We start from the raw sequence: 144,179 nt of genomic DNA on the forward strand, positions 1-144,179 counted from the left end.
GGCAAAGAGAAGCCTGATTTCTTTTTAAAACACTGGAATATTAGTTTTAATTTTTGAGAACATTTTCTTTATATAATCAAGATAAAATGGCTAAAATTCTGCACTGTGGTGTGGCCACTGTGTGCTGCATTCCCAGTACAAAAAAAGCAGGCATAGGCACCCATAGAAGGATCATGCCAGTACAGGGTGATCATAGTGTTGCCAGCATAAGAAGTGTGAAGTGAAATGGGCAGGGCAACGGCTCTCTTACACCTGGCTGATCCATTGTATTGGTCCTTTTTTGGAGACATTGGCAATGGGTATATATTAGAGCAGCCCTGGGTTGTTATAACTTACACAGAGGAACTAGATCAGCACACAACAAAAGTTAACCCAAATTGATGGTCTCCTGCTATTATATAAATGCTGATCTGGAGCTAAGATGTGTATTTTCAAAGCAGGAGATGTTGATCTTGTGATAATGTTTTATTATAATGACTTTGATCCTGATCCTGAAGTACTTCCACTCAGACAAAACTCCCATTGACTTCAATGAACATTTTATCTAATTAAGGACTCCAGAATTAGCCCTTTCATTTTATAGTATTAGGAAAAGGGCCTGCATGTGACTTGGGGGAAAAAATCAACTGAATAGTGTCAAGGGAGCCAAATTTGAAAAGAAAAAACTCTCACAATTGCACACTGATAAATTATGAGCAAAGGTTACACTTATGTCTTTTTGGCACACAGAAACCCTTTCCACCAGAATAATTCTTTTTCAGGAAAATGATAAAATTCCAACAAATCAGTAGTATCTAGGATTAGAATAGAGTTCTGTCCAGCATGTTTTGTGCACCAGTGAAGTTAATGGAACTACTCAAATTAATAAGGGTTGGAGAATTGAGTTCTGTGATCAGAAAAGAATGAAATCTTTTCAGGAAAAACTTAAAATTCTCTCACTTGAATTACATATATTTAAACACATGCATTTAACACCAGTCCTGCATTCTTAAGAGTAAACATTATTTATTACTATCATTACTCTTTGTGCAGTCAAAATTCCCATTTATTTCATTAGAACTATTTGCCCACCTAAAGGTTGCAGCACAGAGCACATGCTATTTTCCTCCTTATTATACTAGCAAGATTGCTTTTCTGAATGAGATTCAAGATAGAACATCAGCTCCTACATCAATTGCAGAGAAAAACCAAACAGCACCCAAGTATTACAGTGACTGGAACTATGTAAATAGTGCAATTAAGACAGATATATAGAATAAGGTAGGTGGAAAGCTGATGGGAAGCAATGATTATCTCTTGATTTTAGGTGTTTTTATGTATCAGTGCTAAAAATAGTTTGCGTGGAGGGGGAAAAGGTTTGTTCCAAAGAGATGCAAGTGAAAGACTGGGCTGAAATTCACCCTCCTGCATCCAGTTAGCCTATGACTTCCAAACAAGATGCTTCCTAGATTTACACACACTGACTACTCTACAGGATGTTTATAATGTTATCAAAGACACAGTGCAGAAACTCAGAGACTAACAAATGTATTAGAGCATAAGCTTTCGTGAGCTACAGCTCACTTCATCGGATGCATTTGGTGGGAAAAAAACCACCAAATGCATCCGATGAAGTGAGCTGTAGCTCACGAAAGCTTATGCTCTAATACATTTGTTAGTCTCTAAGGTGCCACAAGTCCTCCTTCCCTTTTTGCGAATACAGACTAACACGGCTGCTGCTCTGAAACAGTGCAGAAACTGTCTCACCACCTAGGGCATGCGGTTGTATTCCACACAGCACAGCTCTGATGAGGCTGGGTAATGGCTGACAGGGCCTGGGAAGGAGGAGGCTCATAAACCACAGCAGGCAACAACAGGGCGAATTCGGCATCACCCTGTGGAGGAGCAACTTCCCTTGCCAGGAGAAAATACTGCAAATTCCACCCTGGAAGGCAAAGAGCCGGTCCACTGTGGCTCTTTCGGTTCCCTCAGGCACATGGGGGATGCTGCTAGGGGAGATGACTTCCAGCCCCACGGGCTTCTTTCATTCCCCTGTGCCGTGAGCGCGCTGGAGAGCCCAGCTGGGCTTTCCGCCTCCCTGCCCTGCGGCTCCCTGCACAGGCCCCACGCGCTCCCGCGGCCAGGGCCGCGAACTGTGGTCCCTGGGAGGCTTCCCTGCTCCGGTGAGCGCAGATTCCCCGGCCAGAGAAGCAGCGCAAATTAGTGGGAGGGGAAAGCGAGGTGGGCAAAGGGCATCGCCAGCCACCAGCCCAGGGCACTGCGTTCAATCTGCAGACTCTAATGGCAGTTGCTTGCCAGCATGTCCTAGACCAAGCGCCCACACCCTTGATCCTGAGGGGGGCAGTTTATCCCGTAGCCAGTGGATCCAGCTTTTGCAGGGAAGGCGGTTTGCGTGCCGCGATCACAGCAGCAAGAGGGAGGAGCCCTCTGCACAGCACGAGCCCGACTTTGGAAAAAGAGCCCAACCGTTGTGGTTGGAAATGGTTTTAAAACGAGGGGTGGGGGGGGAGTCGGGGTCGACTTCAAAGTGTAAATTCTAGGGGGAACTGTTGAAAAAATGTTTGCTGCAAATGCAAAATGCTGTTTGCACAGTTCCTTTGGAATTTCCTAGAAATCTTACTTGATTATTTGATGCTACCAGAGATGAAGCATACTCTTATAAAATATCAGAAAATATATCATTTTATAGAGAACTATTAATCAGCTGTAGGCGGACCTGTTCTACATTTGCTGTCTTATTGAGTTGACCTCAGTTTTGTTATCTAAACTGGGCTAAATCCAAAAGAAACGGGGGATTACAAAAAATTGTTCATAAAAAGGATTTTCACACTGGGACACGAGATTTGTTCAGGAGGTTTGTTAACTTCACGCAAGATTTCTAATCATTACCTAAATAAAGTCAACTTCCTTGCTGTTGTAACCAGAGAAGGACTGCACCATTTTTTCCCGTGTAAAAAGATTGTTAACAAAAGCTCGAAAGGAGGACTTGTTACGTCTTGACTTATTCTGCAGACTGATGCTGCAAGCCCAGAGGAAGCGAGCTGACGACGTTTGAATGATTAGTGAAAAGATCACCCGAATAAAAATATTAACCTGCAAGTTACCTGCATTTTTTTTTAAAAAAAAAGAACAAAATGACTTTGTGATTACATTCCCTGAATTCAAATGTCGGAGAAATCAAGGGCTGTACATTACTTCGCACTGTAATATGGCTAATTTTCCTCTACAAAGACCGTAAATACGGTAAAACATTCCCATGTTCCCAGTATGCACAAGATCCTGCTTCCATTGGACCCAATGGCCAGACTTCCATTAACATCAGTGGACCAGGATCGGGCCCAGTATCTGTATTGTCGGCATGGAACATCCTGTGTACTTTACGGTAAATGGTCCCGGAGCCTTTGGGATAAAACTTTCCGTAACTTTCTAGGGACGAAAACAAATCCTGCCCAACGCTGGAAGGAAGCGGTGCTTATTATTCAAAAACTGTCGTTGGAAAAGGACAGGAAGTGAGCTGTAGCTCACGAAAGCTTATGCTCTAATAAATGTGTTAAGTCTCTAAGGTGCCACAAGTCCTCCTTTTCTTGTTAGAAAAGGAGCAATTGTTCTGATTCGTCCTGTTTCTCAGAGATGTGGTCAGGGGCAGCCCGAATCACACTTGGCTGTATATATCGAAATTAATGTTCTAGTTCTCACTCTAGTTTAGTTAAAACGAGGCTCTCTTCTTTCCTCCATGCCTTTCTGTGTCATTTTGGATTAGCATTTGCTGCAAGGCGGTGACCTGGTACGCCAGGTATTTTTATGTCTCATCTTCAACCAGCTGCCTAAGCCCAGAAGCACTGATCTTCATATTTTACAAATACACCAGCTATTAAAGACATATTTATCCATCTTACACAACTATATTTTAACCGAAGACTCAGCTATTCCTTAGGAAGGCAAACTGACTCAGCAATATAACACGAGGTTATAATTCAAAATTTAAACTGTATTTGTCCTAAATATACTTGGAGGGGTTGGGTAAGGAAGATAGTCCTAAAACCGTAACAAGGTTTGTGTTATACCTGCTGCTGTTTTGTAATTCTGCAAACGTTCTGTTGACATGTCAGTAGTGTTTGTCTCCTATTAGCAATTTGCACCCCTCACTAGTAATGGGGAGTCGTCGTCATATAAAAATTAGTTTTTTAATGGCTTATTCTTTCAATAAACTTTTAATATATGTTAATGACATTTTGAAAACCTCAGTCCTGCTTTTTTTTTAAGAGCTAACAGCGGGGTCAATATTTTAAATTAAACTGATTTTTTTATGGGTTGAGTTACAACAACCTTTTCCCTCTTAGTTACATAAATAAATAAATTAATTTAAACGTATTGGTGAACACTAGAAGGGATGTAGACTCTTTCTGGCCTTTGTTCAAAAAGTAAGTTTTATGTCCCCCTGCCAAGACATGGACCCCGTATGCCGTCTCTGAGCAACCATCCGATGAAGTGAGCTGTAGCTCACGAAAGCTTATGCTCAAATAAATTTGTTAGTCTCTAAGGTGCCACAAGTCCTCCTTTTCTTTTTAACCGAATTGGGTGTTGCTTCCTGTTTCCCAATTTCAAGCAACCCCATTGGAGCCCATATTCCAATTTGAAAAGGTATTTTTAATATGCGTTTTTACCTCTTGCAGCAACATGAAAAAGAGAAGGGCTGCATGAGCCATAAATATGGCAGGCAACTGGAAAAACGCACTACCATACTATTGTTATTAATACTGGAAACTGTTGTGATGTTGTTTAAGCAATTAAATATTGATCTTTCACCATCCCTCTTGTAATCATCCAATATAGTTCCATAGCCAGGTACCTTAATTGGATGTTGAAAGAATCCAGTGTGTGTCTTCCAAACTACATTTTTAAAACCCTATTTAAAAAGTTGTACAACCAAAATATTGCTTTTATTGCGATTTTTAATGTTGGTAGGTTCTATTCTTGACGACGGCGGAAGGTGTTAACAGCATGAATTTATAAAAATTTCCCAAAAATTTAGGATGGGGGGCAGTAATGGAAAAGGTGGAGTAAAGCTGCTGACACCAATCCCTTTCTGCGATTGGAAAGTCGGGTTTATAAAGTCATGTAACTCCGAGAGGCGATGCCACAGCTATATTTTCTTCTCATAGGAAAAGCAATTATCTTTATGGATGATTAATAGCTCAGTCCAATTCAACCTTTCAATGCGTCCCTTCTCGCACCACTAGTTTTAATTGTTTTAATTTGACCTTTATTAACGTCTGCCCTCACGATGGAGCCCAACCAGATCTGTACAACATGAAACCAAATCCCCGTCTGAAACAGAAGAGAAAACACTCTCCTCTTTCAGTTCTCCTCTCTGGCTTTACCGGGGCTGTTGTCGAGCAGGAACTGGTCCCGGAAAGTACAACTAACCGAACACTAGCACTAAACCTAATGACATGAAGGGGAGACAGAAACCAGGGACAGACGTTTTGCATTGTAGCAGCTATTTGTGCTTATTTATTTACATCGTAGCAGTTTGTTTGTTTGTTTTTACAAAAATGGAAGATAAAAACAATCTCATGATTTGGAGTGGGGTGAAAGTGGACAGGAATCGGGACTGTCTCGCGCTGAGTATGTTTAGTCAGAATTTTGCCTATCTATCTGTTAACATTTCCTCGCTCCATTATCCTCCTAGCCGCGTGAAAGAGATACCAAACCCTGTGTACTGCCAGCTAAAGCATGTGGATCCCTCCCTCTTCCGGGGTGTTGGTCCCCCTCTCTCTCTTTCTGCATAACCTTGTCTACAATACAGGGATTTCTTAAAATATTTACGTATCGGTTCTAATACTGGGCCAGCTTAGGAGCCTGTATGGAGATGATCGCCTAACCTTACTCAGAAAATGATGCTTAAAGCACCAGTGTCCCTCTGCAGTACGCTCAAGGCAGCGAGCACTGGTAACGATGAAGCCCCGGTGGGAAATGTTTGCAAAATGTCTCGTGTCTCCGCTTCCCTCTCTTCGAGACGAATTCTCTCGGCTGCGCGACCAGGGCCCAACTGGGAGGCGGGAGGGCCGTGTGAAAGGGCGGCTTTAGGCCCCGTCCTGATCATGGACCAGTTTTCCGACGGGCCAGGTCCCCCGGTGTGAATTAGAGCCCCCCGGGCGGCGGGGAGGGGGGGGGAGTTAAGCCCGCTGCCAATGGCGCCAGGGCTATTAGGGCAGCCTGGGATAGCGGGGCGCAGAGAAGTCTTGCCCGCCCACCGTTCTCCAGCCCCGCCCTCCACACTGGCAGCGTGGATCCGGCGCCCTGTTACGCGAAGATGCTGCCGCGCTCAGTTTGTGGTCTGCCTTCGGGGCGCCCGCGGCTTTGCGCCGGCCGCCACGTGCCCCGTCGCAGCCCTCGGGCAGGGGCGAAGCCGGCCTGCGTCTCCCTTTGTAGCTCCCTGGCTCTGGGTGCGCGCCGCCGCGGGGGAGGGGTGACGCACAATCTCACACCGAGACTAGCCCGGGGCTTTCCCCGGCCGCGGCGGCGGGAGCCGGAATTCACACGGGGCTGGGGAGCAACGCCAGCCAGCCGCGCGCGGAGTCACGTGCCTCCGCTGCCGCCGCCCGCCCAGCCGCGCGTTCTCGAATGCTAATGACTTGGGAGTTCCAAATCCGAACGCTGGGAGAGGGAGAGGGAGAGAGAGAGAGAGTGTGTGTGTGTCCTTTCCTCCTCTCCCGCGCGCCCGGCAGGAATCACCCGGCTCTGCAGGGTAGGGCGCATGCGCTATCACCTGATTGCCACGCGCGCCGCCCCCATAAGTAAGTGCGGGGGGGGGGGGGAATGGTAGTGTCTGGTATATGACACCACCGCCCCCTCCCCTGTGTGTCTTGTGTGCGCTGCCTGCCAGCCTCACAGCTGCTGCCGCCAGGGAAGAATGCCCCCCGCCCGCCCGCCAGTGCAGCCCCACTGCCTTGCTACAGGTGAGCGAATCCTTATAGTCGTGCTGCGGCGGGTACGCCGCAGGGCTGCCGAGAACGCGTTATCGCAAAGCCTCAGCGATCTCCCTGAGATTGCAGCGGCTCGAGGTGGCTGCTGCCATTGCTGTTGTGAGTTTGAGCCCTGCTTCTTTTTCCGTGAGCAGGCAGGGCCAGTCACCGGCGCCACGCTTGTTAGCTGCTGATCGGGTGCCTTGTTTCTGAGGTGCCTGTATAGCAGCAGGCAAGTTTGGGGGTGATGGAGGTGTTGGTGTGCGATTCCAAGGGGATGGTGATTTTCCCCTCTTGGAGGTGGGGCAGGGGTGGGCTAACAATGCACTTTAGCATCAGCCTCCAGCGACACTCCAGCGCCGTGCACCTGGTGTTATCATTTTCTAGCATGCTACAGTCATTAGTTTAAAAAATTCTTATTTTGGGGGGCGAGAGTATTTTTAAAAGAGGTTTCTCTTTATCAGTTCACCTTTTTGCAGAATGTATTGTAAGGAGGCATTTAGGTATGTGAAAGTAAAAAAAAAAAATAATTGGGGGAGAAAGTTTTACACTACTTTAAAGTACTGTCTTCTTTATATGAGACCATACACATTAACATGTAAATACAAAGCTAATGATCTCTTCCTCTGTTAGTGCTACTTTGTAAGTACATGCATTGTATTTTTGGCTTTCTTCTTAGTGTGTGTGTGTGTGTGTGTGTGTGTGTGTGTGTGTGTGTGTGTGTCGGGGGCGGGGGTTCTTAAGCTTTAGCTCTTTTTCATCTTCCTGCAAGAATGAAAAGAATATATGATTTTGTTATACATTTCTGTAAAACCAATGGAGGAAGCAATCCTAGGAAACAGAAAGTATCCTCATATAATGAGCCCAGTGATGGTCAGTTTGATTTATCAGATGCCACAGAAGTGTATGTCAAATTGTTAAATGCAGTCTGCAAAGAAAGAGACATGGGAGTAATCAATAGAGGAAGAAATGAGATGTAATGAAACTGTATTGTGAGTGAAGGCACTAAAGACTACTAACTCAATATACTATAAACTCACACCACTTCATATCAGGATATGTTAAGTAATTTTGTGAAGCTACTCAGGTACTCTATATGGACTGATTCATTCATTAGCCTGGTTGAAAAGATGCTTAAAAATAAGCAAAAATTCAGATTAGTAAATGGGTGTGTCAACCACTGACTCTCTTGTTAGATTTTCTCATGTGGCTGCCCTGTCTCGACTGAACGTTTGCTGACTCTGAAATGAAGATGGGCGTAGCCAGGGTGGTTGACTTTTGCCAGCAGATGTCGAGGCACTGATACCTGTAGGAAAAACACATAACAACACTGAAGGAATGTGTCCTATAGCTAGACACCCATGTTTGCCTCCAAGCCAACAAATGTATTTGTCTGTTCATCAAGATGTTAATTTAATTTCAAATGATACACCGAGTGTGGAATCTGGTTAAGCTCAGCATAGATGCTGGGGCTGGCAAATGGGATATGAGCCATTAATTGCATTTTCCTGGAAACTAAATGCGCTAAAAAGCCATGAAAATAGGATAGTTTGTAGCAAATTCAGTCCCCATCTTAATGTTGTAAATCTTAGTGGAAAAGCAAAACAAGGCAAAATGAAATGTGTCCATTGGTGCAGTGTGAAGAAGATTATAGGCTTTTGTCATATTTATTTAAATGATAACTAAACACTTTCTCAAAATGAGATTCAGGGATAGTACACTAATCTGGATGCTCATTTTGAAAGGAATGCGCATATATATAATTACATCTGTCATACTTTTAAAATTTAAAACTTTAGCCATGTGAGGGTTATTTGGTGGAAAAAGCATGTTTGGTATTTTAGAAATTCAGGCATTGATGAATAATATGAGAGACACAACTCTGTGATTGTCTTATTGCTAAAACAGAAACTGTCATTTTCACTATTAACTTTAAAATTGTTGTTTGTAGCTCATTTTGGGAGAGGTTGCCTTTGTGATGGAGTGGGTTACGTGTACCAGCTCTGTACCTCTAGAAACTCCTGATTAAAATTTTGATTAAGTCACAAGACAAGTAAATTTGACTCCGCCTACTCCTAATTAGTCTCCTGTCTAGCTCAGACTTCTCACAGTTTTGCATGATTCGGAGTCTCTGCTCAGAATTTGAGAAGGGCCCATTTCTGGAATACTGTGTGGAATCACACAGTAATTGCTGTGTGAGATTGAGGTGCATTGGCAGAGCTAGGGCGGGGTGAGACAACCTGCATTAATATCTGACTTTAGCCAGAGCCCTCAATCTTTAACATTCATGAAACGTTTACAGAATTCGTCTGGAAACCATATTAAGAAAGCAAAACACAACAGGCCAGTATATATTGTCATCATTAAATTAAAGTACTCTGTTAGTATAATAGCACTTCTCAAATAGTGCTTCTTTCCTACACCATTATGTGGTGCATGGGTTCCTTATGCATCTAAACATAATGACTAGAGATTATATCCCCTGGACACTGGGTAAACTCCCTGTGGAGTGCACACTGTCTTAAAATACAATTCAAGGAGCTAAAATACTCCACCCTCCAAAATAGACCTACAGATGGAATGATTTTGAGATTTTTTTTTTTTTCCAAAATTCAGCCAAATTTATATGGTCACCCAATTCTAGCAACTTTCTGATTATAAAAAATTAAGCAAAACCACTCTTCAGAATGTGTTTGTGATGAGATTTGTGGAATACTGCATAAATGTCAGTTTCTTTGGAGGAGAGGCTTACTTCCAAGCCTATATTTTTGCAGGAGTTGTGGTGATTGGAATGTGTATGCTCTGGAGTCTGCTTATTTGCACTGTAATTGCTGTGTGAGAATGTTCCAGAACAGCACCTCCTCAAGTTATCTCAGTAAATATGTGCACAGTGTTGTGTGTATGAGCATTCCCAGAACACCCACCTACTGCTAGATGACTGTACAAGCTGAATAAACAATCAGTTTTTAACACTGATACAGCAAATCTCAGTTTAGCCCACAAGGGGATTATTAATATAAAGCTTTTGCACTAAATTTTCATGGTGCAGAAAAACCTTGATTGTGCAAGGGGAGCTTGACTTTCCTCGTGTAGTCATTCTGCAATAACCCACTTTTAGTTATGAACAAACCACATTATGGTTTGTTCAGTTTGTTTGTGTTTCACAAGGAAACTACAGAAAAATTTTTGCTGAGCAGCTTATACAGTACTGCAAGTGGTTATGCAGGAATATGAAATTAAGTTGCCACATCCTGAAAGATGTAAAAATAGTAGTTATATTTGTTCTCTTTTAAACAAGCCCTTTTCTTCTTGCTGCTATAGTTGGTTCCATTCTTACTATAGGAATTAAAATACAACACTACTCAGCAGAATAATTCACAAAAGCAGTGACATGGAAAAGTATTCATACAAAACATTAAATATCGACCTTTTAAAAGTTCCTTTTTCATGTTGACTTTAATAAAAAAAAAAAAAGAGAGAGAGAGACCTTGATTCAAATATCACCTGGGTGCACTGTCATCCATACCAACCAGGCAGAAGTATTACTACTTAAGGTGTAGGGCAACTGGGTGGAGGGAGAATTTCCCCTTTTCAAGGGGGCTAGTCATAAATAATACTGCTCTGTTATTGATTTTAATATGCTATTTTAATTATTTCCAACATGTCCCTAAATCACAATTTAGTATTTAAGAGGTTACATACCTAAATTGTTTTTTTTACTTCTGGCAGCTAACTCTTCTTTGTCTTATATGCTCTGTTAACATGAGAGCACAGTGGCAAAAATAAAAGAAGCTCTATTTTTATTCATGAATCTAGCAAAACCAATAAATACCATCTATACAAATACCTGCATCGTGAACGTCTTCAATACGGCTGACATTACTACTGCTTCCTGTATTCAAGTCAATGCAGCATGTAAGTACCAGAAGTACTTAATTTTTGTGGATTTCAATAGATGTAATGATTTATCTAAATAGACCAGTTGATTGTATCAGAAACTCCTGAAAAATAGCATATTGCATATATCTTTAGCTGTGATAAGCTGTACAGCATTATCGGCTATATCCCAAAGTCTCTGCCAGCTTGAATTAGTGAATCAGTTTTTTTTAAATTTAACTGACAAATCATTTCCCGGGATCCAAATCCTTATTCCACAAACAACCATTTAACTCAAATGTATACTTGTTAATCTTTGGAGATGTGATGGCCTTTACTGGTACGTAGAAATGGCTGAAAATAGGTACTGTAGAACCTCACTAATGACTTACTGAATTTTGATAGTTAATAAGTATGTGGGGAAAAAAAACAAACGCAGGAAGACTAATGCATTACAAAATGTAAATTGTTCACTTACTTTGAGAGTTGTTTAGTTTTCATTTGATAATACTACTTAACATAATGTACTTTGGTAAAAATAATTAAACACTCCACAGCACCTTATTATTAAATATTTTATTGAGAGCTGAGGAAAGTCTGCTGCACTTTCATGAAGACTAGCTAATGGTTGATTAATGGAATTTGTAGTCTGTGCCTTGGACTTTCCAAAGCCTATTCCAATATCTTCAAGTGTGGGGAATGTCTGTTGTCGTTAACAGTACAAATATTTACCTTTTATGGAGGCGAAGATCGTATTTCCGTTTCTGAAGACTCGAGTACTGCATAAGAGTAGACACATATAGTCTAGGTGTTCGCCCCTGGATAGTGACAAACTCAATAACGTTAAGCCTGGGAGAAATCAGGCCTTCATTAAAACCTTTGCCCTCCTGACTGCTTTCTGTTTAGTTGGATGAACTAAATATCATTTTATTTTGACTTCTGTAAACATTTTCTTGCTATCTGCTGCTGTAAGCCAATCTTTCATTTTAAGGAGTATGCTGATCACTAGAACATTTATTTAGCCTAACTAAATGTATATAGTAAGGAGGAGGAAAAACCCACCTTAGGGTACTCATACTTATGAGAGAAATTTCTTGGTCAGCATAGAAAATATTTACTGTTTCTGACAGAGTAGGTTTTAAATATTCTTCGTAGTATGAAGATTTGATTTCTCTACATTTGTGTGAATAATTTTATTATGACTTGCAACCATTGAGAAACAAACAAAAAATTGACAAGGTGAAGAATTTAGAAGCACTAACGTTATAGTATATTAATGACTTAAGTTGATTTATCATTGACTTGGATTTTTATAATCTGTTTCTTATCTCCGATTTGTGAAATTCTGGTTATTATTTTTGAATACAAGCTAACTACCTTCTGATGGCGTTAACACACCATTACAGGAATGAATGCTCTCCCCCATATATAGCATGAATAGAGGAAAAAATAATCTTCACATAATGAATCACTTTTTTATTTTGTTTGCTGTCATCAGATAACATACATCAGCCTTAGTTTATGGCGCTTTTTTTTTTTTTTTAAACCGGACTCCTGAGTGGTTATTTAAAAAATCTCACATTTGTTAAGAATTGGTTTCCTAGTTGTGGGGTAGGTGGGGAATTAGTTTTTCATCATGGCAGAAAAAGTGAATAATAATCTGTCCCTGTCATTGTTTCATTCTTGGGTTTTCTATTCATGGCAGAATTTGGTTGTCAAGAGATTTCTGTGAACTTATTCCCCACAAACATACACACATAGCTGTACTGCTGCAGTGTATTTAATTAGAAAATTGTAACACAACCATTACAATACAACGAAATAAAGAACATTACAATTCTCAGTCAGCTGGGTGGGGCACAATGCAGTATTCAACTGTAAGCCGTTTGTCTAATAAAGTCTGAAGCAAGTGATTGTCTACCAGTCAACATTCCACTGACCTTTTAAAGACACCTTCATTAACTTTGGTTTTGTATCTTCAGTTGGCATGCTAGTACGTTGGGATTTTGTGCATTACTAGGGGAGTCTGACTTTTGCAACTTTGGTTCATATCATAGTGGTCTAGGTAATTTGTGTTCTCTGTCTTTCAACCAATTCATGTTGAAATCACTATTAAAACTTTGGGTTGGGTGAAATCCATGTGTACCTTCTTCTTTCTCTCGCCCCTTTTTTAAGTTAAAAACGAGGATATAAATAGCTTCATACTGGCTTCCAAATGATAAAAGGAGACAACACAAATGTTCATATGTTTGAAATATGGCTTTTGAAGGCTCCAGTATTATCGCTGCTGTTGTTGTTATATAATTATATGGAATATACAGCTGTATTGAAATTAAATGTTGGCCGCTCTAAATCTTAGTTTAATGAGATACTGGACTTAGAAGTTTGCATCTTATTAAACATCCTCAACCAGAAAAATTTATTTGAGCTGCTGCTTCTTTTTAAGAAGATAAAAGCACTACTTGATCCTTATAAATTTTACAGTATGTCACTATAGAGGACACAACTATGATAATCTTTGTCTCTATTAGACTTTTTAAAAATCTTAAATGTAAAGGTGGGACTGATGTCCCCAGATTTAATTGTGCAAACTGAATAAAAATTCATACAATGCTCTATATAGTTACTGTTGAATTACTGAAATTGTGGGGAGTAGGGTTGTGTAAGTGTTGGGTGGTTTTTTTTTTTTTTTTTTTTAAATGCACAGAGAGGATCTGTGGGGGGCAGGAAGGAGGAATATAGGATCGGGGAATGCCTGTAGGATTTTTTTTAAAGTTTTGCAGAGTGTTGTTTGTTCATCATTATAAATGAAATAATTGGGACATTTTAAAAGGAGTGGAAAAGAACAACGATTAAATTGTGACTACAGGGTGACAGTAGTAATACAGAAAACAAGTTCTTTGTTAGTCTCTATAGAAGGTATTGAACAGTAGAATTTAAATCAGCCTAGAATTTAGACTGGCTTTTATGGTTTGTATTTCTCACTTGTCAGCAAAAGTTGAATAGAAGACTACTGTGGTGGAATCTGTTATTACTAAGACTGCATTATCTTACCAAAATGTTATATACTATGAAGTATTGTCATAAAATCTGATTGTCAAGGTGAACAATGTACATTTTATGATGAGATATTTTTGAATTGGTTTAATTTATGAAATTGGTAATAGGTGTCCGCGTCATTAAAACAAAGTTAGCGATTTTAATTTTAGTAATAAAGCTTGTTTGTTTTGGTTTTTTTAGGGATAAAATTAAATTGGGATGGGGCAAAAGGGAAAACCATAAGACTATGTAACTCTTGTATAGTACTTAAGCTCATTTTAAAGTATTAAAAATTACGATGAAAAGCAAGTATAAATGGTAAACAATACATATTTATAATCTGTGAATCTAGATCTAGAGGAAAAGCAAACAAGTAAAAATCAGCATTTGAAACCGACTTAAAAAATTACATGAATCTTTTTAAGATTTATAAACCTGTAATCAGCATAAATTGTGCGGTGAGAGAAGGGGGAGACAGAACTCTGCCCTACAGCTTTACATACTGCTAAAAGAGCCGATGGAGAAAATAGTGACCACCTAAATTTACTTTATATTATATGAAACAGTAGCTTTTCTGAGTTACATGGCGTGTTTCTGAAATCGGTGTTGGTTACATCAGTGACTCGACAAAACACAGATCGTTGCAGAGTTGTTGGATCCATATTGTCATTTTGTATCATAGGGTTTCTTTTGAAACACTTTCTTGCAGTGCATCTAAAGAAAAAACAAACGGTAATATTTCAGAAAATGGCAGATTATATTGCAGAGGTAGGTTGTGAACATAGGGGCCCAATCCATTACCATTAAATCAACAGCAAACTCATCAACTTGGATTCTTAAAACAAAGGTATCAGTGCAAGAACCTCAGCTGATATAAATTGTCATTCCATCTGATGAAGCGATACTATTTTACATAGCACTGTGGCAACATTACACATATCCTATACATGCTGATTTCATATATATTTGGAGCTTATTTCTCTGATATGGGGGGGGGGGAGGAATAGCTCAAATTAAATAGAAGAACATGTATTGTGATGGTCTAATTTTTTTTTCCATTGAAATAGGATTAACTTCTCTCTAGCACAGTTAAGTATTGAAATTGGTAATGTGAAAACAAGACTACCCTGCATACTGAAGCATCACTTCTATTGATATCAAGGCACATTTTGCTGACTGAATACTACAAGATTAGATGCAAATTTGTGATAGCTGCTGGATGAGCCATATCCTCAGTTGGCGTAAGCTGGCATTGCTCCATTGCGTTCATTTGGAGTGATGCCAATCTACCCAGCTAAGGATCTGTCCAGTACCTTTTAATTGTTTAATTTGTAGTATGAAGTGTTTCTTATCTATATCCAATTCACTTGGTCCCAGAATTTAACAAGTAAGAAATGATTAGATCTTTATTTCATAATGTCCTATTTTTTGATAAGATGAAGGGGGCAGGTTAGTAGAGTTTTGTTAAACGTTTTATGAAAATTCATCTATGCTGCACGCACACCATTCCTCCCCCCAAATGTAATTCAGAAATTTGGACCAGCTTTATTTTTAGTTAACTAATATGGTGTTGTCTAGCGGAGTAGCAGATGTGACTGTTCAGAAATCCTAGCTATTTTATCACTTTCTATTGCTTTTAACTGGCTGAAACAATCCTTAAAAATAATTTGCAGTGTTGGAAAAAACAAATGTTTAATAACTTTTTCCTCCTGATTGACTGACTTAAAAGCAGTTCAGAAAGTTGGAAACTGTTTTAAACGGTTTTACAAGGGCTGTTATACAGTTAGTGTCGTATGAAGTCATCTGAAGCCAAATGGCCACTACTTGCTTTAGACTTAATGCTCATGGTAGTTTAAAATCTTTAGCCCAAATTCTGCTCTGTTGCACTAGTGGGAATCTCTGGCATAAGTCCAGATGTTCATTGGTGGAACTGAGAGCAGAATTTGGCTCTTCATTTCCCAATACATTTCACTCACACCCGAGAAAGCATTGCTCAGCGCTGTAAACTCAGATTGCAGTGCTGAGGAAAACACATTTACCTTGTAATATCACTATACTGAAGTGTGGTTGCACACCTTCATTGTTAGATATGCAAGCTATCGAAAACCCTTAGAAACCACTGCTCTCAAGACTCTTGTGAAATTCTGGCTTCACTGAAACTCCTGCTGTCTTCAGTGGGGGGTTCAAGGGAGCCGGATTTCACCCAGCAATTATCATGTAATGGAGTACAGGTGGGCAAGCCCACTCAGACTTGAAGTGCTTCTGGTGAATATCTTAAGGGAGCTTTGTAAAAGAGAACATCAAAATAGGCTGTAAAAGATCATGCTGAAGAAATACCCTTAAGCTTAATATTGAACTTTGGGTGAAGCTTGAAAGGGCAGTACTGTACTCTGAGGGAAAGGAATTTCCATCTGGCCTCAAATGTTATAGGATTAACTTGAGGCCATCAGCAGAAGCCATATTTTGCGGCACTATACAGTACAATTTTTAGAAAATACAATAGCGGGTGGGTGCAGTCCATTCACAGCTCTGTGTGTCTTAAGGTTGATCCCGAATTACCAGAAGCCAGTGAAATTCTTTTAGCAACTGCCAGTAAGAATCGTGTCAATGAAATTCTGGATACACTAAAGTCCTAGAGTAAGGTTATCTAGGACATCTCAGTACATGCTCAGATGCTACAATCACGTGTCACATAAGTAACGAGAGTGAACATGAATAATCTTGACAAACTAGAAAGACAGTGAGAATTGATGGGCTTATTCCTGAGATGACAGTAAATACTAATCTAATCCCTAGAGAAAGTCCCTGGTTAAAATATTGTCAAAATTATACATTTAAGCAGCAGGAGAAATAAAACTGACTATCGGAGGACACTACAAGGATGAACGAAGAGACACATGGTAGTCAGAGCCATTTAATGACCTAGAACCATAGGCTTAGAAGGGACCACAAGAGTCCTTCTAGTCTAACCCCCTCTTCCCCCACCGAGAATGCAGGATTTGTTGTGTCTAAACCATCCAGACAGACTGTGATCCAGCCTCCTTTTGAAAACCTCCACTGAAGGAGCTTCCACAACCTCCCAAGGCAGTCCTGTTCCATGTCCTACTGTTTTTACAGTTGGAAGTTTTCCTGAGATTTAATCTAAATCTGCTTTGCTGTAATTCGAACCCATTTCCTCTTGTCCTGCCCTCTGTGGCAAGAGAGAACAACTTTCCTCCATCTTTTTTATGGCAGCCTTTCAAGTATTTGAAGACCATGATCATGTGCCTCCCTCGCCCAGTCTTCTCTTTTTCCAAACTAAACATATCCAGTTCCTTCAGCCTTTGCTCATATGGTTTGCATTCCATATCTTTGTCACTCACCTTTGGATTCTTTTCAGTTTCTCCACATCCTTTCTATACATTGGTGAATAAAATTGGAACACACTACTCCAGCTGAGGCCTAACCAGTGCCGAGTAGAGCTGTACTATCACCTGCCATGATTGCATGCTATGCCTCTGTTAATGTAGTCTAAAAATTTCATTTCTTTTTTTGCAACAGCATTGCACTGCTGACTCGTGTCGAGGTTGTGATCCACCACAACTCCCAGATCCTTCTCAGCAGTGCTGCTGCCAAGCCAGTTATCCCCTATTCTGTATTTGTGCATTTAGGTTTTCTTCCCTAAGTGTAGCACCTTATGTTCATCTTTGTTGAATTTCATTTTATTGTCTATAGCCCAGTTCTCCAATTTATCAAGATCCCGCTGAATTTTAGCCCAATCTTCCAAGGCATTGACACCTCCCACCCTCAGCTTTGTGTCATCTGCAAACTTGATCAGTATGCTCTCTTCCTGCTGCAACAGGAAGTATATGGCAGTTCCCTGAAACAAAATTGGGCAATGGTGGAGATGTGGGGCTTAAATCTATAAAGCGTGTATGGGGGAAGATGTGCTTTAGAGATAAGATGCAGCTATTTTGAAATCTTCTCAAAACCTCCTCCTCCCTCAAAATGAAACAAACAAACAAAAAAAACAATTAAAAAAACCCCCTGTCATTAAACATGTTAAATGCATCAGAGGTTCCAACAACAACCAAAAAAAAGCTCCAGAGTGTCTGGTTCTATTACAGATCCAGTACCAGAAAAAACTCTAGCCCAGAACAGAGAGGAGAGAATCTGTGTTTAAATTTAAAAATTGCTGCTTCTGACTTGCTTTACATTTGAGGGCTACAATGACATTGCAGCCCATCTGCAGTCTCATTTCAGAAAGCGTGACCATCCATAGCCTTCAGTTATAGTCACTGGTTTTTAATAATTCTTTGGTGTGTTTTTTTTTTTACTACAAAAATGCCCCTCTGTGTTTTTATAAAACTCTCCATGGATTCATTTTGCTCTAGGAAGGGAAACATCACCTACTGGTCAAAGCTTTGTGACTAGACATGGGTTGCTCAGACTCTGTCACAGGTTACTAGTGTGATCTTGGACACGTAGATTAGCCTCTCTATGGCTTGGTTTCTTCACCTCTAAAATGGGGAATTACACTTAAAGGCATAATACCTGTATGTCTATATGGTACCTATAGGGTTATGGTAAGGATTAGTGTTTGTAAAGCATTGTGAAGTCCTCAGATGGAAGTACACAGCATTATTATTTCTGACTTTTTATCCACACTCCTGTTCAGTCACACTTGGTGCAGCCTTTCTCCACTAGCAGAAGGGCTCTTTCACTTATCTATCCAATCAACTCGGTACTGGCTCTCCCACTCCTTCCGAGCCACTGAATAGTAATCTCAATTTGAATCACACCTGGATGGGAGGATGGTGTGACAGGTGCCCACTTAGATGCTGTGTGTCCCACAAGTCTCAGGAAGAATGTCATCCTTTTTAAAGGCTGCATTTTTTTTTATAGCCACCATCTTAAAAATGGTGGCAGGTTTCCTTGATAAAGGAACTAGTTACCAAAGTCAGGGTTCAGTGCTTATATTGTATAGATGTTCCTTGACACCAAAACGCATTGAAGTCAATGCAAGTCTTGTAGTCTACTTTGGTGGTCTTTGGATCAGGCTTCAAACAAACGGGATTAAATGCAGCCCTCCATATTGGTGACGGGGGACTCTGAAATGGCAACCAAAACTGGACAGTACAAAGTGAAGCGGGGGGGGGGGGGAAGCAGGTGTCAGACAGCTTTTGGTGAATGCTGGGCACAGTTGTTGTTGTTGTTGTTAACCTGGTCCACTAAATTCACAGGATTGAGGAGGTGGGTCACCACTAACTGTCTCTCTGGCTTCAAAAGTCCACCCTGTGTTAATCTCCCTATATAATAATGCAAGTTATGCAAATGGATGGACAGCTTTCCTACCAAAGCATATCACCATGGACATGCAGCAACAAGTAAGCAATTTTGCCTTTTCATCTATGTAAAGAAACTACAATTGTGCTTTTAAAAAAAATGTGATCCTCCGTACAATTAGATGTAAAGTTCACAAAAGCATAGAGCTACACACTGAGAAAGGTCAGAATGATTAAGGTGACTGTCAGAGAATTCCAAATGGAAAGTGACTTGAGTTCCATCATGGACAAGTGGTGTGGGGTTTTGGTTTTTTTTGTATTTTTTTTTTTTTTTTTTTTTAAAAAAAAAAAAGCATTGTGCATCAGAAAACTGATGGATTGAGTTCCGCTGAATATCAAGGTTTCAGAAATGAACATTAGCATCAGTGTGAATATTCAAGTCCATTGCAGTGTGGGTGAGAGGGAACCAATGCTGATTTTTAACTGAGCGATGGACCACCGAATGGTGGTACCAAAAGACACAGTAACAATTATAAACTGACAATAAAATGCATTACCACTACTTCAGGGGTTGTTCCTGCTTCTATTGAAATCTCTGGGAGTTTTGCCTTTGGCTTCAATGGAAGCAGATGAGGCTCTTTGAGACAAGACGGGCTCTTCACGATGAACAAGCAGCTGCACAAACTCAAACAGTACCTGAGGGATGCTGAGCACCTGCAAATCCTATTTTGACAATGGGAGTTGTGGGTGCTCAGCAACCTCTCAGGGATCAAGCTCTGATTGCTTAGTCCTGCAGCACTAACTCATGAGTAGCCAAGTCATTTGGATTACCCACATGAGTAAGGGCTACAGGATCAGATACTTGGAGAAATCTGATATATTTTTCCCTCAGTGACACCAAAGCTGTTGAGCTCCAGATCACAAGCTACGTCTTCTAACCTTGGATTTTTTCAACCATCCTCCATTGCCTTTCCTAAGTATGACATTTTAATAGTACAAGGAGAAGGGACTGAAGGCTGCAGTGAGAAATTCAATGAGATCTAATAAGAACAACACCAAAATTAGGGGAAGGGAACACAGAACACAACCTGAGCACAATACTAGAGGCATGGCAATAGCAAAGAGCATTGCAGAAGTGCATGGTAGCAGTATAATAAAGACTTGGGAATCAAATTACATCAAGCATCTGACAATCTGGCAATGGAACTAAACAAATTCTTCCCTGTTACACCCATACCACCCCAATGACCTTTTAGAGATCTCTGCACTCTAATAGCTGTTGTAGAAATGTAACTGAGAGCAGAAATTGGTCCAGCGCCATATCCTTTTGCACCTGTATTTGTCCCTGTCTGTCTCTTGACAGTCTTCATTTTACCTCCTGCAACAATCTGCTAAAATCTGTCTGCAACTCACATTGAACAAGGACACCAGTGACTCTCAGAACCCCCATATATATCAAGGTCTGTTCTTTAATCACCAAACTGTCACAACAGATCTTTAGGTCTCTATATTTTACAGAACATTTTACCTTTTAGGACTGGAGGATCCTACGTAACAGCATGGGCTTTGTCTAATCTGCTGACTGCGGTGTGTGTTTCCTTTCATTGCTCCCCTACCTTGTTGCTTTTCTAGTCTCTACTCCAGTTTATTCTTCTGATGTTGCTCAAGGCCATATCCCGCAATCGGCATCCCACCACAGTAGAGGTAATAACAGGTGGCACAAAATCTCATGCATTCGACAACTCCCGGAAAACTCAGATGCAAGTTCAAACTCTTTAGGAGAGATTTCTGAAAGCTCAAAAATACAGCCTAATTTAAGGGCCATCATTGATAGATTCCACGTGAAGTCCAGTCTTCCAGCAAGATGGTGGTTTTGACCTGGGGTCACTGGGTGTGGGCAATAAAACAGAGTATGTATATGCTTGAATAGGGTACAAAGGTTCCCTAGACAAAACCTTCTCCACCTCCATCCAGGAAACAAAAGGAATGCAAAGCTACCAAGCTAAATAAAACCTCAGTTGAAAACTAAGCTGGAGGAGTCTCTCCTCCAAACTTTGGAAAAGGGCTCACATACCTTCCACAAGGTGATAAGACCTTGCTATAATTGAGGTGTCTGTGGAAATTGGGGGTCGGAGGGCTGCTTTCGAAGGTGCCTAAAGCTGGCCTGCTGTTTCAGAGCTTAAAGGAAAACAGCCAAGCTGCCACCACCATCTTGCTAGGAACTTCTTAAGAGAAGTGGCAGAAGCCACAATACTTTGACTAATTTTTAATAATAGATGGAGCAGAGTTTTCTAGAATAGAAGATAAAGATTAATACAGGGAACAGTTCTGCATTGGCATAGGTTCTGCATAGGTCTTTTCTATATTCAGGCCATATGCTCCCTCTTCATAGGGTGCAGTGTATAGTGGAGTACAAGAAAAGAAGCAGTAACAGGAAGGAGCTCAAATAGAGAAAGAACCTCACCATGACATGCTTCATCCCACAAACCTGGGAAAGCCCCTCTGGAAACACTAAACATTACAGGCTTTAAAAGGGCCAAGCTGGGGAGCAGATGCTGTGGCAGAATTCTGTGTGGGAGCTAATGCTTCCCTAAGCATCTTAACTCCTCCTTCATTGTGTGTGTGTGTGTGTGTGTGTGTGTGTGTGTGTGTGTGTGTGCACCTGCCCTGCCCCCCCCACCTTTGGGAGTGATGGGGCAGAGGAAGCCTCCCTCTCAGAAGGAAGTACGGAAAATCAGGCCATCCACTGTATGGGAGCTTTATTTTTTAATTTTGTGTTTTGCCTCTTGATCCTTGGGTTCTATGGGCCTGATCCAAAGTCCCTGACTTCTAGGGGAGTCTTTCCATTAACTGTAATGATATTGGGACCAGGCCCTAAAGGCTATGCTCCTGTTCCCTTCACAAGATCACACAAAAGCCTCCCCCAGAACTCCAGTAGGTTGGTTTTGTTTTTTTTTTTCCCCCCACTATGGGTGGGGAGTGTTAAGCCACTGAAGGGAGAGTGCATGTTTAGAAATCCCAGATATTGCAGAAAATGCAGTTGCACAATAACAGATTTAGTCACTTAAAAACCACCACATTAATCATTCCTTAAAATGGAAAATTGCTCATACTATTCCAGTGTGCACAAGCCTAAGAAAAGTAGATGTAAGAGTGTTTGTGCTTTGTACGGACTAAAGGGTGTGGCTCTGGAATCAGTAACAAATGCCGGAAGAAAAAGCTCTTTGTTCTGCAGTTAGGTGGGTTGACAACTATTCTCATTCCATCCCTGCCATACATAATACCCAATGCAATTAAAGAATCCAAAAGACCAACATGCTGAAATTGCTGCAGAGACAATCAGCAAAGCAAGTCATCCTGAAATCTGTTAAGTCACTTTTTTTTTTTTGTTCTAATCATTACAACATATTAAAAGTCCCCAAATACACCACTGTTGATTGAGTCTAGCGTTTTATTCTGCATTCTGGTGTATTGTCTTGTTACAATTTTTCTCACCTTTTGAATGGTCTAATGAGTAAATCCAAGATGTGCTCTGTTATGTTGGTGAAACTGAGATTAGAATTTGGCTCTAAATGTTTGCTTTATTTTTTATATAATATCGCTCCCTTGAAATGACTAGTTGATTAGCAGAGGCATTCATTCTTAAGCAGTCAGAAATAAATAATCTCCAAAGGTTAATCCTTTAATACTGTGACAAAATGTACTATTTTCATAATTATTTTATTCTATAACCAGAAAGGGGAGAGTGAAAATATTTTCAAACCAATTCTCTTTCTTTCTTTCTTTGCTTTACAAAATGACAAGTAAAAGTATTTTATCTTTATTATGCTTTGTTGTTAGAGTTGGTCAGGTTTTTTTTTTTATGTCTGCCCATCACCTTTTAAGCTACTCAAAGATTGGTCAATTTCTGTTTAATAAAAAGAAACCCTGGGTATAGAAGAAGGTAGTCTCAGTGTAATTGTCAAGGGGAAAAAATTCTCTCTACGTAAGTGAAAACTATGGAGCTTCTACGCTGTTTGCATAAAGCAAGTTTGAAGAAATGCATAAGCGATTAAAATGGGAAGTGAGCAGTGCCTTCCTCCTCTCCTCCTTTAAGTAAATTCATATTCAGGATAGAGTTCAAGGTTTTTGCAGTTTATTTTTGTGGACATACATTTTCCTATCTGTTTTTTTCTAAACTGGCAATTCTTTTTCTGGGTATGAAGGATGGAAATCCTATTGTAAAACTATCTTGTGACATTGCCCACAACTGCCTTGCTGGCCTATGTACTTCTAGTGACCAGCCTATCATTTCTCAGTAAAAAGAACCTTTCAGCTCTGTTACCTCCTGGAGAGAGCTAATTTTCCAGCAGTCAGGCTCGATCTGGATATAATTAGAGAGAGATGAAGACGATCGCATCAGTGCTGTCTGTAATTCAGTTAATACAGGCAGACCCTGTGATTTCGTTTTCTGTGGTATACTTGTGCGCTCTCACAAGCTGCAGAGGCAAGTGGCAACAAAGCCAATCGGTTACATTTGTCTTGGAAGAATTAATGACACTTTTCGTTCATTTGTCGGAAGCCAGCATACAGCTGCAGCATGCATCTGCAATATTAGAAGGTGACTCTTGTCATGATCCCCTCCCCATACATGTACACAAAAATCCATAGTGCAAGTGTATTATTGTTTTGCAGTTTGAAAATTTATGGTGTTTTAAATTGGATAAAAGCGTATACTATTACTACTTAGCACAGCAAAAGCTGAAATGGTGAAGTTTACTGTTTGGCTTTTTATGTTATTTTAAAAGCTAAATTTGATGATGATGTAATGAGTTATGTGGGTGTCAATATAGATCTAAAAAGAAGTATTTTCCATGTGTGTGGCTTTACTGAGTAGATTGGTGAAATTTCTATATGAATGTAACTGGTCCTGCTAGAGTGTGAAAGAAATTAAGCTACACTGATGCAGAACCTCTCAGAATACGTACACTGAAGTGGAATAATCTTCCATGTAGTTGCTATCAAGGATTTAAAAAAACTTTACTTGACTTTATTCCCATTGGTACTCCAAAGTATTCTACATGGATCTGATAAAATAGGTCAATATCGTTGGTGGTGGGTCTCCTGACACTTTGGTGCATGATTGCACTACACCTACCCTGAGGGTAAATGGCCCCTTAGGAATTCATGCATTAACAAAAACAGCCTAGGGATACTTTAGGATCACATCCTTTTATTCATCAACTAAATCAAAGTGTTGATGCAGGATACTTTTGCTGAGTCATGTAAATATACTTTGTTGAGATCAGGATAAGTTCTGTTGTAGAAATAAACAGATCTACGTACTTAGGCATGCAATTAATGTTTGCATGCCTAGGGTTAACTCTATTCTTTACTTTCTATCAATAGTACAGAAAAATGCTGTAGCTGAAATTTTGCAAAACCTCATTTAAAAAAAAATCATATATTCAGGAACCGCCTTATGGTAGGAAGTCTTTGTCTGCCTGTTTGCTTTATTGCAGTTGTTTACTGCCTTGAATCGATTTTTTTGGCTACCAAATCAGCGTATTGAGGATGGTAAGGAAAGTGGGTGTGGGGGGCTCAGTTCTGCAGTTTGAAAGACCAAGGAGCTGGTTGCTGCCTCATGATTTTTGAATTGGAATTTCCATATTATAAAAAGGAAGCGGCTTCTTTTCGATATAATGGAGCCATTAACATCTATTAATAATGCAGACAGGGTAAGTAGCTGGAGTTGGAGCTCCCCGGGGCCTCGTAAAACAGATGTGCACTATATCTTCCCGGATTTGATAGCTGCTGGGTCGAGGGGTCGCTGTGGTTCCCGTTTATTCCTCTGGCAGCGGTTTTCTAATTTAAGCACCTCTGTCTCCTGGCTACAGTAGCCTGCTGTGATGTGAAGGGAGGGGGTGTTCAGGCATTGTCATGCCTGGTGCCTGAAAAAGGGAACTGGCAGAATCATTAGTGCCTCAGTGCTGCTTACTAGCTGTCTTACTCTTAGCATTTTCTTCTCAGATGCATTTGCTGGTGAGGTGGGAGCTGGTTCTTTTGTTGTTGTTGCTAAAAGGTAAGTGTTTCCGCCTCCTCACTGAGTTCCTGATTTTCTTTGCATTGGAGCGAGAAATAATTCTGCTTGCAAAGGAGCCTGTACTGTATATTTGACATAAGGTCTACCGCTGGCTGCAAATGTAATTGCCATATCCCCTATTTCAAGATTATGCTCTTCAGTTTTAATTGAATATATTCACGGGGGCTGTTGGCTGCAGAGAGAATAATATGTGCTTTCTAAAACTATCCATGTGACTTTCGAACAGCAGGCATGCTAAAAGAATTATTTAAAAAATATGTTTAAGCATGAATTCTTCATTATAATTTGTATGTCATCTGATAGAAAATTAGTGATGGTAAACAAAGATTTGTTTTCATTTTGTCACAAGTACCTGTTTTTCACTGAAAAGTGTGTATAAGTATCGTATTTATAATTTCCAGGTTTAGGATTGATAGCAGATGTAAATGTCTATACTTTTGTGAGCAGTTAGGCTGCAGTATATTACAGAGCAATAACATAACTTCTGTTAGAGGAAGACGCAGGATACAGCCCCCCGCTATTATTCATGAGAATAATGTTAATCTTTCATTACAAAGGATACTTGCATTGTGCACGGAGGTGTTATCTCTGCTGCGTTTCCTACAGTATTATTTTAGTCCTCCATCTTAAAGCAAACTACAGATATGTTTTCAGGGAAATACAAGATACATCAGGTAAGAGAAATGACAGACTTGATCAGGATTTTTTTCAAGTGATGTGAAAGCCAGTTATGCAATTGCACCAACCCATCTTTATGGTTTGGGGGCCTTAAATCTACAAAATGAGCTTGTGGAAATAGGTTACATTTAAATTAAATTTAAAAATTTGTAACTGACAATCAATAAATATTTTAAACCCCATAATGTCTCTTCTTCCTATATATCTAGATGTCATATATTAATATTATCTTGCTGATCCCTGCTAGTCAAACCCAGTGAAATAGAGGCTCCCCCTCAAAATGGGACCTTATCAATAGTGGATCAATGTTAAATTTATGTTTTGAGTGGAAAAAGTTGTTAGTTCAGTTCTCGTATATTTAAAACATATCTATTTGCCTGCTTTTTGACAGAAATGGAAATTAAACGTTCCTTTTCTTTTAATTTTAACATTAAACTGTTGATGTAACACGAATAAGGAAAAACACTACTTTTATTTAAAAAAAAAACAAACTAGTTTAAAAACCCTCCGTGTATGTACATACACATTTTGTCTTTTTTTTGTTGTGATTTTTTTTTAATACACTCACAGGTTAGTTGTGGATTTTTTTGTAATATATTGACTATATTTCCTTCTCTTTCTGACACAAACAGCATAATGCTAGAATCTATTAGAATTTAATGAAAACAAATGCACACATTTGAGAGAGGTGTAAATGAAACAATAAAAATGCACTGTTTTTTAAAATGAATGGGAGAATTGAATTAATCATATTCACTTTCATTTGGAGCTAAATTTAAGATTGATCATCATTATTTATAAAGTGCCATTTTTACTAGGAAAATTTACTATGTTATATACATATTAAAATAAAGCTCAGACATTTGGAGAATAAAACTATTAGGAGTAAAATAATATAGAACATTTGCCCTTGCCATTGTAGGAGAGATCAGTAACTTAACTGACAGATTCAGAAGCAAGATAAATAAATATATTTGAGTGGGGGGATGAAAAAATAAGCATTTGTATTGGTATTATGCTAATTTTATAAAGCCAAGTGTTTCCTAAATTTTACGTTGGTATAATATCCATATTACCAGATTTTTTTTTTTTGGGTGTGGAAACAGGGCCTGATTCTGGACCCTTACTTCTGTTGAGTGATACCTTTATTCCTGGAACTGTGCTATTAATTTCAATGGGATTATCCCAGGAGTAAGGTACTAATCAACATGAGTAAGGATGGTTGATAATCTAATCTATATCTTCTATTTTATTTTATTTATTTTTTTTTGTTTGTTTTAAATCAAACCTTTGTTTTTGTGTCTGGTGTGAGAGAGTGGATATTTTGTCCTTGTTTGGTTTATCTATGACAAATTCTACATCCAAAATGCATAGTATATAATTTTTAGTACTTCTACTGTTTTAATATCATTTTTATTGGGATGCATTATATGGGGGGGAAAATCACCTTTGTAGATTATCCTTGTATGAGAATTTCTTAATGGCATAAAGATGTCTGTGTTGGGCATCTACAACAACATATATGATATACACCCTACTGTATTGTATGTAAAAAAAAAAAAAAAAAAAAATCAATAAAAGATACAGGAAGTGCTAGCAATAAAATAGTATACGTATTCCTCCAGTTAGTAGAAAATTTTAAAAGGAAGAAAAATAACTAAAACGGGACATGTAAATGATGTCTACATGAGAAGCCTAAAAATACATTACTAGAAATTAGGCATCTGTGTTCTTTAGGAAACAAAGGAAAGATCCTCTTTCCTTTGTTAATAGCATTTATCACCTTTAACTCATTAACTGCTGAAGAGGGGAGCTAAAATGTCGGTGGTGGGGGGGGATATAGATATATATCGGTCTACTGAGAAACTATACATAAATTCTCCAAGGAGTGTGTGTGTGTGTGTCTGAACCTTTTATTTTATATTCGTGGTTACTCTCTCTCTCTCCCTGTAATATATATTCCATAGCTGTAACCATCTAACCTCTAACCTTCTTTCAAAGAACGTAGGATTTTTCCCCCCTTGTAATGTGATGTGATTTAAAGTCTTGCAACTTAAAAAGCAGATCCAGTAAGGAACCCCATGATATCTAGAGATGCATCCTATGTAAAATGTACATACTTTTGTGAGACATCCAAGGAAAGAATAGCAGAATGGAATGCATCATGGTGTAGTGAAGCTTGATTGTCCCTGGAAATATAAAATCACTGTCATTTACTTATTTTAAATAACTTCCTTTTAAAAGAAACCCTCTTCCCCCTAAATTTTATTTAAAAAATTGTTCCTCTCCATATTTTGCCCAGAGTCGTGTTTCAAATGTAAAATACATTTCCTGTTAGGCATTTTATGTATGCATTTAAAAAAAATCAAGATTTTTAAAAAAATATTAATTTTACAATAATGTTAATGTTAAATATTCTGGAAAAAGTATATGAATAAAGAACAAAACCTTCCTCAAAACTTCATTAGCATTATATCGCATTCTTGTTCAATTCTGTCTCTGCTTCTTGCAAGTCTACTGAGTTCCACTAGTTTAAGAATGAAAACATTTTCTCCCTTAATCTAATTTTAAATAACTTTGATATTAAATAAACTAATGTATAGAAATATTAACTAGTGTTCCATTCCCACCATCCAAATCCAATGTCATGTATTTGGAAGATTCAAAATGATCATGTGAGCATGTGCCTTGAAATAAAGCACTTATTGTGAATGTATTCCTCTTAAGGGGAATTTATTTTTTAAGACTAACTGTACAGGATATGTCTTACATGTCTCCTTCATCCTCATTAATTACTAAACAAGATCCTTCTAACAACTGATGATGACCTCCAGTTTAGATACTGAGGGAAAAAAAATCAAATATTTTGCCTCTGTAAACATTGTCACTTTTTTAACAGAAGAAGAAAGTTTTGTGGCACCAAAAAAGGAATATTAACTATTGAGTAACTCATAAGAAATTGTGAAAATTGCAATTGCAACAGGGTAGAGATACGTCTTGTACCAGAGGTCCCTCCCAATTCTGATATCTATAGAAAAGAGAACAGTTGCAGGAAAAACCGCAAATTTGCTTAATTGTACTAATTGATTGTGAGGAGTGGCGGTAAGGAAAACCAATATTAACTTCCTCAAAAGTAAATTACATGCCTGTGCTTCTCTTGGGGGATTGCACCTCAGTTGTACCTGTACTCTTAGGGTCAAGTTCTGTCTTCAGGAAAATGCACAACTTCAGTGGTCTCTAATGGTCTCTAATGTTTCAGAGGATAGGGAATTTGGCCCTATTTCTGTGTTGTTCAAGTAAGTTAAATTTAGAGTGGGTGGGAATAGACCTTGGTGTCCATTAGAATTCAGAATGAAAATACATTTAGTGGATATACAGTGTATGCTCTATCTGTGAGTTTCAGCTTGTGAGACTTCTTGAAATACCTCCTGTCTTTCCCCCACCATCTGAGAGAATAATACAGATCTTAGAGAGGTATAAATATCTCTGGCTACTAGCTGTGCATAGATAGACCGGAAAGTGTGTGTGTGCGTGCACACACAGTAGTTCACAAGGAGGATGAATTATGATATAAACTACATGTAGTGGTCATATCCATGTGACAAATGCATTTATCGTACACCTTTGACCATTACACTTGCACTCTGTCCATTCATTCATCTCTGCAAGGACTGCTATAAACATGCCAAACAGATGTGCACTCCAGACAGCCACCATTTAAAAAAACAAAATTAAACCTGCCACAGTAATATTCCCTCTGCCCATCCAAATGCTGACCTTTCCTCTTTACAAATCACACTGCTCTGATTCCAGCAGCAGTTTTTGAGTTGTGGCATGTTTTAGACCTACAAGGACCTAAAAGGGAGCTTTACACAAATGGTGAAGAAATATTCCCAAGTTCACAGTGGGACACAGCTCTTGATTCTAGCCCTGGTAGATCCCAAGACAGCTGATGGTTAAGCTGCAACATTATGCACGGGGAAAATTATTTTAGGTGACCTTTAGAGAGAATGTCTCTTTCTGAGGCCTCTACTGTTGGACACATGATGGTGATAAGGGCGCTTGACTTGACCGGGGGTGGAATATAAGAAATAGAATTATACCAATGTTTATTTAAAAAAAAACTACTTTAGACATGTTTTTCTTGACATGTGACGTACGTAGACTACAGGATAGTGTGGTCTGCACAAAGATGTTCTTGGCACTCACTCAGGAACACCTGCACATCTGGCCATGCTACTTGTGAGGAAGTAATGTAGCCATCCCAGACTCATGCTCATTATCCCTTTATGCCACACGGCACCATTCGGTACCTGGGTACCTTCGTATTTTGTTAGATATAAGCATGCACGTAATAGGTGTCTATTTTAAACTGTTTGCCAAAGTGAGTACAAGATGTAGCTTTTTAAGCATATTTGCACCTCTAGATATTCATCAGTTATCTTGCACGCAAAAAAGAGGGACAGAGGAAACAGACATAAAGGATAATTCTTCTTGAGTGATTGTCCCTGTGTGTCTCATCTTGTCCATTCATCCAGGATCGGAGAATTTCCTTTGGCCGTGTCTGTGTGGTCTGTCCATACACTCCTGCTCGCCTTTGTGCTTTGCCCTGAGAGGATAAAGGGGGCTGCCAGACCTCAACCATCTTAGTTGTGGTCTAGGATGGAGTGTCAGTGTTTCTGCTGTCTTCTTCCTCTTTTTGCTGTAAATAGTTTTAGAAAAGTTTTATAGAAAAGTTAGTTAGGATTTAGTTTTATCAGGGTCCAATTCCTTATCTTGAAAACCCCCTCTGGGGAGGAAGCCATTGCCAGACTCCTCCCCCACCCAAACTCTCTAGCAGTTGTGGGGAGTATGACAAGGATTCCTAACCTTAAAAGCTGTGATTGCTGCCACAAGCTCATCCCAATCACAGACTGTCACAACACCTGTCTGTACTGCCTGGGGGAAGCGCACATCCCTTCCAGGTATTGGATCTGATGGTTGTTCCCGAGTAGGACTAAACAGTCCAGGGAGTTTCAGCTCTATATGTTCCTCATGGAGGAAGCCATGAATGCAGGAACAACCTCTGACCGGAGAGATCTTCTGCACGTCAGCCTGAAGAAGGTAGGAGTGGTCCTCCTCCTTTGGTCCCAGATGCCTCAAAGACTTCTGCCCTCCCTCAGGCTCCAAGGGTATGTCTACACTGCTATTAAAAACCTGAAGCTGGCCCATGGCAGCTGACTCGGGCTTGCGGGGCTCAGGCTAAAGGCAGTTTAACTGTGGTGTAGATGTTCAGGCTGGGCTGGAGCCTGGGCACTAGGATCCTGCGAGGTAGGAAGGTCCCAGAGCTCAGGCTGCAGCCGAAGCCCAAACGTCTACACTGCAATTAAACACCACCTTAGCCTGAGCCCCGCAGTCCTGAGGATTTTTAATTGCAATGTAGACCTACTCCAGAGAGTCTGGAGAGCAGAGCCACAGCAAACAAAGGGAAAGGAAACCTAAGTACTCCCCCAAGGACAAGAGGGAAGATTCCCCGTTCAAGCCCTTTAAAAAGGCAGAAATCCCATCCTGACCCAAGTCGTCAGTAGCTCTGTGCTCCACAGTGGGACTGTCTAGTTGCTGGGAAGGACTGCACTGAGAATTCAAAAGGGGAAAAACTGCAGCATCCTCTATTATTGGGGCTACTTCTTTGGCACCAAAATCAACATCCATGCCACCAGATCCAGCAGCCTCTACCATGGAAATTGACTCTGGCTTGCTACTTAGCTCTGGAAGACCTGCTCCTGCTCCTGCTCCTGGAACCAAAGTCACCTCTCTTCCTTTCCAGACCTCAACACCTGGTGCTGGGACTTCAGCTGGTACCAGTATCTTCATCATGGTACCTGTCTCCATCCCTGCCCACAAGTAGGAGTCAAACCAAACTGTTGCTGGTACCAACAATGAGCAGTGGCAGGTTACCACTGCCTCCCCTGGTACTGAGGGCTCCCACTCTGGACGCGGATCCACTGAGTCAGAAGAGGGCTACGACAGACACCTGTTCCCAGACTACGCCCCAAAGGACCCCTTGAGGGGTTGCAGCCTGGACAAAATATCAGGCTTTCCCAAGGTTTTGTTAACACGCCTGTGAAAGAGGATATCACATCCCCATACTCACTGGTACCCTGCCTCCTGGTACCAAGAGGCTATGTGATCCTTCAGTGGCAGTGTTGGGTCCCAGAAAGCCTGTGGGATTATCATGCAGTAATACGCACCTTGTAGTACAAAGACCCAAGCAGACTTCAGATTCCCAGGTTAGAAGAGAAGCTTCTTCAGCCTCCTCAGGAACCTCAAGTCCAGCTGCATGAGGAAAAGGAGCTGGAGGAGTCAACACCTGTGACATTGGCCTTTTCTTCCTCAGACAAAGCAGTGGAGATTCCACCTTCTCTACCTTACCCTGGGGAGCCTAAGGCCTTCCAGGATTTACTTAAGGGTGGCAAAGTTGCTAAAAATTCCTCTGGAAGAAGTTCAAGAAGCACCACACAAACTGCTGAACATTTTGCATAGCTCAGGCCCAAATAGCATGGCTCTTCCTATTAATGAGGCTATCCTCAAACCTAACAGGCCCTCTGGTGGATGCCCACCATGATCCCACTGGTGTCCCAGAGGTAAGTCATCTCTGCAAAGGTGTCAGAATACTTGTTTTGTCATCCACCTCCCAACTTGTTAGTGGCATCTGCAGCCACTGAGAACAGACAACCCAAACCTATGCCGCATGAGAAAGAAGTGAGCAACTTGACCTCTTTGGCAGAACCAGATCTCAAATTGCCAAGCTCAGATGGTTTTACCATACACGACAAGCTAGACAGCTTCTCTGTCAAGGTGCATTAGGACGTTGGAGACCAGTTCAAGGTCCTTATTGACTAGCTGGTAATGAGATCGGTGCTTCAGACTGTCTTTGATGAACTGGATGTGGTGGCAAGATCCATCGTCACTGCTGTGGTGATGACGCTTGTGGCTCTCCTCTTCATAAATCCCAAAGGAGGCTCAAATAACAGCGGAAGACCTTTCATTTGAGCACATTCTTCTATACAGCATTAAACAGATGAGTTCCTCCACTTGTTGGAAGGACTCCCAAGCCACCTTGCGATTACTGGGTATTTACACACCTGCAATCAAAAAAAACCCAGTAAGTTACAGTTCAGACAGCTAGCCCTACCTGCCTTTTTCATCAGCAGGTGTCTGAAATGCCATACAAGTGTCAGAGAATGCACAGAAAGGTGCCCACGGTCAGCTATCTTCTACTTCCCAAAACCATCACCCTCAAGACTGATATTGGGACCTTTTGATGGGAGCCACACGCTAACTGTCCCTCTAGATCTGTACAATGCTTCTGGCCTTTTTCCCCCTTCTTTTGGAGGCTGACTTTCTCATTACCTAGCTGCCTAGACAGAAATCATGACTGACAAAGGATACTGGAGGTCGTTACCTTAGGTACGTCATCCAATTATCTTACCTCCCTGTCCCACTTCCTAATCCTCCTTTTTAGGGATTCCTGTCACGAGCACATCCTAGGGAGGAGATAGAGTTGCTCCTCCGGCTGGCAGCAATAGGCCTATCTTCCTACAAGAAGTAACTCTACTTGATTTACTGTCGCCTCTCCAAGGAGAGAGATGAGACCCATTCGTGACCTCAGAACTGAATAAGTTCTCTGCTGCCTACGGTTCAAAGTGACCCTGTCGTCCATTATCCCATTTGCTAATCCAGACTAATTGGTTCACAGTCCTCCATTCCCATGAGCTGTAGCTCACGAAAGCTTATGCTCTAATAAATTTTAGTCTCTAAGGTGCCACAAGTACTCCTTTTCTTTTTGCGAATACAGACTAACACGGCTGCTACTCTGAAACCTACTTTCATATTGACATTCATGTGGCACAGATAAGATTCCTCTGAGATTTTTGGCCGCTCAACAGCACTACCAATACAGAGTTCTCACTTTTGGGTTGTCTATGGCACCAAGAGTGTTTACCTGTCAGTGGTAGCAGCTCATTTTCATTGGTGGGAGGCAATGGTCTGCCCTTACTTAGCTGGCTTCTGAAGGGATGATCTTACCATTACCAGGATCATGAGAAACAACTGCTGTGCTTCTATATCTGCTTGAGAGGCTGGACCTCAAGGCAAGCCAGAAAGAAGTCCTCCATGGAACACTCACAATCTATAGAATTCATCAGGGCCAGGTTGGACACTGTTACAGTCAGGGCTTACTTACTGGAGAACCACTTTCTTTACATCACTGGGTTCATTCAGCAACTCCATTTGAGCCCCAGAACATCCATACAATCCTGTCTGGCACTGTTGTGACCCCATTAGTGAAGCTTCACTTCAGATGTCTACAAGCCTGGTTGTAAACTGTGTACATTTCAGACAAGCACAGTCTTGTCCTATTAGTCACGATTCCCCAAAGAATCTTTAATCTCCCTTTACTTGGTGGAATCACAAGAAAATATGTGGGGTGGTAGCATTTAACACCCCCCCCACACACACACACACACACACACACACTCGCGCTCTCTCTCTTCCAACAAAGGCTGTGATCATAGATGTGTTCCTCTTGGGTCAGGGAGCATGCATGGAGAGATAAGTTGCCCAGGTGTCATGGTCCCGACATCAATGTGTTGTAGCTCAGAGCTGTCACATTAGCCTGCAAAGAATTCCTCCCTTGCATCCACGGCCAGTCAGTCCATGTGTTTATAGGACAACAGTAAATGGAGGCGCATGCTCTTCACAGGCCTGTGTGGAGGCCATCACCCTCTGGAACTGGTGCATCTATATAGATTTCCCCAACCGCCATCCACCCACCAGGGATCCAAAATGCTCTGGTGGACTCTCTGGGCAGACACTTCTCCACAGAACACCAGTCGGGTGGGTTGCATGACTTGACTCTTTGGGAGGTGTTTTGGGTGTGAGTTCTTCTGTGAACAGATCTCTTTGCATCCCACGTGGAAAAACAAGTGCAAGGATTTTTGCTCAAGAGGGGATTGTGGCCCAGGATCTTTGGGCAATGCATTTCTCATAAAATGGTAAGAATCTCTGAGAGATGCATTTCCCTCAATCCTAGTCTTACCTTGAGCATTGTGGTAAATCAGACAGGACAAGTGCAACTCATCCTTATAGCATTGGGTTGTATCCAACAATTCTGGTACCCTATGCTTGTACAACTCTCCATCTGACCCCCCCTCTCCGCCTTCCCTAATACACCAGTTACCAGTCCAAGACACAGGACAAACTTGCCACCCCAATCCATTCACACTTCACCTGAGGGTGGTGTATTTGGGTGGATGTTGGAGTTAAAGGTGGCCTGTTCAGTAGATTTGCTCTACCAGCAAATACTACAATCAAAGTGGAAGAGATTGATGTTTTGGTGTAATTGACAGGTAAAACTTCCTTTACAGGCTAAGATTCTGGACTACTTTTTGTCCTTAATCTTTGTAGCTATTTCTTAGCTCCCTCGGAGCACACCTTGTGGCCGTCAGCATATTTCATCCATGGGTAGATACCTACTATTGTGCTCTCTTGCCCGGTTCCTGAAAGGCATGTTTTTGTTTTTGTTTTTGTTTTCCCCTGTGGTAATACTAGTACCAACCTGGGACTTGAATCTTGTTTTATCAACCCTTGCTAAGTTTTATAGTTCAAGCCCCTGGCATCCTTCTGTGAAGGTAGCATTTCTGATCACTATCATGCTGTCCAGAAGAGTTCAGGAAGCTAGGGATACTTATGGCTTAACCTCCCTACAGCTTTTTGCAAGAACAAGGTGTCAATGAGGCTACATCATAAAGTTTATCCCAAAGGTGGTGGTGGATTTTCAGATGAACCAGAGTATCCACCTACCTCTGTCTTACCTGAAGGCTCATTCTACCAAAGAGGAGGTCACGTGGCATTCACTGGATGTGTGCAGAGCTCTTGCCTTTACCTGCAAAGAACAAAATTATCTTGAAAACCCCTTGAACTCTTAGCTACTGGGAGCCTCTGTTTTTTTATGTTCCACAAAAGAGACAATCAGAGTGGATCTTAGGGTGCATCTGACTCTGTTCCAGGGAGCCATTGTTCATCTCATAGGACAGCTTGAGAACTCACTCAGCTAGAGCTCAGGCAGCATCTGTGGCTTTCCTTAGAGATATTCCTGTTACTGACATCTGCAGAACAGCAACTTGGAGTTCTGTGCACACCTTCCCTAGACACTGTGCACTGGTGCAGCAGCTGCTTCTGATGCTTCTCTAGGTAAGGCAGGTCTGCAGTCTGAGCCACAGGACTGCAGTCACCTGGACTCCTAATAGATACCCCACTTATGAATCACCCAAAGTGCACTACACTTATGGAAATCATTCGAAGGAGGGGTTACTCAATTTGTAATAACTGGAGTTCTTCCAGATGTGTTGTCTCTATGTGTAGTGCACTACTAGCCCTCCTTCTCTGCTGCTTGATTCTCCTCTGGGACTGGCAGTAGACAAAGAACTATGATGGCACAGTCCGGCAGCCTTCTTTATTCCCTCAGTGCTAGGCACTAGGAGGTGGGGGCGCATGCACAGACTCCACGGACACTGCTAACGAAAATTCTCTGGTCCTGGGCATATGGAATTCATTCACAATCTGAAAGGGACGACCCATCTCGAAGAACTCAAGTTACTACAAAGTAAGTAATCCTCCATTTCTGCCCTGTCTTGCCTGTGGTGCTGGGTCTTTTCACCCCCAGCTCAGCAACTGGGCAGGATTCCAATAAAACATTTCCTTTACCACCATGTGGATCCAGCTAATACACCCACATGTGCTCCTTGTCCCTAAGGACCATGTTGTTTAGCTGTGGCCAAATTATCAGCCTAATGTTGGAGTTAAAGACAAACAGCACCGTATCAAGGGCCAGATCCTCAACTTGTGTAAAGGATGTTGTAGCTCAGTTGAAGTCAATGGAGCTATGACAATTTATATCAGCTGAGCATCTGTCCCAATTGTCTAATTATGGATCTAGTTCTGTAGGTCATCTTCAACTCTCTTATGGCCAAAGGCATCTCCTAGGATTGGCCTCAGCTGCATATTTTGAAGATTAAATTGATATTAAAATTAAATTGGCATTAAAAACTGACTGGCAAAATGCTGAAAACACATTCAGATTGATGAGGTGACAGATAATCTTTATATTTCAGCAATGACGTGTTCTTCACCAAATGTGTCAAAGGCTCCTGGCTGTCTGAGTTAAACTTAACACCATTTTGAATTCAGAGAATAAGTGGAGTGCACAGATTTCCATATCAAAAGTGGAGTCAGACTAGAGGGCCTATTAAGTACTGTATCTGCTCTGTACTTGGCTTGATTAGTCTAATATTAGCTCCCAGCAACACTTCAGTGACATTGATTATGACAACGGAAGTGACATTTGTGAATTGCCCCTATTTTCAGGTAGCATATTGATATTTGCTTATCCTGCAGGATGTGAGAAATAATGCCAAGAGATTGTCAGAACACGGGACATATTCTGTCTCTGTATTTTCATTTATGTGGATTGTCGGATTTCCTGTAATTCACCAAAGGCTCTTAAACTGACAGTAAATAGTATTCTTGACCATAGACATATTTAAATGGATATATTTAAAAGTTTATAAATAGCATTTTTAAAAGAGTCCTTAAATTCAGTATTGGTAACGGTGTTTACTAAAACAAGAAATAAAACTGCTAATATAGAAATAAAGTATGCAAGACAGCACCTTGATGCAGAAAATCAAAGTATCTGTCGAGAAAACAAATGCAATAAGAGAAGAGTAAAGATATTGTAATGGTGGATTAACTGTGCTCTGTACTGTTTAGTTCTCAAAAGTGTTTTAAAATGATCTTTCTGAATATTCAATATATGTGGTCAGTTTTACCTATTACCAAAAGCAGCCTTAGCTTTACAGTACTTGAAATCTCACTTCAACCACTGCCTCACCAATGTAAGGCTAATACCTAGTGCTCTCTTCAAAGTGCTGAACAAACACACACTAAACCTCACTTCAACTCTTTGAGATATTATTAGCCCATTTTCCAGATAGGGAAATGAAACACAAGAGTTTAAATAACTGATTCCTCTTCACCTGTGGGCAATATCAGAGCCACGATTGGAACTCCCAGGACTTCCCTGTCTTCTCTTTCTAGACTAGTCATTTCTGTCTTGGGCCAAAATGTGGTGATAAAAATAATGACATTTAGCATGTGGAATAGCCTATAAATATGCAAATACAGATACTTGTAATTCGCCTTCTGTGCACATGTAGCTTGACTAAATATGCACATATCCCTTCACTGAATGTACTTCTATATATTTTTAAAAAAATATTTTAGCGACTCAGAAGCAGCGATCACAACTTGCCACCTGCCTAACTATTAGCAGGTTTCTGTATGCATTAGGACTGTCAAATCAGAATGGACAAACCAGAAATTCAGTTTGAGCTACATGAAGTCATTTGGAACAGAATGAAGGATTTTAAGAAGATATTTTTAACCTTCCTGGATGCAATGCACTATAGAGTAAAGTAGAGCAATAAATATGGATAGAATTGCCCCATCAAACTAAAACAGATTGTGGAATTAGCTTCTAGAAACATCCCCTCAACCAAGACCAGAGGATATAAAAATATTTCTCCATTTTCTATCAATTCCTCCTTCTTCTGCCTAGCTAGAATACATGGAGGCTAGCAGACACATTTCGACAAACCCTAATTGCAGCATATTTGTCTGGTAGAAGAGCAGTTTTACCACCTTTTGCTTTTGGTCGTTAGTTTGCTTGGGTTCTCAACTTTCTAACTGATTTAATGTAGCTTGATAACAGGATCTCTGTTGTTTTATTCTCTCACCCACTGTAAACACATATAGACACTGCAATCTCATAACAGCTAGGTAGGTAAAGAAAACTGCTCCTGATTCACCAGGAATTGCACACGTTCTTCTCCATCCCCCCCTACCCATCATCTCACTATTGAGACTGTAAGCTCTGGGCAGAAGTTGACATTTTCTATACTTTTTCTTATATCACCTAGCAAAATGGGGCATTGACCAGTTTGGCCACTAGATGCTTCTACACTATAAATGTTAACAACCTGGTTCTGCAAAAATCCCATTTTAGGGAAGAATCAAATTAATATGTACTTTATTTCCACTTTGCTTACATTCCCTCAGCAGTGATTGAATTTTTATCAGATCCATTTTAATAATTTTGAGGTGTAAATTGTACATTCCAGGAGATATTGGCAATTGCACTGCTTTAATATATGCTGCTATATGGACTGTTCTTCAGGTTCCCATGTTACGTGTCTTTTGCTACTTATTTGTGTGGGGGGAGGGTTGTGGGTTTTTTAGAAAAAAGTTATTTAGACACCGATTTTTTCTGTCTGTTGCCCTTATATTTCCTTTCGCTGAGTTAGTTTAAATCAAGTTATGTTCTATATTCCATCACTATCCTAAGAATCATGTTTTGAGGCATAGCTTCTAATTTGAAATATAATACTAATGAGAGAGATTATTGGATTTTTATCTACTGTAACAAGTACTTTGCTTTGAGACACATTACTATACTAAGGTATTTTCTCTGTTAAAGCTTTCTTCCCAGTCTCCAGTTCCATCCGGGGCAAACCTACCTGTCTCAATTATTTGGAGGAAAAGAAATAGGGATGTCTTTTATTTGTAAGTGAATCCCTTTAAAAATCCCATTTCTTTAATGTTGTGGAAATGGACAGATGGGACTTACATGTTTGTTTCATCAGTGTTAGTTCAAGGGAATATCGGTGGTAGGGTAGGTTGTCATAGTGTGTCTGCATATCTATCCAAGACATGGTTCTATAACATCTTTCCAGTATATTTTAGTTCCCAGTAATGTTGTTTTAAAATGTAATCTTAATTCTCCTTTGTCTAGTGCTAAGTCTAATAATTGTCTTCTAAAAGACCATCAAAATTACAGTAGTTTTCTAATTTATAAAAAAAATTATTTCATGGATACGCACAGATATAAAAACATGTAGTAATATATTCCATGTTGCCTATCATTTGAATATCATTTCCCCCAACAACCAGTGAATTTATAGATCCTTCTAAGATGAGGCCTCTTGTTTGGAGTTTTGCAACAAGGACGCAAAGTTACATTTTTGTATAAATTTGTGGAATAGGTGTTACTTGGATCCCAAGGTATGTGACTACCTTTTCTACCTGCATGAAAGGACACATTGTTTTCAAGTTATTTATTCTTTTGTGCTCACTCCCACTGGCAGAATTTTGGATTTCTGAAAATTTACTTGATATCTTGAAGCCAATACAAGTAATTTTAATACTGAAATAACACTGGGTAAGGATGTTTCTAGCATAGCTGAATATTATAATATGTCAGTAGCATACCCTGCTATTCTGTACCTCTAGATGACAGACATCAACATGTTATTATACATATTTTGATTTCAAGGGTTCTGGTTATCAAAGCAAAAATGAAAAATGGCAACTCTGTTCAGGTCTACCTCAGTGTGTGTCCCCAGTTTATTCCCATTGACAAGAATCCTAACACTTTGTTCATTTTCATCTGAAATCATTTGCGAAACTTAGAATCAGATGTATAGTCTCTAAGCACTTAAAGATGTATGCTACCAAACCCAGTCAAAAGCTTTCTATGCTTCTAGGGAGAGTTTTAAAAGTTCCTGTTCTCATGACCAAGCAGTGTGTGTATATAATTTAAGGTGCCATAGATTATTGGATGAGTGTTTGATAGAAGTATACCCTGTGCTGACTTTCTAGTCTTCAGTTTTGAAGCCTCATAGCCAAGGTTCTTGCAAAATAAATCTAATAAATGTGTTAATATAAGGATCTGCATTAAGAGAGAGACAAACCCTAGACCTGTCATCCTTTAGAAGGACTTGAAAAATAAATTTGGAGAAATAACCCTCTGCACTTAGACATTTTTCTGAGTTTTCATATCATAACTGATTTTTCCAACTTCTTCCATTGAAACATGGTATGTTAGGATTTCCATTCCATCTGTAGCTCCATGAAGACTCTGACAAACCCATTAAATGGACTATCTGTATTATCAGTCATCATGATCCTGTTCAGATGTGAGAATGTTTTATGGATCTCAGGGCACCCATGTATGTGGGAAACAGAAATTAGCCATAGTGCAGTATACCCAAGTTTTCCTCTCCAAGTATAATTCAAAGCTTTAATTATAAACTCGGGAACATTGGCAAACATTAAGGGTTGACGACTATGTGCATGAGTAAGTGTGTGTAGTGTTGTGGAGGCTGTAGTTCAGTTTACATAATACTGTAATGGGAGATTAATGTGTAGCGTACTTCCTGTTGTTAGGAAGCGGAAGGAGGGTCCTTGTGATAATGTGAAGTTTCTCAGTCATTGGAAATGTGCTGTGTTAGAATATGGTTAAGAGGTCTCACAAAAGGACTTAAATAACTATATTGCATGAAAAAATACTGTATGTACAGTTATTTGTAATTTAAGAGAATGGAGTGTTTCCTGGCCTTTCTCCTGGGTTTATCTAACACTTATTACGTTTCTAAAATGTTAGAATGCTGTGTGTCTTAAAATATATTTGTTTAAATAAATGGCTTAGTTTGTAGCTTGTCTGTCATGAGTGGGGAGGGTGTCTGCAAGTGGGGAGGGCAAAGGCTAAGGGAAAGAAAAGATGGTCCACTGGCTAGTGGGTCACCTGTGTCCGAGGATACCCCAGGCCTACTTTCCTGCGTGCCACATATTTCTGTGTGACCATGGGCAAGTCACTTAAGGTTGGTCTACGCTGCAACTGGGAACATACCTCCCAGCCTAGGCAGATCGACACATACTAGTTCTGCTTGGGCTAATAAAAGTAGCACTGTGGATGTGGTGGCAGGGTCTAGCTGCCTGAGTATGAGCCCATCCGACCCCCTAGGTCTGAGCTAGTCTGAGCCGTCGCCACAATGTCCACAGTGCTGTTTTAAGCACATGAGCTCGAGCAGACCTAGTGCATGTCTTTCTACCCAGGCTGGGAGGCACGTTCCCATGCAACCATAAGGCTAGATTTTTTTTGAAGTATTTAGGTGGCTAAAGATGTAGGTAGATGGTTTTTGAAAATCTTGCTGGGTTCCTAAGTATCTAACTCCCATTGCTCTTCTTTGAGTAATGGTCGCTATTGTATTTTACTGAGCCTTATAGGCATGTGTCATGCATCCGGAGCCAAACTCCCATTGATTCCAGTTGGAGATTGGCACCGAGTGGGATTATCAAAAGCACCTAACTCAAGTTGAAATTAATGGGAGTTAAGAACCTAGCTGAATTTTCAAAAGCATCTAAGTACCTATCTGCATCTTTAGGTGCCTCAGTAACATTGAAAATCTGGTGCTTACTCTCTCTCTCTCTCTCACAGATCCCCCGCTGTAAAATGGGTTCAACCTCAGAGTGTTATAAGGACAAAAGATGTTGAAAAATCATGAGGTAGTCAAGTACTAATGAAATGGGAGCCATATAAGTTCATCAGAAAGACAGGGCACAGGAATCCTGCCCAAGCCTATCCATACAGGACACAGCCAAAAAACTGATGTTATTACTCCTTGAGTACAAGGATTGGTGTGACTGGCTAGCACTCCTGGCAGCAATCCATGACCACTACCTGGTGGGGCCAGGTGATTTGGCCAAATCACCCACACGTGACTTACCAGCATCTGCAGAGAGGAAACACGTGCTCCACTTTTCAACAGATGTAAGGCAGTGGCTCTCAATCAAGGGTACGCAAAGGTCTTTCAGGGGTACATCAAATCATCTAGGTCAGTGTTCCTCAACCTGGGGATTGTGGGATGGGTTTAGGGGGGTTGCAAGTGCAGTGCCAGCTTTGGGGGGTAACAAGCAGGGCAATTCATAGATTCATAGATACTAAGGTCAGAAGGGACCATTCTGATCATCTAGTCTGACCTGCACAGTGCAGGCCACAGAATCTCACCCACCCACTCCTATGAAAAACTGTCTGAGCTATTGAAGTCCTCAAATCATGGTTTAAAGACTTCAAGGAGCAGAGAAGCCTCCCTCAAGTCAACCATGCCCCATGCTACAGAGGAAGGCGAAAAATCTCCAGGGCCTCTCCAATCTGCCATGGAGGAAAATTCCTTCCCGACCCCAAATATGGCGATCAGCTAAACCCTGAGCATATGGGCAAGATTCACCAGCCAGATACTACAGAAAATTCTTTCCTGGGTAACTCGGATCCCATCCATCTAATATCCCATCTCAGGGGATTTGGCCTATTTACCCTGAATATTTAAAGATCAATTAGTTACCAAAATCCCATTATCCCATCATACCATCTCCTCCATAAACTTATCGAGTAGAATCTTAAAACCAGATAGATCTTTTGCCCCCACTGCTTCCCTTGGAAGGCTATTCCAAACTTCACTCCTCTGATAGTTAAAAACCTTCGTCTGATTTCAAGTCTAAACTTCCTGGTGGCCAGTTTATACCCATTTGTTCTTGTGTCCCACATTGGTGCTGAGCTGAAATAATTCCTCTCCCTCTCCTGTATTTATCCCTCTGATATATTTATAGAGAGCAATCATATCTCCCCTCAACCTTCTTTTAGTTAGGCTAAACAAGCCAAGCTCCTTAAGTCTCCTTTCATAAGACAAGTTTTCCATTCCTCGGATCATCCTAGTAGCCCTTCTCTGTACCTGCTCCAGCTTGAATTGCCTGGTGCCCCATGCCACAGAGGGCACCTGTGAAGCTAAGTTACATGCTTCAGCCCTGGGTGGCTCAGGCCTCAGACTCCTGAAAGTACAGTAGTCTGGAAAGGTTGAGAACCACTGATGTAAAGAATGCTATGCAGAGCACTGTCTGTGTAGCATTCAGCCTACCTGCACTGTACAGACACACATTGTGCTTCAGAACACACCAGCTCCACACTTCTCCCTCAGTGCTTCTCCGAGAGGTCCCCAAGCCATCATTAGCCAGTTTTTTTAAAAGCTGTTTCTAAATTTTGCTCCTTCAATTCCACACACACTCCCCCCCCCACATGCTCAGTTACCCCAATATTTTTCTGTGCTACTTGGTTCTTGCATATAAACAAACTTAGATGCAAAACATTTCAGGCACGGTTTTAGAGATGGGGTGATGACATCTTGAACGTCTGTCTCCCTATTTTCTTAAAATTATATTTTAGCTTTGTCTGCCCCATGTTTTTTTAATTTTATTTTTATAATACAGGTGGGACAAACCCAGTTCTCTGTGCTCTTTATTCTGTCTTTTTTCTTCAGAGACAGGAAGTCCAATTTCCCAGTCTCGTTTATATTTCAGGATTTTTTTTTTAAAGCCACCCACATACACAACTACAACAAATGATTTACTGGGCCATGCATAATGTAGTCACTGAAAGATTCTGAAATGCATGTGTATCATGTGAAGATAATTATCCGTACAAGTACATTTCCTTACAAGAGCCTCTTCTATAGATAGTGTGTGTAGGTTGCACTAGCTCTTGGAGTTGCTTTTGCATTTTGTTCTTCTCCCCATTTGTTCTATTTTAGAGCCATTCTTCAGGATTTATATTTTAAAATGGATATTCTTTTGTTAATTTTAGTAAAGACATTAATTATACTTCTGTTAAGGCTTGGTTACAATCATTTTTTGTTTGTATTAATGTACTTTTCAAGCCAAGGTAAGTTATATATCTACTGCAAAAATATATCCACATAACATTCTTTTGTGAGTGGAAGAACTGATTGCTGCTCAGTAAGAAAGGAGTAAAAGAAGGAAAGTTGGATGTTACTACTTTTTGCTTAGGCTTGCATACCTTCTGAGGGACAGTAAGCATCACCCCAAAAAAGCTTCACCCATGTTTTGTGGTGGCTGCTACATTGCAGAGAGGCTCACTCTTTTTTTTTTTTTTTTTTTTTAAGATGCAGAGAAAGAGGAAAATACTGGAGATGGTAACACACTGGTAAAACAGCTCTCTAAATAAAATTAAGCTTGAGATTTTTGTTTCCCATTAAGCTGGATAACTTGAATCCATGTTTTCGGTGGTGGTGGTGACCTTCCTTTTCCTAACCCCAGGTATCAAAGCATGGTTGTCTCTTGGTGCACCTTGACCTTCTGGAAGGTTGATCCTGATGTTGCTCACTGTTTTTATTCTGAGCCTTCACATTTTTCCGCTATGAACTCTGACCCCCACAAACCCATTATGGCCTTGTAAGACCGCCACGAACACAGTGCTGGACTTCGGATGTCAGAGACCGGAAAACAACTAAACTTTTGCCAGTGAAGCATTGGTGGGATAAAAAACTACTGTTGTTCTTGCCACTGAAGTTCAAAGGCCAGATTCAGATCTCATTTACATGACTGTAATTCCACTGAAACCTAAATGCTTCAGATCAGCAATACGCTTGATCTCAATAGATTCCTGTATCAAGAGACACGTCAGGTCTATATGTGCATCTTATGAAGTACTCTACTGCCCTGTTGACTCATAATATACCCAATTTAAAATAAAATCTGTATCAAAATTGGTAAGGTACGTGAGGAGATTGTGAATTATAGGATTTTATTGTTAACCAGTTTTGTGGTTCTTGTTAACTGGATTGCCACTTGGATTGTGATCTTTTTAGGCATGCTTTTAACAGATAATCATGGGACCAGCATACCACATATATAAAAGTACAGTTTCTCACATCACATTCCCAATCTCATCTGGAAATTGTGACTTAGTGGGAGGTCTGTTTTTGACTGAAGTACTCAAACATATTTGGCTGCATAAAGGAATTCCAAGGATCATTAACATATCTCAAGGGTTGGACAAAACAGATGTTTATAACGCTATGTACCCGTTGTTCAGCTTCTTCTATCTGTAGATTGTTCAACACTGTAAAAAGCAAAAGTTATTTCCAGTCTTAGGTGGAAAAACTGCACCCTTCTCTGATCTAGAATCAGCAAGGGAGATGGCTGTTTATTGGTACACACTGAGTACATATCTGCTAAAGGTTCTAGTACAAATATCTGAACCTGAGAACTCTGGAGATTTATCCTAAATCTTCATATAGAATTTTGTTTCCATTAAAAATCTTGTTAATTTCTGACCCCAATAATCCTGCCTTCATATGTTTCCTATTTCAAATGAAACTCTGCTAATTTGCCACAGATTAATGCTCTTATTTCATTCTTAGCATGAATATATTTTGTTTCGTAAATATTAAGATGCCAAATGATTGTTCGTGTTTGTAAAGAACATGGTTAATCCAAAATGTGTGTGAGGAGGTGAAGCCTATGTCAGGTCTATGTCATGGATGTCAGTAAAATGAAAGACGAGACGTATACATCCTATTCAGACAGCATCCCACTACTGCAAAGCAAACACGTACCATGCATATCATCAAATTTTGCAGCATCTGCTACAGTCTTTTGCACTCTGACCCCTTATTGGTAGCAAACATGACTTGATTAGGTGATTTAAGAGTCTCTGAAAATATTTTCATATGACTGGTAGAATCCATTGTGGAATGTAATTTTGGATTATTCATTGCTACCCTCGTCTTACAGCAGAAGCAAACATTCTTGTTTTAAAGCTGTTCCTAATTAGGATGACTAACAAAATTACAAGGGATCTCTAGCTAGAGGTGGCTGAAATTTTACAGACAAATAGTTTGACAAAAAATGCTCAAGGTTTAGGTTAGGTAGACTCAAAACTGTGTGTGAATTTGACGCACACATTTTTCGCCATTCACAAACTGGCCAAAGAGACTGCAGTGATGTTGCCACCCTCTACCCCTCATTTATATAACTTTTAGCCCAACAGTTCAGGCCCTTACCTGGCGTGAGAAACACAGGTTTGAATCCTTTCTCTGGAACAGACTTGGAATGGACTTTTTTGATTCACTGAAAATTCTTTTTTTTAAGATTCTGATTTTTTTTTTTCCTTCATCATTGCCACCCAACCAAAAAATCAGGTATTTACCCAGCTCTATCCCTATCAAAGTATAGAAGCCAGAGTGAACAAAATACACCCAACATAGCCTCAGAGTTGGCCACTGATTTGAAAAGTGATCATGTGTTTCTGGAGTGTCACTCAGTAAGCCTCTCTCACATCCAGATACCCACATTAGAATAATTGGGAATAAGGAGAAATTTTTGCAGCCATGACCACATGTAAAAATCTGTTTGGGAAATTATTATGCTTAACTTTTGATTATCCCAAATAAATATTCACATTTTAATGTGAGTGTCAATGAGAGCATGTTTGGGTATGACTTAATCATCTGAAAAACAGAACGGTTCATTTTTTGCAGCTTTGTTCAAGGATAATTAAGTATGCAACATTTATAATTATTAAGGGCTAGTGATTTTGTCATATTAGTTTCTATGTCCCAGTCAGGTAATGATGAAAATGACAAAAGTCACAAATGCGCGTGTGTGTGTGTGTGTGTGCGCGCGCACGCGTGCGCATGTACAATGTATATTTGTGAGGTTTTTTGTATATAATTTATACACACGTTAATGATTGTACAAATGATTTAACACCATTAAAAGAATTAAAGCATTATGCTAACATGTATTAAACAAAATAGGTACAACAAAATGAAAATGCACCCACATTTTCCCTGCTGTTGAAAAATGTTTTAAAATGAGGTACTGTACCTTTAAATGGCTAGGCAATGTACTTACAGGCTCCTATCTGTACTTTAAAAACTAAATATTTTTCACATTTTAAAAAAAAAACCAACAACTTGGCATGGAAGCATAATCCTGTTATGTTTACACCATTCAGGGCATGTTTAAAAGGTATGGGTGGTCCTTGTTTTGTGTGGGTTTTTTTGTTTTGTTTTGTGTGTTTGCTTTTTGTTTTTAAACCAATAAGCTCAGTAGCATTCTTTGGGAATGGTACAGAAAGGAGATCTTCCAGACGGAGCCCCAGGACCTTTCTTAAAAATTACAGAGCAGTCCTGGGATCTCATCTTAATTTTAATGCATGGAAAGTGCATATATTATCTGGACGCTAGGCAGAACAGGAACATAAAGCACCTTCCTCCACCACCTTTGGGTCTTTTAAACAGACTTATATTTTTAATCCCCAAAAAGTAGTGCACGTAATTGCTTAACAATTACTGGAGTTTCTCAGTTGCTGGTGTAAAATGCAAGCAAATCTCATCTTTACATTAGCAGGAATTTCAGTAATAGTGTGATTTGCAACATGTAAATTTGTCTCCTTTCAGGATCTTGGCTAGTCTCATAATTGAACATCTAATTTAGAGGTCTTGCCCGTTATGTGTAAACTTGTTTTTGAATATGATGAAAACAGAGTATAAATCTTCTACCAGTGTATTGCATCAAAAGAAGCAAAACTTTGAGTGAGATTTTACACACTTCTAAAGACAAGGGGACTATTCCTGCAATCCATGCTCTGGACCCATTGTTTGAGAACAACTTTTCTTGAACACTTGAGTGGCACCATAATGTGCGTTATAGATCTATGACCTACATTCAATATTTAAAATCTCATTATTATTTTACACTTACACCGGTTTCTTTTTCCTTAGACCAAAGGCCTAATTCTGATCTTGCTTATATGGGTGCAATTTGCTTGCTTACATTGGTTCAAGTAACCCCATTGAAATCACTGATGTTTAGTGAGGTGTGAAAATGGTATAAAATGAGATCTGAATGAAGCCCTAACTTAAGTGTGTGTTCTGGTTTCCTTAAAGTAGCAATTGACACCAATCTTGACGAGTTCAGAGATTGACTAAACTAGTTATTGCTGGAGTAGTCGAGCTTTAAAAATAAAATATTTCAGCAGCATCAAATGTGAAAAGCAAAGCTGTTTTAGGGCTTTGCCACTCTGAAGTAGGATGAAATGCATTTCTGTAGTCTGTCCATTAGTGTGAGAACTCCTGGTCTGGAGAAAAAAAAAAATTTCTGCCCAGCAGATTCTAGCACAGTGGGCCAGAATCAGGCCTGCTTCAACTACAATGAACTGATGAATTAGTCCCAATTGTTTTTGAGTTTTTTGAAAGTAAACTTTAGTGCTGGTGAAAAGTGCCTGACTGACAGCAACTGGAGGATGCCAGCTATCTGTAGAAAAGAGAGCACTAGTTCAGGCCTCCTTCATGTCTTCCCTCTATTCTGTCTCAATCCATTTCTAAAGGTACTGTTTCTGTGGAAGAAATGGTAGTGCGGTCTCTGTGTCTATGCATTCATTGGCCTATCTGCTGCAATGGCCAAGAGGGCAGATTACTGCCAGTTGTAATGGGGCACCTGCCCACCATCAGAAACTGAATTCAGACTCCCACCTCAGTTCACGTATGCCATTAAACAGCTTTCAGACCGTAAGGACTTTTGGTCACTAACAAGCTAGATCACATATCAACAAGTGATTTAGAAGTCAATGGCTCTATCTTTTTACCAGTGCTTTGGGCCATGCAAACTCCTGTATCACATTTCTTGTGGCTAACATAGCAGTCTGTCCAAGGAAGCAATCCCACCCCAACCCCTGGCCTATTTTTACATTGTCACACCAAAGTACATCCACCCAATGGAAGTGCACCTCATTCTAACTAATCTCTCTAGAAACTCTAAATTGGATCTGGATTTTATATTTGATGCAGTAATTTAAAAGGTATTGACTCTTCAAATTAAATAAGTAGCACTATAGATTTTAGGAAGTTCAGTACATTTTGGTGTCAAGATTTGAAGGAAAACTAAAGATAATTGCTGTCAGAACTTTTGGGGCTCTTGTCAGGGTTGCAGGAATCTTCCTTTTGCAGATTTGTATAAATTCCCATTCAAGTTATTAACTTTTGATGAAATACACTGTTGGAGGATCCACAACCTATTAACGCCTTTTTTAATTTTTATTTTTTTTTTGGGGGGGGGGGTACATGCCCAGTGTACATGCACAGTTCCAGGAAATGTAAATGCATCACAAATTTAAAAAAAAAATTTTTTTTTGTCCCTTTGTATTGTGTCGTGAGAAGTGTGCACGCAACAAGAACACCTTAATGGTTAAAGTACTGTACAACTGGAGAAGTAAGGATACAGTAGCAACTTTTCATGGAAGGTTTGGGGTCTGATTCTGCTGCTGTTGAAGTCAGTAGGAATTTTTCAATTGACATCAATAAGACCATGATCGGTTTCAGAGTAGCAGCCGTGTTAGTCTGTATTCGCAAAAAGAAAAGGAGTATTTGTGGCACCTTAGAGACTATAAAATAAATTTGTTAGTCTCTAAGGTGCCACAAGTACTCCTTTTCTTTTTGCGAAGACCATGATCGACGCACTGATTTTTTTTATTTTATTTTTTTTTGTAAGAGCTGCCTGTGATGTACAGGAGCTGCTATATATTTTTACTGGGGGAAGTACCTGGAGTGTTATTTTTAAGACTGTACCAGAATGCTTTTAAAGAAATGTTGGTAATATCTGTTTAAGTTCCTAAATCTTTAAGCAAAATTTGGTTTGAAATATATTTGTAATTTTTAAAGACAAATATTTGAAAATTTTGTTTCTCCCTTACTTACCTGCCGAGATGTGGATTCAGTCTTCTGTTTCCCTTGCTACTACTGACCGTGTAATTAAACTGAAAAAGCAATGCAGGGTTCCCTGCTCGAAGGGTTCATGATATCATCTGCTGTTCCAAGAGAAACACAGAATCCCAAATTTTGGTATAGACGTGAGAAACTAAATTTCAAATATTTTGTATCGGAACAGAAACACAAGCACTTTTAAAGATCTATTCTGTGGATTTTTTGACCTCTTCAATAATAATTGAACAGAAGCTTAACAATTTTTTAAATATAAATGGATCTAGTCTCGTTTTAGGCTGGTAAGAGGGATATTTTTAACAGTTACAGAAAGGACCGTGGAATAAATGTGCACAAAAACTTTTAAAGGAAATAATATGTGAATCATATTAGTTAGCATTTTTCAGTTCATACTTTTAAGCATGATTTAGCTTTGTGTTGTAATTCTTAAATTTAATTAAAGAATCACCCTTAGTCTCAGACAGTAAATCAACTATTGTTAATTGTTTGATTAAATTTGAGAGATTAACAAATTAAAATCTAAAGGCTATATTCATTCTAATATAAAACAGTTACACTGGCATTCCTTGGTTTTAATGGCAATAGAAATGCAGAGGCCAAATCCAGCCATATAATCAAACACTCAGAGTGCAGGCATCATCTCGTATAATGAAAAGCTACTAAAAGTATGTCTTGTGCATGATCAATTTTGCCTTTGTAAGACAGGATGCCAAAATTTGGGCCAGCTCAGTACATGATAGGGTACTATTTACTGCTCTCTTCAACAGCAACAAAGTGCCTGTATAAACTGGTGCCAATTTACACATGTAGAGGTTGCATGTTAAGGCAATCTTCTGGCTGGGGACGACCCATACCCTGCTTCAGTCAAACTGCAGGCATTATCAGATTGGACCTGCTTGTGCTACATTCCTTTCTACCTATCCCGCTTTATACACCTGCCTAGGCACAAGCAGGGTTTAATTCACAGTGAGTCTAATCTACTTCCATTAAATTTAGTGGAAAAGCTTCCATTGACTTCAGTGGGAGTTGGATCAGGCCCTGTGTGCACCACATTAAAAACAAAATTCAAAACCCAAATTGCTGGTATGTGGCTGAGTTAAATGCATCCAAGACAGGGTCAAAATGCTGCATAGGGCTGGATTTATTTTTAATTTTAGATTGGCTCATGACCTGTTCCCAAAAGACTATCTTAAGGAATGCAAACTTAACGCTGCTCTCTTCACAATATACTTCTAGGATAGTCTTTATGCGATCACATACTTGAGAAATTGTAAAACAATATAATAGCACAGAGGGGTGTTTTTCTACAACGTTAAGTGCACATACATATTTTCTAGTAGTGTGTAATACTTGGAGAGTCCATGGAAATCATGTGTAAAACTGTGCTTATACAACAATTTTTCATTTTAAATAAAACACAAAGCCACTAAACTATTCAAATAGGGGTGGTTGCTAGCATTAACTTACTGTATAGACTCTTCTAAAAGAAAAATTATGGGAAACAAAGTGCAATTCAGGCCAGTTCCCATTCTTTCATCCTGTGTAAGCTTTCAACTTGGTCACAGTGGGGGCAACAACATAATGACTGGCTCTGCAGCTGCAGAGATGAGGGCCTGATTTCCCCTATATGCTTTCTCATCTTCAACCAAGTTCGGCTTAAGGAGACAACTTTAATTTCAGTTTCTAAGTTTTATCTGGTATCAAAACTTGCTGGAGATTGTATCTTAGCAGTTGAAACAAAGAGAAAACAAAGAAACAGATGAAATGTGCCTTCTCCTCCCTCGAGGAAGGCTTCAGGGTGCTTCATACCACTTGGGAGAAATATGGTGTTCCTAAATTATTCCCCTGATATGTTGGGCTTTCTAGGCAAGCTGCCTGTGCTGAAGGAGCTTATGGGGGAATTATGTGAGGAATCTGACAAGTGCTAATCAGTTCTGGCGCATTAGGAAATACCACTAGGGAAAATGGGAGCTAAAATTGATAGCCTGGAACAAAGAGTAGAATCTATGCAATGCAAAATGAACTTGAGATTGAAAGTGAAGATCAGACTCTTTACCTTCGGATATACTCCAGAAAATAACATGCTGAAACTTATTTGGAACTTCTCAGTAATGCAGCTTGGGAAACCATATGTACTGTATATATTGGGGGTTCCCAAAGGAAATGGAAGCAACTAGTCCATATGTCTATTTTCAAGGTCAGGATCTATGCAGTCCTGAAAAAGAATATTATTTACTGTCTGTGCATCCAGAATCCTTCTAGTGGGGAAATTTTGTTTTTGTTTTTGTGTTTTTTGTTGATAAAACTGATTCAACTGTCAAAAGGAGTTAGAAACAAGTTTCAGAGAACAAGATGCTGTTTTTTTCCCATATGGGACAATATAAAGCAGGGGGGAAAAAGAGAAAAGTTTAAGCTGGTATAGGAACATTCTGCAGGATAAATGATTTGACGTGACTCTCATTTTGTATTCTGCCACACTGTGGGTAATTCTTCTAAATGGTAAATTAAAGTGGTAATTTTGAAGATTTATGCAAATGAATCTGGGAATAAAGTTGCAGAAGCACCGAGAGAGATTAAAACTTCCATGGACAGTGATTGTGGATAGATCCTGTGCAGTAAGATTATTTTAGCTGGATTGTACTTTATATTGCATTTTATATTCCAACATGAGCAATCAAAACTTAGTCTGGCTGCAAAAACAAGAGCATTTGAAATCTTTATGACTATTTTCACACCTCCCCCCATGAATAGGTGGCTAACAATCCTTCCTATTGCTAATCAGTTAGAATATTCACAAATGAAAGATAAAATCCGTGTGTGGCTCAATCCAGAAAGAGATGAAGCAAGGAAGGTGAATTTGATATCTTCCCTTCAATGAGAGAGGATAGCCAGACTGAATCTTTGTGTCACAAACTGTCATAGCTATCTAGATCAAATGCTTCCTTTTCTCTTTTTAGAGTTATATGTGATTTCCTACATATCGCATTGTACAATACAGGCTGTATTTAAACATTTCCAAGGACAATGATAGCTATTATCGGGGCAAAACCACACTTATTTCCACTCAAATTCTCATTGTCTTCAGTGAGAGTATGTGAATGAGGACTGAGTAAGAACAGAACAAAGACCTCAAGATAGAGCCCAGTCTCTGTGTGCTATGGGTCTGTTTCTCCCAGGAAAAATCATGGATTTCAGCCACTACCACAGCCCTCACCCTGGTTTCATTGTGTCCTGGGCAGTCCATTACAACTCATTGTCACGTCTCAAATCATCCCTGGATTGCAAAACTAGACCAATCAAACTTCACATCCTTTGAGAACACAATTAGCCACTGTCTATGAAACCTCTAGTGTTTTCTAATCTTATTACTGTATGTAATTTATATGTATTAATCTATGCTAAGTGAAAGTGCAAATTGGGCTCTTAGTAATTATTTCAGTTCATTAGTAACACTGAGGTAGAGTAATTTTTTATCTTTTAAAATAAAGAGGTAACTCCTGTCAGTATATCTCCAATTGTGTATGCTTGGGCCTTCAACTCAGTGAATTGCATTATGCCCATCAGCTCCAGGGAGAATGAAGGTGAAGCCGTGGGAAGAGGGGCACAGGAACTAATACTGAACTGGTCTGTCTTGTTTGAAAAAAGGGATCAGTAAAGAGTGATCCTCTGTGAATGTGTAACTTACTCTATTGCAAAATGAGACCATGTGCTCAGGAAAATGCACTCTCTTTCTGGCAGTGCAGCCTCAGCATCTACTACCTACCAGTGCAGTGACAAGAACGTTTATGGTAGAGAAATCATATTAGAAATGCAAGCCATTCAAGCTGATTAAGTTCAGGAAGCAAAGGAAAACCACTGGAGTCGTTAATGGGAGAATGCAGAAAAAGCATGTCTTCTGTTTCTCTTTTGCTACCAGTGCAGAGCTGGTGCAGTTTTTCCCAACTGCCTCTTTTACTTGTGCTCGTTTAGCTAGGGAGTAAAATATCAGAGTACATTATGGCAGTGCCTGATCTCGCTTCAGATCATTGCAGATATTAGGAACATTTGTAGCCTCTCTATGAAAGCAAGGTTGGGAAATGCTTGATTGTCTCTCTCTCCTTTTTTTTTTTTTTTTTTTTTAAATGTGCTGGCAATGGGAAGAATTGCGGGAAGACATTTGAGAGTGTGGGGAATTGACATGCATTCTTCAAATTATGGTGAGAATGAAATAGCGCACGATTTTAGACCAGTTTTAATTAAAGTAACATGTTATTCCACAGCCCAGCTATTCATTCCCTGATATTGGGCCTAACAGCTGAGTAACATTTTGTCTGAGACACGGGCCATAGGAGAAGCACTCAGTATGAGGGTCTGGAAGGCCAACTGGTTTCCAGCATTATTGCACAAGTTGTATGCATGGCAGATAAACCCAGCAATTTACACAGGCAAATACAAGCTATGGACCTGGTGGCCTTCAACTAAGGAGGCTTTCTTATGGAAAAGGTCATCACTAGCCTCTCCGGAGTTGTACAGTTACAAGGACAACATAGACCAAATAGGTCTGCCAGTTCTAATTCCTGGGCAAACATTGGCTATAAGACCGTGTCTCTCCTTAGTGTGCAAGTTTTCTAACTTCACTCTCACAAATATGATAACTTTGAATCCCAACCCGAGTAAGGCCATATCTCCTGTTCACCTCCCTAAGCTGCCATATTACTCAGCTTGTTGCCTTTAATTGATAGTGAGAGAGAGAAGTGCAGAGTCCTCTCAGTCAGGCATGATAATCCAGGTGGAGTGTGTATCTGAATCTATGCCCATAAATGTAATCTGAATTAAACAATCACTGGTGAATGAAGGGGCCCCTAATCAAGTAGCATTAGCAACTCATCCTCCTTTTTCTTCTCCTCTTGCTAATGGTCCTGCCCACTGTAACCGGGTTCTGCCCTTCATGCCTCTTGAAGCAGGAAAGCAGAGTGCAAACCAGTCCCTTGTGAGAGTCATCAAGTTCTGAGAAATCACATGGTTGATGCACAGAAAGGACAAGCCTGGCTGTGGGCTGCTGGACCACCGCCTACAAGCAATTGAATGGGGCACAAAGCTGATTCATGTGCATGCCCGTAGAGGAGTGGCCCCAACATAGTCCTGCCACATCTATTAGCTACTGTTTGCCTCCTAGCCCAGACAGCAGTGCTGTGGCTGAAGATCAACCCACTGACCAGTCCCCAAACCTTGGCCTGAGAAATAAGAGGCTGCTGTAAATGAGAAAATCCGGGTAAGAAGAGCGTTAATGAAGTAGTAGTATCCAAGCCTGACTCAGAGGCCTAATAGTCACTGTGCTAAGACCTGTGTCACCGGGACCATCGCGTCTCCCTGGCTTCAGAGCGTGCACTGCCATGCCCAGTCTCAATCAAGGAAGTTTATTTTCTTAACGGGGGCTTAACAACCAAACAGGAAACCGTCTTAACCCAATCCTTGGCCCCAGGCGTCAGGGCTACCCCTCTCAGGAGTCTCTTGCACCCCAGCTCCTGGCAGCCTCCCAGCCTCAGTCAGCTCTGCTCCCCTCCTGGAGCAGCAGCTACAGGACTGCTTCCCTGGCCCCTAGCTCCAGGGACCCATCACCCCAGGAGGTAGCGCCACACCACTGGGGCTTTCCCTCCTCTGGGCTCAGCCTATCTCAGTCCTTCCTCCCTAGCTGCCGGCTAGCAGCCCTTTCTAGTGTAGCCCAGTCCTCTTTAATTAGCTGGGCTGGATTCACCTGCTCTGGTCCAGGGGAGCTGGGCTCAGTGTATCACAGGGTCCAGCTACCCTGTGACACCTGTCACAGTTGTCTCAACCCAGAATGTGTGTGCCAAAGTAGCCTATCCTGTGCTGGGCTGGTTAAATCTAGTGTTCCCAGGTGAAAAATCTAACACTGCCTACCCAGAGAATACCTTGGACTTTGTGTATCAGGGTGGTTGACCATTGTGTTGTCTGGTACTGGCTGTGCAACCAGTTATACCCCATACCTCTTTAAAAAGAGAATGTATTGAGCCCCATTAAGGTCATTCTCTGCATCAGGGTGATGGAGGTTTTAATTCTGCCTCAGAGTTCTACTGTCAGAAGACCCAAAGCAAGTCCATGCTCCGTAGGAGTCATGTCCACTTTGGTATGGAGGATCAGACCCAGTGTACTTGTTAGAGACTAACCAATGCCTTATGCCAGGGGTTCTCAAACTTTAGCAACCTGAGGTCCCCCATTTTGATTTAAAATATTTTGGGGACCCCCCCAAGCCTCCCCGCTCAGCCCTTCCCCTGCCCCTTGCCCTACCCCTTCTCCGAGGCTCCATCCCCACTTACTCCATTCCCCCTCCGTCCATCGCTCACCCTCACTCACTTTCACCAGGCTGGGACAGAGAGTTGGGGTGCAGGAGGGGATGCAGGATGTGGCACTTACTTTGGGACACTCCTGAAAGTGACTGGCACATACTTCTGGCTGCAGCTCCTAGGCGCGGAGGCCAGGGGGACTCCATGTGCTGCCCCTGCCCGCAGGCACTGCCCCTGCAGCTCCCATTGGCCACAGTTCAGGGCCAACGGGAGCTGTGGAGTCTGTGCTCGGGATGGGGGCAGCGCATTGAGACACCCTGGCCTCCCCGCCCCAGAAGCTGCAGGGACATGCCCACCACTCCCGGGAGCAGAAGGGAGCCAGGGCAGGTAAGTCTGTTCCCTAGCGAGCTGGAGGCGTGCCTGGGAGGTAGGGAAAGGAGTTTCACAGCAGGGCCTGTGGGCCCCCAGAAGTCCCCTTGGGGACCCCAGTTTGAGAAACGCTGCCTTATGCCAATCCTGAATTAGATATTCGGTATTAGGCAAGGGAGAACACAGGCTAAAACAGTGCAACCTGCGGTGAAGTGTGCAACACCATAATCCCCATCCTGCTGGGATGCTCTGATGCTCCACAGAGATGTTTGTCATAACATAGGTTTGGACTACATTAGATATGGGGATGTGTTCATCATTGTGTAGCACACAGCAAAAGTCCTGATTCATAACACTCCTCGCACTAACCTGTAGGTCATTAAGGGAGGGGAAGATCTTTGACTCTTGTAACACTCGTGTGTGTGTGTGTGATGTGTCCTCACTAGGATCTTTCCATGGCAATTAGTATTTGTTCTGTCAATGGAGATGCTGCTGTCGTTCATCTCCATCTTGTTGCTGACTCTCCTGTCTTGTTTCTCCATGCTGCCCAGAGGCTGCTGTCCCACTGGTTTGTCACCCTTATTACTAGTTCCTGTCTCTGCTTAGTGTGGTGGGGGCTCTTCTGGCCATAAGTATGAGTATGGAATGAAGGTAATCTGTCATCACTGTCTACCCCACACAAGCCCAAGGACGGTAATGTGTGAGGCTCTGGCCTCTGTCCTGCAAATCTGCAGTCCCCCTGGAATGGTGGTCACTGACCAGAAAGTTGCTACCGGCCAACCTATTCTAGCCTGGGTGGTGGTTACCCTTTGTGACTGCAGAAGTGAAGGGATTTGAGTAGCCCATTTACCACACATTCAGCTTGCCTCCTTAGATTGATTATTCAGATGGCACGATGCCCAGATGAAGAAGGTTGTTGCTGCAGGTGTGAAAAATGGGGGGAATGCTTGTCTGTGGCAACTGGATGGCCATTAACGTCCAAAGGGGGACAGATTGAGCAGGACGGTGGAGCAGTCCCCTCACCCTACCCACCATGATGCTGCGGTTGAGAAGAATTGTGTTAGCAGTCTGACATGCCTCCAAGGGAAGGAGATTTTTCCTTTCTTTACGTTTTAACATTGTATTAAAATCCTTTCAGTGCCTTTGATTGTGAGATTTGCATGTGTAGTTAGGTAAGTAGCTACACATTCTTGTAACTGACATACACTATGCAGAAATCATATGGCATAATTTTCAACCTCAGCTCTTGGTTTTGTCCTGTATCAGGCCACTAGTATTATTTTAATATGGTTTTATAATTGCATTTAGTATGTCACCATGCATACTCCTCTGATTTCTCTAATGATTAATTTATCTTTGCTGTATTATTATTCAGTTGTGTTTGATTAGGTGTTTTAAAAACCTAGTTACAAAAAACTAGGTTTACTTAGATGAGAGGGTCAAAAGTAGGATAATTCTAGATCCTAAAATTCTTATTAACTCAAAGCCCTGAAGGTTTCTCCCTTACCACTGTAGTTTTATGTAGGACAATTTCCTTTCTTGTTCACAGCAATTAAAATCTATTTTAAAAATTCTATTTAGACAATCCATAAAACTCACATGATAGAATAAAGATTCCTTTGGAAATTCAGATTCCGTTCAAGTAAATATGGCTTATTTTACTGGGAGACAGGAAAAAGCTGACAAAACACCTTCCTGGTATCGCCAGCATCAAACTGCAAATCTGTTTAACCAGCGGCCGTAAAGAGCAGCCTTTTGAAGCCAGCTAGCAAAATTGTACTGGGGAAAAAATCCTTTTCCATGTTGTTCATTTCACAGGAGCCTCTGAAACTGCATTTATCATTTTGGTCTGAACCAAACAGATGTCACTTGTAAGAACAGTTTTTAGTTTTTTTACCCACTTCAAGTAGTATATTTCACTACTGTGCCGTAATTTACTTGGAAAGTAATTGCTCTATTATTTTGCAGTGACCTTGAGTGTCTTTCAGATCTAAAGAAAATGACATTTCGGTTTTCTAATTTAGGCTCACAAAAGCGGTTGAAAGAGACAGCGCTAGTACCCGATTCACACAGTGAAAAAGTGCTTGTGTTAAATTATAGGCTGCCAAAGCTGGGACCAAAGATAACATTATTAGGCTTTTGCATTAAATATGATTAATGGGACAACAGGGCTATCATTTGGGCCACCTCATGTATGCATCTTATTTATTTTTATGGTTAGGATTTTGTCATTTAAATCAAGCATGTGCATTCATTTCCCCCCCCCCCCTTTTGTAGGCTTAAAACTTATCTTGTATACATTTTCTTCTCACATTTTCTGATAGCATCAAGGTGCTTTCTGGCAGAATTTTGGAGGAGGTGGGGACTCCCTTTTTCTCTCTCCTCCTCATGATTAATATCTTCAGGGTTCAGGAGAGTATGAGAGAGTCTCATAGTGGAAAAGCTGATATGAGAGACAGAGAGAGTAGTTACTTACAGATCTAGCTGACTCTTTTTTTTTTAGGCTATGAAAGAATAAGACAAAACAAAGGCCCAGTTTTCAAAGGTGCCAAGCGCTCTCGGCTCCCTTCAATTTCATTTAGAGCTGCTGGCCCACGGCATGTCTGAAAACCATGTCCAAAGACACCTGGGAAATATATTGAAAAAATTGTTTTACTGGAAACGTTGAGGTCCTGATCCTGCAAGGTATGCAGGATAAATATATTAAAATACATATATCCCCACATGGAGTATGTTGCAGGATGGGGGCCTTAGTCTTTCATCTCCTTTCTAGTAACATAGACTCAATAGAATAAACTCATATTCAACTTCTGCTTGCTCTGGTATTAGCCATCACTTGCTCTTTTATCAATACTGTAAAGAAATTTGAAATCCAGGAATGGTTTTTCCCCCTTTGTATCTGCTCAAACTCTGCAAATTATATATAACGGTTAATACATTTTGAATATTTTGAATATTAATAACTGACTAAAGGAAAACATGAGTGCTTTATAGAAAATGTCCTTTTCACAAAGGTTAAGCAAAGTAGATACTGGGTGGACAGTGGAACTGATACATTATGGTAATTCCAGTGCCTCCCAAGGATTGTACAGAATCATGTCTTAATCTGACACACAGTTATAAAACTTGCAAAGCCACAGAATCAACTTTTCTCGCAAAGAACAGAAATGAAGGTAACTCCAGCCATGGTGGTGATCCTACAAGCCTTTTTTTCTGAAACACTGCAGTGTATTTAGCACACTGCTGCTTAGAATGCTTCAGTCTGGAAGATCAGAGCTGCTGCTGCTGCTGCTGCTGCATAGAAAAATGGAGAACTTGCAATACATACAGAGTTTCAGAACAGTGACTGTAGCTGAAAAATGTAGCTGTCAACACGTGTCCCTGTGGGGAATTTTTGGCTTTTGCAATTTGGCAAACTGGAATAAAAATGGAATATAGCTAGGAAAAGCGTGATTTTCAGGTACTGGTATGAAGCTAGATCCTAATAATATTCATGTATGTTTTGAGTCTCTGTCCAAGGTCCTAACAGCAATCTGAAGGGAAGAACGGGAGGAAAAGTTGTTGGGAACCTATGAAATCTGATAAATAATATGAAAGTTGTTTGCTTAATAAGATGTGCATATTTTTTCTTTTTAAAAAGAGATAGTATAATCTTATGATACAAAAAGAAAAGGAGTACTTGTGGCACCGTAGAGACTAACAAATTTATTAGAGCATAAGCTTTCGTGAGCTACAGCTGAGAAGTGAGCTGTAGCTCCGAAAGCTTATGCTCTAATAAATTTGTTAGTCTCTAAGGTGCCACAAGTACTCCTTTTTCTTTTTGCGAATACAGACTAACACGGCTGCTACTCTGAAACCTGTCTTATGATACAGATATAGATATATCTTAAAAAAAAAACAAGAAAATTTTCAGTGTGTAGCATACATGTTGAAGACCCCTTTCAGCATTTGCCCCATAAATACACTGCTTGATAATATTTTTGTCCAACCAACATTTGATATGCTTTGCATACTCTTACAATTAAATGGGGTTTTAATAAATTATGTTTACCCAAATTTACACTGGTGCTCATTGCTAAGGCAGCTGAGTAGCTTACCTCAGTAAAAACCAGTTTGGGCACAAGAGTGACTTTTTCTGTAGCTAGTACATTAGAACTGAAGTATTTAATACAAAATGTTGTCATATGTTCCCTCTTCCCTTTCTTCATTGTGTGGAAAACTAACAACTTTATTAATATATCTTCATATGTCTGTCATCTAATCAATAGATACAATATGGTTTTAAAAATATAGGCTCTATTCCTCATGTGTATTTCTCATAGGTTAACCCCCCCCCCTCAGTATTTTCTGTTTAGCCACGCAAGCCATTTTCCCTAAAAAAGCTAGTGTCCTAGCTTGTAAAAATAATTGTGACCATATCATAACTGTTTGAGCTCACCATATCAACATGACTAAGGGTCTCTCCGCAAGTAGTAGTAATGTTAAACCTAGTCGTCCTACTATCTAACAAGTTTTGTCCTACTGCAGAATCTCATTCCTTAGGAGAAAAATTTTCAATATACGCAGGAAATTGTTCTTGGACTTTTAATCTCTGCGCTAAAATGGCTGCTAATTTGAGGAATACGACTCATCTCAGGATTATACAGATGAGACTGAATTACAGCTATAATTTAATGCTGATTTTTAACGGCTTTCTCACATGCTGACACCAGTGTACTTTAGTTCCTACTCTTGGGGGGAAATGTCATGTGATTTAAGTATCTAGTACTTTAGTCACTGTGGTGAAAGGCATGGATATTTACAGGAATGCAAACATACCTATGTTACTGATGCTGGCCTTTTGCTCTCCCAGATCTGCTCCCAACCTCCACAGGAGCACAACAAAAAACCTGGGCATTTCCCCTCTGAACAGTGTCACATATACTTCCTTGGGAATTGATTCTCATTCCAGCTGCTCATGTCCTATCCCAATTACTCCACAATGGCGCTAATGGTTTTCCTGGATCACAGTCTTGTACAATTCTACTCACTTGAGGATAATTTTTTTTTTACTTTTGAAAAGGAAAGTAACATATTATCATTAGGTTTTTCATTACTGTCCCATGTTAAAGAATGGGAAAGTAGATATTTGTATCTGAGCTAGTACCATTTCCTTAGTTTTACCAAGCTGCAGTATCATCACATAAAGGAGTCTATGAACCAGTACCAACCCTACAGTGTATAATTTGTATCCATGTTTTGGAAGGTCATGGAAACTCCATCTAAACTGAGACATCACTACAAAACAGTTGATGCCAAAAGTAGTACAGAAAGCTGCTGTTTTTTCTTCTGCAGGCTCAGGTGGGGATACTTAACAATAACCATTGTACAGGTCCAAGATGGTTATGTATTTTCCTTTACTTAGGATCTCTATCAACTCATCAGCTTGGAGAATGAGATGTGAATTGAATTTTGACACCAGTGGCACAACAAGTAGAAGGATCCATGTGATTCTGATACCAAGATGAGAATTCACTGTAGCAACTGACTCAGTTGCTTCCCAAGGTAAGCATTTCTTCCACTTTATTGACGGGATCAAACCCTCGGGGAATCCGCATGGACTTACTGCAAATAAGATTGTTGCTTCTCAAACATACTGGGCTTTTAATAATCAAAATGAATCTCAAGCATTCCATTAATCATTCAGATAATAAGCTATGGGCAGTCTGGCATTTCATCTGTGTGTCTCTGACTTGGTTTGGTTCACTCACCAGTATGTGTAATTCCTCAGTTATTTTGACGTCATCTATTTTGACATTTGTCAGATGCATTAACATTTATCAAGTTTTGCTCGCTCCAGGTTGAAACAGTCTTTTAGTCTTAGTATTGGTTTGCAAATTACTTCTGCTACATAAAACTTGTATGATAGTGACTTTTTTGTGTGTCTGCACATTCAATAATGCACACTTGCTGTTGCTAATACATAATTGCCATCATCGTCCTAGATCTTACCATATGCAGAAAGATTTTTAATTATTTTTCTTATGATGTCTTCTATATTACTTTGTCTGAGCTTGTTTCATAGAGTTTAAGACCAGAAGGGAGCATTAGATCATCTAGTCTGACCTTTATATTACTCTGTGTGTGTGTGTGTGTGTGTGTGTGTGTGTGTGTGTACACGTACAAAAATGGGGGAATAAAGCTTTATCACCATAAGTAGCAAGGCCATGAGTGAGTTATTCAGGTCTTCCATGTGAGAGTTTACAAAAGCTTCATATACCACATTGTATACTGTGTATAGTCCACTTAACAGACAGGAAAACTGTTTTACAAATGTTTTAGACAGCTCTATTATTATTTATTGGGTGCAACTGTGCAGCAGGTGCAATAGTTCACCTGCAAAGTTGAGTGCCTTGGTATCATGATACAGGATGCAGACAGAGACCGAAAATATAACCAATAATTTAGAAAACTCTGAATTTACTCAAGCTAGCTTTTAAAGGCATAAAATGTCCGTGTTGAATCTGATATCTTGGCACCTAGAAGCAAGCAGTTGCTTGTGGTGTCCATTAGGGAAAGGATGACCCTCACATTTCCAAAAATGATACAAAATATGTGGTTTCAAGCCCTGCATGGTCATGAGATACTGGACCTTAAATCTGTCACTGGACCAGGACTAAATATTACTCATCATGAACCTTGAAATCTGTTTAATTTGGTGGTAGAGAGAGAATTGAACATTCTATGGGGAAAGGAGGAAATGTCCCTCTAATAGGTTGATTTTAAAAAAAAAGTAGCTGTTTGATTTCAAATAAGATCTGGTAGATGAATTATGTGGGTAGAGGGAAAGGTGAAGTGGTCAAAAGTGCATGATACGTGTAACTGGTTATGCTGTTTGGAGGAAAGATGTGTACAATATTCATACGTTGTAATCATAGAAAGTAAAGAAAAATTAAGGTTTTGTCAGCACATTAACTCAGCTGTGTTGCATTTACTGACTTTTTTTTTTTTTTTACAACAGAAAAAAAAAGTTTGGGTTTTCTCACTCTCCAAAAAAACACAAAACCCCCACCAAACCAAAACACAACACCTGAAGGAACTTTCCCTCTGTATGGGCAGAGATCAAGAAAGGGAAATGTCACCCCAAAAGGCAAATGCTTTGACAAATTACAGTGAAAATGTAGTATTATAATGGGAACTGTTTGGCAGCTGCCACTGCCTACATAAGGTTGCAAGTCAGTGCCATAGGTAAGGTTGCCTCTGGATTTCCAATTTAACAGGACCTAAATTGCATATAGTCACTGATACTACTTCAGACTGAGATCTCACCAAATCTTGCAAGATAAGATCAAGACTAATTGGCAAGCTCTCCACAGAAAGCCAGGACTCTGCTTGATGTGGGGGTGTTGGTTAAACAGGTGGGGCACCCTGCCATCTAAGCAAGTCCTGAACCAATGTCCCAGCATAGCATTAGAGAGCGCTATGTCATATTTTGGATGAGATCTAAAACTGAAATCCCTGATTATGTGTGGTCATTAAAAGTCATATGGCATTTTTCTCAGGAATAACTCTGGTCTCTAGGCCTAATTCCAGTTTGGGTAACTACATCCTGCCAAGCTAATTTCTCTTGGAGATTCAAATGGATGTAGTGTTTTTATTCTCTTCCTGTGTTACTCTGTGCTGTTTAAACAGCAGGTGGATTCCCCTTTCAGAGATGGCTGCATTTCAGTGGAGGTGAATCCTGTGTGCACGTACACCCTACACAGAGATTTGAAAGGGTATCATATTTAGGGTGTTGTTTCCACAAGACACTTAAGAATGTGCCTAAGTTTAAGCAGAATTACCCATCTATAAAGTTAGGCACGTGCTTAAGTACCTTGCGGAATTGGGGTTTAGATTAACAAACTGAAAATACCACAAATTTTATTGTTACTGTCTCCAGAATTTCACCTAGAAGGATTTAATATGACGATCTTATGCACTTATTTTGAAGTGTTTCCTAAAGCAACTCTCCCTCTATAGTCTCTGCATAACTGCAGTGCTATTCACCAGATATATCCTCAGCATCTATATTTAAGTGTAGCTAATAATGCCGTTTTACAACTCCTGTCTCACTTTTGCATATTGGACTAGAAGATCTTTCAGGTTGCGGGGAACGATCGTGTTTCACAGCTTGCTTTTTCTTGCTTAGTCTGATACTGTATGAGCTCTTTTAATCATGAACACTGCATAATCACTAGAAATTTCATTTGCTGTTCCGTTTCCGAACATTCTGGTGTGTTACATATTTATAAACTTTGCTAGAGCTAAATTGGACTCAAGTCATAATTTTCTCCTTTTTCCATTATTTATAAGCTCCTCTTCAGTTAGGTCATGAATTTACCAGTTAGGTCATGAATTCAGACACCCACTTTTTGGAATCTGGTATAAACTGATCAAACGTTTGAAGCAGGGAGATTTATCATAGGTTATCAGATCTCTTTCCTAAGAACCTCATGAGGTCTTGACCTGCTTTATTTAGTTGGTGTAAAAGTACCTACAGTAACTCCTTGTTTAACGTTGTAGTTAAGTTCCTAAAAAATGCGACTTTAAGCAAAACGATGTTAAGCAAATCCAATTTCCCCATAAGAATTAATGTAAACGGGGTGGTTAGGTTCGAGGGAAATTTTTTTCACCAAACAAAAGACTTTTATACTGTGTGTGTATATATGTGTGTTTTAAACAAACAATTTAATACTGGTACTAAATACACTACACAGCGATGATGATTGTAAGCTTGGTTGAGGTGGTGAAGTCAGAGGGTGGGATATTTCCCAGGGGATGCCTTACTGCTAAATGATGAACTAGCAATTGGCTGAGCTCTCGAGTTAACACATTGTTATTAATGTGGCCTCCCACTCTCTACAAGGCAGCACGAATGGAGGGAGGGGAGACAGCATGGCAGACAGAGACACACACACTGTGTGTGTGTGTGTGTGTGTGTGAGAGATGCGCATTGCTCCTTTAAGTACACTGACTCCACTCTAAGTACACTGCCTTTTTAAGTAGATCAACCAGCAAGCTGAAACGGTAGCTGCTGCCAGGAAGCTCACTCTGTCCTGAGATCTGTCGTGTGTCCCCCCTGCTCTATGGAAGGTGGGGTAAGTGGGGTGCAGGAGGGAGGGGGTCACCCAACATTAGCCCCACTTCCCCCCCCCCCCCCCCCACACACACACAGCAAGCAGGAGGCTCCGGGGAGCAGCACCAAGGCAGAGGGCAGGAGCAGCACATGGCACTAGGGGCAGGGAGAGCTGAACTGCCGGTAATTGATAGCCTGCTGGGTGGCTGCCGCACAGGGAACTTAGGGGAACTGATAGGGGGCTGCCGGTCCACCTTGGTTCCAAGCACCCACCAGCTAGCTGCAACAGGCTGCTCTTCCTGCAAGCAGTGGACAAAGCAGGTGGCTGCCAAATGACGTTATAAGGGAGCATTGCACAACATGCATGTTTAAATCAGCAACGTAAGAACGTTAACTGGGACAACTAAGTGAGGAGTTATTGTGCTACTCAAGACCAAGTGCACTGTTTTGGGGTGGGGAGAATAGATTGACTGACCAACTGTTTTGTGTTTGCCCAAGTGTTTTCTAGGTTTCTCTAATTCATAGGTTTTAATGACAGAAGGGACCATTAGCTCATCTAGTCTGACCTCCTGCACAACACAAGCCATAAAATTAGACTTAAACTTGGTATTTTTTGCATATTGGATCACTCCTGCTGGATTTGTCTTCCAGCTGTTATGTTTGTCCTAGCATATCTAGGGAACATCTCACTGATTTATTATACAGGATGTCAGTGAGGATACTGTTGTGGTCTGATGTGGTCTTTCAGAAGGTAAACATATGATATGTTACTCATGTGAGATAGTATCTGGTCTGTGTCACAAACTGTGTGATCATGTAGTTAAATGTTAATCTGAAGTCCTTAGGTCTCCTGGATCCCAGTCAGTTTGGTTTTTAGGCCTGGTTATAGTACAGAGACGGGCCTGGTGGGGTTGGCTGATTATCTCCTCCTGGTAATGGATGAAGATTTGGAGTCCACGCTGTGGTGTTTTGTTTTTTGAGAGAGATTATAGTTCATGCTATTTTGACACTCCTGCAGATCCTGGCAGGTAGGAGGAGTTGCTCTTAAGTGGGCTGGTTGTACGATGATGATTAAGCACGTATTTCCATTTCATCTTAACAAGGTCAGTATGCCCGAGTGATTTACTGGGTTATCTGGCAGAGACTCAATTGGGATAAGAGCGAGGTAATGCTAGTAGGCTCGGGGAAGCACTTGAAAGTTATTTCAGCTCCCTTTATTGGGAGAGTATACTCGTCATTTCTTATGTGCGTGTGCCATCTGGGTGTCCTTTTCAATCTGCTGTTGAATGGTAGCATTAGTGGCCAAAAGCACTCTTCTCCCTGGCTGGAAAGTTCTAACTTTTCCTTTTGGATGCTTCCCTCTGCAGTTGTAATGTGCTCTCTGTGGTGCTGTGCATGAAGACCATCTTGACGCCTGTGCAGAATGCAGTTGCTCGCTTCTTTGGCAGCGCTTCTCATAAGGAACACCTAACACCAGTGTTCTGTGATCGACTCTGGCTTCCAGTTTGGTTCTGAGTGCAGCTTCAAGGTGCTGATTTTGACCTATGAAGCCCTAAATCATTTGGGAATCAGTTACTTGAGATACTGCCTTACTTTTCAGGTCATACATCTATGGCTGAAATCATTGATGGTGCTGTTTTAAAAGAGAATAAGCTGCTCTGGACTTTATCCTCCCTGGTTGACAAAGCCAGGCTTTATTGACTTAGAGGACATACTGCAAGGCCTGTCTGTTCTCCATGGCTTTTAAAATGAGGATGAGTCTGGGTGCTGTGGAGAACAATTTTAAATCTGATTGAGTGAGGAGGATAGTGATGTATATTGTAAGGTTTGCAAATATTTGTATGGCACATCCACATAGATTAATGAGTAGGGATGTTTGGGGGAAAAAACAAACTGAAATAAATATGATCAACTGCAGTGACTATTAGTGGCTCAATCCCACAGCATGCGGACTCTGTGAGGTTCTGACTGCTCTCAATTCCCATTAAAATCCAGCATCTCCCTGAATTGGGCCTCCTTTCTGCTGGTGGGTAGGTACCAGCTTTTTGTTGCAAGTAGCTTGTAAAGTGGACCGTAACATTGTACTTGTTTGTCAATATCGCTCTTGGTGGATCACTGCCCTGGTAAGAAGAAATGTACAAACACAGACACGCTTTGTCTTCCCTTGATGTGTTCTCAGGGGAAACCCACGTTAGTGTCGGAGGGAATATTGGGAGACTAGAACGTACACTTCTCCCAAGGTGAAGGGGGAGATGTCTCTCACCATTCTAGTGAAAAGCACAGGCCTACCAAAGCAAGGCCTAACTCAAGGGCCTGCCCTCTCCTCTCTAACCATGTCGGCAAGTGATATTTTGGGAAGATTACACAGGGATAAAATGTTCCTAGCTCTATATAATCCCGGCCTTGTGTATGTTGCCACAATGTTGTAATAGATGTCATTTTCTCTTAGTAAATTGTTGCTGAAAGGCTTTGTGAAAGAATGGAAAGAGGGCAAATGTTTTGCATTCAGGGAGTGCGAAGGAGTTCCAAGGATAAAGTTATGTAAGGTCTGCCAGAATGTGTGCCTAGCCTAACCTAGTATAATATCAGAAAAAGAGGCTGGGATTGTTCTTTCCAGGAATAAATGGGTCTAGCTGCCTATTAAAAGAGACTGTACCCCGGCAGTGGGGTATCGCCCACTCATCCCATGTAAACAATGTATTCATGTGGTGATACGTTTGCTTCTACTCTATAGAATTGGGATCAGTTTCCCTTAAGCGATTGCTAGACTGAGCCAAGCCCTGGGGTTCTCTTGCTTAGTTATACCTCGCTTTAATTTAGCAGTTACTGATGTATAGGTTCCCCCTTCAATGGCTGACCTGGAGCATTATTTATTATTGGTGTTGTGGTAGCACCTAGAGGCCGCGACTGAACTTGGGGTCTCATTGTGTATATGCAGCACTGAGCACAGAGTGAGAGCTAGACCCTGCCCTGAACAGCTTAGTCTAACTCAGGGTGGACAAACTTTTTGGCCTGAGGGCCACATAGATTCATAGATACTAATGTCAGAAGGGACCATTCTGATCATCTAGTCTGACCTCCTGCACAACGCAGGCCACAGAATCTCACCCACCCACTCCTATGAAAAACCTCACCTATGTCTGAGCTATTGAAGTCCTCAAATCGTGGTTTAAAGACTTCAAGGAGCAGAGAATCCTCCAGCAAGTGACCCGTGCCCCATGCTACAGAGGAAGGCAAAAAACCTCCAGGGCCTCTTCCAATCTTCCCTGGAGGAAAATTCCTTCCCGACCCCAAATATGGCCATCAGCTAAACCCTGAGCATATGGGCAAGATTCACCAGCCAGATACTACAGAAAATTCTTTCCTGGGTAACTCTGATCCCATCCATCTAATATCCCATCTCAGGGGATTAGTCCTATTTACCCTGAATATTTAAAGATCAATTAGTTACCAAAATCACATTATCCCATCATACCATCTCCTCCATAAACTTATCGAGTAGAATCTTAAAACCAGATAGATCTTTTGCCCCCACTGCTTCCCTTGGAAGGCTATTCCAAAACTTCACTCCTCTGATGGTTAAAAACCTTCGTCTAATTTCAAGTCTATACTTCCTGGTGGCCAGTTTATACCCATTTGTTCTTGTCCACATTGGTGCTGAGCTTAAATAATTCCTCTCCCTCTCCTGTATTTATCCCTCTGATATATTTATAGAGAGCAATCATATCTCCCCTCAACCTTCTTTTAGTTAGGCTAAACAAGCCAAGCTCCTTAAGTCTCCTTTCATGAGACAAATTTTCCATTCCTCAGATCATCCTAGTAGCCCTTCTCTGTACCTGCTCCAGTTTGAATTCATCCTTTTTAAACATGGGATATCAGAACTGCACACAGTATTCCAGGTGAGGTCTCACCAGTGCCTTGTATAATGGTATTAAAACCTCCTTATCCCTACTGGAAATGCCTCTTCTGATGCATCCCAAAACCGCATTAGCTTTTTTCACAGCCATATTACATTGGCAGCTCAGTCATCCCATGATCAACCAATACTCCAAGGTCCTTCTCCTCTTCCATTACTTCTAATTGATGCGTCCCCAATTTATAACTAAAATTCTTGTTATTAATCCCTAAATGCATAACCTTACACTTCTCACTATTAAATTTCATCCTATTACTATTACTCCAGTTTACAAGGTCATCCAGATCCTCCTGTATAATATCCTGATCCTTCTCTGAATTGGCAATACCTCCCAGCTTTGTATAGTCTGCAAACTTTATTAGCACACTCCCACTTTTTGTGCCAAGGTCAGTAATAAAAAGATTAAATAAGATTGGTCCCAAAACCGATCCCTGAGGAATTCCACTGGTAACCTCCCTCCAGCCTGACAGTTCACCTTTCAGTAGGACCTGTTGTAGTCTCCCCTTTAACCAATTCCTTATCCACCTTTTGATGTTCATATTAATCCCCATCTTTTCCAATTTAACTAATAATTGCCCATGTGGCACGGTATCAAACGCCTTACTGAAATCTAGGTAAATTAGATCCACTGCGTTTCCTTTATCTAAAAAAATCTGTTCCTTTCTCAAAGAAGGAGATCAGGTTGGTTTGGCACGATCTATCCTACATCTGGTTGGGGAATTGTATACAGGGCCATGAATGTAGGGCAGGGGCTTGGGGTGTGCAGGTGCAGGAGGGGGCTCTGGGCAGGGGTGCTGCAGGGAGCTCAAGGCAGGGGTTAGGGGACTCTGGACAGGGGGTTTGGGTGCGGGGTGCAGGAGAGGTTTGGGGTGCAGGCTCCGTCCCGGTGTCACTTACCTTGAGCAGCTCTGAAGTGGCAGCAGTGCGCAGCGGGGCTAAGGTGGGCTCCCTGCCTGTCCTGGCCCTGTGCTGCTCCTGGAAGTGGCCCGCCTGTCCAGCAGTGGCTCCTGGGGGTGGGGTGGGGTAGGTGGCTCCGCCGTGTGCTGCCCTCGCCTCTGGGTACCACCCCCGAGGGTCCCATTGGCCAGGAACAGGGAACCAGGCCAATGGGAGCTGCAGGGGGCAGTGCCTGCAGGCGAGGGCAGCGCACTGAGCCCTCTGCCCCGTCTTCCCCAGGGGCTACAGGGACGTGGTGCCAGCCGCTTCTGGGAGCGGTGAGAGTCCAGGGCAGGCAGGAAGCCCGCCTTAGCCCTGCTGTGCCACGAGGCTGGCAATCCTGCAGGCCCGACAAAGCCCTGATGGGCCGGATCCATCCTGCGGGCCATAGTTTGCCCTCCCCTGGTCTAAATAGATAAGGTGAAAGGTGGGAGAGGAAACAGGCACAGAAAGGTGAACTGACTTGCACAAGGTCATAAAAGCTGCTCAGGGCAGAGCTGGGAACAGGCTTCTGATTCCCCCTGCATTGGGCCACACTGTACCTCTATACGAGCCCAAATTCTGAGAGGATCCCAGAGTTCCCCAGGTATGCCCCTAGGCATGTGTATGTTTGTCACAATCCTGTTCTGTTCCGCTTGGCAACAGATGAAAGAATGGAAACCATACTAGTTACTTGCTATAGCTAGATGGTAAATAAATCTAACTAGTTTTAATAAAAGTGACCATAAATCAGGCATTATCCCAGCCATAGTACTTTTGGTTGACTCTTTCTAAACCTCTTCACACAAATACAGTTCTAGACATAGGTCTTGACTAAAGTCTTAGACTGCTCATGTGAGTAAAGTTACACATTTGCATGAGTATTTTCTGATCAAGCCTGGAGGGACTGCAGGCTAATAGTTAGAATTGGCTGGGATTTTTCGACAAAACAAATGGTTTATGGAGATGTACCTATTTCAATAAAACTTTCTCAGGTCCAAAATTTTGAGAAGGGGAAGAGAAAGAGATCTGCTCCAGAATAGCTGATAGCCCAGTGGTTAGGGCACTCCTCTGGGAGGTGGGAAACCTAGGTTTAAATCCTTGGCTCTGCTAGATTTGGGCTTGAACTTGGGTCTGCCCCAGGGATGTTCCCTTTAGCACCAGGATACAGTCTGTCTTTCTCTCACTGGCCCAATGTCTATTTAATTATTTTATACACCAGTGGAATAGCTCCAACAGGAGACAGAGAGAGGGAGAGAGATGCTGATTCCAGAGCCTGGTAGGTGGGACACTAAGCTGGGATGAAGGAGATCCATGCTCAAGTCCTGTTTTGATTCAGCCAGAGTAGGGACTTGAAACTGGGTCTCCCACATGAGTGTCCTAACTACCAGGCTATTGGCTGTTCTGGGGTCTGTCTCTCATGGTTCTTCACATTTTTTGAAAGGTCTCTGTTTTATCCTGATGTGGAACAAAAACAAAATTTTGAAACCTCTCATTTTTTGCAAAACCCAATTTTTGTTTTCTTGCCAGCCCTGCTGATGATGCTTTTTCCTTTGTTTTCAAGGTTGGCTGTTCTTTCAAGTTTTTTTGTTTTTTAAAATCGGGGAGAAAATTTATTGGATGTCACTCTAGGCTGGCAGTGATGGAGTACAAGCAAGTGGTGGGTGTTTAATTTGAAATTCCAGCTCTATTCATCCCTCTCAACGCTGGTCTTGGACATGGCTGCTAAGAGCATTTCTTATTTATAGACAGTATTTTACTGACCATGGGGGTCAAATCTTTCTGGAGTAAGAGGCAGCTACTGCATCTCTGACCATGTGGTTCACGTAGACAGGCATTCCTATAAGATTACCTGAGAAACAGGACAGGAAACCTTAAGACATGAAAGCAAAGGGAAAACTGATGGAATACAGTTAAAATTCTAATCCACATCATGAATGTCTGGGTCATCAGACTTGCATAAAGGATTGAATGTTGTGTGACGGAAGAAAGCGTGAGCGGGGGAGAGAAACAGGTTAAAGAACCATCTGGCAGGAAAATGAAAAGATTCAGAAAACCCATATTCTGTGACTGTCTGTCAAAAGTAAAGACTGATGTATGCATACAGATTACAGAATACTACCCCCTTCTGTCCCCAGATTTGATTTACTGTTTCAAATTCTAGGTTTTTATATAAGGATTAAAATAGCTATTGTGTTTGTACAGCGCCTAGCACAATGGGGGCTTGGTCCATGACTAGGGCTAAAGTAATAAAAATTACTGATTTGGTGGTTTATTTCTAAAATGGCAACAAGAACTTTTCTTCAGTTGAGGAATTACATATTTATATATCTCTTCTCATTTCTGTGCTGTTCCCTAAATTAAGGTAGTTTCTAAAAGCAAGTGGTCAAACCATTTCCTGTCTGTCTTAGTCTTCATTATTTCTCCTAAATTATTTAAAGCTATTAAAAATGTATGGCACATGTGCAGTGCCACATGTAATGAAAGACTGGCTTTCACTGTTCTCTACTAGCATAATCTGTATTGGTGCTAACTTTACATGGTGAGGCACATCAGCCATGATTTATTTTCACATTTTATTTCAGCTGAAAGCAGGATGAATTCAGATACAGTGTTCATCGATGTCATTCAAAATGTAAGGACATAGCGAGTTATATTTCACTCCCCTAGGTCTAGGCATAGTCTTTTTGATTTTAAAGGGGGTTCAAATTCCTGTAGAGATAAATATCTGTAATTTTAAAAAATTCTGTTTCTTCTTATCTTGCATGTTTATTTGTCCTCCATCTGGTGGAAGAGAGGGAGTCAAATCCACACCTAGATCAGCAGTTTCTCCCCTCCCTGATCCTCCACTGTTCTCTTTTAAACTATACTTTTGTCCTGGGCATTCTTTAACCATGGCATGCCATGATATTACAACCAAACCTCAAGATATTTCAGCCCGTTTCAAATGTGGGTTCCACATTCAGCGTATGTGCATGAAAATCAGAAAAGGTGGCAACATTAGCTGATTTTTTATTTGATTTCTTTTGTGATCAAATAGACTAATCCAGTTGTGTTAGTAATCAAATAATAAAATGATAATTACATGGTTAATTTGGTGTTTATCAGATTGGGTTGATTTATCAATATGTACACAATGGTATATTTATCAATCATACAAATATGTAATATTTCAGCGCTGATATGACTTCAAAGATGCATGGAAAAGCTGGCAATAATTGGTGGTCTTCCACTGAGATCAATAGCCTTACACTTCAGGGTCTATAAAGTTTTGTTATAGCTCCTTACGTGCATCAGATGAGCAAGATTTGATCCAGTGTATAGTCACGACTTTTGAATGTTGTGTGTCATACATCAAAAGAGATTTTACCATCAGTAGGGCTAAACACTAGCCTTTTCTAGTGGAAGAGGGGAAAAAAATCTATTAATTTGAAAAATGGTTCAGTACAAAACTATTGCATGTATTGTTTAACTAGGACAGTAGCACTGTATGAAAATGTAAATGCCCACATATTTCCTTAGTGTTGAGATCCTGTTTGCGAAGTTTCATCTGAAAGGGATGCAAATAGGAATGCGAGCATGTGCTTTTTCCTAGCCTGCTTCCAAATATGTAGGACACACACCCTGGGAATCCAAACTAACCTCCTTCCTGGGCTGTAGTTTTATTAACAGTGATACAACACAAGATCAGTGTCAGTCTTCACCCAAGGTGTGGCTGCTCCTAGATCCCTCCTCCTGGCTGCTAGCCCACACCCTAGATCTTCACTTTCTAGGAGAGCCACCCCCATCCTACTTGTATCAAGCCAACAAAACCCACTTAATATTCCACAGCAGGATCAACACCTACTAACATGGTGGTGTGTATCAGGCAAACTCTACCAGCCTGGTCCAAGGATTTTACAATGAAAACAACTACTGATCCTTATTTACAATACTGTCAGCTGTACAGGGGACAGTAATATTGTAGCTAATGTGTAGTATTGCTTCCATCTGTCATGTTTGAGTTGCCCCTCAATGGCAGAATAATACCAAAACATTAATTATATGTGCCAGGGGAGAGTTGCAAATGCAAAAATCTGGTCTGTCAGGATTTGACATCATTTTGTAATCAATAGTTTATTAAACAATCAAAAATTGTGCAAGCCCCATAGCCAATAGACCATGCTCTGCTCAGATGTTTCGGCTGAATCAATGCAAGTAATCATCTGCTTTACATCAAATATTGAATCAGTGCAGGTACTGGAATGACAAATGGCTTTATTATCTGTATGGAATAGACTTGAAATGAGAACTGAGACTCAGAGGCTTGTTATTAAGAACACTACATTTCTGTACACTTCCATTCTTATTTTTCTGTTCCACTTTTGTTTCTTCCTCCCACCCCTTGCTCTAGCTCTATGATTCAAATTAGAGTATTTTACTCTGCTGTGATTGAATCTTGTGTAATTAGCAAAAAAGGTTAATGTAACAGGACAAAAGGAATCTATTGAAAAACGAAATGGAAGCCAATGGCAATTATTCTGGATTTATACAAGATGAAGTGTAACTATCTCCTCTGACTACTATTGCAGGCTGACTAAATTTCATCAGTTTGGCTTGTCTGCATCACCAATAAGGAGATGAAAGTGACAATTCAGTCAAAGTTTGTCATTCAGGCAAAATATATTTTTGTAGTTCAACCAGGCGCTGTTCAGTTACCTCTCTCACTGTGTAAACAGGTCTAATGCTACACCATTTAAATGTACAAAGAAAGAGCATATTTGCCATGTTTCAAACATTAAAACTCAAGGGGGAAATGAGTTGTGGGCACTTTGCCTATTTCTACTCTAACCTTTATTAAGCACATTTTCTTTCCTCATACTTTTGCAGGAGCTTTGGCAAGAACACAAAAGCCTTTGACTGTTTCTAACTACCTTTAAAAATGAAGTTCAAATGTTTAAGGAATGGATTTATTTCAAGGGTTTTTCCACTCCAGCGGTTGTTGCTAATGCTGACCTGCCAGGAGGTTGGTAGCAAAGGTCAACAAGTTTTATAGTTTAAAATACTTAACAATATCCTTGTCTTTGAGTTGAAAAAGACACTACCTAGGGTTTCTCAGCCATTCCCCTTGTAGATCATGTTTGTGAGACTGCAGGTTGCTATACCTTGTTTATAAAAAAAACTATGGTAAGCCAAACCAATGTTCTGTTTTTAACTGGGACAGCTGCAGTCTTTATTACCCTCAGGAGGATGAGGCTCTTGTAGGCATGAGTTGTATTTCTTTTCTTGATCTTACAGCTGGCCCAATAGCTGATCAAGAAGTCAGGTGGACTTGTACCAACTTATATCATGACTGAAAATTTAGTCCCTAACAAATAAAAGGGAAACTCTGTTAATTTTTTTCTAGGGTATTGACTTCAGGAGACATCATTCTAACACTGTCTATTTACTTAAATGTGTAAAACGGCAAGCTGCATCTATCTGAGAGTCTGAGCATCTCTGGCAATTATTTAAAAATACAGTAAATCTATTCACTGGGCAGCTGAGGGCTTGGGAAGGATGCTGTTATTGGTAGTACCTTGTTATAAGGCCTCCTAATTCAATACCCATTGAAGTTAATGGAAAGACTCCGATTGTCGTCAGTGACCTTTCAAATAGGCTGAATTTGTCACCTGATGAAACACCATTGACATTACACCAAGGACGAACTCAGCCCAAGCTGTGTCCTGCAGAGATCGAGTTCATCTTCCCAGGGGCTATCGGAGCCATACAATTTGCACGTTGTGTGAGGCCCATACCTAAATAACATGGCTTTAATGGATTAGAGAGCTTAATACCAGAAGTAGCCTTATCAAAGAAACTATTAATGCAACATGTGGGTTTATATGTTACGATAACAGAGAAATTCTCCATTTGCACAGCATTAATATACCTGCATGCCAGCAGTCCCTCATGTATCCTGCACCTCCTATATGTACAATGGTTACAGGAATCTATGGAATTACTAAAGGGTATACACCCCCAACTAATATCTGCTCTAGTGACCGTACAGCACCTGTAAAGCAGCTCCTGGAGTGTATCAATGTTGTGTGTGATATGCATGTGCTCTATAAAAATTCATATACTTGTGACAATAGACATACAGCTCCCATGGAAGCCAATGGAGTCACACCAGGGAGAATGTTTGGCCCAGTGTGTTTATACAAATAAATACATTAAACAACAAATATTAGTGAATTTTATCTGATTAGTATGTTATATCCATAGTACTATATACTCAGTCACTTGTTCTGAATATAGAACAGGAATTATTCCAAAGAACATGATTGTCTTGTTATGGAACCAAAACCTAGTTTTCCAGGATGGAAGTAGGGTCAGGCATCTAGGAAATCTGTTGCCTTCCATGGCTCACAGAAGATGGAGTCATAGGGGATCATGCTCAGGAAACACAGGATAGCTCTTTGGCTAGCCGGGTTGTGTGCTTTTTTCATGAAGTTTCCTTGGAAGTGCTGCATGGATCACATAGACCTAAGGTTGTCCCCGACTACTGGTATGAAAGGTAGGGGCAATTACATACAGAAAACACTCATAGATATAAAAAAAAAAGTGTTTACCTAGCATGTTTTCAGCTGTTACAAAAAACACACTGCCAGATGGCAATTCTGAATAAATACACTTTTTTGCACAAGGAGCTACATTTTCAGTGTTCTTTCTGCATTTGCACATGCTGTTTTCCTTAAAACAGATACAGAAGATGTTCAAACGTTTAATGCAAAACATAAATGATCATTCAATAGCAAGTATTAATGTAGAAATAGATTGGCATCAATATCTTCTTCAGTGCTGGAAGATTGCTAGCATATCTTAAGAGATCATATTATTTGATATGTTTTTTCTTCACAATGGTTACCTTTAACAATGCAATGACTCACCAGCGTGGCGCCTCCTGTCAGTCATCCTGGGAATTAGCTCTGCCACCCCGGAGCACCCTCTGCATGCTGATGTCTCACCTGCCACTGGCCCCCATGTCCCTCCCAGACCCCAGTGCCTCTCTACAGCAGGGTTCTGCCCTCTGCAGTAACCCCACAGCTCTGGGTCTCCCCTCCCCGGGGAACCCCCAACCCTCTATCCCCGCCTTGCCTCAGTCTATGGCTACTGCCAGACACCATCTAGCCCCTGCTCCCTGGGGCAGACTGCAGTGTACAAGCCATTCATCATTAGCAAAGGGGGGGAACCTGCTGCCTTTGCCTACCCTCTGGGCTGCAGCCTCTGCAACCCCAGTACCTGGTTTGGCCTTTGACAAGGCCTGCAGCCTGGGGAGTTGCCAGGCAGGAGTTCCTAGCCCTGCTTGGTTGCATGCACCCTCAGCTCCCAGATAGCTAGGTCCTTCTCCCTTTGAAGCTGGAGGGAGAGTCTGCCTGAGCTCCTAGCTAACAGCCCTTTTATAGGGCCAGCTGCAGCCTGATTTGGGGCATGGTCCCAGCTGTGGCTGCCTCCCCAATCAGCCTAGCGTATTGGCTTCCCGGGGCAGCCCTTTCCTGGGGCTGTTTTAGCCCCTTCAAGGCAGGAGCAGGTGACCACCCCGCTAGATTACCATATTTCAATACTATTCCTCTATCCATCCACCCCCAGACAAATTGTCTGAGAAATCTCTGTGCTTGCAAATTATATCAGCGGTTTACTTCGAATTCTAACTACTTTTTTGTTCATCCTTTTGTTTTTGTAGAAAGCTTTATATTGCACCTCTCTTAAAAACTACTGTAATCAAAAGACTAATCACATACTTAGTGGCCTTTACCAGCATGGACTAAACTCATGGAGAAACTGGTTTTCACTTTGCTCGTAAATAAGAATTGGAACTTGTTAGCCAATTCTGGAAACGTATGGTCATACTGTATAGGAAAATAAAGTATTGCAAATAGACTCCTCCCTGTTGAAGCCTTTTGACCTATGGAATGCATTTTTATTGAGTTAGTTTTTTCATGCAAGTCTTTTGATTTCTGTCTTGAACAATTATAGGTGAGGTTTTTCATTTGTTCCTTCTTTGGTGACCTAAAGAAGTTTATCCCGGCAAGCCAGACACCTTCCTGATCTTGTCCATCCACACAAGACTGTGGTCTATCTCCTGAAATTTTTAGAAGTACAGAGGACAAGATCGTCAGCGGGTGTAAACTGGTGTAGTTTGATTGGATCTATGCTGATTTATGCCAGCTGAGGATCTGGTCCAGAAATCCATTTAGGGGGCAAATTAATGAATGAAGGATTTTGCAAAGGATTAAAATCTGTAACTTCAAGCATCAGAATGTCTAACATTTCATTTTATTCTTTTAGTTAAAACAGATCTCCACATGACTGGTAAATATTTTGTAGTTTGCGGGTGCTAGGGTGATGAGATAGCAAGTATGAAAAATCAGGACAGGAGGATGAGGGGCTATAGGTGTCTATATAAAGACAAAAACCCGACTATCAGGCCTGTCTCTATAAAATCGGGACATTTGCTCACTGTAGCGGGTGCAGGAACAAACAGTTCTGATTTCCTTGGGTGTATTTTCCCTGTTTCTTCACTACGATAATTTCCTTTTGCACATTGTTAGCTTCTAGCAAAAAGCCTTTTCACAGAAAATCTCAATCATCATGCTAGCTATCAAACATGTATTTTCCACTTAACAGTGCTGGCACCCTTAGGAGCAGTGGAACTAAAGGAAGTTCAGAATTAAAGAATCTGGCCTTTGTAGGAGTGCCAATTGAAGCAAAACTACTTGTTTCAAGCAGCAACAAATGGAAAATGTCCATAAGTAAAGGTTCAGATTGAAACATGTCAAAGTACCCAACTTATGAAAGGGGAGAGACACTGTTCACTGCTCTGAAGATAAATTCTGGTCCTTTTTGTGCTAGGTTACAGCATTGAGATTAGCATTAAACAGAGATACCTTTTAGTGTATTGGCATTATCTATAGATATAGGAAGAAACACCATTATTTTACTCATGAAGGCTAAAATGATTCATTCCTTTTACACAAATATTTGCTTTTGTTCTTCCGTTAGGTAACTGTAGCTGATGTTATTAATGTTTAACTGTAAATACGGGATATACAAATTCTGTAAAGTTGCAAACCTGTTCTTCTTACCACCTCCAAAACTGCCCAGCCCACCCCAACCCAAATCTCCTTTTCATCAGTTCAACCCTTTTAAAGAAAAGAGGAAATATATCATTAGTGTAACATTGCATTCAGATCCTAACACTTCCAACAAAGCCACATGAGTCTGTCAAGAGAAAATAAATCTACAACAGCAGGCGCATGTATTTATGATTTGATCCTATATGGGAGGGGATTTTTAGTTGGCTTTTTACTAGTTTGGAGGAGAGAAGTTAAATATTTGAGCACTAAAATGGATTGTGAAAGAGCACGAATGAAAAATGATCAGTCTTTTATACAATTTACCTGGGTTTCCTCCTTACACAAGAGTTGCCATCTTGTTCTACACTCAGGTTTTTAATTGGTTCAGTTTTACACTAGTCAGTTCTCTGGTGTGCGTTTGTGCATGAATGTTGATGGGGTTTCAAAAAATTACGTTTTTTTTTTTCAGACCTTCAGGGAACTTTTTTTGAGCAAGTCAAACGATCCTACACGCATGAGAGAACAACCTCTCCCCTTTGGAAAGTACTGATAGATAGCAATGCGATAGCTGGACAACCATTGACTTTTTTAGAATTTACTTGTTCAAAAACTGATAGGGTAAGGTAGATTGTGGCGCTTTCACAGAATGAATTTCTGAATAATTATTGTGGGGTTCAAAACGGGCTGCGTAGCTTACTGTAGGTACTACTTACTATGAAGAATAAGCTTATACCCTCTTGCTCTTGTGAATCAGTTCATTTAAATCTTAATGGTCACTACATTAAACACCTCTCTGAAAAATGTGGGGCCTAATCCTCAATTGTTGTAAATCGGCATAGTTTAATTTCAGTCAGTAGAGAGATACTGATTTACCCCCGCTGAGGAGCCGATACTTAACTTTTACTCAAAAGCCTAACACTTTATCTCATCAGAATTATTTAATATTACATCCTCATGAGAAGGCATTGGAGCTTCAAGGAATATATGTTATAGTGAGTTATGGGTTTTGGAGGGGGATGCTGGTATGTTTGGTGTAAGAATAGTCATCTGCAGCATATACTGTTAAGAGAGAGTCTTCTATCAGGAATATTTGAATCCAAGCTATACATAATATATGCGGAGCTGATTTTGAAAGCAGATTCACTGCACAGATCAATTTTAATATGTATCCAAGATATACAGAAGTTATATATGTGTGTGAGGTATGGAGGCTTCATTCACAATGAAAACTGACTTGTGGGGCAACCAGATCTCCTGCTGGTGCAGTATATGTCCCTTGACTTCAGTGGAACTAGGCTGCTTTATACCAGCAGAAGATCTAGTCCCAGGCCTGTAATATCTATCACATCTATTAGAGCTAATACATTACCATTATATATATATATATATATATATATATATATATATATATATATAATATTTTCAGACTAACGTTTTCAAACCGTTACTCCCTTTTTAATTAGATGCTAATTTCCTTAAAGAGAATAACTCTTCAATTCTGCTATTTATTTGCAGTACCAAGTCAAAAGCTTAATCCTTCCAGTGGGATAATTAAATCAAATGATGTTGATCTCATGTGACTCTTCTGGTCCCAGAAATCTTTGAACTCCTGCTGTCTCCTTCAACAGAGCACATCCAATACATTACTGGATTGGTGTAAAAAATGCTCAGAACCTTGCACGATCAAGGCCTAAGAAGAACTGACTTCTCCAAAAGGCTCCGTAATGACTTGTTAGAGGAGTTATGACAGACCATCCTGCCTCATCTCAGGACAGTTAGTGTGCAAATCAGTATTTTTGCTTTTTGACATTTTTCATCTTACACAGGTGATCCTGGAATTCGTCATCTCCCCTTGCTAGGGGAGGCCCCAGAACTTGAGCCTGAACCCGAATATCTACAGTGCAATTAAACAGCTCAAGCCCCATGAGCCTGCATCCGCTGACACAGGCCAGCCGCAGGTTTTTAATTGCATTGTAGATGTACGCTTTGTTGCCTCCTATTAGATAGAGGTAATGTTGATTCTTTTATAATATTTCACATGTCTAATTGTGACTCTTAAGAGCAAGTTGTAATCTAATTCAGAGAGAGCCTCATGAGACCATTTCTCTCAAAATACAGTTATCTTGCTGGCATAGACCTTGCTATCTTCTGGTGAAATAGGACCCAAACACTTTAACTAAAGGATAGTTTTGTGCACGTCACTATTGGGATATCAATGTGCAAGACACTATGTTTTGTAAACTCCGAAGCAAGAGTTTTTCAGCTGGAAACCGATCTTTTCAAGTCATGGTCTTATTGGAACTGCAGGTCAATGTTTTATATCTTTCCCATTGATTTTTAAATACCACATATTTTACAGTACATTTGACATACACAGCTATTCAGGATCAACTTTTAAACATCATTTAGTACTGATTACACTGTCTAAGTAGACACTTTGGTTCTTCATCTGGCATAGCAATAGAAAGCTAGGTAGAAATAAAGCTATAAGCACAATCAGTCTAGTGTGCCTTTTAGATCACCTTCAATTGATTACTCGAATTTGCAGCTTGGGGATAATTTTGGATCCCCAGCTGTTGCTGGATGATCAGATTACACCAATGACCAGGAATATGCTTTTCCATCTGTGCCTGGTTAGGAAGTTGGATATGTACCTCACCCCTATGGTCCATCTCCATTACTTCAGGATTATACTGCTGCAATACCCTGTGAATGGGGCTGCCCCTTTAAACAGTCCAGAGATGGATAGGCTTTCTCATTGTGTAGCATTATGTCGTGAGTGGTGTAGCTCAGTGGAAGCATATGACATCAGTGCTCCAGGATCTGCACTGGATGCCTGATGGAGTTAATGTGTTCCTTTTCCCTGTAAGTGCTGAGGGTCCTGGCCCATCTTCTCATACTACATCAGCACAAATGAGATCAGCAGAGGTGCTCAAACTTGAACTCGCTCTATAAGAGAAGGGTCATTGGGTATGGGGGCCCTTGACTCTAGAACATGTTCCCTCCTCCTTGGTTTCAAAATTGCCCAAACTCGTTGACATAGAGGGCATTCTGCAAAAAGCATCTGTTCGCTATGGCTGGCTTTTAGGTGGAGTGGGCTGAGTATGTGCTGTTGTTGTGCAATTTTAGCTACTGGCTGGCATGTTAATTTTTCATGCTGCAGGGTGACATTTGGGACCTGCATAGGTGTTTCTAAACATGAGTAAAATGTCTTTTTAAAATTATATTCAAGAAAATATAAAGAAAAGTACAAATGATGACAAGGTTTGAATTGACCGACAGAAGATGGCTGTAGTGTCTGAACTAGCTTTCCTTTTCCGTTTTTGTTGCTAACTAGAACTCGTTAGTGCTTCTCATGTGGTGGGTCAGTGTCCACTTTTAGAAGTCACTTTCTTTGTGTGTTGCAGTCTTAAAATAGTAAGGACCCAATGTACAAGGAAGCCAGATGATGTGGGGAAGGGTTTCTGTTTCAGATATCTGGTGTGTATTGTGAGAAATCTGCTACTGAATTGGAATTGCACAGAGATGTACACAAGGAATTTATAATGGGAACTGACCAGGAGTAGTGGCTGCTTGTGTGTACAATAAGAGCTACACTTAGCAGAAATTGAGAGCATAGGCAGCCATTGACACAGAAATGCCATCTACATTTCTGAGGAAAGCCTCTTCTCCTCTTCCCTCCCCCGCCGGAATTCTTGCCAGGCCATCACTCACCTCAGCTTGCGATCCATCTTCTTGACTAACAAAGCACTATGTTCAGCTTGGTCAGGGGCTCAACTCTGTTCCCTCTGAACACTCATCTGCATCCTTCCAGGATCAAGCACTTCATGTCTTATTTGCTCAGTGTTTTCCCTTGTAATCACTGTGAAAAACAAATGTCAACTGATTTATTGGCACATGTTCCTTTCAGCAGGAATTCTACATTGCAATGTAGCATGTAGGTGTGTAGTATTATTTTAGGGTTACTTGCATACCTTTCATCCTAAAGGATCTCAGAGCTCTTCAGAACTGTAGACCTAGATTCAGGAAAGCATCCCTGTTCAGGAGCACAATAAAGCACCCGTCAAAGTGATCTCCTGATTAGAGATGGACTGTAGCACATACTTCAGTGCTTTCCTGAATCAGGACCATATTCTGAATAGCACCACTAAAAAGCTTTTGGTGCTGGAAGGCAGCAAACAGCTGACACACAGTGGGAGAGGGGGAAAGAAAAGACTGCTTTAGAATAACATGCATCAAAAGTCTGTGCACCAACTTCATCCTAGGTGTAAGAAAATGCAACTCCTTTGAAATTAATGGAATCCCAGCCTCTTACAATCAGGATGAATTTGGCTCCGTGTATCTACCTTGGAAAAAAGGTTGAGTTAATTCTGGTGGAATCTGAAACTGTGATTTCAAGGATTATAAACTCCAAGGTTTCAACCACAGAATAATCTGTCTTGTGGTTCAATATTTGCTCTTGTAAATATACCTTTTAATAAAGGCTGACTTGGCAAATACCCATGTAAACTTACATCACTTAGTGCAAAAGCTTTTTAGAACCTGAGCTGCAGTAAAAATAATACTTTATAGTCCTATAGACTTACCGTATACTTCCTCACTTGGCAACTGCATGGACGTATGAAGGCAAAGTACATCAAGCCATTTGCGATTAAAAATTATAACAATATTTATTTGTACAAAGACAGGGCTGCAGACATGCACAGCCTTAAGGATTCTGTTTTTTGTGAAAGATTCATTTTCCTTTTCAGTGCAAATAAGTTATCAATGACAGCCATTTTTGTCTGATAGTCTCCTTCCCTATCCTTTCTGCTCCCCATTTTTCTTTTTAACTTTTCACTCTTTCGGTAAAAATGTCCTGGACAGCATGCACATGTGAATTTTGAATTGATGCAGCTAAAATCTGAATAGCATCTTTAGGAAATTAAATTGATCAAATAGCCTTTTTAGCAAAGGGTGCTTATAACAGGGTGGTAAATTCCTTATGGGCTGGAGGATTTGAGGCTAGCCAATCCTGATTACTGAATTAGCCCCACCCGAGAGAGAGCCGGCAACTTCCACCATAAAAGCATCAGTAAGCTGCCATAAGGAGTTATTATGACAGAGACGAGCTGTAGTAAGTTCCTGCTACAGATCTGAACTGGAAGCCAGAACTAACAGGTTGAAGAAGGCTGGCCTCCAGATAGATTAAAATCTGGGAGTACTGGATCCAGCTCCTGTTAGAGACCATGACTGGGAAAAGACTTTGGGGGCCTAGAAGTCGGAGGGCTGAAGGCTGAGCTCCAGTCAGATAAAGCCTACGAATGCCCGGCCCAGTTTAAAACTATTGTAAAGACTGTAGTGTTTTGGCCTACCATCGGGGAGAGAACACTGAGTTCTGTTTCTGACCAACTTTGTGGCCAGCTTCTAGTGAAGCAAAGAGACTATGGAGAAGAACAGCCCACGTCCAGAAGGTGGGCTGGGTGCTTCCCTTAATCAAGGGGGAAGGGTTTTGGGCCCAGAGCGTGACGGGGCTGTGTGTGCAAAATGAAATATACTGGACCCCACCCAGAAGGGTAATTTTGTTTGAAATTCTGTGGACTGTGCTGTTCTGAAAGGACCCCGGGGAGACAGAGGGAATCAGAGGCAGGGTCCTGCAGAATTACCTCTGGCCATGAGAGGGTACTCAGGAGGCAGCTAAGCCTTTTCTAATGCTGTTTTGGAGACTTAGCATCACCTTTATCAATAAATATAACTGATATACTCCTGGAAGAATTCTGTGCCACTGCGCAATGCAAAATTTTGCAGAAATTAACATGCACACCAAATTTCCTTTCCTCCACAGAAATGGGCTGCAGTGCTGCTGGCTGCCATGAGGGGCCACTGGACCTGGCAGAGCCCAGCTCGCACATAGAAGACACTGCTGGGGGAGAGAGAGGGAGCTAGAGGGTTCGTGGCAGCTGCAGTTCCCAGCATGCCCTGAGGGAAGGAGAGGCTAGTGCACAGGAAACTCCATGCAAGCTTGGTACTGAGCATCAGGCTGTTTCTCCCTCTAGAGCTGTGGTTTTCAAACGGAGGGTTGCAACCCAGAACTGCGTTGTGGAATGTAAAGCACTGGGTCATGGCGGCTCTGGTCAGCACCACCGACTGGGCTGTTAAAAGTTCCATCGGCGGAGCTAGTCCCTACTTGTTCCGACACCACACTGCACCCCGGAAGCAGCCAGCAGCAGGTCCGGCTCCTAGGCGGAGGGGCCACGGGGCTCCATGCGCAGCCCTTGTCCCGAACACTGGCTCCGAGCTGTGTGTGTGTGGGGGGGTGCCTGCATGCAAGAGCCGCACGGAGCCACTTGCATGCCTCTGCCTAGGAGCCGGACCTGCTGCTGACCACTTCCAGGGCGCAGCATGATCCGTGGTGCCAGGACAGGCAGGAAGCCTGCCTCTGCACCCCGCTGTGCTGCTGACTGGGAGCTGCCTGAGGTAAGCCTGTGCCCCAACCCCGCATCCCAATCCCCTGTCCCAGACTTGAGCCTCTCAAGCCTGGAGCCCCTTCCTGCACCCCAAACCCATCAGCCCCACCCCAGAGCCTGTACCCCCAGCCCAGAGCCCCCTCCCTCACCCTGAACCCCTCATTCATGGCCCCATCCCACAGCCCTTACTCCTGCACCACAACCCTCTTCCCCAGCCCTGAGCCCCTCCCACACCGCAAACCCCTCATCCCCAACTCTGTTGGGTTGTGAGCATCAACAATTTTCTTCAACTGGGTTACCAGAAAAAAAGTTTTAATACCATTGCTCTAGATCTTTAGGCTCAGGGGAAGGGTGGGTGGGTGTCTAGGATGGGTGCGGGGGGCATGGCTGGGCTCTGGGGTGGAAGGGTGTGGGTATCTGGGTTCGGGGGGTCCCGTGGATGACCTTGGGCGGGAGGGGGTGCAGGGATCTGGGCAAGGTGGGCCCCGTGAGTGGCCTCTGGGGGGGAGTGAGAGTATTTGGGCGGGGTGGGGGAGGGAGTGCAGGTATCTGGGCTAGGGAGGCCCTGTGGCTGGGCTCTGGTGGAGAAGGGGTTTAGGTGTCTGGCCCCCTGGCTGGGCTGGGGGAGAGAAGGGGGCAGGGAAACAGGAACTGGGTTGTCATAGGGATTACTTTACCTCTCCTGGGGGGATTTTTGTGTGTGTCTGTATTGTTACAGACATACTTGCTGACAGATATTTTGAAATAAATTACCAAAATAATTGAAATTGGCATGATTATGTAGTGTTATTTTTACAAATAAACTGTGCAGAATTTTGCAGAATTTTAAAATGTTTTGTGCGCAAATTTTTTTTATTTTTTGGCACAGAATTCCCCCAGAGTACTGATAAAGTGACATGTGAACTCAACAATGCTTATGTGGAGTTAGAATTTAAGTGGGGACAGCTGTTCATTGAAAGCTGTTCATAAGCAACTGGCCTCTAGAATACTGCATTCATGTTGTCTTTTTCCTTGGAATCTTTGGCCTTATATACCAGCGGATTCTGTGAAACACCGTATAGCTATTAACCAATAGAAATGAATTCTTCAGTTGCCTAGTAACTAATCCAATCCAAGAAGGACATAAAAATAGAACATAAATTTAGAACCTTTAGGCCCTGTGCCAAGCAAAATATTCTCACTTGCAGAAGTTGGATCTGTGATTTGAATTTTTTTAATACAATAGTGTATACATGGTACTTGCTTTTCATATCTGACTAATTACACATCCAGGGCATAAGGTCACATAGTGTCTGTATTCCTGCACAAGAATATTTATTCATAATTCTAAAAATAATTATAACTCAAAGGGGAGAATTGCTTAATTGCGGGCTTTTTTTCAGATTTTAATTTTGTTAAAAAGCCAAAGGCTACGTTATAACTTAAACCTAATTATATTGTCAGAAGTAATAGCATAAGCATCTGTTTAATTCAAGACTAGTTTTTCTATACCTCATTGTAGAGTTTTAAGAAAAATATTTTGTTTATATAGTGGTTCTTTATGTGAAAATAGTATCGGTATGTATCACACCTTCTTCAGAGTGCTGATGAGACTGATTTTTGGGTTACCCTAAAGAAATGTTTCTCTATCTTGTTTTAAAATACATTTTAAAAACTTTCATTATTTTGACTATAGTTTAGGGACTTGATTCTAATCCACATGAGGAACTTTATGCACTTCAACAGGATTGCTCACTTGCATAAGTGTACGCAGGGCCTGAGTTTTGGAATTTTTCAGTTTTGGCAGTTCGCACAATTGTAAAGGCTGGATCTGCAAATCTTTATTTGTCTGAATAGTGTCACTGTGGTGCACTCTTCCTGGACCACTCATGAGAAAGGACATGCAGCATTGGACTTTGAATTCACGTAAAGCATATAATTTCAAATGCCTGGTTTTGGCTATCAGAATATGGACCGCAAAACAACTTTTGTGTGCTTGGAGAAACCTGAATTCTGATTTGAATGATCAGTCCTGGACTATGCATTATGTAAAGTTAATTCAGATATTACTCAGCCTTTCTCCAGTGTTGACCCCCTCTTTACATTCAATATGTGCTTTTAAAATGGAACAAAATGTGTCCATGGATTGGCTTCATGTGCTTGGTTTGTTTTGCTTGAAGTAGAATAAAGTTTTAGATATGATCAGCAGCTTTTCGCTCCACTTCAAGATTATCAAACTGTGGAGTTAAAAGCTAAATAAAGCAAATAGTGCTTTAAATAATGTTTTTAGTAATTTCTGTATAATAAACTCTCGCTACTGACAGTTACTGGATCCACTATTTTTATAGGCTGTAATTGTAAATGCAGCTATCAGGATTGTCTGAAGTGAATGATGAAGCATGATAAACCTTCATCTCATGCTGAAAGAATTTGTGTGTCAGATCTAACAGCATTTCCATTGGAATATCATTTTAATTAGCATGCATGTCTGAAACCAAGAGAAATATAGTCACTACAGTTATTCTGTTAATGCATGATGTGGTTCATCTCTTAATGGAGCAAAAATTTCCAGCTGACGAGTTTTAAGAGTCAGTCCAGATTGGAAGTGTTTATTTCTGTCTTTCATTTGTTTAATGAATAATTAGTGTGTGCTTAGGGTCTATATTTTCTGTGTAAACTCGAGATTATTTTTCAGTTATTTGGATTATATTTTCAATTGAGTATGATGTTGTGGTAATATACTTGCATCATGCCAAAAAACTATAGTATGTGAGAGATCCTCTCTAAACATATGAAATGGGGTTTTCATTGTCTTACTACATTATATATTGAGCTCTGTCAATTTTCTTGACTCTCTCTTTTTTTAAAAAAAGCGGAAAGATACCATCTTCCCACAAGCCTGACCCAGGCATTGTTTACTCAACATTTATTTCAATAGAAGCTTTGATGTACAAGGATTGATCCTATCTGAGACTAATAAAACTGCTTAGATACATAATACACTTGAGTAACACAAGATAGTTAGGTCTAAAAGTGTGTGTGTGTGTGTGTGTGTGTGTGTGAGATGGTGTGTGTGTGGGGGGGCAGGTTTCTGTCCAAGCCCTCTTCCCCTAATGGAGAAACTCTTATATCAACAATGTTCACTAGGTACTCTTTGAGCACCCAAAAAGAGCAGGAGTACTTGTGGCACCTTAGAGACTAACAAATTTATTTGAGCATAAGCTTTTGTGAGCTACATCTCACTTCATCAGATGCATGCAGTGGAAAATACAGTGGGGAGAGTTTATATACACAGAGAACATGAAACAATGGGTGTTACCATACATACTGTAACAAGAGAGATCAGGTAAGGTGAGCTATTACCAGCAGGAGAGAAAAAAAACCTTTTGTAGTGATAATCAAGGTGGGCCATTTCCAGCAGTTGACAAGAATGTGTGAGGAACAGTGGGAGGGGGGGAATAAACATGGGGAAATAGTTTTACTTTGTGTAATGACACATCCACTCCCAGTCTTTATTCAAGCCTAATGTAATGGTATCCAGTTTGCAAATTAATTCAGATTCAGCAGTCTCTCGTTGGAGTCTGTTTTTGAAGTTTTTTTAATTGAAGAATTGCCACCTTTAGGTCTGTAATCGAGTGACTAGAGAGATTGAAGTGTTCTCCGACTGGTTTTTGAATGTTATAATTCCTGACATCTGATTTGTGTCCATTTATTCTTTTACGTAAAGACTGTCCAGTTTGACCAATGTACATGGCAGAGGGGCATTGCTGGCACATGATGGCATATATCACATTGGTATTATCCCCTGAATAAATATGTGGACAGAGTTGGCATCGGGCTTTGTTGCAAGGATGGGTTCCTGGGTTAGTGTTTTTGTTGTGTGGTTGCTGGAGAGTATTTGCTTCAGGTTGGGGAGCTGTGTGTAAGTGAGGACTGATCTGTATCCCAAGATCTGAGAGAGTGAGGGATCATTGTTAAGGATAGGTTGTAGATCTTTGATGATGCGCTGGAGAGGTTTTAGTTGGGGGCTGAAGGTGACAGCTAGTGGTGTTCTGTTATTTTCTTTGGGCCTGTCCTGTAGTAGGTGACTTCTGGGTACTCTTCTGGCTCTGTCAATCTGTTTTTTCACTTCAGCAGGTGGGTAGTTGTAGGAATGCTTGATAGAGATCTTGTAGGTGTTTGTCTCTGTCTGAGGGATTGGAGCAAATGCGATTGTATCTTAGAGCTTGGCTGTAGACAGTGGATTGTGTGGTGTGTCCTGGATGGAAGCTGGAGGCATGTAGGTAAGTATACCGGTCAGTAGGTTTCCAGTATAGAATGGTGTTTGTGACCACCACTTATTAGCACAGTAGTGTCCAGGAAATGGACCGCGTGTGTGGATTGGTCTAGGCTGAGATTGATGGTGGGATGGAAATAGTTGAAATCATGGTGGAATTCCTTAAGGGCTGCTTTTCCATGGGTCCAGATGATGAAGATGTCATCAATGTAGTGCAAGTAGAGTAGGGGCATTAGGGGACGAGAGCTGAGGAAGTGTTGTTCTAAGTCAGCCATAAAAATGTTCGCAAAAAAGAAAAGGAGTACTTATGGCACCTTAGAGACTAACAAATTTATTTGAGCATAAGCTTTCGTGAGCTACAGCTCACTTCCTCGGCTGCTACTCTGAAACCCATAAAAATGTTGGCATACTGTGGGGCCATGCGGGTACCCATAGCAGTGCTGCTGATTTGAAGGTATACATTGTACAAATGTGAAATAGTTATGGGTGAGGACAAAGTCACAAAGTTCAGCCACCAGGTTTAGTGTGACATTATCGGGGATACTGTTCCTGACGGCTTGTAGTCCATCTTTGTGTGGAATGTTGGTGTAGAGGGCTTCTACATCCATAGTGGCCAGGATGGTGTTTTCTGGAAGGTCACCAAGAGTTTCCTCAGGAAGTCAGTGGTGTGTCGAAGATAGCTGGGAGTGCTGGTAGCATAGGGCCTGAGGAGAGAGTCCACGTAGCCAGACAATCCTGCAGTTAGGGTGCCAATGCCTGAGATGATGGGGCATCTAGGATTTCCAGGTTTATGGATCTTGGATAGCAAATAGAATACCCCTAGTCGGGGTTCTAGGCATGTATCTGCACAGATCTGTTCCTGTGCTTTTTCAGGGAGTTTCTTGAGCAGATGGTGTAGTTTCTTTTGGTAATCCTCAGTGGGATCAGAGGATAATGTCCTGTAGAATGTGGAGTTAGAGAGCTGCCTAGCAGCCTCTTGTTCATATTCCAACTTATTTATGACAACAGCACCTCCTTTGTCAGCCTTTGAGCATCTAGCGGCTCGCAGTCCCTGCTCCAAAGTGTTTGTCTTGACTAGGAAAAGCAATCAAATTTAGCTAATGGGTGTCAGCTAAGCCTGACCTAAACTTGACTGCTTTTTCTAGTCAAGAGGAACCCAAAGAGTGTACAATCTAAACTTAACACGGCACAACAAATGAAGGTTATTAAACAGGAAAGGAAGGGAAAGGACAAAGGTGGCGACAACATCATCACCTGGTTATTTAATGGTCCTGAGCCAATGAAGTCAATGTGTGTTCTTCAGGCATCAAGGTCCACAAGTATGTACAAAGCTCAATGCTTTGGTTCTTTTTTATTTTGTTTGTCAGTTACTCCTCCTTCACTTCTTGAAGGCCTCACCTTAGAATTCACTTTTAGGAGAGATGTGAATGTGGTAAAGGATGAAAAACCCCATAAGAGTTCACAAGTTAATGAATAAAACTTGTTCTTAAACTTTTCACATTCCCCACTGAGATAATTTAAAACCATGTTAACATTTTTTCGCTATGTGCCCCAGTGTTTGTAATTCATTTATCACAGCCTCTGGTACTGGGCTATACCCTGACATTCTGTCACTCAAATACAGTTATGGATGTCAGTCTAGTTGCACACACAATTTCTATTACCAGACTTACTTGTGCATTCTCCCTAGTAATTTGAGTGCTTAGCATAGGAGACTGTGCATTCAAGTAGAAGACAGCCCTTCCTCATCTCATTCTTCTAATATATCTGCTGCATGATGAGCAGGGTGGCAGCTAAAGCTTTCGAGGCCTGACTCAACTCAACAAAACATGACATTTTGGATTAAATCCTTCTCACCTTACCCACATGTATAATCCCCTTGAAATTGATCAGTCTACTTGCATTAGTAAAGTGATCTTACAGGATTTGGTCTGTGGTGTGCAACGTCTTGGATGTCCTAGAAAAAAATTAGCTTCCACAGCCTGGTGTGGAAACAAAATACATTTTTTGTGTGTGAATGCTAAATTGGAACTCTCTTTTAAATCAAAGAGAGAGAACCAACTAATTCTCATGGGCAAGACAAGCGTGAGAAATAATGGCCTATAATGACACCATACTCTATTAGGTGTGATTTGGTTGGAAATTCTGTGCAGAGGTAAAGCACCTCTCCGAATTTGTCTGATCATGTACCAGTGCTGCAGCTGCAAGAGACATCAGCACAGCTAATATTTGCTGACATAATTAATTAAAGATTACGTCATGTATGTATTATGTCAAAAGCTATTGAAACCTTAGGAATACATCCAACCAAAATTGGCAACCCTATTGATAACCTTTGATAACTTATTGATCTTATAGCAGTGAAATATGATGCTCACAAGCAGTTTGTCTTAAATGCGAAAAAGGTTTTTGATAGGGTAGGTCAGTGGTCTATGTCATATCCTACAAAAATTTGGACTTGGATCTGTGCTTAGTTCCTGGATCCAGCTGTTTCTGTTGTCACCCAGTCTCTCACATCACGACCAACAACAACGACCTCTGATATTTTCAGCCTTTTCAGGGATACTTGGCCAGGGTGCCCTTTGTCTCTGTTACTTTTTTGATTTGGCTCCTGAGCCCTGGCAATAGATGTTGGAGCTCGTCCAGACTTGCTAGGGCTACAGCTCTGTTCTATGGAGTATGACTTGATGTTATATGTTGATGATGCTCTTTTGCATATATCCAAGCCAATACCCACAATTCCAGCCCTCTTACGATTAATTAAAAAATGTGGATCAATATCTGGTTTCAGAATTGATAATTCTTCTTCGAGTACTTGTTCACGTCCATTCCACATTACGTGTGTGTGCGCTGCATGCACGAGCGTCGGAAACTTTTTCCCTTAGCAGCTCCCATCGGATCGATGGGGGGCCCCTGAGTGGCGCCATTGCACCATGCATATATACCCCTGCCAGCCCGACCCCCTCCAGTTCCTTCTTACCGTCTGTGGCGGCGTTGGAACAATCTCTCTCTCATATGAGAGCAGTCCCTTAGCCTTTCTCGGAGTTAGATAGCTGTTATCAGTTAGTTAGCGTACCTTTATTGTGGACACCTAAGTGATTAGATGCTTGGAGGCTTCCAGCACCCACCCCGGGCCGCGGGTCATGCCGCAGGCCTACGGGTTTAAGGTTTGTACCACGTGCCGCAAGCCTATGCCAATTAGTGACCCCCAAGACGTTGTCTGGGGGAAGAGCATCAAACTGAGCAGTGTAAGATTTGCAAGGTGTTCAAGCCAAGAACAAAGAAAGAAGGAGACTTTTGTTTGAAGCAGTCATTGATGGAGGCCTCATTGCAGCCACTGTGCCCGGAGCACCCAACATTGGCTCCGGCTTCCTCGAAAGACCCGACATAGGTTAAACACCGAAAGTTGTCGGCCCCAGAGCACCAGACTAGGCCCCGGCACTGCTCGTCCTCCACCGTGCCAGCCACAGCGCAGCCAGAAGGAAGGCACGGATGTTCCCCACATAGGAGGTTGGCGCCTTCCAAGGCCCCAAGCACCAATAAGAGTGGGAAGATCGCTGCACCGTTGGCTCCGGCACCACAAATCCCACCAAGCCCAGGCCTAAGTGAGCTCAGTGCGGATGATGGGCTCGAGAACATAATGGATCAGCTGTCCATGCCTGGCACCTTTGAGGCGGCGAAGGACATCATTGAGCTGTCTGCAGCGAGCCCCCTTCCATACAGGGAGAATCCTCCAGCACCCATGCCACAGGTGCCGTCGAGGGGTAAGCCAGCAATGGTGTGCCGTTCAAGGGCGCCATCCCGGCATCGCTCCCAGAGTTGGTCCCAGTCAAGTGCCGCATCCGCGGACTCCCAGTTACCTGCAGCTCAGAGGGAAGTCACGGTACCAGGAGTGGGTCATCATGAGGAAGTAACAGAAGGGGCACGACACTCTCTGGCACCACTCAGAGACCAGCACCAGGAGGAGTTGAGACGGCCCTCGCCGGAGGACTTCCGCAGACGCCGGGATCCTGTTCGGTTAGGAGCCGCTCGTCGATCTCCCGCTGGCACAGATTGTTTGCACCGCTGTGGCCTTCGCGGTCGGTGTCATTGCAGTCCAGCGCCAACTCTGGCCCTTACAGTTACTCACACCATGCTCTGGACAGCAGGGACCCTCAGACGGGTTAGCACCCCCAATGGGGGCCGCCAGATCATTGGCCGTTCTGGACTCCTTGGGCCTATCAACAGCACCAAGGGGCCCTGTCCAGGGTGAGCTATTCGGGGCAGCAGTCCCGGTCCCCGCACCAATGCCGCCGGAAGCTACAGTATCCAGGCCTCCAGCATCCCCCAAGGATAAACTGGAGAGTCTGGTGCTGCCCCAAGGTCTCCCGCCCCGGCCCAAGCTGGAGGCTCCTTCCATGGGAGAGGAGGAGCAGGAGGACCAGCCAGAGGGGGTTGAGCATCTACTAACTTCCTCGTCATCCCCAGATGAGGTGGTGGCGGGTACAGCGGTGTCCACCCCTCCACCGATAGACCACAGAGCCCACCAGGAGCTACGCGTAGGGTCACCCAGAACTTCGGGTTGCAGGCCAAGGAGACGGTTGAGCAGGAGGACCCCATGGTGGACATTTTGAGCCCTGAAGATCCATCTAGAATAGTGCTCCCGCTTATTAAGACCATCCAATTGAATCATAAGACTATATGGCAGACCCCTGCCTCCAGCGCTCCAACGTCCATAGGTGTGGAGCGCAAATACTTTGCCCCATCAGAGGGCTATGAATTCTAGTTCTGCCACCCAAGTCAATGCTCCCTGGTGGCCTCGGTGGTGAACAAAAGGGAGTACCATGGACAACGGGCCCCGGCCCCTAAGGCCAAGGAGGCAAAACGCCTGAATCTTTTTGGCAGAAAGGTGTACTCATCAGGGGACCTTCAGTTGAGGATTGCTAACCATCAGGCCATCCTCAACAGGCATAATTTTAACTCCTGGGTGGTGGTGGGGAAGTTTAAGGACAACCTCCCGCAAAGTTCCCAACAGGAGTTTATGGCTCTGGTGGATGAGGCAAAGCAGTAGCTAAGACCTCTCTCCGGGTCTCTCTGGATTCAGCAGACGTGGCAGCCAGAACATTCACGTCGGGGATGGTCCTGTGGCGCTTGGCATGGCTTCAGGAGTCAGGTGCTGTCAAGGTCCAGAGTACACTTCAGGAGCTCTCCTTTGAAGGGTCCGGGCTTCTTTCGGTCCAGACAGACGTGAGGCTGCATAGCACTCAAGGACTACACTTAAGTCGCTGGGTATGCACACCCCGGTGACGCAGAGGAAGCCCTTTAAGCTGCAGCCTCCCCATCAGCACCAGTACCAGCTTCGCCATAGGCATGAGCCTTACCGTAGGTAAGGCAGGGATAACAGGCGATGGTGCAATAATAACAATAATGCGCCGGGTCAGAACCAAGGTCAACACAAATCCCAGCCGGGCCTTAAGCCAGGCTTTTCAAGGTGCGCTCGGGGACAGTGTACCAGACCAGTCACCGGATCCATTCCTTTGTTTCCTGAACCGCCTGTCCTGTTTCTCCTGTGCATGGTCCAGCATTACGTCGGACCCATTGGGTCTTACACACAGTACAGAACAGGTACTTGCTGCGATTCTCTTCCCTGCCTCCCTCCCACCCCCCTTCCCCGTCCCTCTTCAGGGACCCCTCTCATGAGCATCTCCTAGAGAAGGAGGTTCGCTCGTTGCTAGTGGCAGGGGCAGTAGAGGTGGTGCCACACGGCCTAAAGGGGAAAGGTTTCTACTCCCAGTACTTCCTCATCCCCAAGGCCAAAGGGGGCCTTTGTCCCATTTTAGATCTGCGAGGGCTCAACAAGTTCCTGGTCAAGGCCCGGTTCCACATGGTCTCTCTGGGCACCATCATCCCTTCCCTGGATCTGGGGGACTGGTATGCTGCCCTCGACATGAAGGACACGTACTTTCATATTGCCATCCACCCAGCACATCAGCTGTTCCTGCGCTTCACCGTGGGCCAAGAACATTACCAATTTGCAGTTCTCCCGTTCGGTCTAGCCGCAGCTCCCCGGGTGTTCACGAAATGCATGGTGGTGATGGCAGCCTTCTTATGGAGGCAGAGGATCCGGGTTTATCCGCACCTTGACAACTGGCTCCTGGCGGGTCAATCCGAAGCAGAAGTGTGGGGCAATGTAGAGGTGGCCCTGAGATTGTTCCGCGAGCTGGGGCTCCTGGTCAACATCCCCAAGTCCACTCTTGTGCCAATGCAGAGAGTGGAATTCATAGGGGCGGTCCTGGATGCGGTGCAGGCCAGGGCAAGCCTTCCAGTATCCCGATTCCGGGCTATCCAGCAAACGATTACCTCCCTGCGCCAGTTTCCAATGACAACGGCCAGGTGCTGCCTGCGGCTGCTGGGCCACATGGCAGCATGCATGCATGTGGTCAGGCATGCCAGACTGAGACTCAGGACTCCGCAGGCATGGCTCGCTCGGGTGTACCACCCAGCAGGGACCCCCTGGACTTGGTAGTGACAGCCCCAAGGGACGTGCTGGACTCCCTGCTGTAGTGGCAGTCCCAGCCTGTGGTTTACAAATGCATTCCCTTTGCCGCCCCACAACCGGACCTGATGCTGGTGACGGACACGTCAGACCGTGGATGGGGAGTGCACCTAGGGGACCTCAGGACTCAGGGGTTGTTGTCTGGAGCAAAGCAGTCACTCCATATCAATGTGAAGGAGCTCAGGGCGGTTCGTTTAGCCTGCCAGACCTTTCACGCCACTCTGAGTGGTCACAGCCTGACAGTTCTGACAGACAACATTACTGCCATGTTTTATATAAACAAGCAGCGCGGGGCCCGTTCCTCGCCACTCTGTTGCGAGCCTCTCGTCCTCTGGGACTTTTGTATAGCCCACGCCATTCACCTCGAGGTGTGTCTCCCGGGGGTGCGAAACGAGCTGGTGGACTACCTCAAAAGGTAATATCGCATGCATGGTTGGACGCTCAGATCGGATGTCGTGCTTTCGCTCTTTCGCAGGTGGGGGTTTGCCACCAGGGTCAACACCCAATGCCCACGGTTCTGATCGTTCCAGGGCCACACCCGGGCTCAGTCGCAGACACGTTTGCAATCCCGTGGGAACAGGACTTGATGTAAGCCTTTCCCCCCGCTCCTCTTGGTACACAAGGTCCTGCTCAAGATATGCAGGGACAGGGTGGCGGTGGTCCTCATTGCCCCGGCTTGGCCCAGCCAGCTCTGATACACAATGCTCCTAGAGCTGTCGGTGGAGGTCCCAGTAGTCCTGCCCCTACACCGGAACCTCATCACGCAGGAGGGCAGGCGGCTTCTGCACCCCGAGTTGCAATCACTACACCTGACGGCGTGGAAGCTCTGTGGCTAAATGCCTTGGAGAAGCCAGTGCTCCCTTCCTGTGCAGCAGATTCTGCTTGGCAGTAGGAAGCCCTCTACCAGGGCTACCTATATGGCCAAGTGGAAAAAGTTCTAGTGTTGGTGTGAGCCCCAAAAGGTGCAGCCGTGCCAGGCCCCGGTGCAAGCCATCCTAGAGTACCTCCTGCACCTCAAGCAGCAGGGGCTGACCCCGTCCTCACTGAGAGTGCACCTGGTGGCCATTTCCACCTTCCATCCGGGGTTTTTGGGGGGCTCAGTGTTTTCCCACCCAGTGGTGGGACGGTTCCTTAAAGGATTGGAGAGGATGTTTCTGTACTCACGCCTCCCAGTCCCTCCATGGAACCTTAACTTGGTCCTCTCTAAGCTCATGGGATCCCTGTTCGAGCCCCTCGCTATCTGCTCCCTCCTCCACCTTTCCTGGAAGGTGGCATTTCTGATGGCCATTACCTTGGCCAGAAGGGTGTCCAAGCTGAGGACTCTCACCTCTGAGCCACTGTATTCAGTGTTTCACAAGGATAAGGTGCAGCTCCGACCGCACTCCAATTTCCTCCCTAAGGTGGTCTCGCAATTCCATTTGGGCCAGGACATTTGTCTGCCGGGTTTTTTTCCAAAACCGCATACGGACCCGAGTCACCGCAGCCTACACACCCTGGATATCCATCGAGCGCTGGCATTCTATTTGGAGCGCACCAAGCCCTTTCATAAATCCGCGCAGCTGTTCGTGGCCGTAGCCGAGAGAATGAAAGGCCTCCCGGTCTCGGCGCAGCGGATCTCGTCTTGGATTACAAACTGCATCCAAGCGTGCTATGAGCTTGCAGGTGTTCTGGCCGCGGCAGTCACGGCCCACTCGACCAGGGCACAAGCGACTTCCATGGCTTTCCTGGCGCAGGTCCCAAACCAGGAGATCTGCAGAGCAGCCACCTGGTCCTCGGTGCACACCTTCACGACTCACTATGCAGTCAACCAACAGGCCAGAGAGGACATGGCAGTGGGCAGAGCGGTCCTCTGATCAGTTGTTCCGTGACTGCTACTGTCCTCCAGAGATAAGCTTGTGATTCACCTAATGTGGAATGGACATGAACAAGCACTCGAAGAAAAAAAGATGGCTACTTACCTTCTTATAACTGTTGTTATTTGAGATGTGTTGTTCATGTTCATCCACCAACCACCCTCCTACCCCTCTGTCGGAGTCGCCGGCAAGAAGGAATCGGAGGGGGTTGGGCTGGCAGGGGTGTATATGCACAGCGCAGTAGCCCCACTCAGGGGGCCCCATGCCAGCCCGACAGGAGCTGCTAAGGGAAAAAGTTTCCAACGTGGCGCACGCACACCTAATGTGGAATGGATGTGATCAACACATCTTGAAGAACAACAGTTACAAGAAGGTAAGTAACAGTCTTTTCTACTGGAGATCCTCAAAACCATGCATTATTTGGAAACAAACAAGCTGAAAGTAATTTACCTTTTTTGTACTTTTCATTCTATTTCTTTATGAAAATCAATAATATATTGAGATATATACTGGTGGCAAAAAAAAAAATAATGCAGTTAAATCTGTAGCAAATAATTACCACCTGTTTCACATCCACCCAAAAGACAATATAGTCCCCATTCTTGTATTTTTCCAGTCATATTATTTGCAGTGAGACTTCTGCTCAGTTATTTAATTTACAATAACTTTTCATAGCTGTTCTATGCAAAAGGTAACTTAATAACTGCTTTAGGATATGACAAAACCTATCAAAATAACTGCAACACTGAAGCAGTGGAGATTCTGAGAAACGGTATATGTTCAGTGGTCTCTTCGTAATAAACCCTAAAACAGTTTTCAGAATGACCATAACTTTATAATGAAAACACTGAATTTTTAGTGATTAGAATTTTCTCAAATAATAAATTTTAATGTCACACACACACACACACACACACACACACACACACACACACACAGGCTTGTATCTTTCTGCCACTATTACCACCTTTACAACTCATTGTGGGTCAATTAAGAAGTGAGTTCGGTGAGGATTATGGCAATAATAAATGTCTATTGCTTGAGTTTCCATTTGAGGCAGCAGTGCTGAGGAAAGAAAACTGGTGAGAACAGATTGTAGTAGATATCCTTCACAACTCTCTTAAAGCAAGATGTGTTTTTAATATTACATTACTTGAATATTAAACTCTGAATTATGGGGCCTAATTCACTACTGCAGTTTTACCGCAGTTTTAACCTCCCCTGGAAGATTTTGGAGATACACCAGCATAAAATGTGAGTAATACAGTGGTGAATCAGGCCCTTGGTGTCTAGCTATGATTTTAATAGTATCTCTAGCTTTCTACTGTGCTGGTATTCAAGGACAGTAAGTAAACAGAGGGATACTCTAACCTCCCTGGAAGCATTAGGGCAGAACTCCATAGCACTCTGGAGTGCTAGGAAATATCTGAACTAGTTCATTAGCAGGCCATATCATGCTTCTAAAGAGGCATGGTTTGCAGGTTTAGGGGCCTGTCTACCACAGCTAGTCAACATGGTTGCTACCTGTATAGTCACAATATGTAGTATAGCCACAATACTCTGCTTAGAGCATACTTTGTTCCTCTTGCTCAAAGGAACAGCAAAATGTAATCCATAGCCTGTATCACTGATCTACCTTACAAAACCTGGCCTGGCCAGCTCCCCTTGCTTTGCTTGGCTTTGCTTTCCAGGGTAGGAATTAGCCTTTCCCATGGCCACTCTCTTCATTGTTTCTTCTTGTGTGTATTAAAATAATTATTGCTCTTTCTTAAAGGGGAGTGTGTTCACTTTCCACTTCGTTCCCATTCAGTTGGATCTCTGTGTGGATCACTGTTCATCCCTAACGGGGGAATTAATGAACATGAAGAGGCTTTTAATATGTCTGTTATGCTTACATGTGTTTTTGAGAGTGAAACAAAGGTACTAGGGTGAGATCTCAAAATATTTCTGAGCATTTTTTTTTAAAGTTAAACTTGGAGGATTCCAAGGAAATTAATGTGAGTAGTGAACACAGCACACGGTATTGCATGTCTTTCTGGTGCCACTCAAAACTAGCTGTCAAAATTCCCCATCAAGCAACACTAGTTGCCGTAGCTTAGTAATTATGAGCATCTATTGGCTAAGCATCCATTCTTTCTCAAAAAATGTCTTGTGACAATCTCTCTTCAAAGAAATACATATCTCATCTGGGTGTCTGCTAGATGGCCACAACACACCTCCCCAAGGGAGATTCCTCTGATAACACTATATTAAAGACAGGGATGGTTTTTTTAACCACTGTCACACAAGCAAAGATGCCTATTATCATTTTTATAGCCAACGTTAACAAAAGCTGCTTGCACAAAAGAAAATTAAATGTTAACATTGCAGGAAGCTGTGATGCCGGGGACTCATTGTCATTTTCTACTGAAATATTGCTGCTCACGATCTTCACTTCATTCCTGAACACTCCGTTTTTAGTATGTTTTGTCAGATGAGTCATTAGATGCTGATTAAAATTAAATGCTAAGCAATTTTCCATCTTTAGAAGACTTTAGCTCGCTTGTTTGCAACCAACAGATTTGTGCTATAATAAATATGCATTGGGGGGTACACCACGTGTAGTAGTATATGGCTTTTTTAAAAAGATGCTTCATTGTATTCTGTAATGCTTAATTTCTGTTGATTATATTTCTGCCCACTAATGGTCAACAAGTTTGAAAAAGAACCAAGAGAGAAACTGGAGACAGAGAATAATATAACCCTCGATTGGTAATTATGCTGAAAGCATAAAACATGACTCCTTCCAAGTCTTGTCTTCCAGACACTACATTACTTTGCATGTTGGATGACTACAGTTAGCCAGACACATCCTTTTTCCGTACAAGAGGCCAGCTGGATTTAAAGCTCAGCTTAATGGTTGTGGTACAACTGGCCCTGTGTCAAGCTTCTAGTTTCAACAGTAAAGAACTCTGAAGTATAATGAGTTGGATTCAGTTTTCTCACTGGCCTGGTAACAAACTTGCTTGCCCTGCAAAGGGGAAGAAAAAGATCTTGTGTGAAATGTTGTTGTTGTTTGTTTTGAGGGCTTTGCAATGTAAATGGAAATATCTTGCATGCTTATTATTCCTAGAACATTTTTTTTAAAAAGATTGCAGTCTATGAGGGATATAATTTAAAAATTTTATGCTGGTCGTGATTAATATCTGGATTCAACAGAACTGAATAATTTTGCTAATTGTTGATGTTGTCTTGTCTGCTTGGAGAAACCAGTGTCTCCTTGCTCTGTAGAGGCTGTGAAGAGAAGTTTTTTATTTTTACTATTGGGAGTGACTTAACAGATCACAGGCTCTTCTTATTGATTAGAAAAGGTCAAGCTCTATTCACTAATCGAATAATGGGTGGCAAAGATTTTTTTTTCCTTCTCTCTTCCCCTCCATCCCCGATTTTTCTAACTTAAAAACATTTTGAATCATAGATGTGGCCACTGGAGAGAATTGTTGGGAACATGCCTCCCCACATCTCGTTCCATATAAGGCTCTCACCTACTGCAACCACTACTTTCCTAATACTTCAAATATTGAGAAGTGCTGTATATAGTATAGAGGTGCCCCTAAGTATTTCAGTTTTTGTATATGTTCTTGTTTGCTTTAGTAACTGACTGATATCTCTGGCTGGATCAGAAGTAGGGAATGTGGGCACTTGCCATTCTTTGCTACATAACACTCAGATGTACTGGAAAAGTTGACCTGCAACATCCCTGCTTTTGCAGCCTTAACAACTCTAATGCCTGCAGCTGCCAAGTGCTGAGTGTTTTCAATTTCCATTAAAGCCTTTCAGAAGCAACTAGGGCACCTAGCAAGATCAGGCTTCTTAATTGGGCAGAGACTGTCAATACAAAATTATAGAATCATAGAACCATAGGATTAGATGGGACAACAAGGGTCATCTAGTCTACCCCCCCTGCAAGATGCAGAATTTTTTGACCAATGGCTATCCAGCCTCCTTTTGAAAGCCTCTAGTGAAGGAGCTTCCACAGCCTAGGCAGTCTGTCCCATTGTCCTAATGTTCTTCCAGTTGGGAAGTTTTTCCTGCGACTTAATCTACATCTGCTATGATGTAGTTTGAACCTATTGCCTCTTGTCTTGTACTCTGTGGCTAGAGAACAACTTTTCTCCATCTTCTTATGGCAACCGGTCAAATATTTGAAGACTGCTATCATGTCCTACCTCAGTCTCCTCTGTTCCAAACTAAACCTACTCAGTTCCTTCAGCCTTTGCTCATATGGCTTGCATTCCATCTCTTTGATCATCTTTGTTGCTTGCCTGTGGATCCTTTCCAGTTTCTCTACATCCTTTCTGCACATTGGTGACCAAAATTGTACACAGTACTCCAACTGTGGCCTAACCAGCCCTGAGTAGAGCGGTACTATCATTTCCCATGATTTGCAGGTTATGCCTCTGTTAATGCAACCTAATATTGCATTTGCTCTTTTTGCAACAGCAACACATTGCTGACTCATGTTGAGCTTGTGATCCACAACTCCCAGATCCTTCTCAGCAGTGCTGCTGCCAAGCCAGTCTCCCATTTTGTATTTGTGCATTTGTTTTTCTTCCCTAAGTGTAACACCTTACGTTTGTCTTTGAATTTCATTTTGTCTATAGCCCAGTTCTCCAGTTTATCAAGATCTCTTTGAATTTTAGCTCCAATGTATAGGCAACTTTAGTAGCTTTGTATCCTTTGCAGATTTGATCAGTATGTTCTCTATTCCTACATCCAGGTCATTAATAAAGATGTTAAACGAGAGGTGGGCAAACTGCAGCCTGCAGGCCACATCTGGCCTGTGGGACTAGGGTGACCAGACGTCCTGATAAAACCGGGACTGTCCCAATATTGAGCAGTTTGTCCCATGTCCCGACCGAAGTATGGTCGGGACACCATTTGTCCCAATATTTTGTTATGGGCGTGTCTTCTCTCCCCCCCCCTTAGGTGGCAGTGACAGGCAGGGGGAGCACTTCTTCAATTGTTACACTCACCCGGCATGTCCAGGTCTTTGGCTACACTTCAGTGGCATGTACTTCAGTCACTGATGGGCTTCGGCGGCATTTAGGTGGCAGGTACTTCTTTGTTCGCTGGCAAGATTTATTTCCCGCCACCAAACGTGCCGGGTGAGTGTAACAATTGAAAAGGCGCTCCCCCTGCGACGGTCCCGATATTTTATATTTAGCATCTGGTTACCCTATGCGGGACCCTTCTGCCTGGCCCTTGAGCTCCTGCCCCGGGACGCTCGCCCCCGGCCTCTCCCCTGCTTTCCCCCCTCCCTTACAGCCTCTGGGCAGCAGGGCTATGAGCTCCTGGGGCAGCACAGCTGCAGAGCCCGGCCTGACCCGGTGCTCTGTGCTGCATGGTGGTGGCAACGGCGTGGCCCGGCTCCAGTCGGGTGATGCGGCTGTAGCACCTCCAGCTACCAGTGCTCCAGGCAGCGCGGTAAGGGGGCACGGAGCGGGGGGGTTGAATACAGGGCAGGGGAGTTTGGGATAGTGGTCAGAGGGCAGGGGTCCCGAAGGGGAGCAGTCAGGAAGAAGAGGGAGGGTTGGATGGGGTGGCAGGGGGCAGTCAGGGGCAGGGGTTCCAGGGTCAGTCTGGGGACAGGGAAAAGGGGTGGCTGGAAGGGGGAGGGTTCCCAGGGGAGGAGGGGTTGGATGGGGTGGCGGGGGGCAGTTAGGGGTGGGAGTCCGGGGGTGCTCAAGGGACAGGGAGCGGGCATGTGTGGATGGGGCAGGGGTCCCGGGGGGGGGGGGGGGGTTGGATGGGGCAGAGGTCCCGGGGGGGAAGGGGCGGGACCCGCTCCCCTAACCGGCCCTCCATACAATTTCTAAACCGGATGTGGCCCTCAGGCCAAAAAAGTTTTCCTACCCCCGTGTTAAACCACACCAGACCCAGACCCCACTTGAGACCTCCCTCCCATCTGACATCATTCCATTAATAGCTACTCTTTGTTTGCGATTGTTAAACCAATTCTGTATCCACTTAATGGTAGTTCCACCAAGCCCTCATTCTCCAGCTTACTTATCAGAATGTCATGTGGGACTGTGTCAAAAGCCTTGCTGAAATCCAGGTTTATTATGTCCACTGCATTCCCCCATCCACCAAACCAGTTACCTATCAAAGAAAGCAAGCAATCTGGTTTGGCATGTTTTGTTTTTAGTAAATCCATGCTGGCCGCTAGTGATCACCCCTTCATCTTCCAGATATTCACAAATTGAATGTTAATAGCTTCCCAGGTATCAAAGTCATGCTGACTGGTCTATAGTTCCCAGGCACCTCCTTTCCCCCCTTTTTAAAGATGGGCACTACGTTAGCCCTTCTCCAGTCTTCCAGGATCTCTCTGTTTTGTGGTGATGTGGATAAAAGTTTGGTAGAGACCTGTCTGAGAGGTCTTATACATTAGTCTTCTACATCCAGAGTTCAAATCCTTTGGATTACTAAGCAATTTTAATAATGTGTTAACCCACTGTGCTACTTCGTTGTTCTTCTTTGCCTTGTCCCATCAGTCAGGGTCAGTGGCTCTTGTTCTTCATCTCCAACCATTCCTGTTGAGTGCATCATGTAAGCTGAGACTGACCTTCCTCATGTCCTCCTTCAGTACCTCGAACCATCTTTTTCTATATCTTCCTCATGGTCATTTGTCCTATGACTATTAGATCTTGTAGTCTTCGACCAACATATCCCATCTCGTTGTCTCACATGACAGAACCATCTCAGTAGATACTCGCTCAGCTTTTCTGTGATGGAGGCTACCTGCATCATGTCTCTTACCATTTCATTGCATACCTTCTCAGCTCTCATTTTACCCTGTCCACCTGAGCACTCTCACTCAGCAGCCAGCATTCTGACCCATACATCATGGCTGGCCTAAACATGTTCTTATGTACATATGGCTCTTTAGTTTACTTGGCAAGAAAACACCTGTCTACCCCTCCATTTTCACCATTCAACACTGAACCAAGTTATTTTAATTGTGGCACAGATTTTAACTCTTATCTACTTTTACTGGCTTCTTCTCGTCCCTCTCAAAAAAGCATCACATGTATTTAGTCTTTTGTTGGATGGTTTTTAAACCATTTTCTTCTAATGCAGCCCTCCATCATTCCAGCTCTCTTTCCACTTTGTATTTATCTTTGTGACACCACATAATGTACTCAACATAATGTCTGTTGTAAGTTATGAATTTTTTTCATTTTGGGTATTAGTTTGATTTTTGGCTCTTATTCCTTAGATATGCCTGTTCCTCTTTTTTGCCTTCCTCTGAAAACTCAGGGCATATAATGCTTTGTTCTGTACTTTGACAATTAATTGCACTTAGTTATCTCCGCAGAATTGGAAGAAAATACAGCATAGCTAGCTTGTTGTACTCCCACTTTCTTGCTAACTTTTGCTCTCTCCTTCAGTACTCACACTGCAAGGCCGACAACATTAAAGGAAATCTTTAATTTAGGACTAATAAAATGATGCTAGCTTTAGACTGTGAAACACCATGTATTATATATAATAGAAAAACCGGTGTGTGGCGTGGTTGTTAAAGCTATGATGAGTGAGAGTGAAATTCATGTGTGACAGTCAGCTGAAGGAGAGAGGAGCTGGTGCTAATATGGATTTCAGTTTATTATGGCAATGGGCAGAACAGATCACATCTTAATGGTCAGTGCATGGAACAGTTATTAATTGCAGACTGAGAAATGACTGGTTTGTATTTACCCTCCAGACTTCAGAAAAGTGCAGATTAGAGAAAGGGATCTCAAAAGCCTGATGAAGGAGTATAGCCTAGGGATAAGTATATTGGTATGAATAAGACCATAGAGCAGAACGAGGTATTCCATGCCCCTGGAGCGATGCCGAGGTACGTTTGTTGAGAGCTGCACTGGGGAGTAGAAGGTGCCGGAGCAAGTTGTAGCTGTGAAAATCTCTTTGCATGTGGCTGGGAAGTGTGTTAATGGTTGGCAGTTCTTTATTTGTTTAAACCGATTCCTCTTCTCACTACACCATCAACGTTGACTATTTATAGATTATATAAAACTAGGTACACTGGCTCCATCCCTTCCCCCCACCTTTCTGCGACCATCTGCCATCCCCTCCAAACAGGCAGAGTGGAATGTCAGACACAGCTGACATGCCTCTTGAAGAATACTGAGACAACTTCACCCAGGCTGCACAAAGACTTAGATGATTTTCTTTACATGATATATGGGCAAGATTTAAAGGTGTTTGTTAGCTCCAAGTGACCATCTCTTTGAGATACTGAGGTTGGGGGGAGGGGAGAGAAGAGCCATAGAGCAGGCTCCTTAATGATACTCTAGAACTGTCTGTCACTTCAGTTTATGTGCCCGCATCGACAGTCTAAGGATAGCGCCACTGTTGTCTGATTGTACATAGCCGCAAGGAGCCTGCTGCGTAGGGAGTTGATTAATAGATGCAGAAAGATTCAGACCAGTGACTTTTTTTTTCCCCCTGCATGATTTTTTTAGTAGTAATTTCTCTAAACAATAAACAGGCAATCTTGCAAGGGGCCATAGATTTCTGTGGTGAAAGCCAACTTGTGTATATGTGAATATTCTCTGACAAAGGCTGCACAATGGAGATGGTAGGATTCAATTATTCCTCCACAAATATAGAGAGAGGAAAAGCAGTTTTCTTTAACACAGAGAGAAAGCTAAGTAACACAAATATTCAAAGCTTCTATCTCTGGAAACTTATTCTTCCAAAGCTAAAAAATATTAGGTTTTTTTAAACTTCCAGAAAATGGAATAGCAATCATAAAAATACGTCTTCCTAGAATTTTAGAGCATTTTGAAAGATTTAATAGTTGCCTCCTGTAATTGTCAAACAATCTGATATTCTGAACAAAAAAAAATTCTCTGCTATTCAGGTACTAAAATGTATAACACGCCTCACACATTGGACCACAGATGTCTGTACAAATGTGAATAGTGTGTACCATATATAGACTTTTTTAAAGTCATTGTTCGAATATTACCACCCTCAGTTATTACAAATTGCAAAGTCTGTTTCCCAAAATGAAAGCTGCTCTCATGCAAGGAAGATTCAGTGCTTTAGAATATTCCATGTTGTCTACATTAGACATTAAGCTCCAAGTCTGTAAAACAGACTGTAGAGAGAGAGCATGAGCTCTGCAATGAATCCTAAATGTTGTTTTGCTGCTGGATCTGACATGTCAGTTTTTTATTCAGTAAGAGATTCTTTGTAGCACTCGTAAATCAAAATATGCCCTGTCGCTGTAGACTAAATTTGATGTGTATCACAGGCATGCGTTTGGGCTAAAATATGTATTGGGAGTAATTGCAACAACTTGCTGCCACAATACTAATGTCAGCACTCACCACATCTTGTGCAGAAAAACTGCTAGAGCTTAAAAAAAAAAAAAAAAAGTAGTGTTCAGACTTGCATCCTAGTAATTGTTGAACACTGCATGCTTTTTCTGAGAATGAATATTAATTTGGTGTTCTGCATTTGATTCTGTTTGCCTGCTGGCTTTGATTTATCATAACTTGACCCCATCAGAAGTGCAGTAACTTTACACACATACGTATACTAGGGCTGCCAATTTCAGTTGGATGTATTCCTGGAGGTTTCCTCACATAACATAGTCTTTCATTGAAGGTTAATCTTTAATTCCTGGAGGGTTGGCAACCCTAGCATATACACACACCCCATGAGGAGAAGAAGTTATCCTTTTATTCAATGGAAGATGTAGCAGTTCTGATATTTGCTGCTTGTTTTAAATCAATACTTTGCCTAGCCCAAAATTTTTAAATGTTTCCATAATAGGCAGAGAATTTTTACAATGTAAGTTTCTTGATACGAAATATTATTAGTATGATCTGGGGGCGGGTGGGAGGAGAAATCTTAAATTGGCAAGTTGATCATTGTATATGTCCAGTGGAGTCAGGTAGAATTAAGCGAAATTTCAGTGTCTGAACTCACGAACACTTACAAAAAGAGTCAAGAATTTGCAACAGCTAAAGAAATTTTGCAAGACTAGAAAGCATGTTCTGATGTTTTTGGGTTGTTTTCTTAAATAGATTAGAACAAAATAAAAAACCTTTGAATCTTTCCGTGATGAGAAAAAGAACTTTTCTATCATTGCATTTAAAAATAATCCTGAATTCCCCAGTGTTCATTATCAACATTCGTTGCAAAATGAATTTTCCGACAGTGAATCAGCTCACTAAAAAAAGCATCTTGTTTTGTATATATAGCATGTCTCAGTCTTCATTAAAGGATCAGCTGATTATTATTCTGCTACTGGCTTTTATTTTCTTCTCCTACGCCCTTTGACTGCATGCAAATACAGAAATCAATCAAGAGGAGATGTTCTGCCTTTATGAGATTAATTACAAACATAAGGATGCTGTGTCTAGCCTGTATGTGTGATTGATCTTGTAGGAGGAAATGCAATAGGAAACTAATGCTTCCTTTTATCCAGTAAGCAAAGTTCAAAGATGTTTACATTCTGCTAGGTAAGCACAGCTGTCTAAAGATGTGAAAACGGATGGACTGTTCTGTCAGCACAAAATCATGTGAAGCCCTCTCAGTGGACTGCTCTCACAGCCATGAGTCTGTAAGGTCAGAATTGCTAATTTAGCAAATAGCTTAATTGTTCCACATTTTAATTAGTATTAAGATGTACACAGAGATGATCCAGTACCAGAGGCTGGCAAGTGGAATGTATTTGATAATGATGTCCTGCTCTCAGCCTGAGAGGGGAGAGATTTTGGTTATGCTGTTTTCAAGGGAGCCGTTAAAATACAACATTTCAGAAACTCAAGTTCTCTTAAAATGGCTTGTGACACCAAAAAGCAATTCATTATCTGTCATCTAAAATTAGTAGCACGCAGCGTGGAGTCGCAGAAGTAGCTGCAGTGTAAAGATGTTAATTTTTTTATGTATAAAATAAGTTCTAAATGTTAGTCTTGTGTCAGGCAAGACTTGAACAGGCTTGTTTCATTCTTGAGTGTATGCTGGTATTGCACTTTAAAATACTGGGAGGGAGGAGGCTAAGTCACTAGTTGGATCTTTCGCCTTTGGCACAGCTACTCCAGCTAAATTATAGAAATGATGTTGCCAATGTTAAAATATATTTCCAAATCTTACAATAAATTTTGAATTAATGGTTATAGTAACTTGGCTTATTATCACACCCCTACTCAGAAGTTTCCTACACTTGGGATCAATTTATTAGAAGCAAAAAGAAATAAGGGAATGAGATTCGGGGAATATGTAATGTCATGGAATGGTTTGTTAATTCTTACCTGAGAGATAAGGTGGGTGAAATAATATCTTTTATTGGACCAACTTCTGTTGGTGAGAGAACTGAAGAAGAGCTCTGTGTAAGCTCAAAAGTTTCTCTCTCTCTCTCTCTCTCACCAAACAGAAGTTGGTCCAATAAACAATTACTACCTCACCCACCTTGTCTCTTTAATACCCTGGGTACAATACTGCATGCAATTCTTATCTGAGATGGTTAAACCATTCAGCTCTTAGTGTATGTTTACATGGAATCCTGGAACTGGGGATTGGAAAAATACTCGTGTAAGTTTTTATAAGTATGTGCCTAGATATACACACACATCGGACTTGAAATGAGAGAGACTGTTCCCTTTGTTAAAATTAAGGAATTAATGTAAAAAATATGGGGTGATGAAAGAAGAGAAGTTCCTTTTTTTACTGCTTACTTTTAACGTATGATGGAGTCAAGATCAGATTTTTGATATCTTTTTTTAAAAAAAAATCTGTGTGGTATGTTCTACGGATGCAGAAATTAACAGGAGATACTGAACACTTGCTCTCAGAAGACCATGGAGGATCTGGGGTTGTGGGTTTTTTGAATTTTTTTTTTTAAACAGGCAAATCCTGCCTGAGAAACATGGATTCATTTGCTGGTTAGCAATCAGTTTACCAGGCTTGACCAAGGTTATTGCAAGAATTAATATGCCTCTTCTAATAATTTAATGTTAATGAGTCCACTAAACAGTAAACAAGTCAACAAAGAACTGCTAATGAGACAGCCTTTACTCATTTGTTTAATCTGTTAGTTAGGTAATGGGCAATAAATACATTGCTATTCTGCCACCTGCAAGTCCTTAATGGATGGAGAGTGTTTTAAAAGAGATTTGAGCTGATTTTTTTACACTTGCGTTAAGTATATTCAGTTGACTGGGTAGGTGGGACATCTGAAAGAGTTTAGAGGTCTGTATAATTAAGTGCCTTGACATTCTGTGGCTGAAGGACATTGGCACGTGTCCAGATCCTACGTGCTGCTCTCGAACCATTTAATTGAAACCATGTTAAAAAAAAAACTGGGCAAAAACCTTGTGTGAGGTTTTTCATTATTGGATTGACCAGACAGGGCAACAAAGCTGATAAAACAGGATTAGCAAAATTGTATTGTTGGATATTATAGGCTGTGTGACATGTACTACAAGAAAGGAATTTTGCAGGATTAACCTGCAGAGAATAAAGATGTAACAGACAAGAGGACTGAATTAATAGACTGCTGTGACCAAAGCAAGAAAATCTAAATTTGCATGGGATTTAACAAGACTAATAAACTTTTGGCCAGTGTAGATCTAGTTGCTGTCCTTAGTCCTGCAGTTTTCCAGTCTACATAACCTGTTGCATTATAAGTAAGTTTAATGTAGAAAAATGTCTCATGTAGGTGGTGGTTGGTTGGATGGTTTGTTTAAAAACTTCTTAAATTATTGGCAAGGTTTTCTAATTCCCTTACAAACAGGAAAAGGGCTTATTTTTCTTCTTCTAATGGCCATTTTACACTCTCATACCAGTGTAAATCCAGAGTAACTACATTATCTTCAATGGATTTCATTGGCTACTCTGAGATCATATTCCACCCGCTGTTGGAAGACTCAGTTCTGTAGACGAGGCTATTAAATATGTGCCATTTGAAATGAATTAGAGACCCAAGATGGGTGAGGTAATATTCTTTATTGGATCAACTTCTGTTGGTGAGAGAGACAAGCTTTTGAACTTGCACACCAACAGAAGTCAGTCCAATAAAGAATATTATCTCACCAACCTTGTTTCTAATATTCTTGGACCAACACTGCATACACCTAGTTGAAATGTATGTAATTGTATGTTTAACTGCATATACATTCTGGCCCCAGGCACAATCATATGGGAGTTTTTAGAATTATATGGTGCCAGAGAAGATGGAAACAGTCATAGTCATAATCCACCAATAAATAGCTGAAGAATTCATATTAAGTAAAAAGGAAGAAAAGTCTTAGATTAGAATAATAGAAGATTAGGGTTGGACAAGACCTCAGGAGGTCATCTCGTTAATAAATCAACTAAATCATCCCAGCCAGGGCTTTGTCAAGCCAGGCCTTAAAAACCTTTAAGGATGGAGATTCTACCACCTCCCTAGGTAACCCTTTCCAGTGCTTCACCACCCTCCTAATGAAATAGTTTTTCCTAATATCCAACCTAGACCTCCCCCACTGCAACTTGAGACCATTGCTCCTTGTTCTGTCATCTGCTACCACTGAGAACAGCCTAGCTCCATCCTCTTTGGAATCCCCCTTCAGGTAGTTGAAGGCTGCTATCAAATCCCCCCTCACTCTTTTCTCTTTTGCAGACTAAATAAGCCCAATTCCCTCAGTCTCTCCTCATAAATCATGTGCCCCAGCCCCCTAATCATTTTCGTTGCCCTCTGCTTGACTTTCTCGTTTGTTCACATCCTTTCTGTAATGAGGAGCCCAAAACTGGAAGCAATACTCCAGATGTGGCCTCACCAGTGCCAAATAGAGGGGAATAATCACTTCCCTCAATCTGCTGGCAATGCTCCTACTAATGCAGCCCAATATGCCGATAGCCTTCTTGGCAACAAGGGCACACTGCTGACTCGTATCCAGCTTCTGGTCCACTGTAATCCCAGGTCCTTTTCTGCAGAACTGCTGCTTAGCCAGTCGGTCCCCAGCCTGTAGCAGTGCATGGGATTCTTCCATCCTAAGTGCAGGACTCTGCACTTGTCCTTGTTGAACCTCATCGAATTTCTTTTGGCCCAATTCTCCAATTTGTCTAGGTCCCTCTGGACCTCATCCCTACCCTCCAGCATATCTACCTCTCCCCCCAGCTTAGTGTCATCTGTGAATTTGCCGAGGGTGCAATCCATCCCATCACCCAGATCATTTATAAAATGTGTAATTTACTTTTCAGTTAAAGTAATTTTTCTCACCAAAAAAAGTCTCTTAAACTGACTTCCTGCAGCGAGCAAGTGATGCATACAATAAACTAATTTTTTGAAAAATAAAAAACTGACATAGTGTAGAGGCTTTTGAAGATTTAAACAATCTTGAAAAAGTACATATTTTCCCATCCACAGTACGAGTAACAGACTTTAATGCTCTAATGAAACAGAATGTATAAAAAGTGTTCGGTGTTATTTTGTGTGTGACAGAATGTTGCTTTTTTGAATGCCACAACGTGCAGTGAGAGGGAAACAGTTCACCGTTTGCCAGAACTATCAAGCCATCAGTTGATCAGTACAAACTGAAATAATGAATTCAGCTTCAAGGCTCCTTTTCTAGGGTGAAAGTTAAGTACAGATATTGGTGAAATATAAATAGACTTTTTTCAGTGTGGTCTGATGTACTGAAATGTTCTCTTGAAATAAAAGCTCTTATTGCAACATGGTGAGACTTTATATACTCACACGTGTCAAGAAATTCAGCTACAGTTCCCACAGCAACTATACAATAGAACTTGGCTCTGAGGAGTAGTCTGTTGTCACATATGGTAATAGCTTTTCTGCCTAGGGACCAAATCTGGTCGCTCCTCCCCTGCACATAGTGGGAGAAGGCTGTGGGAGGTTATGTATGGGACTCAGCACCTCAGTCAGCAGCCACTTGTGGAGTTTCCTTTGACATAAAAGATGGGGATCTACTCATCTTGTGGAAAAGGCCAGGTGGTTGTCCCCAAATCTGTCTGATCTCAGAAGATCTGCTAGAGACAAGGGGTTCCTGCCTGGAGGCTTCTTACCTTCACACTGCTGCCTAGTCCCTTAGTTTGCTGCCACCCCTGCATGACTCCTACAAGAAATGTTATCCCAGGAACTGCTGTCAGTTTAGTCACAATCACTAGCTTTCCTTGTGGGTGGGGACTAGGAATCTGGTAGAGAGCTGTTGGCTCTGCCCCTTCCCAGGACATTGTGCCTTACTCTTGACATACCCTCATGGAAACTGGGGGCACATACTCCCTCTTTTTTAAGTGAAAGGCATTTGAACAGTCCCCATTGCATGCTATCCTTAATAAGGGGATGTACAAAGACTTCAGCCACACCTTAATATAACTCCAAAGAAAGCTGGTTGGTTCAAGAGCAGGCTGTACTGTGTTTTTGGTTAATTACTGTCCCCCGCAAGTCACATTGGAAAAAGGGCAGGTTATAGACTGATTTGCACTCCAAAAATAATCCATCCTTTAACTCTTTTCAGACCAATAATAGCACGCACATGAAGTTTTGAATGTGTGGCCATGTAGATACCTGAGCAATCTGGGGCAGATTTTTATTTTATGTTTTGTACAGCACCTAGCACCATGGGGTTCTGGTCCATGACTGGGGTGCCTGCATGCTACAATAATACAAATAATTTCATACACACAACCTGGGTCATCTCAACCCTCAGTTATTGTTGTTCACTGGTGGTGCTGAACTGCTGTGCTGTCTGAGACACCTGTGTAATTTTCAGGGTGCAGTACTTTGTACAGCCATTACTGTCATCCATGTAGATGCAGACGCTAGGAATTTTTTAATAACATGAAAATTATAGAATTCATAACTCCCAATGTGACTTTAACAAGAGTGTGGCTTTAATGATAATGGGTTGGATGTTGCCCTCAACTTCTGCAGGTAAACATGGGACAGGGAGAACCATAGGGAGAAGCAGATGATTTGTCAATTGCTCTCTTCCGGTCCTGCAAGAGCCTCTTCGTAAGAATACAGCATGGAGGAGCGGAACTGTAGAGCAAGCTCTGCGCAAGTGCTTCTAACCAGCAGAGTCCTAGGAATAAATCCACAGAGAAATTAATGCTGCTTTATGTAGCACACATTCAGGACCTGCTGCCTTGGAGAGATGGGCATGGTGCAACCCTGGAGGGAGTGAGAACTAATGGTAACAATGATCTGCTGAGGAGTGATGCTGTTGGAAGAGACGCACTTCTGAAGATTTTGGCCAAGATCCTCTCAAGTATTTAGGCCACTAAGTCCTGTTCAAATCAATGGGAGTTAGGGACCTAAATACCTTTTGAATATCTATGTGGAAAAAGCGTTTTTCTTTTGTGAATCTTAGGGCTTTGCAGGGAATCTGGGTAACATCCCCTGCCTGTAGCTTTAAGTCCCCGTGGCTTGGGAGAGAATGAGGGAAGGGAAAGACCTAGTCTAATATAAAAAGTGAGAAGCTAATTTTACACAACTCCCTGTATGGTATTAAATTTGTTTAAAAATAAGTAAAATATTAACACTGCATCAGTGTCACTTATTTGTAAAAATATTTAATGTTTTATAATTAAGACTATCAGGCAATGCTACAGAACCTGTCATTGTCTGATCAAACCATATTTCTTTTGTTTTCTAGATCGTAGCTGTGAGGAACACGGACAGGCAACTTCAACAGCTGGGAAAGAGCAGTCTGTTAAAGAACATGCAGCCTGAGGGCCCACTCACATCCGTCTACATGGTATGGTGCAGCAGCTGGTGTTGTGAATCAGGCCGTCACCAATCAGAGAACGGCTACTTCACAACACCAGGGTTGTACCCTACCACAGGCAACAGCCTGGAAAGCAACATACAGAAAAGGAAGATTTCCGACACTTACATTCAATATTGTCTTCTATCCTCAGTTCCAACTTCAGGTCCCTAAAGTTATCTTGTAGAGCATTTACCCGGCAGACATTTAACATTTCTGTAAAGTATACTGCAGCTATATTAATTATTCTAATGTTACAAAGGAGGTAGCTCTTATCAAGTGGATGAAAATATTAGGGCAAAGAGCCCCACTACATTCCTGGTGTGGTGTGGTTTGTGGATTGTTTTCCTTGCTTATGTACTATTGATTATAGGCACAATTCCATCTAATTATCCAATCAGTTAGTTGTTCTCTGTAACTTACAATATTTGTCATAAAAGAAAACAAAGTTTGTGAGTGACAAGAAAATCTCAGCTGTGTGCAAGTAGAAGCACCTTCTAATAACTCAGCACAGTTTTCTAGAATTAGTACCACGGGGACTAGCTGCTATTTCTCAAAGGAGAAAAACTGAATTCACATTGCTCAGGAAACCAACAAATCTGCTACACTTCCTACATGAATGCAGGACATACACAATATCTACTGTACCCTCTGAGTTACCCTGTCCTTGGAGAAAAATATATAGGAGGTCATAGGGCAAAACCCTAACTAAGGAGTTCATGTTAAGAAGGAACATATATTGGAAAAAATCTAAGATTCTGTTACTTGAGGTAGTGAAACAGTTTTCACTGGAAGCTGTGAAGTCAGGGAGTACTAATGGGTGTCAACAACAATTAGGCTGTATATAATAATCTAATACATCAAAGTGATGTTAGTTTGGAGCACTGAAGTTGTCCACCCTCTCTCAGACTCAGGAGGAAATTTTTCACAAATTGTTTTCCTCCTCCCCGCCTCTCTATAGATTCTCTTGCATAAGACAATTTCTTTGTACCTTTTCTGCATAAAAAGTTAAACACATTTTGAAAGATTTAGAAAAGTCACTCTTCTAGCACAAAAAAAGCAGACCTCAAACAATCCTAGGCACAAATGCCCACAGCCATGAGCGGCAGGTATAATGGCACAGCCACCGCCACCCCACTCCTGGACGTCTAGGCCATGGTGGCCCTGCCTATCCCCTCTCAGTGTTCTGCTGGAAGTCTTTCTTATTTATTATGCTCCATGCAGGTTCTGGGGCGGCTGAGGAGGCTGTATCTTCCTTTGAACTCCCCATAGTGACTACTAATGAACCTGGGAAGCTGAGTAGCAGATACAGCCTCCTCAGCTGACCTGGAACCTGCATGGGGTATATAGAAGCTGAAGCTCTGCATTCTCTCCAGCTGCTGCTGTTCCAGTCTCCAACCCCCTCTCCAGAGGTCCCCACTTCCAATTTGTTGTTGATGGTTCCACCTCTCCTCCCCTTTCAACCACCCAGTTCCCACCCTCCCCGCTCGCTGTATGGGTTTTCTCCTCATTCCCCCCACCCAGCTGCTGCTCGCCAGGTTCCTCCTCTCTGCTCTACCCCCCTCTCCCCACTCGCAGTCGGCCCCCCTGCCCTTGCTGCAGGTGGGTTTTGCATATGGTGGGGGGGGGGTGCCTGAGCAGGGAGGAGAGGAGGGAGGTATGCAGCTGGCAAAGGGGGGGGGGTGCTGAAATTGGGACAGAGACACACAGGCATGGGCTAATTGGGAGTGGGGCAGGGATGCAGTGTGGGCAGAAGAAGCAGGACAGGGATCTAGCCTCCCCAAGCGAAGCATCACTTATCGCCCTGCCCAAAACTTGTTCCTGCTTTAAACAACTCTAAATGGAATGAGCCAGGTTCTTGGCTGCTATAACTGGGCACAGACCCAATAAATTCACTTGAGCTACTTCAATTTACAAGAGCTGAGGTCTGCCCCACTGTACCTACTCTGAGTGACCTCTAATATTCCATTAAAAAAAAAAAGTGGTCTGCAAAAGGGGCAATGGGGCGCTTGTGACCTTTTATTACTTTACGATGGATAAAGATCTACCTGAAGTGTTTCTCTCAAAGAAGTTGGGGGACTAAGGAACAGGGGGGAGGTTCTGCTTGATTTTTTTTTACATGAGGCAATCAGGTTTTCTCCATTGTGGGAGACTCTGTGGTGACTAGAGGGCAAGTGAAATTATCAGAGACTGAAAGCTGAGCAACTGAGAAGGAAGGGGATTAGACTGTGGCAAAATACCTTGTTCGCCTCAGTAGGCTCAGTCCTTTTTAGCCTTGGAGACTCAGGTTTGGGGCAAGGCAAATCCTTATAGGTGGCACAGGGTCCTGCTCCTCTCTTCTGTCAGTCCCTTGTGCTTGTTTTCCTTCCCTTCTGGGGAGCAAGTGCAGTCTCCCTACTATTACTGGGAAGGTCTGGTGTCTTGCTGCAAACAGCCTCCTAGCAACCTCCCTCCTTCTCACTCTCCCCCTCCTACCACCCAGGGGAGGGTTTAAAAAGGTCCCAAGTAGTTGGAGTCAGCTGAACTTAATTGGTTCCCTAGTTACCCCCCTTTCCAGCTGAACCTTATTGCCCAGTGGTTCTCTCTCCTCAGTGGATAAGGAGGGCCTTTTAAACCCCTGGGACTAATTACTACCCCCCTTTTGTAGTTGTTTGTCCTGGGTTTACCACAACTGTTTAAATGCCGGTTCTGCATGTTAACTCCAGAGCCTAATGAACACTTTGAAAATAGGTTTGTTTTTTTTTAAATGTTCACACCACTAGCTATTATTGATGTGTGGGAGTTCATAGTAAATGGAAGTTCCACCCCCTAAGTCCTTGCCTTAGACACAACCAGTCATCTCAGTAAGTATTGAATACTTCTAATGGCAGAAGTAAAGTAGAAAGGGCAAAATAAAGAGCAGTTAAAGAAAATTAGCACATATAAGGTGGGATTTTCAAAAGTGTTCAATGTTGGCCCGGTTCTAATTCTGTTGAAACTAGCCATTAAAGGACTTCAACAGGAGCAGCGTTCGGCCAAAGTTGGACACTTTTGAAAATCCCATCCTTTGATGCATAATTTCTGGTAGTGGAGCAGAGGTGCGATTAGCAGCAGAAAGCTAAACAACAGCAGGAGGGACTTGGCATGTCACACTGGATCATGGATAACGTTCCAGGTGTGGATCAGCATGAAGAAAGGCCTGGAAATGTGAGCGCAAGGTGACAACAGGGGTCAGAAAGGAAAGAAGAGTTGGAAATGCATAGAACACAGAGTATATCTCCACTGGAGCACGAACACTGTGTCCCACAAGGTCCCAGCTGTGTGTGCTACAATCAGACAAAACATTTGGTGCAGATTGCAACACCTGGCAAACAGGTGCCAGCTTTTGCCATGGCTTTAGGCCTCAGGTGAGCACTGACAAATTCATTACTGGAAACCAGTCTGTTTCACCTGTGTGTTAGTATGGTTAAGATGGGTATTGAACTTACCATAATGTGTTTAAACTTTATGAAGTGCTTGTAAATTGCTGCATGCATTAATCTCACTAATAATATCTTCATCACATGCTGTAAGGGAATATTTAAATTTTTGCTTTATAACTGTAAAAAAAAGTTTGCTCTGAAACTGTGAACCTAACAAGTGGGATTGTCTCCTCATCAAGAAAGCTATCCAAAATAAAGGGGCCATTGTGGGACATCAAATTCAAAGATTTTGTAAATTGCCCGTTCATTCCCATGAAGAGATGAAACGCAAAAGGGATCATCCCATCAGCTTGAATTTGGGAAGAAAAATAAAGATAGCTGGCAAGAAATTTTTTTAATTTCTTTTGCTGTTTAAACTATCACAAGGCTGGAACTACAAAATAGAAGCAGAAATCCCCACGCTTAATCTGGGTTAGCCCTAAAAGACATTCAGTGCTGATAGATTACTATATGTGTCACCTTTTTGTATTCATAAACTGTAACTCATTTGTGTATATACATTTTCCTACTTTAACCAGTAAACAACTCCCTTTTTTTCTTAGTTAATAAATCTTCATTTAGTTTATTACAGGACTGGCTACAAGCGTTGTCATTAGTATGAAATCTAAATTACAAATTGACCTGCAGTAAGTGACTTGTCTCTCGGGACAGGGAGTAACTTGAATCTTTTGTGATCTTTGGTGCATAGCAACAAACTATCACTAAGTCCTGCTTGCCTGGGTGGCAAGAGAGACTGAAATGCCCAAAGGGACTGTATAACTCTGTGGTAAGACTGTTATAGTGTTTTAGGAGTTCACTTTTGGTATTGGGTTGGTGAAATCTAATTATAGAACGCACAACCAAGGCCAATCAGAGGGGGGGCCAGGAGGGCCATTTGGCCTGGGCCTCAAGCTCAAAGGGGGCCTCAAATTTAGACACTTGTTAATTTTTTGGCATTTGATAAGTTTCGCAACTTATTTTTATGCATATCCCTATCGGACCAAAATGTGACACAGTCTCTCATCTTAGAGCTGCAAATTTAAGGAATTGCTTCAAGAAATACTCGAACTTGGACTCTCTGGAGTGTTTCCTAATATCACAATTGTATTGCGTATTTTTATCGGTTTGCCTGCATCAGTGGCTTTAGATGAATGCACTTTCAACATGTTGAAGCAGGTAAAGAGCTATCACCGTTCAACTATGGGACAAGAGTGGTTGAATGGGCTCGCCATGCTTAATATTAGCTGTGACATTGCACGAAAGCTAGAATTTTCCTCAATAATTATTGCATTTGCACAGAAAAAGGCTAGAAAAGAATTTGTTAAATAAAAAAATATTCAAATTATGTCTCACTCTTTTTTTGGTGCCTTGCTTTGTTTTCATGTGTCGTCAGATTTTATTTTTATTATGGATAGGGGCCTCAAAATCTGGAAGTGGCCCGGGCCTCTCTGGACATCTGAGAGGGCCTGCATACAACCAGTTTGAGGTCTCTACTCTGCTTCTTGACAGTCTGCCCTGAGGTGAGCAGTCACGGTTGTGAACCACTCCAGACAGTGCGACACAGATAAAACAATTCTGTCCAGGTGGTATTCCTACTTACATAACCCTGAATGTCCTTCATGGCAGAATTCCTACAACCAATGGCGTTCAAAAAATAGATAAAAGGCATACAGGAAATTTGTCCAGTATAATAGAGGAGGACAAACTATGGACACTGACGAAGTCTGACTCTCGTTCACTGATTAGTTGAAAAAAAGAATTGTGTGGATCAGGAACCAGAACCTTGACCATTTTAAAATTTATTTTAATACTTGAAACCCATGCTTCTCCTAACATTACAATTTTTATTTTATAGGATAAAATATTAAAAATGTATAAACATTGTAAATCTGTTCTATAGCTCAGAATTCCCTAAAATATACAAGTGTGTTGATTCACGTGAACAGCTGTTAAAAGATAACAGACTGATTAAATCTTTATTATGAACTGGATACCTGTTTGACCTAGTCAGTTCTTGTCTGCAAGAATCCAATTTTGAAATTGGATAATTCTAATGTTCATTGAGAGATGAATTGATATTAAATATCACGGGTTTTCTCTAACTATGTTATGAAGAATTGTGGGAATGACTTTTGTAATCTCTTCTCAATTCCATTTATTAAAGACCATATTGGAAGTGTCACTTCAGATGTGACCTTTGGTACATTTATTGTACATTTCTAATTTGAATCCATCAAATTTTATGCTATTTTAAATGATTTCCTAGGGAATTATTATATACATATGGTAATACAGTATTACTACTGAAAAATTAAACACTTCTCAATGAGAAATCTAAATATGCCATTTCATCAACTGGTCAACATTATTGCCATTAGGTATGAACATTAGAAGTCAGAGTTCTTTAAAGCCCCATCCAAATGTTTAAGTGCTTACGGGTTCAGTCTAACACGTGCTAAAATTAACATTTTATAACATTTTAAAAATAACATTTTAGTGTACAGAATAGAAAACAAATGTGGATTTTTAAATTGTGTTATCATTACTTTGAAATAAGCACCAGCAGTTCCTCTTAACTTCAACTGGAGCTGTGGCTACCCAATTCCCCTAAAAAATCAGGCCGTTGTGGGCATCCAAACACAGAGGCACCCAAAATTAGTGGGCACTTTTAAAAATTTGAGGCTTAACCTCTCTCGTGCTTGAGTTTGATCTGAAAAAATAGGGATGCTACAATTAAAATTTCTCTCAGTTGTTGAGGAGCTTAATTTATTAATCCTCATAAATCACCTTGAGATTTCAGAGTAGCAGCCGTGTTAGTCTGTATTCGCAAAAAGAAAAGGAGTACTTGTGGCACCTTAGAGACTAACAAATTTATTAGAGCATAAGCTTTCGTGAGCTACAGCTCACTTCATGCATCCGATGAAGTGAGCTGTAGCTCACGAAAGCTTATGCTCTAATAAATTTGTTAGTCTCTAAGGTGCCACAAGTACTCCTTTTCTTTTCACCTTGAGATTGTTGGTGGAAAAAACTATAGCAGGGCAACGTATCTGCAACATAGTGCAGCATTTCAGTTCTAATCTCTTGTGATCTTCTACAAAGGGGTTTATTCTGAAGGTGCCTTTCATATTTAAACAACTTATTTTTCACCCTTGGATCTTGGAAATTCACATCTGATGGAAACCGTTGGCTTTATTTTCTCAATGTATTCAATATTTATTATTGCTGTGCTTCGTTTATTCAGAGTAGATGCCTTTGTTTCCACGCTGGTCTGCCAGCAGTGCACACAGCACTTCAGACAGGAGATTCTTGTAAAATTCTCTCATTTTCCGACACACAGGAGCAGAGCCGACAGGCACAGTGGGAATGAGTTTTCATCATGATATGTGTTTGCACGCACACTGGTTTGTTATTGTATTCATGAAAGGGGGCATTAATGGATTTTCTTTTTCTTTCTTTAATCAGCCCTGAATGTCTATGGTTGCCCAAAAAGAAGTGTGAAATTAAAGTGACACTTCAAACAGATACCATACTAGAGAACAAATAGGTAGGTCTGGAATTTTGTAGCCAGGAGCCTTGGTCAAGCTCTACGTTATATAAAAGTGCCTCAACAGGAGGAAAAAAATATGGAAACAATCTTCAGTCATCTTAACACAGCGAGCAAAAGGTGACATTGAGAAAAAGAGCCTTTTGTTCACAACTACGGTTTTAAAAAGCAAAAGAGGGTTTTGATAGAAAGATTGATCAGATTAAATAACCTGCAAAACCCTCATTTATTCATTCTGACATGTTCCTAGTGCTTGGTACTTTAAAATCACTTCTGTGTGATTTACCCTTCACACAGTACACAATACAAAACCAACTTTGGCAACAAATGGTAAAAGATATAGTAGAAAGTAAAACTTTGGATGCTATTTTGACCAGGATATTCCTCTGGCTGCTTCGCTTATCTTGTTGTTGGAAGGGGCCCTTCAGAAAATCTATCACATTAATTACAAGTGTAAAGGAATGTAACAAAAAACACAAGGCAGAGAGCAAGTGTATGTCAGAAACAGAGAAAGAGCTTTCTATAAAGCTGTGCTTAGACCAGTTAATAGCACACTATGAACAATTATCTTCCTGTAGGAGAAAGATGTGGGATATATTGGGAATAGAATTCATATATCATTTCAGACCTTAATTTACATACAATTATTACTGATAGATTATCACCCTGCAATTTAACATGCACGATTAATGCACTGCAATCTCTGCGCCCCATATAAAATGACAATTAGTGAGCATGTAAAATACATGCACTCAGAGAAAAGAGATAGATACACACAAATGAATAGCCATACTTGCATGTATATATGCACATTTATAAAGAATATCCACCACGTAAGCAGTCCTCAAAACATACAATTAGTGGGTGAGACTGCCACAAAGTAAAGCTAAGTAGTCATCCTGTACAAATTTTGATCTAGCGAATATCGAAAGAGACTGCAGACTCCAGAGAACATATATTATAAGATCACTGAAAAGCTCAATTAGGTGATCATAAAAGTTTTTTTCTGGCTAGTTTTTTCTTATTGCCTTGTAATAAAGTTTTCTTTGACAAAAGAGATGTTAAAGCACAAAGGTAACATAATTAGCTGCATGTGTCCCAGTGCTTCAATAATGGATTTTTACACTGCATTTGATCAGAGACATAGACAATCAAATATAAATGGGGGGCAGGCTGCACCAGTTACAGTTCTATTAGCAAGATTTGTAAGCTTAGCTACTCACAAACACACACTCCATTTTGAAAATGTACACCAAGAGCTTGCTTTACCACTGCTACTTTGGTGTTATGCTGGAATAACTCCATTCATTTCAATGGACAATGTTGATTCCGCCTTTCCCAGCTCCGGATGTAATAGCGCAGTACTACTTTGGTATGAGCAGGCTGATTTCAGTGGAATTACGTCAGCATAAAAGTGGAGTAATCTGGGTGTGAATCAAGCCAAAAAGTTTACTGCTTAAAATAAATTGTTACTTTGCACATTGTTAATGGGTGAAGCAATTCGTATAGCTTTTATACCATGCAAACAATGAAATACCCAACAAAATAAAATGCACAAGGGCCAAATCATTTACTGTAGTCCAGCAGTTCTCATACTGTGGATCAGGACCCCAAAGTGGGTCATCACCCTGTTCTATTGGGATCGCTAAGGCTGGGGTTAGACTTGCTGGAGTCTGGGGGTGAAGCCAATGCCCAAGCCCCACAGCCTGGGTCTGAAGCTGAAGTCCCAGGGTTTCAGTCCTGGGCGGCAAGACTCAGGTTACAGGCTCCCCGCCTGGGACTGAAGCCCTTGGGCTTTGGCCCCCCACCCAGGGAGGTGGGGCTTGGGTGGGATTAGGGTTTGATCCCCCCTCCTGGAGTCATGTAGTAATTTTTGTTGTCAGAAGGGGGTCACAGAGCAATTAAGTTTGAGAACCCCTGCTCTAGTCTCATGATGCACTCACCTACACTGATATTAAAATATTAGTGGTTTTGAAACAAAGTAACTGTCCTGAACTCCCGCAGTTTCAAGAAGTGTACTTTTAACAAATACAAAGGCTACAAAATCAATTCCACAAAGAAAAGGCAATCCACGTCAACTTTGTAGATACTGCAGCAATAGTTTTGCATAGCTACTGCACTGGCTTCTAGGAACCAGATTCCCTGCTGCCAGGAGTTTAGGCCTGGTGTAGCAGAAAGAAGGGGCTGATTCTCTGACAAAATCTGTGCTAGGCCCAGCTATGATTGAGGGCTGCTCTAAATGCCAACAGCTGGGAATTGCCAAAGCATCATGCAGCAGTCACAGCCCCTCCCCTGGAACTGTATACTGGGACTACAAGGGGTGATAAACAGGAATCACCTATGCTGTGCCCAATGGGGACTCCTATTTCTGTGAGAAATCCTAAGCTAGAGAGTTGTGGCAGGTTATCCACATCCTTTGGTGCCCCTGAACAGCACAAAGGAGCAAAGTGTGAATATTTGGAGCCATGTAAATATTATATCAGAGCTTGTGGGGGGTCAATGATTCTGCAATTTAAAAATGTAGAGGAATAAAAACCTAAACATGGGATTTATTTTACTTAACAGTTTTAGAGATTAATTCTTCAGTAAATGTCAAGGCTTGTCTTCCCTGTGACACGTGTTCTATGCCCAGCACTGACTTCTTCTCTCCCTGTTCTTCCTATCATTGCATTTTATATAGTGTTGGTGATGTTCTATATTTCCTGTATATGCTAAAGCAGGCAACACCTCTGTCCATAAACAGTGACCATACTGACTTTTGAAAAACCTGAAAATGTTGCAAATCATATTTTTTTAAAAAGCTACCATTGGATTTTATTGTCTCCGAGAAGGCCGATCCAGTGGGTGTTACAGAAATATGCTAGGATGAGAACCATGGTTAGGACACATAGTAAGTTATTGTTGCCCTTCACTGCTGCAGCATTCTTTTCTAGGAGCACCTTAGGGATTTTTTGAGATTTGCATGCCAGGGGCTAATGAAGCAGATTCTGCTCATAGCGATTATTGTCAGAAAATGCCTCTGTAAACTGAGTTTGAAGTCTTTTGAACCAGGTGGGAAGCCATTAACAGATTTAAGGGGATTCGATTTAATGAGGGTGGTAACTCCTAGTGGACTTGGATCTACAAAAACACGGTTTAGCTAGGCCACATGAATACTCCCATTATTATTATTATTCATATGACAGTAGCATCCAGTGGCCCTAATCAAGATCAGGGGTCGAGTGTGCGAGGCAATGTACTTACACATAGTAGCAGTCTCTGCCTCTGATGAGTTTACAATCTAAGTAGAAAAAACAAACAGTTGGAGCAGAAACAGAGCCAGAGTGATGTGACTCACTAAAGGTGACACAGTGGATTAGTGGAAGAGCTGGGAATAGAATACCAATCTCCTGAGTCCTAGTCCAGTGCCTTGCACACTAAGCTACCCTCCACTCACAGATCTGAGACTAGGTTTTCTTTGATTTCCACCTCTAGGGTATAGGATGAATCCCTGGTTCAGTGTATTTGTTAAGGGAAGGGGGGGGGCTCTCTCTGATTAGAATAGGAATTAAAATACCAGTTTAGTCCTTCAGATAACCACTTCACAAAAGATTCCATCTCATCCGGCTAGGAACATAGTGCTTCAGCTTCTGTCATCATAGACTGGTTTGGTACCAGCAGGCTGAGAAACCATTAATGACTGCAGAGGACCTGCTTTAAAAGGTTGAAAAGGTTTAAATCTCAGTAGCTGAGAGCTGCTTCTCTTGTACCAGCTGGGACTGAAGAAATAAGGTCTGTCATAAGACACGGGAGTCATCATATTGAAAAGAGGATCCAGTGGTCTCTTCTTGTCCCTCTTGCATACCCATGGTGGCCCTCCCTGCCACTGAGTTTAATCTATCACCTCTATTCAGCCTTCCATGCAGTAAAAATGGTTCAGAGGTCTGAATTGTCAAAATATGAGAATGTTTTCGTTTTTGGCACGGCGTTGCTCATTTATGCCAGGTGCAGCAGCTGGGCTACTCTGGCACCAGAGATGAAGCAGTGAGTCTGCTTTGCAACATTTTCATGGAGCTTGAAAATTAGAGGACTCTTGCTCTTTGGTGGATCCTGTTAGTAAGTCCCATTTACCAGCTTTCCAACCTAACGCTAATCAATCTGGAAGTTTTCCCAGGAGGGGGCTCTGCTGTTGATTTACCAAATTTGAAATCTTAAGGCTAGGTCAAGTACAAAGCCCCACACTGCCAAGCTGGGTTGCTCTTTCATCCTGTCATTTAAAATGGAGAGGCAGGTGGAATTGGCTGAGGACGCACTGCTGAGTGCCAGAATGGTAGAGGTGGTGGGTGGAAGGACTCCTTTGTATGTGCCTACTCTTTGTGAGCACTCTGGTGAAGCAATCAGTTACTGAGGGGAAGGTTATGAAGGAATAGTAAATTCTTTTTCCTGGGGACTTTGGCCACCAACTTTTTGGCCCAATGATCTGAAAGCCAACTTAAAGGGTAAGGTGAACCACCCACAGATAGAAACGTAATGTGGCTTGATTCCTCAATTGACAAAGGACAGGATAGTCTTCTGCAAGAAACATGACCTTCTTCAACATGCCATATATATCCATATGCCTTACCAAAGGGAATAATGCTTTTGCACTGGCAATTTACAAGGTTTTTACATGACTTTTTAAAATTTAAAAAGACTAGTTACCATAGTAACAATCACATGGCCTAGTACTTATTCTAACTCAGATATACATTATTGAGAACGATCTTGAAATAAAAATACCAACATGTCACAAGAACTTTTGTACTTTATCTGTATGTTTCCGGGGGAGGGGGATATATGTGTGGAAACCTGTCTTATATACCCCTGCTAGATTTTCCCTTTATTTCAATTTTGCATGTCTAATTTATTGCTTTATCATTCCATGCAAACTATTTTTTTCTTGCTGTGTCTGGCAGCTGCAGAATAGTGGATGATGTTAATGTAATGAGACTGTGCCCACTGCAGCTCACAACAGGTAAATAGTGGGGCTTAAAAGGTGTTTTCTCCATGACTTTTTTTGGTCTCTGATCACATTGGGCTTCTCTAGAACCAGCTGTATTTCCACTGCATTCCTTTGTCTGTGTCATTGTCAAAACCTTCCAGTTTATTGATTTCTTGGGTAAATACATATTCTTCAAATTTCGAGTTCAACGTGCCAATTTAGTAGTTGCCTAATCACAAGGCAAGAGAAATGAAACTGATGATTGCAGGCCCGGCTCTACAGTTTTTGCCGCCCCAAGCAGTGAAAAAAAACTGCCGCCTTGGATGGCAAATGGAAGAAGCTGCCACCGATTTGCCACCATGGCCAGCAAAGAGGAGAAGCTGCCACCAATTTGCCGCCACGGCCGGAGGAACTGCCGCCCCTTTCTGACTGCTGCCCCAAGCACCTGCTTAGAATGCTGGTGCCTGGGTGATTGGCCCCAGTTGTTCACTTCCCCAATCTGAGTGCCGAGGGAACAGTCTGGTTTGATCCCTCCTGGGAAAGGTTTGTCATTGAAAAGTTACCCAGAATTCCCACTAAACAAGCATGGAGCTACATTAATGTAGTCCAGAGGAACAGAAGGTGGTCACAGCCCAAGGCGTTATTTGAGCATAAATGGCGTGCGCTTGGAGGAGCTTTACAAACAAGAACACACAGCATCCTCATCCAGGAGTTTACACTCTAGTTTGGCCACAGATAAAACATATCAGGCACTGTATGCTGTAAGCCAGTGTGCATTAGAGACAGTGTGAGAACATAGCAGTGGTAATTGTTGAAAGTACTTTCAGAGGAAGAATTGGAAAGAAGGGACCGACAGAGGTTGTTGGACTCAGGAGAGACTATGTAGCCAAGCAACACAGGAAAAATCTGACAAGATTTTCTGGGCTTAAACTAAAAAATAGGAGACCTCAGGGCTCAGATTTTGGGGTGGAAAAAAGTGCAGTGGTCTTCAGTCAAGCTCCACCCTAGCTATGTGAAGCACCAAAAAGAGATGCCACTCACAGTACACTGTACAGATCTTCAGAGTATAATGACTGCTGGGCTCTGCTTGTCTCATCAGGTTGCCTCTTCCTCCGTGAGGTTCAGATACACCCATGGGCTAGGCCAGATCAAAGCAAAGACACAAAAGGCTACTGCCTAATGCCCTGGCTCCCAGAGTCACATGACGACTATTGTATCTAAGCTTTAATTTTTAAAAAGTTATACGTTCTCAGCCCTCATGGTAGCAGAGAAAAGCTTCAAAACGTGAATCAAGTGTGAGGCTGTGACATCTGCCTAAGTCAGCACACAGCCTCAAAGACACATGCAGCATCTCCTGGAGCCAGGGAGGAAGCCACCAGGTTCCACACCCATTACCCAAGCAGACCAGGCTCCCATTACGGTGGAGATAGCGTGAGCTGGTCAGTGGGGAGGCTTGTATGCACCACTGGGCGCTGTGGGTTTGGTTTCACCTTGATGGGACTCAGATGATCCCTTTCATTTTGGTTCCATGAGGCAGACTGGGGTGTGTGTTCGTATTCTCCCGAGAGTCACCAAAATGAGCTGGCACTTGCAGTAGATTGTGCAGATCTTATTACTCATCTCATCCTTCTCTTTTGATCAGCAGTGCAATAGCTAATGATGTTGATGTTTAAATCCTCCTAATTGGGGATGAGTAAATACCCTACGTGAGATAAATGGAGCAGTTCACTTCTCTCATTGCTGGCATGCTTCTGGCTGTCTGCAAATTCAGGAAGATGCTGTGCATTGGTTACATTTGGGTCACATATTCAAAATTTTCTTTGCAACCATACAAGCTTCGGATTCTGGAGAACAAGACAGAAGGCTGGAAAAAATGGAAGGTGACCTGGGTCAATTTTCAGCGTCCCACAAACAAAGAGGAAGCTCACATGGGTAATTATATAATGAAGCAGACTCCTATTACACTGCCATGTCATGTGAAGCAATGCTTCCAGAGCATGACTATTTGCATGTTAGTTATAGCTGATGTTGCTTTTGATCGGTACCAGATGAAAATGAAGGCTCGGAGGCTACAGGGTTGCTGTCAGGAAGGACACATGGAGATGAAAATCTATTTGAAGAAATACTATTCAGGTCAGTTTTTCTTTTATATGATCTCTTGGGGCACATGAGGCTACTCTTCCTTTACCAGAAAAGCCCCAGAGTTATGGGAATTTCAGTAAAAGAAAGACACGTTCAAAGTCCACAGGATAGCTCAGTGGTTTGAGCATTGGCCTGCTAAACCCAGGATTGTGAGTTCAATCCTTGAGGGGGCCATTTAGGGATCTGGAGCAAAAATTGGAGATTAGTCCTGCTTTGAGCAGGGGGTTGGACTAGATAACTTCCTGAGGTCCCTTCCAACCCTAATATTCTATCATTAAAGACCCAGCCATTAGAACCCAGAATAATAATTATTATTCATAGGCATTTCCCAAAGCTTCTGTCCTTCAAAAAATAAATGTTTATACCATCAATTGCTACCGTCCGCTTTTACTTGCTATGTAGGTATGCATGATAAAAATAGATGTCTGCGTAACCCACCAATATCTTGAGTACACAGCTCAGACTTCATTCTCAGAATTCAAATGATGGTTGTGCGCTGGGAATGATGTGGCAATGCAGCAAGGTACATGGGATATTCTTCACCAGTAAGCAGTGACACTGGCTATGTAATAAAAGTGTGGCACAGAAGTGATGAGAAGAAAGAATGAACTTTCATTTTACTTGGCCCAGTCATACAGCTCCGGGTTGCAAAAGGTTAATGCCCATGCCGACAGGACAGGGATCAATATCCACTGAGTCTAATGGCTACTGTTACAGGTGGTTTCAGGAACCCACACACAATACTTCTCTAAATTCTGAATTCATTCAGTAAATGTGTGCACTGTGTTAGCACTTTCTCAGGTCTGTGTGAATCTGGAGAGCTGGCAAACTCTACCAGTCACGCTATGTCGATTTACAAGGCCCAGGACTCTGCTGTGATATGGCCACTTCGCTCTTCTTTGCCAGCGGATTCTGGGCCCTATCACAGAGCAACTGAATCATTTGAGAAAAATAAGCTAAGTCCTCATATGTCTGAACAAATGCACCGTAATTGGACCTAATTAGAGGGGTGGGTTAACAGCAGTGGCTAGTAGATATAGATAGGGTTTGGGAGAGTGGAGGCAGCTGAGGAACTGGAAGGAAGTTTGAGAGGCCTCAATGGTGACTATTGCCCTGAGCCAAGGAAGCCAAAGGTGGTAAAGCCTACAGGGCCAGAGGCAGTGTCCTGAGCCAGGAGGGAATGTAGGAAGCCAGAGCTGGTGAGGCATGATCTGTCAGGGACAAAGAGCCCTGAGCCAGGAGGAAGCTGGAGAGGCTGGAGGGAGTGAAGCCTAGGAGCCAGAGATGTATGTATCCGGACTAGAGTTCAGGGACTTGCAGTGTCAGCTTGAGTCATGTATTTTAATAAAATCAACCCCAAGAAGGGGGCATGAAATTTGTGGTTAGTTCCTGAGAGATCAAGGGAGTTGGGGAACTGAGTTGTGACCCCCGCAGTTTGGCCAACCTGCTGCCAGGGGTTGCCTCTGGCTGGCTGGACTATTACATGTAGTGGCGAATGCAGGCAGGCAAACATCTTGAGGGACAGGGAGAAGAACCGCCACAGTGCCATGAAGGAAGCATTATTCCTGCTAAAAGAGACTCAGCAACTGCAAGCTGGAAAAATCAGTGACAAATACAGATACTCCCACAAGAAATTCGTGTGAAAGACAGATAGGCCTGGGACCCTGAGTTCAATATTCTGCGTGGAGAAGAAGAATCCTGAAGGTCCCCAGGTTGGAAGGACGAAGGACTGGTTTTAAGGGCTGTCATGGCTTTGGGGAAGATGGATGCCCTCTGATGTTTGGCGTGTCAAATAGCTTATTAGGGGTGCAGGTGGTTAAACATTTTTGCTCCCAGAAAGAGGACAGGTGTTCTATAGGCCTGGAGTAGAGGATTTGGGAGTCTCTTGGGGGGCTGGTTGCCAGGAGAGTTCACTTTAGATAGGGAGAGGTCAGGTGAAGTTGATTGGGATGACCGGGTACAATGGAGTTGCCTAAAGGTCTCAGCAGAGAGTAGGAGGATAGGTCTGCCTGAGAAGTGACAAGATGAAACTGCGAAGCATCTTTTGAGAAGCCAGTAGCAGAAAGGGCACTTCAACAGCAGTTGGCTAGAGAAAGAGCTCTGTGCCCTACAAGAGTAGGAGATTTCTGCTCTGCACCAGTGGCGGCTAGCCCAGGATCGACAGCAAGAGAGGACTACTGCACCTGCTCCCAAAATGCCCCAGGCAGCGCTTGCCGAGAATAGAAGATTAGGGCATAGATTGAAAACATGAATCCAGTCACTCACTGAATTTACGTCAAATCCTCTCTCCATCTCACCCTGCCACAGAAAGGATCATGATAGTGGAAATGGTTTTTGTAAACCGGAATTACAGAGCTCAGTGCAAAACATCCTTTCCCTATTGTGAATACCTAAGTGCAAGTGGAATCATGGCTGTTTCTTCTACACCAACATTCCACACAAAGATGGACTACAAGCCGTCAGGAACAGTATCCCCGATACTGTCACGGCTAACCTGGTGGCAGAACTTTGTGACTTTGTCCTGACCCATAACTATTTCACATTTGGTGACAATGTATACCTTCAAATCAGCGGCACTGCGATGGGTACCCGCATGGCCCCACAGTATGCCAACATTTTTATGGCTGACTTAGAACAACGCTTCCTCAGCTCTCGTCCCCTAATGCCCCTACTCTACTTGCGCTACATTGATGACATCTTCATCATCTGGACCCATGGAAAAGAAGCTCTTGAGGAATTCCACCATGATTTCAACAATTTCCATCCCACCATCAACCTCAGCCTGGACCAGTCCACACAAGAGATCCACTTCCTGGACACTACGGTGCTAATAAGCAATGGTCATAGAATCATAGAATATCAGGGTTGGAAGGGACCCCAGAAGGTCATCTAGTCCAACCCCCTGCTCAAAGCAGGACCAAGTCCCAGTTAAATCATCCCAGCCAGGGCTTTGTCGAGCCTGACCTTAAAAACCTCTAAGGAAGGAGATTCTACCACCTCCCTAGGTAACGCATTCCAGTGTTTCACCACCCTCTTAGTGAAAAAGTTTTTCCTAATATCCAATCTAAACCTCCCCCATTGCAACTTGAGACCATTACTCCTCGTTCTGTCATCTGCTACCATTGAGAACAGTCTAGAGCCATCCTCTTTGAAACCCCCTTTCAGGTAGTTGAAAGCAGCTATCAAATCCCCCCTCATTCTTCTCTTCTGCAGACTAAACAATCCCAGCTCCCTCAGCCTCTCCTCATAAGTCATGTGCTCTAGACCCCTAATCATTTTTGTTGCCCTTCGTTGTACTCTTTCCAATTTATCCACATCCTTCCTGTAGTGTGGGGCCCAAAACTGGACACAGTACTCCAGATGAGGCCTCACCAGTGTCGAATAGAGGGGAACGATCACGTCCCTCGATCTGCTCGCTATGCCCCTACTTATACATCCCAAAATGCCATTGGCCTTCTTGGCAACAAGGGCACACTGCTGACTCATATCCAGCTTCTCGTCCACTGTCACCCCTAGGTCCTTTTCCGCAGAACTGCTGCCGAGCCATTCGGTCCCTAGTCTGTAGCGGTGCATTGGATTCTTCCATCCTAAGTGCAGGACCCTGCACTTATCCTTATTGAACCTCATTAGATTTCTTTTGGCCCAATCCTCCAATTTGTCTAGGTCCTTCTGTATCCTATCCCTCCCCTCCAGCGTATCTACCACTCCTCCCAGTTTAGTATCATCCGCAAATTTGCTGAGAGTGCAATCCACACCATCCTCCAGATCATTTATGACATCACATAAACACCACCCTATATCGGAAACCTACTGACCGCTATTCCTACCTACATGCCTCTAGCTTTCATCCAGATCATACCACTCGATCCATTGTCTACAGCCAAGCACTACGATATAACCGCATTTGCTCCAACCCCTCAGACAGAGACAAACACCTACAAGATCTCTATCATGCATTCCTACAACTACAATACCCACCTGCTGAAGTGAAGAAACAGATTGACAGAGCCAGAAGAGTACCCAGAAGTCACCTACTACAGGACAGGCCCAACAAAGAAAACAACAGAACGCCACTAGCCATCACCTTCAGCCCCCAACTAAAACCTCTCCAACGCATCATCAAGGATCTACAACCTATCCTGAAGGACGAGCCATCGCTCTCTCAGATCTTGGGAGACAGACCAGTCCTTGCTTACAGACAGCCCCCCAATCTGAAGCAAATACTCACCAGCAACCACACACCACACAACAGAACCACTAACCCAGGAACCTATCCTTGCAACAAAGCCCGTTGCCAACTCTGTCCACATATCTATTCAGGAGATACCATCATAGGGCCAAATCACATCAGCCACACTATCAGAGGCTCGTTCACCTGCGCATCTACCAATGTGATATATGCCATCATGTGCCAGCAATGCCCCTCTGCCATGTACATTGGCCAAACTGGACAGTCTCTATGTAAAAGAATGAATGGACACAAATCAGACGTCAAGAATTATAACATTCAAAAACCAGTTGGAGAACACTTCAATCTCTCTGGTCACTCGATCACAGACCTAAGAGTGGCTATACTTCAACAAAAAAGCTTCAAAAACAGACTCCAACGAGAGACTGCTGAATTGGAATTAATTTGCAAACTGGATACAATTAACTTAGGCTTGAATAGAGACTGGGAATGGATGAGTCATTACACAAAGTAAAACTATTTCCCCATGGTATTTCTCCCCCCCACCCCACCCCCCACTGTTCCTCTGATATTCTTGTTAACTGCTGGAATTAGCCTACCTGCTTGTCACCATGAAAGGTTTTCCTCCTTCCCCCCCCTGCTGTTGGTGATGGCTTATCTTAAGTGATCACTCTCCTTACAGTGTGTATGATAAACCCATTGTTTCATGTTCTCTGTGTGTGTGTATATAAATCTCTCCTCTGTTTTTTCCACCAAATGCATCCGATGAAGTGAGCTGTAGCTCACGAAAGCTTATGCTCTAATAAATTTGTTAGTCTCTAAGGTGCCACAAGTACTCCTTTTCTTTTTGCGAATACAGACTAACACGGCTGCTACTCTGAAATATATGGGTAGGCTAAGCCAATCAGAGGCCTGGCATATGATTTACACTGTGTAGTTTGCACAGCAAAGTTGATTCAAATCTGAAAATCAGTGTATCGCTACATTAAAAAAGATGCATGCCTATTCAGATATTTTGCTTCCAATTTCAGCAGAAGAGTGGAGTCAACTGCATCTCATGATTTGAGCTGATCAGGAAATGATAAATGATGTTTTTTCCTGTGAAATTGAGACAAATGATTTTTTTTTAAATTTTCATTGACAATTGTATTATACATTTCAGGTTTTCACTGAAAAAACAGAAGGATGTTGGCAACCCAATTACTGAGCAAATAAACCCAAGCCAATAAACTAAGAAATTTCCATTTGAAACTGAAACTTACTGGATTTTTTAAAACAAAAACCTAATCCTTTTCAACAAAAATGGATTTTTTTTCTTCCACACAAATTTGTATTTAGTTTTAAAGCCATTTTCTCTCAAATAGACCGAAATTTCTCTACCAGCTCTACTCACAATGTGAGTGCCTCCTGTTTGCTGAAGGAAGGGGGTGACAGTATTCAACCTTAGAAAGGTCAGGCCGTTCTGTTTTTCCCCACATGGATCTTACAATGCAAACCCCAGTGTCAGTAAATTTGCCTACTGCTGGGGTGTAGCAGCAGAAGCTGCATTCATCCCCTGTTCCTCTAAGAGGTCCAGAATCAACTGTCTGCTCCTCTGTGATACCTTCAAAAAGGGTGGGGCCACTACAGGAGGGAATAGCGATAGACGAGCTAGCATCCTATTTTCAGGACCTCCAATGGTAGCCCTGGCTACTGCACTCCTGCGGAATCCAGCCAGATTTTAAGGCTGTTTTCTCCCAGTGGAACTCCCAAATGAGGAAGGTTGTGGTGCTGCTTACCTCACTCTGGCATGACTATCCCCTCTGAGCACCTTCCTTTGTCGGGCGAGAAGAGGGCATATTATACCTCCCTGTATCCGTTGCATGAATTTGGCCCAAAGTGCAATTCAAAATGTCAGTTACCTGGTTACCATAAATACATATAGGGTGATAATCATTGCCTACATTAATTAATGTGCAAACCCATAGCACTATCAATTATTTGTAATACAGATCTTTGAAAGTACTATGTAGTATATAAATGCTAACCTATTCACTATTTTCAGAACATATTTCCCAACCAGTGGTATAAATTTCAAACTACTGTGTAAATGTGACTTTATACTGCACTCGTGAATTTCATGATGTTATACATATTCCAATTAAAGTAAATTTCTTATGAACAGGGGGAAAAATATGACAGAGCTTAAAAGAACAAGATGGAAAATGACAAAATTCAAACAAAACAAATGGCATGAACAAAATGTGCCAAGTCTGGGAATTCAAGAAAGGATTAATTGTCACTTGTTTGGGAAGACTTGCTTAATGTAGTATATCTCAGAGTTACTGCATAGAACATGGTACTACAAAAAAAGAAACATAAGGCACAAGATGGTGGCAAACTGAAGAAGCTGTATTCCTACAGGATGGGACTGGTTGAAAAAATATATCCTGCCAGATTCCTGTGATTGTCAGGTTGAGGCATTTTCTTAGCTATTTGAAATGTGCTAAATTTTTTGGATAACTTTTATCCTGTGGTCTTGCTAATGCTTTTATCAGCAAAGAGACATCCTTTCCATTCTCACTTCTGAATTTGTTTGATATAAAAGTGATGGAGTCATTATCTCCATTTATATGTAAACTCTGGAAAACAAAACAAACTATATTCAAGTGGCTTATTTTAAAAAAACACAAACAAATGATACACGAGGCTGTCATGTGACTATGCAGTGAAAATTTCTGAAGGACTGAATAGTGAGTCGTTATGTAGGTCCTCAACCTGTTTGTTATCATGGTGCGACAAAATAACGTCTTGTATTTTTATAGCTGACCAGGGACAAAACGTTCCCCACAGCAACTGAATATCAAAAGAGCTGGAATTTAGATGTCTTTATATTTGAGTCTGTATTTAGAGAGAAAAAACATTAAAAACAGGGAAGGAGGAAAGGGCATTGTTTCATTGCATGGACAAGTGAGGGAAATTGTATGCCTATGGATTAATTCAGTTCCCATCAACTGCAATGGCAGTCCCAGTAATTTTAATAGGGGTTGAACTGGAACCATAGTCAGAAATAATTAGCCATTTCCAGCAGTTTTGGAATGGTGACAATACAATGGTGTTATCTTCTCTCACTTACATGACCATGCCACAGAGTTGATAAAAGAGCAAGGTGATCCAGTTTACTTGTAGTCAGGAGTAGCACAGAGGTGAAAGTACAGGAAGCCAGAATGGAGGAGTGTTTTGGTCATTTCTTGGCAGACGCATATTGAGCTTGGTTATCATCATCATCATCATCCAAGATAAATTAAAATAGAATAACCATTCTAGCTAAATTTTCATTAGACTTTAAAATTAACATTTTTCCCCATTGCTACCACCAGCGGATCTTCATGGATGGTAGAAGAGAAAGTTGACTGTCCACAGGAATTTTAATCACCACGCCATGTAACACTGCTCAGAACAGGTCTAGATGCCACCTTGATTAAAAGTCTATAGCCTCTGGCAGCCTGTCTATACTAAACTAAGAATCCCACCTTTGCTGCCCCTTGTGGAAGCAATGGTGGGAAATTGTAAGAAAAAAAAAAGCTGTGTGTAGATGATGCAACTATGACTCCACAGATTTCATGTTTTGAACTCTTGGCAGCACTAAACACTCAGCAACAGATTCACTAGCCACTATGACAGGTTTCAGAGTAGCAGCCGTGTTAGTCTGTATTCGCAAAAAGAAAAGGAGTACTTGTGGCACCTTAGAGACTAACAAATTCATTAGAGCATAAGCTTTCGTGAGCTACAGCTCACTGTAGCTCACGAAAGCTTATGCTCTAATGAATTTGTTAGTCTCTAAGGTGCCACAAGTACTCCTTTTCTACTAGCCACTATGGCAAAGACTAGCTGACATTTTCAGCTCAATGTCAAAAAGGTAAAAGGAGCATCAAAAACTGCACTCAACCTCAGACACGAGAAGGCAGGTGCATTACATGATTGTGAACATATCCTATCTGACAAGGCAGAGAACAGTCAAGAATGTGTAACTGAGGTCAGCATGAGATAGAGGCAGCACACAATTGTCACTTCTTTATTAGGACCTTTAAATGGCAGAAATAACATGAGCTGAATGTGTAATGCATGTGCCTAATAGGGAGATATCTCTTTAAGAGACCCGTTAGGGAGAGGTAGGAGAGAGTTGTGGCTGGGTCATTGTTGCTAGGCAGATTTAGCACTCCGTGTCTGAAGTTTCTGGAATTGGGGGTGGTAGTTTTGGGGATGCTCCAAAAGGTTCCCTGTTGCTGGGGGTCAGAATCCATGGGGGAAAACAGTCAGGGCAGCTGCTTTACAAAGGGCCGCGTGCCCTGTGTGAATTGGGACAAGCTGAGCCCGGGAGTAGAAAGCAGGTGTTTTTTTTTTCTAACAAACATTTTGCAGCAGGTTAGTGACATTGTTACTCCTCTAACAGGGAAGACTGGACAATGTTAATTAGAGGAAGGAGAAATTGGAAGGGGAAAATAATTTCTTTTATTTTAATTGTATGCTTTAAATGTTGTTTTGATTTTAGCCAAACTGTTTTAGTTAAATTGTCTCAACTAGTGCGATTCACCAACTTTTCTTTAAATGTAGAAATGGGGAAAGTGTCATTTATATTTTACTATTCTCAGTTTTGTATTTTCTTATAACGGTGTTTTTTTTAAATCTATACTCTTAACTGAGTGAGTGGTTAATCAGTTAGCTGACTGGCTAACAGTGATTTCAGCAGAGGAAGAGTCTGCATGGATTCCAGCTGAAGATTCCTATGGGCAAGTGGAGGGAAGATGTTATTTTAGACTCAGCTGACTGTATAGATTTGGGGATCAAAGACTCTGAGACTTAGGGGAACTCAACCTAAGCTTTTGGGAATTCTTAGTTTCTTCTCACTGTGTTTCTATAGGGACTGAACTATTATGATTTTAATTTATTTTCTTTATTTATGTTTATGTATAATGGTGAAGATAATGTCTGTGGATTACAAAATAGCCATGTTATGCTCTAAAAATTAGATTATTATTTGTTTCTTTATCATAAAATTTTCTAAAGTTATTTACTTAAATTCATTCCTTTCGTTCCTTTTGGGACTTGAATGTGGGGAGGTTGACCCTGTGCAATCCTTGCTGAAAATCCTTAGAGACTCAACTCTGGGTCTCCAGCTACTTTTCTATGGGAGTTGTGGGGTTTTTTTAAGGCACTGGAGAAGGGCAATGAAGTGAACTCTAACCCACCCAAAGGTTACAAATGCACAACGATACTTTCAACAAAGCCGTGATGATAAGACTAGGACATGCAAGTGAAAATGTATTTTTTAAAGGAAAAAATATGGAACTGACTTTCCATATCCACTATTCCATATTTCCAACTGACTGTTTATCTACCAAAGATGATTAAAGAGTCTGTCTTTCAGTTTAAAAAAAATGTAAGCAGTTTCTCTTATTCTTTGCTTAGGTATGGACCATTGTCAAAGGTTTTATTTTATTTTACTTTACTTTTACAATATAACAAATGCCCAACTTTTACTTTTTATTTTTCTCTTGACCCCCCAGTTGAGACCTTGGGGCGGGGGAGAAATTAGGGTGACCAGATGTCCCAATTTTAAAGGGACAGTCCCAATTTTGGGGGATTTTTCTTATATAGGCACCTATTACTTCTCACCCCGTCCTGATTTTTTACACTTGCTATCTGGTCACCCTTGAAAAAATACGTACAATTCTGACAAGGAACTGATCAGAATTCAAACTCTCCAGACTTAATAATGTCCCTTTCTTGGCAAGAAATTGGGTGTCCAATTCTATCCTAAAATGTATTCAGGCAACGCCAATTGGGCTGAAAGTGCATTTAAATTATATTACTCACATGGGTCTCCATTCAGGAAAGCATCTCAGTTTGGGACAGCTCTTAAGCACATGCTTAAGACCCACTGAAGTCCTGAATCATGGTTACGGTGTTCAGAATGCATGTATTTTATTTTGTTATTTATTATCCCTCTCTTTCTAATTTATATTACAGAATTACTAGGGTATTTATAAAGCAATGAATTCTCAAGCAATATCTTACTCTACAAGTATGTTCTTAGTAAAGAATGATTCAGGCTGAACGGGACCTCTTGTGGGTCATCTAGTCCATCTGCCAGTACTACCTTTCTAGCTATAGGATTTGTTTGTTATTTACCATTTGGCAAAATATTTTGAGGTAAAGAAGATGATTAATATCGGATGTCAGTCTTTCGGTTGCTTGTTTTCATTCTCTCACATACTTTTTATTAGCATTATTGGTCCTGCAAAACCCGTACCTACATGAGCACTCCCAGTGAGAATCACTCACACAAGTAAGGGCCTGCAATATCAGGAACTAAAGTATTAAATGCAAACTAAAAATAAATTCATTTTAAATAACTCTTTTAACAGCTTCTCCCTGTTGCACTATGAGGTTCTGGTCCATGACTAGGGCTCCTAGATCCTACCACAATATAAAGAGTAAATAATCATCAATGTCTGAGCGCCTGATATAATGCTAATGAACCACATGCTGTGATGCAGATATTGCCTCCATTTTACAGATAGGGAAACTGAGCTGTAAAAGAGGGCAAGTGACTGCTGAAGATCACACAGGATAGATGCCAGTGGCAAGGCCATGAACAGAAACTAGATCTCTCAACACCTAGACCATGTGCCTGACCCACAAGATACTCTTTTTATCCAGTTATACATCTTACTGAATAAATCCATGATAGGCGTCCATCTGTGAATACTGTGTGCAGATGTGGTTGCCCCATCTCAAAAAAGATATATTGGAATTGGAAGAGGTTCAGAAAAAGGCAACAAAAATTATTAGGAGTATGGAATGGCTTCCGTATGAGAAGAGATTAATAAGATTGGGTCATTTCAGCTTGGAAAAGAGACAACTAAGGGGGGAAATGATTGAGGTCTATAAAATCATGACTGGTGTAGAGCAAGTAAATAAGGAAGTGTTATTTACTCCTTCTCATAACACAAGAACTAGGGGTCGCCAAATGAAATTAATAGGCAGCAGGTTTAAAACAAACAAAAGAAAGCATTTATTCACACAATGCACAGTCAACCTGTGGAACTCTTTGCCAGAGTATGTTGTGAAGGCCAAGACAATAACAGGGTTCAAAAAAGAACTAGATAAATTCATGGAGAATAGGTCCACCAATGGCTATTAGCCAGGATGGGCAGGGATGCTGTTCCTAGTCTCTGTTTGCCAGAAGCTGGGAATGGGTGACAGGGGATGGATCACTTGATGATTACCTGTTCTGTTCATTCCCTCTGGGGTACCTGGCATTGGCCACTGTCGGAAGACAGGACATTGAACTAGATGGACCTTTGGTCTGACCCAGTATGGCCATTCTTATGTAATGTCTATGTCCCTCACTGGGTATCATTTGTATCATTCACCACTGCAAAGCAAGCGCAGTCAAGTGAAAGGTTCAGAGATTAGAAAAATAAACAAGAAAGATTTATTGATACATCAGCCAAAATGCCCAGCTACTCCATAACAAAAAGGTGAAAATCAGAACTCATGTCAGAAATGCCAATTAGAGATGACTAAGGCTAAGATTTTGTCATGGATATTTTTAGTAAAAAGCATGGACAGGTCAAGTGCAAAAAAAAAATTCATGGAAGCCATGACCTGTCCTTACTTTTACTAAAAATATCTGACAAAATGGGGATCTGTGGGTCCCTACAACAGCTGAAGTGGGCAGCTGCACAGATTCTAGGAGCTACCTTCAGCAGCTGCAGGCTGTGGGGTACCCCTTCTGCCTGCAGCTCCGGGGGTCCCCACTGCCTGCAATGGCCAGGAGCTCGGGGGTTCCCTGCCACCGCAGCAGCCAGGAGCTCTGGGAGTTCTCCCCCACAGTGGACAGAAGCTCAGGGGGTTCCCCCCCTGCCCGCAGCAGCCAGGTGCTCTGGGAATTCCCGCCCATGGTGGACAGAAGCTCAGGGGGTTCCCCCGCTGCCTGCAGGGGCGGGTGCTCTGGGGGTTCCCACCCGTGGTGGACAGGAACTCGGGGGGTTCCCCCTTTGCCCATGGTGGCTGGGAGTTCCAGGGGCTGCCAGAGGCAGCGGGGATGCCCCACCACTCCCTACCAATGCAGGCTGAAGTCATGGAGGTTGTTGGAAGTCACAGATTCTGTGACTTCCACGAACTCTGAGACTAAATTGTAGCTTTAGACATGACCCCAGATGAGAACCTGAACTTTGGGAAAGTTTGGATTCAGATCCAATTCCAAATCTGGACTTTGTGTCTGAGGCCCAGCTCCACCAGCATGGTTTAGGAGAAGATGGTGTAAGGGACTGTGAAAGACTTTGTTATGGCCTAGCCAGGGAACTTCCGCTTTCTCGAGCCGAGAAGTTCCTGTGGGACATAGATAGCTGCTTCGTCATTGTGGGATAGAGATAATTCTTGAAGGACACAGCTGCTTTGCATGGCCCTTCGCCAGGTAGTAGAAAGCCCCCCTTTTAAGAAGCACCTAACTTTATATTCATGAGCTGTTTTTGTGTAATGCTTATTAATGCTGACGGTCTGCCCCTCCATCTGACTCCGTCCCAGGCAAAGCTCCGGTGTGCTGGGTTTCCCGCCTCCATGACTGCAATGCTTGGAATCCCCATTGCGGGTGGGTCACTAACCTTCAATAAAGCCAATAACTCATAGCTGTGTGTAAGCCTCGTTTTTCTCAGAGTACTCCTGCCAGGCCTGTGGTGCTTCGAGCACCTTGGCCCAGAACAGATGGAAACAACAAAGCCAGTCTGAAGTCCAGCATTGAAAGACCACCTGGACCACCAGCTACAGCAGCAGTCTGCAGTTATCAGTATTACTCAAGAGCAGGAGGAGTCAATAAAAGCGAACACACCAAGCAGTGAAGGAATATCCCAGGGTGACTAGCTCCTCCAGTGGTTTGCAACTGCCACCATTTAAGGGGAGAGGGAGCTAGTAAAGGTAAGTACCACCCCAATTAGCCCAATCCAGCACTACTTCCGGTGTTACAGTTTGAGGAGAGACTGTTGTGGACACTAGGATGATATCTGAATTGCTGACAGGGCCTCCGCTGTAAGACTCCAATCCTCTTCAGTAACATCACTTTAAAGAAAAGGAGTACTTGTGGCACCTTAGAGACTAACAAATTTATTAGAGCATAAGCTTTCGTGAGCTACAGCTCACTTCATTGGATGCATTTCGTGGAAAACACAGAGGAGAGATTTACACACACACACACACACACACACACACACACACACACACACACAACATGAAACAATGGGTTTATCATACACACTGTAAGGAGAGTGATCACTTAAGATAAGCCATCACCAGCAGCCGTGGGGGGAAAGGAGGAAAACCTTTCATGGTGACAAGCAAGGTAGGCTAATTCCAGCAGTTAACAAGAATATCAGAGGAACAGTGAGGGGTGGGGTGGGGGGGGGGAGAAATACCATGGGGAAATAGTTTTACTTTGTGTAATGACTCATCCATTCCCAGTCTCTATTCAAGCCTAAGTTAATTGTATCCAGTTTGTTAACTGCTGGAATGCATCCGATGAAGTGAGCTGCAGCTCACGAAAGCTTATGCTCTAATAAATTTGTTAGTCTCTAAGGTGCCACAAGTACTCCTTTTCTTTTTGCGAATACAGACTAACACGGCTTCTACTCTGAAACCTCTCCTTACAGTGTGTATGATAAACCCATTGTTTCATGTTCTCTGTGTGTGTGTGTATATAAATCTCTCCTCTGTGTTTTCCACCAAATGCATCCGATGAAGTGAGCTGTAGCTCACGAAAGCTTATGCTCTAATAAATTTGTTAGTCTCTAAGGTGCCACAAGTACTCCTTTTCTTTTTGTGAATACAGACTAACACGGCTGCTACTCTGAAACCTGTCATCACTTTAAAGGGCACACAGACAGGCTACTACCCTTGCTAACTGCTGACCCAGGTGGT

At 41.9% G+C, this 144,179-nt stretch overlaps 3 long non-coding RNA genes across 6 annotated transcripts; 2 read left to right on the top strand and 1 right to left on the bottom strand.

Annotated features, from left to right (window-relative positions):
* The first annotated feature begins 6,738 nt into the window (after window positions 1-6,738).
* Window positions 6,739-47,547, top strand: LOC119852221. Of its 4 annotated transcripts, XR_005291569.2 has the most exons (6): window positions 6,739-6,962; window positions 10,785-10,883; window positions 19,106-19,249; window positions 25,157-25,208; window positions 42,283-42,640; window positions 44,798-47,547. It is a non-coding gene; the product is annotated as an uncharacterized LOC119852221 (long non-coding RNA). The 4 variants fall into 4 exon arrangements; XR_006279299.1 differs by lacking the exon at window positions 19,106-19,249; XR_005291568.2 differs by lacking the exons at window positions 19,106-19,249; window positions 25,157-25,208 and having other exon boundaries at window positions 42,283-42,679.
* Window positions 12,271-34,423, bottom strand: LOC122458938. Its single transcript, XR_006279301.1, has 4 exons — window positions 34,413-34,423; window positions 31,921-31,931; window positions 15,771-15,780; window positions 12,271-12,570 (listed from the first exon to the last, which is right to left on the bottom strand). It is a non-coding gene; the product is annotated as an uncharacterized LOC122458938 (long non-coding RNA).
* A 14,058-nt stretch (window positions 47,548-61,605) lies between the features above and the next one.
* LOC122458937 lies at window positions 61,606-116,262 on the top strand. The gene is made up of 2 exons (XR_006279300.1): window positions 61,606-62,613; window positions 115,837-116,262. It is a non-coding gene; the product is annotated as an uncharacterized LOC122458937 (long non-coding RNA).
* Window positions 116,263-144,179: the final 27,917 nt, after the last annotated feature.

Source organism: Dermochelys coriacea, chromosome 2 (assembly GCF_009764565.3).
Source record: "Dermochelys coriacea isolate rDerCor1 chromosome 2, rDerCor1.pri.v4, whole genome shotgun sequence".
Classification (NCBI taxonomy): Eukaryota; Metazoa; Chordata; order Testudines; family Dermochelyidae; genus Dermochelys; species Dermochelys coriacea.